This window comes from Mchenga conophoros, linkage group LG19, assembly GCF_057382185.1.
Source record: "Mchenga conophoros isolate Kocher_MC1m ecotype Shallow Benthic linkage group LG19, M_conophoros_male_GT1.1, whole genome shotgun sequence".
Taxonomy (NCBI): Eukaryota; Metazoa; Chordata; class Actinopteri; order Cichliformes; family Cichlidae; genus Mchenga; species Mchenga conophoros.
The window spans coordinates 9326449-9437385 of NC_140544.1; the positions used below are offsets into that span (position 1 = coordinate 9326449).

Sequence of the window (110937 nt, forward strand, 5' to 3'; positions counted from 1 at the left end):
CATATATTAGAATTAAGATGAATAAAAGAAAAAATAAACGGCGTGCTGATGTCACCACTCTGACCTCTGTGGTTTTACCTGCTGCGTCTCATCATCACTGTAAATTATTGATTGAATTCTTGGGGGGGGGCAGTGCTGATCACAGACTACACTTTAATTCTGAGGGATGAAACGACCAGACAGAGTTGAACTTTGACCTCTGAGCGGGACAGAAGGAGGGTCTTCATAAACGCTGAGCAGAGGTGCTGCTGTGTCAGTGTGGAGGAGGCCTGCAGCCCATCATGGGTCACAGGAAGCTGTGTCTGCTGCTGCTGCTCGGCTGCTGCGCGCGGGCTCGTAAGTACCGACCCGTCCTCGTGCACGCACACGAGGACGCTCTGTTAGTCTCACTCAAGCCGTTTTTCTACATGGATGAAAAAGTTGTTCTCTCACTGATCTCTGGGATCTTTCATTGTTTTCTTTCCTACTTTAAACTCGGTGCTTCCAGCGGTGTAGTCGTGCTCGCGTCCACCTGTCAGTTTGACTCCAGCCGGAGACACGGGTCCCCTTTGGGGCGCGTCAGCTTTTCATGCTGTTCATATTATAAAAGTGTGAATATGAGCCATCAGATCTGAGACAGGAAACACTTGTCTCTCTGATGTGTGCCAAACGCAACAAAATCACTTTTTACACAAACAAATCTAAATTTCAAATGTTTGTATTCGAGTGTATAATGTTTATTTCTAATGGAACGCTTCAGTCGTCGGTGTGATCTTGGCTCTTTTTTAAGGTTTTATTATAATTGCGTCCTTCTGGCCTCTAGAAGCCGCTCTCATTACTCCAATATTAAAATACTGTTAAGTATGTTGATCGTGTTTTCTTCCAGAGGACGGGCAGGAGGTGGACCAACAAACTGCAGCCTGTCAGTGTAAGTCATCCTCACTCTTAAACATGCAAACTCATTTTTATTCATTTTTATTAAGGTTGAGCTGAAAATATTACGTATTTAAAGAACTGTGGACTTTCTCCTCGCTGGAGAAGGTCGAGTGTGTGCAAACACACACATCGACCTGCTAACAGATCAATGGCGCACTGGCCTGTTTTCTGGAGATAGCGGCTCGTGGACTCCTGTCCTGTTTGTGAATGAGAGCTGCTGCTCACTCTCACCTGCGACGGGGTCAAAGGTCAGCTGCTGAGTCATGGTGTGGAAAGCCAATCCTGAGATGCAGCAAGAGGACAACCATCGAAGCCTTTTCACATAAAGGAGCAAAGCCCTGACCATGTGACCCTCTCCTCCCCCCACAGCAGCATCCAGATTCAAGGCCTTCAGGAAGTACGTGTATCGGTACAGCACAGAGAGCCGGAACAGCGTGACCGGCGCCGCCGACCTGAGAGACGGCCATGCGCTCACCTGTCAGGTAAACAGCTGTTTATGCGTCCCGTTTTTCACCTGATGACACGATGTTCCTCTCTGACCGTGGCTCTGCTATCGCCGCTCGTCAGGTGGAGGTCGAGGTCCCCCACCTGTGCAAGTTCATCATGCACACCAGGGGCTGCACCCTCAGGCCGGCCCCCAGCTCGGACGCCTTCCAGGCCGCCATGGAAAGGTGAGTGCAAAAACACAGACTGTATATTAAAATGGCATGCTGCTGCCATGTCGGTTTTTGGTGCAGCGAGCACATTTTCGAGTGAGGCTGGTTTATGACCCCGACAGGCTCTGACACTCTGCTCCCCTCAGAAAACATTCGATGTGTTACGTTTTAAAGATCGAGCCTTTGTGTCCACAGCAGCGGCGTGTTCAGGAGCAGCACCTTCACCGGCTGAACACGCCCCCCTCTGATCAGGTTTCACTGTCTTTGTTCATCCAGGAACCCTCTGAAGTTCACCCTGCAGGGTGTCTCCAACATTCAGCTTTACCCCGACGCCGACGAGGCGATCGGCATCCTCAACATCAAGAGAGGGATCGTTTCTGCTCTCATGGTGCCAGACACGGAGGACCAGCAGGGCGGCCGCACGGTGAGCGTCCTCTGAAACACTCCAAACCATAATCAGTGTTGTCACAGGAAATAGTTTATTTCAGGAAAAACAAAAAGATTTCTTTTATCAGGATTTTTTTTCTGTCAGTAAAGAAATTCAAACTTACCAAGAGTGGAAAACATGAAGGTTTTGAGTTTTAAGCCCACTTCCTGCTTCAACTATGTGTTCGTATCCACAAGATTAGCAAAGGTCACAGCAGGGTAACGCCTCTTCACTGCATTCAGACGTGACGAAGACGACCTGCTGATGTTCGGCCTGAGCTTCAGCATCGGGAAGAAAAGTGATTTCACTGACTGTGGCGAGGTTGTTGGTCTGAGTGTTGCTGCGGTTTTCCCACCAACCATCTCTGAGCTTACAGAGGAAATATCAGTGAGCAGCAGGGAGGAAGTCCTTGTTGATGTCACAGGAGAACGAGCAGGAAGCTGACGGGAAGGAAACAGGAACTCAAATAAGCTCGTGAGAAGACCATCTCTGTGCCTTGAAGCAGATGGACTCCAGCAGCAGAAGACCACACTAGGAAACAAAGGCAACAACTGACACAGACTCATGAAACAGGACAACAGCAGATGGGAAACGGTTTCCTGATTTCTGCTGCAAATGCATGAAAGCCTGTATCGGTGCTCAGGCTGTGGTGTGATGGTGTGATGGTGTTGGCTGTTGGGCCCCTGACCACGCTCACTGTGCCCATCCCTGTTGTAATGTTTGCATGCCTCAAACATTAATGATGACACCTTCAGTATTTCTCAGTTCCATTCTTTAATTCTCAGGCTTGCAGCGGCAACACAGTCTGCAGCGCTAACTTGTTCATCTCCCGTTTTCTGTTGTCTCCTTTTTTTTATCTCCTCCTTCGGCCTTACATTCGACCTTTCAAAATAAAAGTTCTGTAAACATCACACCTGTGTGACCTCAGGACCTGTCTACTATCCTTTTTTCTGCTGTTTTCTCCTTTTTCAGAGCACCGTGCACGGTCAGTGCGTCACTCTGGTGAACTCGAGCAGTGATGTTGCCACAGGTGTGACGCTGGTCAGAGATTTGTCCCAGTGTGACCAGTTCTACAGCAGAGAGCTGACCAACAGCCCGCTGGCCCTGCTGCAGAGACTGGTGGGAACTCAGAAGCAGTTTGTTCTTTTCTTTACCCTCAGTTTGATTTCCTGATTACTGCAGAAACAAATGCACGAAGCACTCAGACAGCTCCACACACCTTAACGATGTAACATCACCTGTAATTATTCTACTTAATGTTGTCCTGTCTGTGAGCTCGCTGAGGCTGACCGCAGACCTCGTGACAGTAATGTCACAGTAATACAGCCTCCGTGTCACAATAGTCACGAAAAAGGAGTTTAAATGGTGCAAACATGTTTTCTGAAGTCAGGTTTGTGTTTCCAGCACAGCCCGATATCCAAGCTGATCACAAGCACTCAAAGCTGCAGCTACCAGTTTGATCGGAGGGAAAGGCACATCACCACAGCCTCGTGCACAGAAAACCACAGCTACCTGCCGCTCTCCCACACGTGAGTCACCGCCTGACTGCATGTTTGTGTGCGTGCACAGGGCGCCGTTACGCCTCAGCTTTAATCTGCTCTGCAGGGACAGCATGGTGTCGTCAGAGCTGACGCAGGAGCTGCGCTTCCAGAGCAACAGGAGGACCAGCAACAGAGACTTCAGTGAGTGAGCTTTCCAGTCAGCTGTGGAGTTTCACACCTGGGGATTATTGTGTCCCCAGGTGATTCGTGTCACCTGTTTAAATTGACTTAAGGCTTAAAGTTTGCATTACTGGGGCGTGGCCTCTTTGACTGACAGGTGGATGGTGACACAGGTGGCTATAGCTGTCTGCTAGCTTCACCTGAACTGGACCTCTGGACCGTGTTTGTGCTGTTGGATCCTTTTTTGAGGACTTTTAATGACATTATGTGACCAATAATAAGGCTGCTCGGAGGTCACTGACTAACAGATCATCCAAGAAGTCTGACATTGAGTTTTAGTGAAGTTTGAGGATTTAATTTGGACAACAAAATATTGTCAGTTCTGAATTCTGAAGATTTGAAATGTGGGTGAGGTCATGTGACCACATCCATCCGTACACGTCGGTGCAACAGGCAGCTGCACCCCTACATGGCCAGCAGGAAAATAATTTAAGTCTCTTCATTAAAGTTTTATAAACCACTGCTGACGTCCATTTTTAAATGAGACTCACCTCTTACTGGGAAATGAATAAGTGACATCACATGTGTCTGTGTGCAGGTGTGGAGCGCGACCAGGTGAGGCCCCTTCACTTTGAAGATCCTGAAGATAAATCTCCAGTGCAGACAGGAGACGATGTTCTGACCACCTTACGGGAGCTGGTGACGTTAGCGGGCTCAGACCAGGGTCAAAAAAGGGCGGGCCTTTTCCATAAGCTGGTGTCCGGCCTGCGCGCCCTGAGGAACGAGACCCTGAGCCGGGCGGTCCCTGAGATGCGAGCGGCATCAGGCTGGCTCACCTGGCAGGCCCTGTTCCAGTGCGGGACCTCAGAGTGCACCAGCGCCATCCTGCAGATTATCCGGACCATCGATGGCGTTTCCCTGGAGACAGACGCTCTGGTCTACGCCTTGAGTCTGCGGGCTGACCCTGATGCTGCACGTGTGCGAGACATGCTCAGCATGGCTCAGTATAAACAGAGCAAGCCCATCATGTACGCTCTGGCCAACACAGTGAAGAAGTAAGTAAAGCTATGATGCAGTGCTTCAGGTGACCACTAGAGGGAGACCCATGGTCCCCATGTCTCAGTGTCACACGTGAGGAAGTATCAGTCATGGAGGTGGAACCGTCGTCAGCCATAAACGGCCGACAGGGCGTGCTCGTCACCATACTGGGCAGACAGCGTGGTGTTGCTTAGCACACCCGTGATCATAACAGTTTCCATCTCAGTCATGCCTGCAGCATCACGCATCATCTGACCTGAGCAGCTGACCACACTCTTTTTCATCCACAGGATCCATAAAAACGCGGTAACGCCGGAGGTCACGGATGTGCTCACAGACGTGTCAAAGTTCATGGAGGTGCTCTTAAACGACTGCTCAGTCCCACACTATGACTCTGACCTTCCTCTTGACCCCGCAGAGATGTCCTTCCTTGTCCTGAGGGTACGTGAAGCGTGTCATGTAGTTTTAGATCCATGGACGTATTCTTCTGCTGAAAGCTGTCTCGGGGCTTCAGTCCTCCGCATAAATGTTGATTTCTAATCTGCAGGTCGTTGGGGTCATGGGTCAGGCCATGCAAGCCGTCAGCCCCAGCCTGATCTCGTCCATTTTACGATGTGCAAAGAAAGCAGAAGTCCCACTATCATATCAAAAGGCAGCCATACAGGCCTTTAGACGGATGGACGTCAGTGATGAGGTAAAGTCTCTCTCTTACATGGACACATCTCTCACACAGACTGATCTGGGAATGATTGAAACAGTCCAAAAATGACATGTCAGACTCATCTGCTCATTTTGAATCTGAGAATGTCTGAGAACCATCATCATGAACGTAGCTCATCACTGCATCCACACAGGAAGCTCAGACTGAACCAGAAGCACCTCCACCTCCTCTGAGCTTATTTAAGGTGGACTGGCGCCGAGTAGAAGCTGTGGTAATTCCTCTGGGTTGAGGAGGAGAGGAATCACCACAGCTTCTCAGCTTACAGGTTAAAGCAGCATCTCTGCTAGTATGGCAGGGGGCACATGAGTACAGTCATGACCGCTGAAACATCTGGAGCCACAAACACAAGAACACACCAGTCCAGCTCCTCAGTTCAAACACCTGGACAGCAGGTACCCACAGACATACTCCTGAACATTTCAAACGTGAGGCTGGCATCAAATTCAAAATGAACAGATACTGACTCTGAAAATGTTCAGTATACACGTGATTGTATTCATGTGTCACTCCCCGTGTGGTTGGTTACAGGTCAGAGATGTGTTCGTGGAGGTGTACCGGGACGATCACAGCCCCGTAGAAAAGCGTGTAGCAGCTTTCCTGATTCTGATGAAGAGCCCGGACCGAGCGACCATCAGAGACATCGTCAGCAGTTTGGAGAACACGAGGGACGAGCAGCTCAGGAGCTTCGTGGTGTCTTACCTGAACAACATCAGAAACTCAGACGAACCACAAATACAGCAGTGAGTGAACGACCAGGGATGTCCTGCAGGGGGCGACTCCTCTGAAATCTGATTGTATAGAGGTCTGTGAGAAAATGAGGCGGATGGTCATCTCTGAACTCAGTGAACTCTTTCAGTGGGCTCGGCCTCTAGTTTCAGGTCTGACTCAAGAAAACATGAAGTTCATTTTGGAAACGATTTAGGGCGGGGCTACTTTGTTACTAGCACCTGAGCGTCTGCTGTCTGGGTTTTATGTCAGGTTGGTTCGATTGAAACATCCAGAATGTTCACTCGAGGTTTTTAAACATCAAGACTTCAAAGTGTGTTTGACTCTGAGGGCAAAGACGTGACGTGGATGATGATGGTTACAGGGCAATGACAGAAACCCTGCGGCCTGTTCGACACTGCGGTGGTTACATCCTCCTGTTATAAACAATCTCAGATTGGAAGAGTATTACCTGCACGTTGAACGCATCCTCCTATGTTATTCGTGTTTCCAGCACATTCACACATTTATGTTATTATGTGATGACATTAAATGGACTAAGTACCAACACTACAGACAGAGAAAGTCAGAAACTCGCTGAGCAGCCACATCTTTAGCTGGTTGAAATCAAAGTAAAGTAAAAAATAAACTGAAGTTTTCTGAATAACAGTACTGCAGCAGACTTTAAAAATAAGAAATAAACAGAAGCTGAGGCTGACATGTGTAATGAGCAAAGATGGTATCGGTCCAAATATCAGAGTGCAAAGTGGAGAAAGGACAGGAACCATCCATCCAGGCTTCCCTGCTCTGTACCTCGTTAAAGCCCTCGTTAGGCTTTCACAGCTGAGGGACTTAAGTTAAAGCAGAGAAAGAAGCTTTGTTTGAAAATACAATCATATTGATTGTACATGCACTTCTTCACCTCACCACTAGATGTCTCATGTACAGTCTGTATCTGTGATTACTCTGGGCTGATAGATGCCACCGTAGCAAGAGGAGGGCACCGGCCGGGGATCTGTACACGACTGATCATGACTGAAAAAACAAAAGTGCTGCTGATTCTGCATTATATTAATAAACACTATTAAATATCATTTATTGTCCTTTCCAAAGACTCAGGGAGTACACTGAGTCGGCCCTGAATGGCCAGCCGTCACCCACAGGCGCCATCTTTGATGGCATGTCCCGCAACTACAAGCTGGACTCCTCCTTGGGATCAATCCAGAGCAACATCATCTTTGATGGAAGCGACACCTTACCCAAGGAGATGATGCTGGAGACCACGCTGAAGGTGTTTGACTACAGCTACGACATCTTCGAGGTATTGAATGACATGAATCTGCAGTACAAAAATCAGTTTTCTGTCGAGGTCCAAACATTTAAAATCTCCTTTTTAAGGTCGGCGTTGAAGGAACGGGATTCGAACCAACGATCGATGCTCTTTTTGGGGAGAGAGGTTTGCTCCCTGAATCCATTTCCAGACTGATGTACTTGGCGCAGGACAAAGCCCCAATGCTCAAAGCCATTTTGGACAGAATAGCACCCCAACGAGACAGAAGGAAGAGACAGGTGAGAGGTTCTCCACGTACACGGAGCTACCACATGAGCAAATGCTATGTCACATGCTGAAACACAGACTGTCCTGTGCTCTCAGATCCCAGAAGACTTTCTGAAAGACATGGCGGACAGAATCCAGAAACTTGTGAATGATGTGAGCTCCTCTCCAGCGCCTGAAGCCGCCGCCTACCTCCGACTTTTGGGGAATGAGATTGGATATCTGAAGACCGGCGAGATGAGGAAAATGTTTGAGACTCTGTTCATGTACTACCACGTCTTCATCAGGGTACTACCTGCCCAGGTGGGATATTCTGTCTCCTGACCGTTTGGTGTGTTGATCGTGGCAGGAAGTGGCACACAGCTCCAGTGTGCATCGGTGCCTCGATGCAGCCAGCATGGCGACATTAGAACAAAACAGTTCATAACATCAGGAGAGGATCACAGATGATTTAGTTCATTAGTTTTGTTTCACTTTTTAATTTTATTTGCTGCTTAGGTTTAGGATCTAAAAACTACTCTGGAGCAACTTTTGTGGTGCTTTTAGAGGATCCAGATGTGATAGTGGACTCTCCCATCATGTTTGTTTTCTCCTGTTTTCTTTCCAAAAGGTGTTCTCTGAGCTCATATCCAGGACTGACAATGAAGTCTTTGCCCACTACATCTTCATGGAGAATGCCTTTGCTCTACCCACCGCATCTGGCTTCCCTCTCAAGTTCTCACTAGCTGGTGTGTTTGCACCAGGTGTCAGAGGAGGCCTGACGCCCTCGGCAGCGGTATGTTGCTGCTCTTCATCACATTACAAGTCATGAATCCCAGACAGGCCAAAAAACAAAAAACAAATACAACTTGCAACCTGTAGGATATAGAGCTGCTGCATCGGATGGCTCGCTGCTTGGGTTTTAACTCTCCATGTTATTCCCATGCATGAAGGAAGCTCCGGAGTTAAGGTTGTGAAAAAGCTGGAAGAGAAATTACATTTTTCTTCAGGGTCCCCAGGCTTGGTTCCTTTTATGAAGTATAAAGTTAAAACAGTACTATTACAGAAGATGGGGCCCAAAATAATACCAGAAAATAACTTTCTCATAAAAATATGGTTATTTTCAGTAATGACACTACAGTTTGTTGCCCTAATTTTACATGGGATTTTGCCTTTAGTGCTTTTAAACATTAAATTAGGAACATTTTAATGTGATTAAACAATTACCTATAAACAAGGTCAATGAATGTGGCAATAGGAATAATAATACTTAAATATACAGTTAGTTTAGATAATAATGGATTGCGTGCCCTGGGACAGAGGCGAGGCTGCCATATTGCACCATCGGCCCCTCTGACCATCACCAGTAGGCAACGGGTGAAGTGTCTTGCCCAAGGACACAACAACCGAGAGTGTCCGAGCCGGGGCTCGAACCGGCAACCTTCCGATTACAAGGCGAACTGCCAACTCTTGAGCCACGATCGCTCTAAATAGCAATAATAATAATAATTATTTGATGTAAAAAAAGTTTATAAGAATCATTTTATATATTTTTCCACAGCATTAAATTTGAATTTAACAGTTCAATCAGGTGAAAAAATTGTAATATAAAAGTATTTTACAGTTTTGTACTGTTCTTCTAGAATATCATTACATTTACATAAATAGACTGATTTCACATTTCAAATGTAGATTAACGTAAAATCACTGTAAATGTAATAAAACACAATTTTCTTGTTTTTTTTTAAATGTATTTGTCTGTTTAGATTGTTAAAATTCATTCACAAATGCATCATAATTTCACAAATATTTGTCCGTTATTTGAAAGATTGAACTGTTAAATTCAAATGTAATGCTATGGAAAAATAAATAAATAAATATATAAAATTATTCTTATAAACTAAAAAGGAAAAAAGAAAGAAAGCAGAAACAAGTCATGAATCCCTGTGTTACAGCTGCTCTGTGTCTCTGCAGACTGAGCTGTCCTTCATGCCTTCGGTTGGACTGGAGTTCATCACCCAGATGGGCGTGCACATTCCAGACTACGTGGACGCCGGGATTCAGACGCACACCAACATGTACCATGAAAGTTCCCTTAATGCTAAAGCTACAGTTAACCGAAGGCAGGTCAAGCTGTCCATCCCTGCTCCTCAGTCGAACACTCAGCTTTTCAGCGTGAGGTCAGTGACCCACAGTCTTTCTCTGTTTGAGTTGTGTTGTTATCACTCACCTCACTCCACGTTCTTTCTGAAATGCAGCACCAAGGTGCTGTCTCTGTCATCTGGTCAAACAACGATGGGGCCATGCAAGGTGGGAGACCGGGCCGACTCAGTCGATTGCCAGCCTCTGCTCAGTGGTCTGAAGCTCTGCACAGCAGTGCGTTACTCCAATCCTACCTCTGTGGATCAGGCACCATGTTCCCCTCTAACCGGAGAAACCAGGTAAGAAGGTTGATCAGCTCATCTGAGTTAATCCTTTGTGATTTGACTTTGACATCTATTGCTGCTTTTTACCACACAGCTAACAAATCCTGGATTAATGACAGTTTGTTCTTTCAGGTTTGCAGTTGAAATCCAGCCAACAGGAACAGTTTCAGAGTACACCGCCACCATCGCAGATGAAACGGTCAGAGAGGGCAAACGAGGGCGCCATAAGGTGGAAACGCTGAAATTAATCCTGAAGGCAGAAGGTAACGCTATTAAATATGATGTCTGGACGTGTTTGTGTGCAAGCTCAGTTCATAAGACTGAGAAGGTTAAACCATCATGCTCTCCCAGCTCTCCCAGCATCATGAACAAATATGAGTCGTTCTCACAAAACAGAGGGTGCTGTGTTTACTTTGGCTCATATCTGTCTTCATCATATTTTATATCTGGGCAGGGACAGCTCAGTAGGAGTGGTCGCCCATGATCGGAAGGTCAGGGGTTCAAATCCACTGAACGGCTACCGTGAGGTACCCTTCTCCCTGTACGCTGCTCGCCGGGCGCTGCATTGGTGGCTGCCCACTGCTTCACACAGTGAATGGGTTAAATGCAGAGAGGATTTCCCTACGGGGATCAATAAAGTACACATTATATAAATCCTTGTTTTCTTTAAACTGTTGTCAGGGATTTTGGAGTGTCTTTGAGGTGTAATGGTCCCTTCAGTGAAAGAATTCATAAAAATGAAGCACATTTTTGCTGACGCGTGTATTCTTTTCCTGTGCGTACTGTATAAAAGTCCACCTGTTGCTCCCTGCAGCTAACAGCCGGCTAATTGCTTTAATTCTTATCTTAACAGGCGACGATTCATCGGAGGCCTCGGCAGCTCTGAAATACAATCGCTTAAAAAACACCGTCTCTGCTGAGGTCGTCATTCCTGACTATGACGTGGAAGCAGGAGTCAAACTGGTTTTCACTGAGAGCGGTGCTGAGAGGAAGATGAGGGGCATCACCATCGATATCACCAACAAGAACATCCCACAGCTGACGCTTGTTGGACGTGCCAGGTACAGAGTTCATTAAACAAGTCTTGGGTCCTTTATGAGGTTTCGGTTGTGCTGAGTGGATGGGAAGCCGACAGTACACGTCTTTGTTTTAAATGCAGGCTTAGCATGATGAATGATGGCATGCTGCAACTCCAGATGGTCGTTCCTTCTCTGAAAGCCGATGCATCTCTCACTGCAAACCTAAAGAAGGATGAAGATGTGGTCATGGACCTGGAGACCATCATGCACCTCTCTGAGATATCATACCAGCAAAAAGCTTCCCTAAAATACGGTAACTGTGCCTCCTCTCATCAATACAGGGGACAGCTGCATGGATTCAGTCATTTGAGGGTTTTCTGGATTTTCTCTGCAGATAATGACAAGTTTGAGGTGGAACTGAAATCTGACCTGAATTCAGAGACGCAGAAAATGATCCCTAATGTGGAGGCTCATCGCAGGCAGCTTCAACAGCTCGTGGATGAGATCCTGGACCAGAGGGTGGCGAAGACAGACATGAAACTGCGTCACATCATCACAAAAGGAATCGAGGTGTCATAAAACATCGTGTTCAGAGTGTTACGCAGCTTTTACAGGCAGTTTTACAGCTTTACAGTGAGATCTAACAGGTCTTTGTTTCACTTTGAAGGCGGGTAACATATGGCTGGACAAACTGACGGCGCACATCCCCACTCTGGCAAAACTGCGAAGTAAGAGAAGCCTCTCTGATCTCGCTCTGCCAGAAAAACTGTTCCTGCAGTCGTAAGTGTTTAAAAAATCAGCCTCCAGATATGAATAGGCTCCACCTGTTCTGCAGCGCTTCAGTGTTCACCTTTCATTTTACCTCAACAGCGACACTTTGTTCCGGTACCAGTTCAACAAGGACAAGATGGCCATCTCACTTCCTCTTCCACTTGGAGGCAAAAAGTCCGAAGAGCTGAACGTACCAAACTCCCTGTCAGTGCCCCTCATAGATTTACCACAGATAGGTCTGTACATCCCACCCAGGGCCTATCAGCTCCCACGGTTCACCATACCACCGTCTCTGGATTTGTCTCTCCCCCTTCTCGGTCTGGCTGCAGCATCCACAAAGATCAGCAGCAACTTCTACAGCTGGGAAGGCTCGATCTCTGGGGGCAACAACACCGCCGATGTCCCCAGCTACACTGCACAGTTCAGGGCCACGGCCCAGTCACCTTTCAGCCTGTTGTCATACAAGCTTGAAGGTAAAAAGTTATTCTTCTGTCAAGTCACTTAAGACTCTATGAAATCTGACAGGATAAGATTGAGGCTGGCTAACAATGAGCTCTGCGCTCATGAAGTATTTAAATCAGCACGTGTGGTAGGCTCATGCACCTGTCAGCCGGCGCGTCATATTACTGTTAAGTTGGTCTTTGTTAAGATCAATTTGAGTCAGACTCTATGTTGGTTTTACGGCAAAGAGAGATCGGACCAGTGGGGTCCTCTGAAAACTTCCATGTACTGTGATATTTCTGCAGATTCATTTCCTGTTACTGGTTCAGCCATGGTCAGGAACAGTACTGATTAGAGATGGCACGATACCACTTTTTTATGTCCGATACCGATATCATAAATTTGGATATCTGCCGATACCGATATGAATCCGATATAGTGTGTTTTAATCAACAAAACTGTTTTTTTAAATATCTTGCTGCATTTTGTATAAGTTCATACTCAAGTTTAAAACAACAACTACACTAAAGCTATTCTGTTATACCTGTATACAAAAAAAATATTTCATAGTTCAGCAATACTGATCAATCTAATAAACTTAAACCTACACCATCCTCCCTATTCTGGTATTTTAAAGAGTACTTAGCGTAAATATTAAGCAACCTAACTAATAGGGTTCCAACTCCCAGCAACAACAAAAATAAATAAATAAAAAATAGGGAACCACCCCTCACGCTCCACCTCATGATGCTTAATCGACGTAATCAACCTTAATTTGATGCAGTGTGAAAAAAAAAATGCACAGAAATCAATTATTTTTCAAGAAATATTAAATAGATTCAACATCTTTCTTCAACAAAATTGCAGACTGCACAGATGGTACCTTCCCAAAGGAAAAAGTACTATAGCTTACTAGGGTATATATATTAGACTTAATAGTCACTATATACAGTAATTGACTTCTATTCATTTTACATCAAATTAAAACTTTGGGTGTCAGATAATTATTTATTAAAAGCTAGACATTTTAAATGAGAATAAGAAAGAAAAGTATGTCTTTGTGCCCCCTTTTCCCTGTTCATGCCCTATCGGCCCCCCCTGGCTAAACTTTGCTAGATCCGCCCCTGCACAGTTACAGCCGTCAGCTACGTAGAAAAAGATCCTCGAGTAGAAAGTAATATTAAATAAATTCTAACAACAGCTTATCAAGCTTAAACGTGCTGCTGTTGTTCAGCCGCTGGTTTCCTCTTTCTGGTGCAAAGTGGGCCAAAAACAAACAAGACAGACGGACTCGCGACAGAAAAGCCGATCAGCTGATCATTTAAGCAGTTTCATGATTGAAGTAGCAGCAAGAAGAGGCAGTCGCTCCATATATCGTTTGTTAAGCTTAACGCAGGAATGCTTTACATTCAGAGATGGACTTACACACTTGCTTTACTTCTCTCGGGGATAACTTTGTCGGAGATGAAATGCCGGGTTGCTAGCGAAGCTCCAAATGCTATCCAGACCACCGACAGGTCCCGCATGCCACAGCCGCTCTATCACGTGATGCATACTGCTCCGACGTGCTAACGTTCTGAGGTGAGTTACGGCGTGTTGCAAGTTTTGTGAGGTGCTTTCGTGATATTTAATGGATCGGATTACATTTTTTATTTTTCTCCGATATCCGATCCAGTAATTTAGGTCAGTATCGGACCGATACCGATACGTAATATCGGATCGGTCCATCTCTAGTACTGATTAGTGCACATTTGGGTTGTGGTCCAAAACAAACTGCAAGTGCAGCAACAGTAAGATCAACACCTCTCAATCAGTGCCTGGAAAGCCCTGATGGTGCAGTGAGAAGAGTCTTCACTTACCAACATTTTGTCTTACAGCAGGTAAAACGTCATGCTTCCATGTTTGCATACTAATATAGTATCATTTGTGTCTGTTTTAAGGCACCGGGATGATGTCGGGAAGAGGCGATGATAATCTCAAGTATCTTCTGAATAGCTCCTTCAGCCATAGCCTCATCGACACAAGCGTCAGCGTCTTAGAAACATTAAGGGTGACGGACAAACTCAAGGCAAGAGCCAATTACAAGATGGAAGCTTCTAGTGCTTTAGGCTTGCAAGCCACCCTCTACTACTCTGCTCATGCGACTTCCTCCCTAAATTCAGACGAAGTCTCAGGAGATGGCACCGTCAACGGACTCCTCAAAATTGGCTCATTCCACACCAACGCTTCCTACCTTCACAGCTACAACCTACGCCCACTAGATCGAGAAGGACGAGGAGAATCCACTCTGAAGTTTGACTCACCAGTCCTACAAGTTCACAACACAGTCCGTGGAGTCTGCAAAAACTCAGAGTTATACATCATGTCCCAAACGAGCGCTCAGAGGGACATGCTCCAGCATGTGGCAGAACTCAGATATAAGGATACGCAGCTGACCCTGAAGTGCAGCGTCTTGGCCAAAGCCATGGGGGAATCACTAAGTAACCAAGTTGAGTTTGGAGTGTCCAACCAAATGGCCCTTCTCACAATTGAATCCCAGGCATATGACGACAAAAACAGGGTATACTCCCTGATATCAGGATCTCTGGATTCAAATGGGCTTCAGGTAAACTCTGAGGGTTCCCTCACCTTAGAAACAGGGCGTGTCTGGCATAAGGCTTCTGTAACAGCTGGAAAAAATGGTCTGACAGCAAGTGGCACAAACAGCATACAGTGCAGTCCTGTGACAGTGGAGAACATTTTCAACTGTGCGATAGACAACAGTGGAGCATCCCTGTCCTCCTCTACCAAAGCGATGGGTGACGAGAGCAGAGGGGAGCTGAAAATTGAGGGTGAAGTCACAGCTGCTAAAGCCTCTCTTTACGGTGACCTGAAGGGATATGCGTACGACGCAACGACATTAAGCAGCGTGAAAATGATGCTGGACAGAAGAGCTCTGAGTTTTACCGGAAACACAAAGGGAACACTCAGACAGATGAAAACAGAAAACAGCCACAAACTCACCCTCACCCTGTGGACCCTCAGCCTCCGCTCCGAGTCAAACAACTTCATCTGTGACGATATTTACTACAAGCAAGACACCAAGCTCGATGTGAAGCCATTTTTTACGCGATTCAATATGAGAAATGACCTCCGGTTTTATGACGTCGCTTTGAGCCACGAGGGTCACGTAAGGCTCGAGCCTGTTAAGGTGGATCTCCGTGGAAGCATGACTGCAGCTCACAGAGAGCAACACAGCGTCAAACATACCTATGAACTCACCTATGACTCACCTGTGGCTGGCACCATGAAATACAGCACATCTGGAAACGTGATGGACGCCCAGCTCACTCACAGCTGTGAACTGGAATTTGCTGGACTGTCTTTAACATCAGACTGTGAGGCGCAGGTAGACTCTGCACCTGTGCGGTTTAACAGCAGCGTTCGCACCATGGCGCTGCCTTTTCGCCTCACTGTGGATGCTGGTTTCAACGCGGCGGGAGAAATTAATCTACATGGGCAGCACACCGGAGACACGTACAGCCAGCTGCTGCTGAAAGCTGAGCCCCTAGCTCTTTCATTTGCACATAAAAGCGGCATATCAACAGCTCATAAGCTTCCAAGTGGGGAATCCTCTGCTGGTGTAAAGAACATATTTGAAGGTTTCCTGACTCCAAGCGATCAATTATTATCTTGGGAAGTAAAGTCTAAACTGAACGACCGTGCTTACAACCAGGCGACCAGTATTTCCAACAATCCAGAGAAAGCTGAATTGGAGTTTTCAGCAATAATGTTAGAAGATTTACAAGAAAATGCAAAATTCAACATGTCTGGTTTCCTGCAGTATGATAAGAACAGTGACTGTCATATCATCGAGATTCCACTCATCGAGAGCTTTCCTGCAGCTTTTCAGCAGCTCAAAAACACACTGGTTCAAACCTTAGAGTCACTGCAGCAGGTCATCCGTGATGTAGATATCGACGGGCTCATCAGCAACTTTAGAGAAAAGCTAGAACGCCTGCCGACACAAGTGAGTAACTTCATGCAAGAGCTAGAGTTGGAGAAAAAAGTAAATCAAGTGAAAGTGAAACTTGATGATTGGATCGGTGCCTCCGCTGTCACGATGAATGACTTGGAGCTTGCTGTGAAGAATCTGAGGAAGAATTTAGAAACCACAGTAACGGACATCATCACCAAAATTCAAAAGCTCGTTTTTTCCGTTGAAGAGTACATCAAGGGTGGACGTCTTGAAGCCCAGATAACAAATGTTCTTTCTGATGTCGGAAATCACACGTGGGCCTTCGATGACCAATATAAAATTAAGCGGTCATTTCTCAGAGTTCTTGATATCATCGAAGACATTATGAAACAGATCGATTTCCAGAAACTCCGGATAACCGGTGCTGTGTTTCTCCAGGAGCTAGACTCCAAATATGAAATCTTGGAGACGATTAAAACCAAACTATCAGAACTGAAACGAGTCATTGAGGATTTTAACATCAAGTCGATTTTTGAGGATCTGAAGGAGTATCTCCTTTCAGTTGACTGGGCTGCGCATGTTGAGCAGTTATCTTATAATATCCCCCCTTCAGAGATAGCAAAAGTCATGGAGTCGGTCCATGATGTTATCGTCAACTGGATTGATGAATATGAAATCCCCAACAAAATCAATGAAGTGTATTTCTACATCAGGGATCTTGTTTTAAAATACGACCTCGATGATATATTCAAACAGCTGATGGATCAGGTGGTGATTCTGGTCGAGCAGTTTAAAATTGAAAAGACTGTGCAGTCACTGGTAGAAGCTTTGAAGTCTATCAATATTGAATATTTTTATGATAAAATAATGCAATTTCTGTCCAGTGTGACAAATCAGCTCAGAGCGATCGACTTTAAGAAGAGCATCGATGACCTTAATGAATATATTTCTTCGACTCTTAAATCAATGAGGACATTTCGGTACGGTGCCTTCGTTGATGACGCTAATAAGAAGATTGCTGAACTAACAAACTACATCAACGAGCAGATTAAAATATATGAGCTGGTGAAAAAAATTGAGGCTGTTAGGGACTTTTTCAGAGAGATCCAAACTTCCATTTTTACGTATTTGGATGAACTAAAAAACACAAAAGTGGCTGATGCTCTAAAAAGACTGAAAAATGTGATCGATACTACATTTTACAACGACATCAAACTGAAGGTGCAGGATATCCTTGAGGATGCAAGGGAGAGAATTGTTGACATGGACATCAGAGGCGAACTGTATTTATTCCTCAAAAGAGTGAGCGATTCCTACAGAAATATTGTTGAATTAATGTCTGCAAACTTTAACCAAGTGATGGATCAGATTGTAAAAACAGCAAAGGACAATGAGTTCATTGACCAGACGAAGCAGGCTGTAGATGAATTTCTGAGCTTACTGAAAAGAGGTAAGATTGAAGTTCCTACTTTTACAGTACCTCTCACTGATCTTGTTATTCGAGGATTTACAGTTGACATGAAGAATCTGCAGGACATTAGCATCCCAGCTCAAATTTCACTCCCTCCGTTCACCATCCTCAACTTGTACACCATCCCTGGCTTCACGATAGATGTCGATGAGATCAAAGCTAGGATCATTGCTCTGATAGATGAAATCAGAGACTTTGAGATCCAAACACCTGACCCAGAGGAAATCTTTGGTGATCTGAAAGTTCTCTACCTGTCTGAACTACCCGATCTCACCTTCACAGGAATAACTCTATCGGAAATAACATTTCCAGCAATCAACATTCCCAAGTTGCAGTGGAGAGGCTTTGATGTCTTACCACTCCCAGTTCCAGAGATAACTTATCCCAGGATTCCCAGTGACATTTGTGTCCCACGTTTTGGAAAACTCCATGGAGAATTTAGGGTGTACTCGGAAGACCTGACTCTCATTACAACAGGAAAAATTGAAAACTCAACATCCACACCAAAAAACCCACAGTTTACAGCCATCGTTGCGTCTCATGCCAAGTCGCGCTTCAAGGCGCTGGAGTACACGTTTGAAGTCACGGCTCAGCTGGAGGCTCCCAGAATGAAGAAGCTGCAGTTCACAGAAACACTGAAGGCTGCACACATGGCCTTTGCCATTGACCACGAAGGATCCCTGATACTCACCGGCACCGCTGCTGAGGCTTCTGCCAAGACTGTCGCCAGAGCTGCAACCCAAATGTACACAGCAGAGTTGGTCAGTAAAATGGACCTTACTTTAAAGAGTGGAGTCCATGCAGCCGTAGCCACAGCCTATAACCACAGCTTGAATATCCCGTCACATGAAATTTCAAGTCAGGCATCAGTGAGACAGAATATAGCAGCCTCTGCAGAATCTGGCAGAGTCACTGTGACTGGAGAGACTACAGGAAATGGAAAGTGGTCGGTTTATGACTACGCTGATGAAGGTACTCACAAAAGCAACATGGAGTTTGATGTAAATTTCAGCACTGCAAAGTTAACATTTGTTGGAGAAACTGACTGTGAGGCCTTAAAAGCCAAGCACACGCTAAGAGCTGAATCAGTGCTCTTAAATCGGATTAGTATTGATGCAAAATGTGAAACTGAAACTCCATCTGTGAAGAAGAGTGTTTTGGTTTTGGATGGAGTGGCTGATATCGGGGACCTGAAGGTTGCGCTCGCAGCCTATCACGATGTTGAATTCAATGGAAAACTGACTGGATCCATGTCCAACTCGCTGGAGTTCACAATCCATCCATTTGAGGTGGCCTTCGATGTTAAGAATAAAGTAAACTCGAAGGTTTTCTTTCCCCTGAGACTGACTGGAAAGGTAGCTCTGCAGCATGACTGTGGTGTTGCATTAAACTCTGTGAAACAGCACGCGTCCTGCTTTGCTTTGGCAAGGTTCAATCAGTACAAGTACAGTCACAACATCACCGCAGAAAACAATGATATGGACATCTTCTTCCACTCTTCCGCAAACGGAGAGGCTAACCTGGAATTTTTGACGATTCCGCTCTCTATCCCAGAGATGAGCATACCTTATTTCCATATTAAAACCCCTGAAGTCAGAGAATTTCCGCTGTGGGAAAATGCTGGATTCCAAACTTTGCTCACCACACCTCAGCAATCATTTGACATGAACTTGAAGCTTCACTATTACAAGAACCCTGACACCCACAGCTTTGAACTGTACCTTAAACCGATCTACGGTGCAATCAGCGACAAAGCCACCGTCCTCCAGGCTCAGTTTGAAGAGTTTTGGGACAAAGTGGTTGCATTTTTAAAAGATTCATACAACCAAGCAAGGCCACAGTACATCAAACACAGAACTGACACATCTAGCCTGCCACCTAGCATCTTCAGAGTCCCCGGATATAAAATACCAATCCTGGATATACAGGTTTCACCTTTCAGTGCCGAGATGCCGGCCTTTAGCTATTTCATTCCCAAAGAGGTCAGGACCCCAAGCTTTAAAGTCCCAGCTCTGGGGTTCTCTGTGCCGTCCTATACTCTTGTGCTGCCATTATTAACGTTTGCTGTCATTCATGTTCCAGAAACGTTAAGTGAAGTAACCTTGCCCACTTTTAGACTGCCACCCATGCAGAACAACATAGCGATCCCAGCTATGGGTAACATGACATTTGATTTCTCCTTCAAATCCGCTGTGATTTCGTTCATTGCCAGCGCAGGCCTTTACAATCAGTCTGACATTGTTGCTCGTTTTGGCACCTCTTCAACGTCAGCGTTTGACATTTTGAACATAAAAATCGACGGCACCGCCAGCTTGACGAGGACGAGAGGAATAAAAGTGGCCTCAGCTGTTTCCCTGGAGCACGACAACATCAATGCAAACCACGAATGTGCTGTCAACCTCAACAAAAGGGGCATGGAAGCTTCTTTAACCAACACTGCAAAGGTCAAGCTACCCTTCCTCAACCTGGAGCTGAATCAAGAGCTCATCGGAAACACCAAAACAAAGCCAAATCTCACATCCAAGAAAAAGTTAAAGTACATTTTTAGCATTCCTCTGATTGAGGCTGCAGGAAACTGTGACATGAACTGGGAACTGGAAGCGCTTCCTTCTTATGTGTCTCTGGAGACCTGCACCCAGGGGAAGACAGACATTATGATGGTGAACGGCTGTATCTTTTCTGGAGATCTGGAGAATAAAGCCAGTTTCTACTTCACTGCCAACAGCCTGCGTTCAACTGTCAAGACTGTCTTAAACTCAAACCTCGACAAACAGGAGAAACAAAAACGAAACTCCAACAACATCTTCCTGTTTGACTTGAATAAGGAGTTAGCTCTGGCAGTTTCCTTGCAGCGAATTTTTGCAACGGCTGAATGCACGAGCACCAACAATGTCGATTTGGCCTTTTTCACAACAAATGGAAAACATGTCACTAAAGGAGAACTGGACTTTATTCCTTTAACGACCTTCAAGACCAAACTGAATATCGAAGCGAGCCAGCCGAGCAGTTTGGGTGATGCTCGACTCATTCAGAGCATTAACCTGGCCGTCAGCTCAGAGAAGCAGTCTCTCACCTGGAGAGTTAAGGAACAGCTTGCGTCTTTCGTCCATGCTCATCTTTTACTGCTGTCCAATGATGAATCAGCAGTGCACTTGAATTTGGCTGGATCAGTAGAAGGTCCCCTCGCTTTTTTGAAGACAGTTAAGATTCCTATTTATCAGAATACCCTCTGGGATGTGCTCAGGTTTGATCAGGTCACCAGTATGAATAAATTACAATTCCTCAATGTCTCCACTAGTATTGTGTACACAAAGAGCATGGATGGCCATGAATATGCAATACCGTTTACCCTTTTGGAAAATGGTGTCAGTTTTAGCGTCCCTCAGATCAGCATTGCAGTGCCTTCATGGCTCAAAGGAATTCCAAGCTCCATAAGGAACATAGACGAGTGTCTGGAAAACCCAGACGTCCCGGATCATCTCACACTTCCCCCTGTGATCTCACTTCCTGCCTTTAATGTACCATTCACGACACTGCATGTGGAGCCCTTCACACTCGATCCTAAGAACCTCAGCGTCCCGAGGGTGATCAGCACCGAGGCCTTTGAAATCATGCTGCCTGGCCTGCCAGTACTGTCAGTGCCTGGTTATGACATTAACACAGAGTACCTGCAGGGAAAAACATCATTCCTTTCATTTAAGATACCACAATATGAAATCACAGTCTTACCTTTTACTCTACCAAAATCAGTGACCATCGGGGGGCAAACCATCAGCCTAAATTACATCACACGCCAGATTTCCAACTTTGACCTTCCAGCCATCACCATTCCAGAGCGAAGAATCGAAATCCCTGCAACGACCCTCCATCTGCCTTCAAGTGTGTTTATCCCATCTTTTGGTGCTCTCAGCGTCTCTGTGAAGGTTTCATCTCCCATTTATAGTGTGTCGACAACTGCCAGTGTCGAGAAAAAGGACTCTGACCTATTAACTTCACTGAAATCCAGATGTGTTTCTACCATGAACTTCTTGGAATACGACCTCTCTGGTAAGACTAAAACATACGCCACTTTACCTGATACCACACATTTGTAAGCATTGCTGCATGTAAGGCAATATAAAACCTAATCTTGCCCATGTTTCCCCAGCTGATGCAACCATCGTATATGATAATGGGGCAATGAGTCTAACTGGGAAGGGAAAATTGATTCACACTGATGGAAATGTCAACTGGCAACATGTTTTGGCACAAAATGTCCGGTAAGTTAAACAAACGCTGCATTCTAGAGTCGACTGGAAACACTGGTTTAACTTTAAATAAGTTTCCCCATTTCTGTACACTGGTAAACATTTCATGCACACCACTAAAGTGCATCAGAAGCTGTGATGAACTGTCTCAGATCCCATCCGATAAACATTCAAAGTCTGGAATTAAACCCTCAATCGCTCGTTTTCTTTCAGAATGAAGCGCCGAGTCTCAGCAGCTGAGTCACTGTGAGTTTATTTCATGCAGATGCTGATGTTTCACATCTCTCCATAGTTCTCTGTCAGGTGTTTATCACATATGATCTGGAGCATATCTGTACTAACGGTGTGTCTGTTTTAAAGGGAGCCTCGTCACACACTTAGCGTTGACATCAGCAGTCGAACGTTCACAGATGTGAGCTTCCGCTTTGCTTCCCGCAAAGATGGCATCACTGCATCCGTGTCTTCGCCATCATCTGGTTTCCTTGGAGTGCATTTACAGAGGAGGTCTCCATCACAGTTGTATGGGAAGCTGTTCAGTCGATACCTGGTATTACATCTTAGACTCTTTTATTTCATATTATTGTTACTGTGAGTGCAGCTTTCCAGACTGTTTGATGCTCTGTTTAAAGTCATACTCTTCTCAACGTCTTCCCTCACTCTCAGTCGTCTCCAGAGAGGGATACCGATGTCTTCGCTGCAAAAGTCTCACTGAGAAACTCGCAAAAATTCTTTGTGCAGACTTCGTGGAATCGGGACTTCCTTTGGGATGTGATGGAAGGCACCAAGCACAGAGTTCCTGCAATGACAGACGCTGTGTTCAAGTGCATTAACAAGTATCACACCTCCCACTTTGGCTTTGACATCAACCGTGGCAGCAAGAAGCTGAAAAACACACTTTCTTATGCCATAGAGCGAGCCTACGATCAGGTTCCTGTGTCTTGTACCACACCGCAGGATTGGATCCAAAACTTTGCTGATGGAGCGCGAGATAACTACCGGAAGGCCTCTGACGTCTTGATGTCCATGACTGTGCAGGATGCTATAGACAGGCTGTTTGAGACGGTGAAGCGTGTCATGAAACAGTGTGAAAACAACATGAATGTGCTGCTAGATGCAGCCTTGCAGTTTTTGAATGACACACGGTTCATGGTGCCGGGATCGGAGAGGAAGCTCTCTCTTATGGAAGCGGTCCAGGAAGCCCGTAGTGCCATTCAAAGAATCAACGGCCTCGTGGAGAACATCTCTACAGACATCAGGAAAATCAGGTTCACCGTACCTGGAAGTGATGCTTTTGTTAGCGGAGATGAGATCATGGATAAGGTGGGGAATATTCTGGACCAGCTGAGAGAGGGTGTGATCAGCGTGATCAACGTGCTCCACCTGACAGCTGCTGGATGTTTACGCGTCGTTGCTGCAAAAGCTGAGAGTTTCCTCGCCTACCTGCAAGATCAAAACTCTGAAATTTCCTCTAAAGTTAATGCCATTTATGCAGATGTTCTGCAGTTTTCAGAACAGCACGGCGAGGAGGCGCAGAGGTGCACGACTGAGTACAGAGACCTCATCAAACTCAAGACCCAGAAAGCCTTAAATGCTCTGAGCATGGAGCGAGTAAATGATGGGACCAGCAGGATCATCAGTATTTTGCAGGTGCGCTTCTATGAGGGACTTGAAGCCAGTGTGGCTCTAATGACCAGGGTCTCCCAGAGCACAGCACCCTACGTTAGAGTCAGCGATGAGAAGATGGACATTGAGATACCTTTACCCTTCCTCTGGAGGTCTTTCAGCGAATGGCCGACGCCGCTTAGGCAGTGAATCACAACTTTGAAGATAAAGTGGTTTCATAATGGATGAAAAAATTGAAAAACCCCTTTTTTGACAATAAAAACTGTTTTAAAGTGATATTCATGAATGATAAAAATAAATTACGTTTCTTCTGTGAGATTCACTGAATGTGGTTCAGCCTGCACGTTGCTGTTTGTTGGTGTTCAGCTAAACAGATGCTGAACTCCAGTTTGTGTTTGTCTCATTGTGTCCTCCTGAAGCTCCTGGACTCATTTACACAAATAACATCAGAAATCTATAAGAATAAGAAGCATCAAAGCTTTCTGTGGTTCTTAGTCGTTTCCTCCTTTGTTGTTTGGCTTCTTCCTGTTAAACTTTGAAGATCAGTTTTCTCATGTTGGTTTACTTCCTGTTCTTAGGTTGTCTGCTCTGGCCTCCTTTGTTCCATCTGTGTCTCATCCCCAGTCAGCCTCCGAGTCCAAAAAGCTGTAAAATGTAAACAAACAGAAGGAAATGCAAATCTAATAAACTTCTATTTTACCTGCAGAAGAACAGAGAAAACATAAACTGAGAAAACGTACCATTTTAGGTACAATAAGAAAATTCTGCAACATCCGGTCTTCTTTTAACAACAGTCTGTAATGTCTGTGATCGGCACACTGGGGTGGTGGTCCCTCTTTTCAGGAAGGGGGGACCAGAGGGTGTGGTGCAACATCCTCAGCCTCCACGGGGAAGCTCTACACCAGGGAGCTAGACAGGAGAATCTGCCAAACATGTGCTTCCTGGACTTGAAGAAGGTATTCAACCACGTCTGACCTGGCATCCTTTAGGGGTGCTTTGGCAGTACGGGCTGGACGATATAGCCTCAAAATGATATCACCATATTTCTGACCTGAGCAGCAGATGTTTCTGTAACCATTAAAGCTGCTGGTCTGAGTGACATCAGCAGCGCTCCCGTTATTTTCCTCCAGTCTGGATGTTTGAAGTCTGGAAGTTTGTGAAGAGAAACTCTTTAGGTCCAGTGTGGAGTGAGGAGCAGGGAAAGAGATGCTGCTGGCTTTAAAACTATTCTATTCTATTCTATTCTATTCTATTCTATTCTATTCTATTCTATTCTATCCTATTCTATTCTATTCTATTCAGCATAAGCATTTTTCCATGCATGACAAAAAGCTCAAAGCGAAGCACCACATTTATGATCTTTTATGTCTTTCTTTTGTTTAGTTGAGTTTGAGGTTTTCAGTCCAGATAAAGAAAAAAATATGAACACACAATAACACAGGTTCAGATTTGTATTATTAGTTTTTATGAAATAAGGAGAATAGTTTGTGTCCGTCCTGTTTTGTGCTTTGGCTGCTGTGACAGAGGAACTGTTCAGTCTTATTTTAAAAGGTCTGCTCCAAAACACCGACCTCTCCATGACCTCCTGTGGTGATGATGGTGACGATGATGATGGTGCACTGTTATTGTAGATGATAATAACTCCTCTCAGAGGAGAGGAGTTATTATCTTTCTTTATTAATGTGTCGTGAGTCGGTGTAAAAGGATCCAGATGTGTAATTTTCTTCACACAGGAGGTCCATACCTAAGTCACCATGTTTGAGCCTCACGGCGTCGTTAGCATAAAAACAATGTGAAAGTTTTAGGAGGAAATGACAAGTTTTACCACATCATCATCATCATGAGTCACTGCGAGGGGAAACCACACATCTGCATGAAGTAAAACACGGGGAGATGCTCTTATACAATATCAGATGTCTGTGTGTCCGTGTGTGTGCATGCGTGTGTGAGTGTGTGTGCATGCGTGTGTGCGCGCTGCCATGACTGAGCTCAGACAAAACAAAGACACCTGATACGATGTGAATCTTTGTCAGTTCATCTGCTCCTCACGTTAGAACAATGGACCTCACGCTGCTGCCTTCATTACTTTATCTTCTCTGTTCTTCATCACTCGTCCTCCTCAGGGTCGCACACAGAGGGACACACAACCAGTCTCACTCACATCTTTGTGTGTGGAGTGTGGGAGGAAGCCAGGCAGCCACAGAGAGAACGTGTCATTTTTAACAACACACAGATACAGGGGGAGGCCACCTGTGACACACCTGTACCAGACCTGTGATTGATTATTGGGATATTATGTGTGTAACCAGTGACCGGCCGTGCAGCAAGCAGACCGTGGACTCAGGAAGCAAACATTTAATGCTGAGCCCTCGCAGGAAATCCAAACACCGGGAATTTTAGGAAGACAACGAGACACACAGCCATGACATTATGTATGAGGGATAACGAGGGAGAGGCAGCAGGTTGGAGCACAGCTGAGGATAACTAATAATGACTCAGGAGAAAGTTAAACTGAAGACAGACACAGAACAGCAACCACCAAAATACAACGGGGAGACAGAAGCAACTGAACGAGGAGAATCCAAAATCAAACAATGCAAAAGGTTAAAGTAACTTGAAGATATAAAAATGAAAAACAAGACCCTTAAACCCAAAAACTCAAACCTGGGCCCAGACCAGCAGACCAAAGCAAAGAACAAACCCTTCACATCTGTCTGGGCCGTGCTGGGCTCTGAGGGTGTAAGAATGAGCTCAGGATGAAACTAAAATAACCGGGATAAAACTGAAAGCACTTCGTGTGTGACGACAGCCACACGAGCTCAGTGTGTGGATCACTATTATTATCACATTCACACCAACGTGTTGCCAACACAGATGTCTGCTGAGGGCCTCTGTGAAAGTGACTGGCTTTAATATTAAACACTTCACACAAATGAATGTACATCATTTTGTGATGTTAAATCAGCTGATAAAAACTAAGGACTGATTATTTTTTTGTTTATTTCGTTTTTGCTGACAACATGTTTAATAAAAAGAGGGCGCAGGTTAAATAAGTTAGAGTTTCAGTCTGGATGCAACTGAAACAATCCCCCCAAATTTGTGTAATTTTATTTACAATCATTCACAAAGTTTTTCTTTATATTAAAATGTGCAAAAATGAGATAAATTGCAAAAATGAATGGCAGAGAGGAAAATTGCAAAGTTGCATTTTTCTTATTATTATCATAAAAAAAGGACGAATTCACTTCAGCACATGCATGTTGTATTTATTTGAAATTAATGCCAGTCATTTCTATCATTTATGCAATTTAATGTGAATTTAAAGATGAGATATTTATCTTCATGTTCATCTGAAAGTCTGGGATGAATATAAATATGTTACAGAAGCCAAGACGATAAATATGACTTATAAAAACTGAAATACACAGTATGACAAACAAAAAGGTAAATCTCGTTACATAATAAACTGAGGAAAATAAAAATAACGGATAAAATCTTTTTTAAAGACTAACAATGAACAAAATAAAATAATAATTCTATTTTGGCGATTGTGGCTCAAGAGTTGGGAGTTCGCCTTGTAATCGGAAGGTTGCTGGTTCGAGCCCCGGCTTAGACAGTCTCGGTCGTTGTGTCCTTGGGCAAGACACTTCACCCGTTGCCTACTGGTGGTGGTCAGAGGGCCCGGTGGTGCCAGTGTCCGGCAGCCTCGCCTCTGTCAGTGCGCCCCAGGGTGGCTGTGGCAACAATGTAGCTTGCCATCACCAGTGTGTGAATGTGTGTGTGAATGGGTGGATGACTGGATAAGTAAAGCGCTATATAAATACAGGCCATTTACCATTTTAATTGTCATTTGGTACGTTCAAGTTAACAGCGGGTGTAGTTACACTCCGGGCCCGTGGGGGCGGTAATGAGCTGGAAACTGAACCGGCCAATAAAAAGAAGAAGCTGCGTTGCAACTGGCCAATCAGCGTGCAGCAGTGCGAAGCAGGAAGCGGTTGAAAGCGAGCAGCACCTGCATGGAGAGGATATCGTAGTACTTATTCGTAATTGTTCTGACAGGTAAACAGTTTTATTTACAGCGTGTCATAGTATCAGCTTCCGGTGTGACGTCAGCCTGTGAACGGTTTAGTTTGCAGTCTGTTAGCGGTTAACGGTGGTTGGTTAGTTAGATAGATAGTTAGTTAGTTAGTGGTTAGTTAGTTATTGGGTTTTCAGGTCAGTTAAAGCTTATTTTCAGATCTCAGATCAGCTGTTAGTGAGACACGTGACCAGCTGAAACCTGCAGCGTGAACACCTGCAGCTGTGAATGTGAAGCTCAGTCTGAACCTTTGATCAGACTGGAACCTTTGGACCTGCTGATACACCTGTGATACACCTGCGTGTCTCTCCTCGGGGCTGATGATGGACCCACCACACACAGACTTCTTCTACTGCTGCGGAGCCGCCACGGAGCTGCTCAGGTTTGGATCCTGCCCCCTAACCTCTGCACACAAGGTGCTCTTCCTCATCATCCCAGGTGAGCCCCGCCCACATCCACAGCTCAGTAGCACCTGTTGTGTTTCATACTTCCGGAGGAAGCTGTGCTCAGGAGTTCAAACATCAGGACATACCCTGTACTGAAGGAATACTGCAGTACAGCACAGTAATACTGTCGTACAGCTGCAGTATTGCTGTAGTACAGCTGCAGTATTGCTGTAGTACAGCTGCAGTATTACTGTAGTACAGATGCAGTATTACTGTAGTACAGCTGCAGTATTGCTGTAGTACAGCTGCAGTATTACTGTAGTACAAATGCAGTATTACTGTAGTACAGCTGCAGTATTACTGTAGTACAGGGCAGTCCTCTGATTTGGACTGTGACGTGCTCTGGATCAGGTTTGCGGTTACCATGGTTACCACAGGCCTCGCTGACCTCGTGCTGTCTGTCACAGGTAACCCAGGTGTGGTGGGCTTCTACAGGACCTTCATGCAGACGCTCCACAGCAGGTGTGGCTACCAGCACCCGGTGTGGGCCGTAAGCCACGCCGGCCACTGCGCTCCTCCGGCCTCCATGGACATGATCGAAGGTACGCACGGCTCTGCTCACAGGAGAGAGGAGCAGCTTGTTCGGGTGTTCTGACATTTCTATTCCGATTGCAGACGGCGCCTCAGCGGCGGAGGACGACGTGTTTGGTCTGGACGGGCAGGTCGAACATAAGCTGGCTTTCCTCAGGAATCACGTTCCCAGAGAAACCAGCCTGGTCCTGATTGGTCACTCCATCGGCTGCTACATCATTCTGGAGATGATGAAGAGAAATCCTGAGAGGAAGGTGAGTCATCGCAGTTCTCCGGTCTGAGGAGAAACCACAAATCGGCCTCGATCCACAAAAACACACAGCCTACAGCACGCACCAACACGCCTCCACCCAAACAGTGAAGCATGCAGGGACAGTGGACGGTGGACGTAGGGAAGGCTCCGGAGCTCAGACATGACCGTGCGCAGCGTGGTCGTCTCAGCCTGATCACATGATCAGCAGGACGGAGGCTCTGTGTGAGAACGAAACTAAAAACAAGCCAAATGAGTTTTTACTTATTGGGATCGTTTAATCCCGGAATACGACGGCCGCTCTGAGGTTTCTGTCGTTCAGAAACGGAGACTCTTTATGTTTTTATTGTCGCTTATTTCATCCTTAGCCTGCTGCTGTTGTTCACAGCGGGAGTGCCACATGTTTGATTTGGCACGCCCTTCTTTTCTCTCCTCCTAGGATCAAACGGTTTGTTAGCCTTTGTTAGGTGAATGCGTACCAGCTACACCGCGGAGCGCTCTGTGGGGGTTTGTTGGAATCACAAACTCTGTCTTTGGAGCACATGACCAGCTCGGATGGCGCCCGGCGAGATCCTGGCTGAGGGCACTGAGCCCTCCCTTCACTTCCCTCCCATCACTTTTTCAGGAAACGGATTAAATGACATGAAAATCCCCCTGCCTCTAATCCGGGAGTTTCCGCAGTTTGCAGCTTCCTGTCTCGGAGCTTTCTGTTGTCTGTCTGAAACCTTCTGTCTCCTCTCTGTTTTTAATGCAGGTCCTGAAGGCGCTGCTGCTGTTTCCCACTATCGAGCGCATGGCTCAGAGCCCTCAGGGGAAGGTCATGACCCCCGTGCTGTGTCACATGCGTTACGTGGTCTACCTGCCCCTCTTCCTGCTCTCGCTGCTGCCCGACAGGCTCAAAGTCGGCCTCATCAGACTGATGCTGGGGGGAATCCGCTCTCTGGACCTCACTGTGGTGCAGCCCACCCTGGGTCTGCTCAGTGGAGACTCTGCAGGTCAGCCATGCTTCGTTCTTCTGTGAGATATGCAGCGAGGGCAGATGCTTTTCAGACTGCAGACATTTGTCTTTGATAAGAAGCTTTTGTGTGATAACACAGAGACAGAATTATGGAGAGAAACCCTGTCAGCACCAGAGGTGCCTGCAGAAAGGTGGAGGGGGGGGGTTACATTTACAACATGCAGTGGCTGTATATTAATATACTGGGAGTGAAAGAGCTCAGTGCATGATGGGAATTCCCCCAGCAGGCTGGCAGCGGTTCAGATTTAACAGCCGAGGTTTGAAATGTTGAGTTTGCAGCGAGAGCCGGACCAGCTTTAACCTCTGTGGTTTGTTTCCACGTGCAGCCAATGCCATGTACCTGGGCGGGCAGGAAATGAGGAAAGTTCTAAAAAGAGATGACACGACTATCGGGAAACATCTCGACAAGGTAAGAAAAGCCCCGCCTACAAGAGGAGCGAATGAAAATGTAAGCCAGATACCCGTGCAGGTGATGTCGCCTTTTTATTAAAGACAGCACTTCTGATTGCTCACGCTTCACTTACTGCTCTGTTCTGTACACTTTGGACACTTTACCGACCTCATGACCTGACGCCGCTCCCAGCGCTCCTGTCAGATGTTATGGCAGAGCTCGGCGTCGGCAGTCTGACTCTGAGGGTCAAAGGTCAAACCTGTTGTTCCCCTGGTTGCGCTGAGCCGATCGGCCCTCTGCTGGCTGCAGGCTGGCGATCAGCTCATGGAGCGCTGCTTTGATCACACCCTCTAAAACCACGTTTCCCCTTTTCTCTCTGTCTGTCTGTCTATCTGTGCTTTCAGCTGATATTTTATTACGGAGCGACCGACCACTGGTGCCCGGTGCACTATTATCACGACATCAAGCGGGACTTTCCGCTCGGCGACTTCAAGCTGTGTGAAAACGGCTTCCGTCACGCCTTCGTGCTGGACGCCGGACGAGAAGTCGCCGAAATGGTGTTTGAATGGATCCGTGAAGATTTACGGAGCCGAGTTCCCGGTGACCAAAACACTTCATTCGGTGCCTCAGCTGGACGTTTGTAACGAGACCACAGAGCCGAACCAGAGGTTCACGTTGTCTTTGTGTAATAAGATGTGCAGGCGTGGAAGCTGTACAAGTTTGTGCTCAGTGAAAACACTAAACACAGCATCAGCCTTCAGGGGCCACATGCTTCCAACTCTTATATCCTGGCTAATCACATAAAAATGTACAACGATGGCATGAGGGCGCTCATCATAGAGACCAAACATTTATTAAAGTTTAGAAAATTTACAGTGAAATTTCAAAGAAGTCCAGATGAAGCCGCAGATGTGAGGAACAGTATTTTTAATGCATGTGAAATAACTGCTGTAATATTAACTGTTGTTTATAATTGTGGGAATAAATGAAAACTTAATTTATTAAACACACAGATTACAACAGGCCGTGTTACTGCTTCAGGTTAGGTCTGAAGATAAAGTTAATCCCACTTCAGGCTCCTGTAAGTGTGTCGCAGCATGAAGCAGTGAAAGCCTCGCTCTGTGTTCTCGGAGCAGATTTTATTTCTCTTTTCAATCTTTCCGATTTCCTCGCTGGTCGACCTCGACGGGTCCTCGATACCTCCCAGCTTAAAAATCTTGGAAAAGTTCCCGAGCACCAGTATCTACCGGGCCACTTTACAGGTGAGCACATGAAGGCGTGCGCTCATCACCGTGCAGATAGCTGTGGCTGCACGTCCTTCACGGTGAAGATCACGTGATGTTAATGCAGCTGGAACTGAACACCGGTCGGTATGAATAAAAACACAAACTGAAGCAGTTGCATCAAAACCATTTATTAATTTCTCAGTCAGTAAAAAGTGGCTGTGTGAGGGCAGGTTCATGGTTATAGACTGAATGGCTGGTGCTGAGTTCAGTAAACTAACAATAAACACAAACTAATATTCCAGATGTGGTGTCAGATGTAATGAGGTGACGGGCATCTGTGAGACTAAAGCTTTGCTTCTTGGTTCATGGTGAGAAAAATCTGAATGCAGGAAGTGAGAGTTACAAATATGCAAATGGAGCAGAAATAACTTGATAACACGACTTCAGATGGCGAAGCATCGTCATCTATCAGAGGCGTATTTTCAGCTTGTTCTGCCGTGATTGGCCACAAAGACCAGAGCAAAAACACAAACATTGCAGGTGTTGCTCTAATCTTAGACCAGTACACGAGGTGAGCCCTGTGTTTGTGCATGTGCTACCGGCACCCACAGCTCTCCACCACCATGTTCTCGTACTGCTTGTAGACCACACTGCCGGCTGAGTCTATGTAGAGGATGCTGATGGGGCTGAGACTGGAGGGGACGCAGCAGCTGGGTGGGCTGAGATCAGGGTCCATGGAGTTCATCAGGGTCTGGATCACAGCGTGGTTGGTGGGCTCCAGGTGGGCACGCAGCGGGAAGTCGCACACGCCGTCGCAGCGGCGCGCCTCATAGTCCAAAGGGGCGATGATCCAGTCGTCCCAGCCCAGGTCTCTGAAGTTCACGTGCAGCGGTTTCCGGCTGCAGCGGCTCCTCCTGCCTCCTCTCGCTGCCCCACCGAAGGATCGTTTGGACAGAGCTCTCTGTCGATGCCGGCGGTTCTTCTTTACGTGTTTTGGAATAAGTTTCGGAGGCTTCGGGAGGCTAAATCCTCCGCCCTCGCTCTTCATCCTGTGCGTCACCTCTCCGAAAAGACTGTCGGCAGTGTTGGTATGCCAGAAAGCCACCAGCAAAGCTTTCTCCTGGGTTGGGCAAGGGGTGCGACCCAGCCCCAGGACCAGCGGGTCAGCCACCTTGTTGGTCAGTTCAGAGAAGGCCAGGAGATGGAAGCAGGCCTGCTGTGGCTCCAAAGGATTCCTCAGATGGGCCTTCATGCCAGACCACACGTCAAACACCTCCCACCTGGGAAGACCACCACCCAAAACCTCGACAGTTCTGGAATCCAGCAACTGTCTCTCCGAAGAGCAGGAGTACAGGCGGATGTCGTAAAGGTTTCCTCCGCTTGTTAGGGTGGGTCGAAGGTCTGCCGGAGGCTTCCTGAGGATTCTCAGCTCGGCCTCCACCAGCTCTTCCATCCTGGCCAGGCTGGATAAGTCGAAGACGTAACGCTGGCCGCTCTCCCATGATGGAGGATCTGTGGATAGGAGGAAAGTAAAGGTAGAGCACGCAGCATGTAACTTTATGTGCAGGTCTGAAACCTGACCCAACACTGGTCTTTGGTCACATGTGGGACTCAAGCCTCAGTCTTCAATACAGCTCTTTGGCTCTTCATAGGATGTCACCTCTAAGTCTTTATGGCATTCATCAAAGTCAGTGATAAACATCATAAAGGGAACTGGGTGATGTTAAACAGGAATGATATTTACAAATGTCATTCCTGTTGTTAAACCCGTTTAACAAAAACAGGAAGTTGAGAAAGAAATGCACTAAAATGCTGCTGAAATGATAAAGCTGATGTGTTGGTGTAGGTGGATTCATTCATGGATTTCAAATCTATTAAAAGTTTTTCAGGCTGACTTAGGGGAGGATTTAGATAATTTGAGATAAATTATCAAATTTTCAGGAGCGGAACCACGCCTCCAAACACGCCCCTTCTGGCCCTTATCTATATGTGACCGACACCCCCACCCCCCGTTCTACAAGCTGTTCGTTCTTGCTTTTGTGTAGAATCAGAAAGCAAAGCAGAGCTTTCCCCAAACCACAGCTCAGTTCATGTCTAAGCCGTTCACCTTTGTCTACTGAAACGCTGTCAAACCGAAAATGAGGACGAGAGCCCAGCGAGTGAATGGCAATGAAAACTGTAAACTTGGAGATGAGACCTTCTGATGGTCACAACATAGCAAAAACCCGCATAAATAATCACTTCTACTAACTTTAAATTCTTTACTAACTTTAAAAATCAGTGATACATTTAGTAATCTGTGTCAACAATGGAAATATGGTTGTTTAAAACAGAATAACACCAAATATAGATGTAATAAAACTAGAACATTCAGTTTTTTAGGCAGGATTTTGAGGGAAAGTGAATTAAATTGGTGTCAAACCTTGTCCTTGGTCCACAAAACTTGTAACTGTGTTAGCAGCTCCTGCTCCGTCTGAAACATCAAAGTCTCTGCTTTGAGGTTTGGACAATGTTTGGTATAAAAACACCATGTAGTCGTGGAGGACCACCGAGCCGTTAACTGACCGATCTCTCCTCATCATGCTCGTGTTCGCGCCCCACTGCGAACTGGACTGCAACGCTCCGGTCCACTCTATCCCGACCCAGAAAGCAAAGCAGAGCTGAAACAACACGGGTCGGTCCATCTGAGGTGCTGTCCTCAAGTTAAATGAAGAGCTTCAGGTGGGGGTGAGACTGAGAAAAATCCCCTCTGACTTTCATTCAGAGGATCATCTTCATGTAGATCGTCTGTGTACCTGCATGCAGGTGTACAGGTAGACAGTGCCCCCTGCCAGCTTTGTAGATTAATAGACATGTGTCACATTAAAGGAAAAATGACTACAAGGTGTTTTCAAAAGAAGTTCCATTTTATGCCTCAAAACCAGCTTCAGTGCTCCCGGCATTGATTGTCTAACACTCAGCTGGATCTAAGCATTTCAGAAGAAAACCCCTCCTTTGGTTTAACATGTAACTCGAACCTACAGCCATGCAGAGCCACCAACGCCTTCACTGTGAGCATCAGACTTTTTCCTAATTTATAAAGAATGCATTCTGAATGTTTGAATCCTAGGTTTTGTTGATCAACACAGACTCACTTTGGAATGTAGTTTTATACATTGTATCTTATTAACCCTTCCTTTTCAATACACTGCACTCGTCATATGTACAGTAATTACAAATATTTCACAATTTAAAATTATTTTAAATCGTTATTATTTTATTATTATTATTTCTAACTTTCATGATACAACACAAAACATGAATACATTACAAAATATATCTTTACATGAATGTACTGCTCAAAAAAAAATAAAATAAATAAAAACGTTGTATCAAGTCAGTAAAGCTCCTGGATCAAAATCAGAATACTTTATTAATCCCTGAAAAAATGATGTGGTTACAATTGCTCCAGGATGATAAGGACAATAACAGACAGAACTAAATTAAATGTCTTGATGCATTCTCAGTCATCCAGGTAACTAAATCCCCAAAAGTTGATTCTGTTCATCTGGACGTAGCGTTTTCAGTGGGAGAAACGTTTCGTCACTTATCCAGGTGACTTCTTCAGTCTCAGCTGACTGCAGGTTTCCCCAATCTTATAAACAGTATATTTGCATAATGACTGAGGGCTGGTTTCAGTCACCATCAGTGATGTGAGTGTTGGGAGTGGCGCATGGGAAGTTGTCAGGTATTATGATTTCTTTGCAAAATTAACACAAGATGCGACTCAAATCCTGCGTTGAGTAAAGATTTTTTTTCTTTTGTAATTCCAGATTTGGTTAGTTCAAAGATAAGAATTTGTATAATTTTTGTGATGAACAATAATAATTTTGAAAATTGAATTGATTGCAATAAGCACTGTTTTCATAAAACAGCTGCAGCTTTCATTGCAGCACATGTGGTACGTTAACCTTTGTACGGTTTTCATCAGTTCATTTTGCAGTTAACATGTGAACATGTTGGATGATCTGTCTGCTGTCACTCGAGGGGGCTGAGGTCTGAATCTGAGGGCAGCTCCTGTAATCACAAAGAGAACAGAACCATCAAACTCAGATATAAATTTTATCCCTCAAAATTGAAATAAAGCTGATTCTTCTGTCCTCACACACTCAGGATCTGAAGTTGTTCTCTTACATTTTTTTCAGTATCACAGTACACTACAGTACTTTAATCCGTACTTCCTGATTAATGAGTTACTGAAGTACAAGCTTTTAAATAAATGTTACTGTCTTTACAGATGTGGCAAGAGACTGAAAACATACTGTTGTTTGCACATCTTTAATATTCAGCTCTGCACAGGAGCTGCAGCAGGATGCGGCCTGTTGTTTTTACAGTATAATACTTGTAATAAAAGTACAGTAACAGTAATTAGTGACTGAGCAGCCCGGCGCGTTTCTCTTGATTTATTTAGTAAATTCATTCACCTGCACAGATTAGCTAAACGAACCCTGACAGCCGAGTTCTCATCTTAGCTAGCTAGGTCTCAGGACCGAGCTAAGGACGGTAGTTACTAGAGATGGCACGATACCACTTTTTTATGTCCGATACCGATTCCGATATCATAAATTTGGATATCTGCCGATACCGATATGAATCCGATATAGTGTGTTTTAATCAACAAAACTGTTTTTTTAAATATCTTGCTGCATTTTGTATAAGTTCATACTCAAGTTTAAAACAACAACTACACTAAAGCTATTCTGTTATACCTGTATGCAAAAAAAATATTTCATAGTTCAGCAATACTGATCAATCTAATAAACTTAAACCTACACCATCCTCCCTATTCTGGTATTTTAAAGAGTACTTAGCATAAATATTAAGCAACCTAACTAATAGGGTTCCAACTCCCAGCAACAACAAAAATAAATAAATAAAAAATAGGGAACCACCCCTCACGCTCCACCTCATGATGCTTAATCGACGTAATCAACCTTAATTTGATGCAGTGTGAAAAAAAATGCACAGAAATCAATTATTTTTCAAGAAATATTAAATAGATTCAACATCTTTCTTCAACAAAATTGCAGACTGCACAGATGGTACCTTCCCAAAGGAAAAAGTACTATAGCTTACTAGGGTATATATATTAGACTTAATAGTTACTATATACAGTAATGGACTTCTATTCATTTTACATCAAATTAAAACTTTGGGTGTCAGATAATTATTTATTAAAAGCTAGACATTTTAAATGAGAATAAGAAAGAAAAGTATGTCTTTGTGCCCCCTTTTCCCTGTTCATGCCCTATCGGCCCCCCTGGCTAAACTTTGCTAGATCCACCCCTGCACAGTTACCAGCCGTCAGCTACGTAGAAAAAGATCCTCGAGTAGAAAGTAATATTAAATAAATTCTAACAACAGCTGATCAAGCTTAAACGTGGTTTCCTCTTTCTGGTGCAAAGTGGGCCAAAAGCAAACCAGAGAGATGGACTCGCTACAGAAAAGCCGATCAGCTGATCATTAAGCAGTTTCATGATTGAAGTAGCAGCAAGAAGAGGCAGTCGCTCCATATATCGTTTGTTAAGCTTAATGCAGGAATGCTTTACAAACATTCAGAGATGGACTTACACACTTGCTTTACTTCTCTCGGGAATAACTTTGTCGGAGATGAAATGCCGGGTTGCTAGCGAAGCTCCAAATGCTATCCAGACCACCGACAGGTCCCGCATGCCACAGCTGCTCTATCACGTGATGCATACTGCTCCGACATGCTAACGTTCTGAGGTGAGTTACAAGTTTTGTGAGGTGCTTTCGTGATATTTAATGGATCGGATTACATTTTTTATTTTTCTCCGATATCCGATCCAGTAATTTAGGTCAGTATCGGACCGATACCGATACGTAATATCGGATCGGTCCATCTCTAGTAGTTACTAGTGATGTGACGTTCTTCTGTATCGAGGCTTCGAAGCTTGTGTCGAGTAATGGAGGGGGCGTTTCCGCGATGCGCGTATCGAGACTTGCTTCATTTATGGGAGGAGCTGAAAATGATGACGTCCGAAGCCTCGCTGCCCGGCTGGTTCACGAAGTGGTTCGAACTTTGCCGCGAGCTATGACAGCGATACAAACCCCTCAGACTTCAGTCAAAATGTGGGTGTTTGATGGAGAGTTGCGGTTAGTGAGAGTTTGGAGACAGTTTGGAGGTTTATGAGAGTGAGGAGAGAAAGTTAGGAGAGAATGGAGCCAGCTAAGAAGAGGAGGATGTCCTCCCCTGTGTGGGAACATTTTGATTTTATTCCTCCCAACAAGCTATGTAAATTTCTACAGAAGATGTATTTTCATAATACTGATGGTGCAATACAATTTATGTTAAGCGGCTTTACTTTTGTACAAGGTGAAGTGTTTGCTATGTGCCAGGGAGCTGGGATATAACAGCAACACCTCATCCATGCTTAGGTGAGCCATCAAATGCCATGATAATATAGCATGCAGTAATGTTACTAAATGATATAACAATATTATACAGCTGTAATAAGTTACGTATGTGATATTTATATTTGTGCTTTGTCTTTATTGTCTTTCCTCAGGAGAACAATCTCAAATAGATTAAGACCTGGTTAGCATGGTGATTGAGGACTCCCAGCCATTTAGCATTGTGGAGGACAAAGGATGTAAAAGATTTGTTAAATTATTAAATCCTAGCTATGTTCTCCCCACTAAAAAGGTCATAAAATTTTTTAGTTTTTACAGAATAAAATGTGAACAGGCAGGACTGAGGCCTCAGTGTGTAGCTGTCCATACCTCAACGTTACAAAAGCACAACCACTGTCCACACCCCAACCACACCTCACCTCACAGTAAATGATCATTTCCATTTTAAGCATTTCCAAATAATCATTTTCCATACTGCCAGTATAAATATACACAGTATACTGCATCATTACAATATAAATGTTTTACACACTCCTTTTGTTGTTGACATTTACAGGCTGTGTGCAAAAGGCCACACTTCAAATTCTTGCCAACTAATATTTTTACGTCCAGTAGGTGTCCTACTAGAGCAAATGAAGCTTCAAGACGCTTTGTGCTGGGGTGAACCAATTGGATGAAAAGCTTCAGTGCTTCATCTGCCCATCACTAGTAGTTACGAATTAGCTTACAAACACGTTTAACTTACCGAAAAAGTGCAGCAGGGCCTCGGGTCCTTCAGTCGGGTAGTCCAGTTTACTGAAGAACACCTCAGGCTGTCAGGTTAAAACACTCTGTCGTGTTTTCGTAGCGTAAACGCTGGCCCTCCTCTCAGAGCCTACGCTCCATCTGCTATTCCCGAACAGAGATACGCAAGTTTCTCCGTGACTGCAGCTGCCGGTTAAAGGTCTTATGATGACGTTTCACCCCAATTTAACATCACCGCGGTAGGAGTTAGAATCAAACTTATGGAAGAGGAGACCCCTTGAACATAAATCAGCGTAATGAGAACTATTGAAAACAAAAGAAAGAATCTTTGGAAAAAAATTATCTAAGGAGAATAAATTTTACTTTTTTTTTTTTTTAGTTTAGTCTGACCCCGGTCCCATCCGCTACCATGGAGGAGGCGGGGTTTATGACCTATACTGCAGCCAGACACCAGGGGGCGATAGAGACGTTTTGGCTTCATTTTTGGGGAGCTGTCATGTCGTCATATGAGTGAAGTTGGCCCCCCCACCTTCTTCAAATCCAACAAAAGTGGTATCAAACGTTTGTGCTACGTTTGTGCTGGTTTGTGCTGCAAAAATTTTCGTTTGTGCTACTATCATTTTAAAGATATTAATAAAAATTTCTAGAGGTCATCAGAGGTCAACCAGCCCCCCCACATTAATTAAATCAAACAAAAGGGGTGTCAATCAACTGTGCTACGTTCAGTGTTGGCAAGGCTGGACTGGGACAAAAAATCGGCCCGGGCATTTTGACTAGAGACCGGCCCACCAGGATAAAGATTGAAAATGTGACGTCATTCAGGGGTAAAACCGCAAAGGATTCTGGGAACTTGTGGTAAGAGGTACTAGCGCATGCAGGCTTTCAATTGAACTCAGTTACACAGCGATAAAAAGAAACCCAAAAAATGTCAAGAAGCTGTTGTATTATTAACTGCAATAGCCGGTTGCATGACAGCCACGGGAAGCCGACGGGTAAAGAGATCGTTTTTTTTTTATCGGATTACGTCGTTGAAGAGAAATTTTTTAAGCCATGTTTCCGAAGTAAGACCAGTGACCTGAAGTTTCTAAAAACTTCATGAGTGTATGCACTCACTCCAAGAACCGTATAATTATAAATCTGAGCGTGGTGAAAGTTGGGCAGCACGCTAACGTCTTTTGTCCACTCTGTGTGCTCGTAAGGGTCTGACCCTTTCACTCCTTTGATTTTTTCCTCGTATCTTTTCTTTGTCTTTTCATCGAGTCTGTCTTTGTACGGACCGGCATTGTTCTCCTTCGTTTTGTACATACCTTTTTGGGGGGCAAAGAAAAAACAAGAAGGTATTGGAACCGGAGAATGAACGTTTTGCGGTGCTGCAAATGCTTGCATTTGATGCGGTACTTTGATTGTTTTGCCACGAGTTCCCGGCATGCAATGCGCGAAAATCACGTGATTGCTAAACAAGGGGGCGGGTGCATCCGGCCTCCTCGGCTGTAATTGGTCCAGCCCAGAGTCGATCATGACCAACTGGCCAATCCAACACCTTTCATTATATATACCCTTCCTAAAAAAAAAAAAAATCCATCGGCCCATAAAAACAAAAAATCACCAACGGCCCACCGGGCAAATGCCCGGTATGCCCGATGGCCAGTCCAGCTATGAGTGTTGGGGAGTAACGGAATACATGTACCGCCGTTACGTATTTAAAATACAAAATATGAGTAACTGTATTCCGTTACAGTTACCGTTTAAAAAGGTGGTATTCAGAGTACAGTTGCTTTGTTGAAATAAATGGATTACACTGCGGTACTTTCCTGTTTCATTTTGTCGCAGGTCAGGACTGTTTGGGTTTTGTTTGACAGCTACGTGCTGTTGTTCCAGGCGGCAGCGTTACGGTTGCCATGGTTACAGGGCGACGCTCTCTCTCTCTCTGCGACTGTGTGTTTCCTAGGTGAGAGAGCGCCTTTTCGTTGTTGTTGTTGTGCTAAGCTAACAGGCAGAATGCTACAAGCATAGCGGTTCGAATCCACTTAACGGCTACCCTGAGGTACCCCTGAGCAAGGTACCGTCCCTACACACTGCTCCCCGGGCGCCTGCTTAGTGGGCTACCCACTGCTTCACTGAGTGAATGGGTCAAATGCAGAGAAAAAACAAGTAATTTCCCCATGGGGATCAATAAAGTATCCATTATTATTATTATTATTATTAAAGAATGTAGCATCATGGGCAGTGTAGTCCGTGTTGCAGGGAGAATGGACTGCCATACACGTTATGGGTCTGTGAGCGCGAGGAGGGAGAAAAAGGGGAGTGGAAAGGTACGAGTTGTCATCGAGGAAAAACGGGAGCTGGAAGCATGTAAATATAATAATAACCACTTCAGCCAAGAAGAGTGCCTGATGAGCCCAGTTGTAAGTAAGCTATTAAGACTCGACTGTACACCGTGTTCGTGTTTTCCTCCGAAAACAATAAGTTCCGTTGGAGCAGTCTTTCAACGCCTCTCTCTGTCTCTCGCAAGAAAAGTTGACCCACACAACAAAGTAAAGCTAGTTTTCGGCTACAAGCCGACAGGGACCCCGCCGTATTAGTCAGAGGTCCCTTTACTACAGTTCGGAGTCGCGGACCTTCAGTAATAGTAATAAATCACACAGCAATAGTACATTCACGTTGTTGTAAAAAGCATGATAATATATTAAGTAATCCAAAGTATTCAGAATACGTTACTGTCATTGAGTAACGTAACGGAATACGTTACAGAATACATTTTGGGGCATGTATTCTGTATTCTGTAATGGAATACATTTTAAAAGTAACCTTCCCAACACTGGCTACGTTTGTGCTGGTTTGTGCTGCTAAAATTTTTGCTTGTGCTGCTTCTGTTTTAAAGATATTAATGAAAATGTAAAGGTCAAAAGAAGTCACTTGGATGAGTGACGAAACGTTTCTCCAACTGAAAATGTCCAGATGAACAGAATCAACCTTTTGGGATTTACTTACCTGGATGATTAAGCACGCATCAAGACGTTATTTTATTAAAATTTTTCAAATGTTAGCAGCGCAAACAAAAACGTTTGCAGCACAAACCAGCACAAACGCTTGACATCAATTTTGTTTGATTCCATTAATATGGGGTGGCTGGTTGACCTCTGTTGACCTCTAGAAATCTTTGTTAATATCTTTAAAATGATAGCGGCACAAACAAAAATTTTTGCAGCACAAACCAGCACAAACGTAGCACAAACGTAGCACAAACGTTTGACATCAATTTTGTTTGATTTGGGTAATGTGAGGGGGCTGGTTGACCTTTTGACCTTTACCTTTTCATTAATATCTTTAAAACAGAGGCAGCATAAAGGAAAATTTTAACACTGAACGTAGCACAGTTGATTGACACCCATTTTGTTTGATTTAATTAATGTGGGGGGGCTGGTTGACCTCTGATGACCTCTAGAAATTTTTATTAATATCTTTAAAATGATAGTAGCACAAACGAAAATTTTTGCAGCACAAACCAGCACAAACGTAGCACAAACGTTTGATACTACTTTTGTTGGATTTGAAGACAGTCAGCTGTGATATATGGGGCGCCGTTTGTAAAGTGAAACATGCTTTTTCGAGTAATTCTTTACAACATTTAGTAAAATATTTGTAACTTTTCATCAAATGTTAAATATTAAATCTAAATGTTAAATATTATATTTAAATCTAAATGTTAAATGTTAAATCTAAATGTTAAATGTTAAATCTAAATGTTTAGGCTAATATGCAAATTTATTGTACGGATCAACGGAAATTCCAAAATAAAAGCTTCCCGAAAACCTCTGGTGCAAAATTGTGTCTGTTCTCCTCCTCACTTCTCCCCGCCATGTGCTGCTTCACTTCTTGCCTACGAGCATGTCCAGCGATTTTGCTGGACATGTGCTGCAGCGATTGTAAAGTGGAGACTGCAGCTGCTAAGAGTGCAGTACTGCTGAACCTTTGGAGGGCCGACAAAACGGATCTTCCGATGTTTTCAGCTAAATCGCCGGACGTGCTTTCTCATGGTCGGGTTATGGCTGAATTCCAGTGGAATGACGGTCCCGTCATAATAGACGTTCCAGCCATGTGTTCCAGCCCTAAACCTAACCTTAGCCCTTACTATAACCTTATTCCCAACCTTTACTAGCAGTTAAATGACGTAAAATAGTGTTTTCCAAAGCAATTTTTAGAAAATGAAAGAACATCTGTAGATTGAATCCAAACGGTTCTCATGTGCTCTCCTTTTTCCGATGCCGTCATTTAGGAACGTGTTGGGTACCCGAAAGCATAAAATGTTGACAATTTGTCACCTAGCGAAAATTATTACGCTTTGGGAGTGAGAACGTGTCTGACCACTACCGGCACACTTTTGCACCGGAGGTTTTCGGAAAGCTTTTATTTTGGTATTTCCGCTGATCCGTGCAATAAATTTGCATGTTAGCCTAAACATTTAGATTTAAAATTTAGCATTTAGATTTAACATTTAGATTTAACATTTAACATTTGGATTTAACGTTTAGATTTAGATTTAAATATAATATTTAGATTTAACATTTAACAAAAAACAAGAATCAAAAACCTGCCATTATTATAAGATTTTTTAATAAGAAGCAGAAGAAAGAGCTTCTGAAGCAAGGAAGAAAGTTGAAAGGAACGAATGTGTACGTTAATGAATACCTAATCAAGAAAAACGCAGATATTGCAAGACAAGCAAGATTATTAAGAAAACAGAAGAAAATACAGTCAACCTGGACATCAGATTGTAAGGTGTTCATTAAGTTAAATGGAACACCGGAGCAGGCAAAGGTCTTAGTCATTAAAGAGCTGACAGAATTAGAAAAATACGGCTGATAAAATGTAAGGCAAAGCATTGGGATGGTCGATGGTACTTTCAATGAATTGTCAAATTGGTTGGTACTTGGCTTAGACAAAGTATTGTTAAAGGTGATGGTATGTGGATAAGATATATAATAAAGTCAGATGTCTGACAGATTTCAAGTAACAAATCAAATGGATGTTGAAAGTGGGACACTGGGGTATGATAGCAATATAGATCCTGACTGTAATTTTTTTTACCAAAATGTTAAAGGACTGTAATTATTATACAATGGAACTATTTAATAGGAACCTAGAGTGGGGTAAGAATATAACCATGGTTCATTTCAATAGTAGAAGTCTATATGCAAACTTTCAATTTATTAAAGAATATATAGCACAGTTTAATCAACCATTTGGTGTAATAGCAATATCAGAGACTTGGATAAACACTGGAAAAGAAGAGGATTTTGAGATAGAGGGATATGAATTCCTCCACTTAGATAGGACTAATAAAAAAGGAGGTGGGGTGGCACTCTATGTTGATAAAAATTTAAGGTTTGAAAAAATGAGAAGAATGACGAGGGTGGTAGATGGAGTGATGGAATGTATAACAGTGGAAATAAATATGAAAAAACAGAAAAATATGATTGTCAGTTGCATATATAGAGCACCAGGGTCAAAGATTGAGACTTTTAAGGACATTATGGAGGACTTGTATACAAATCTGAATCAGAAAAGAATGTTTATCTGTGGAGACTTTAATATTGATTTATTGAACCCAAATCATAATAAGAGAATTGAAGAATTTATTGATTCAATGTATTGTATGGGATTATTTCCCCTGATAACAAGACCGACGAGAATAACCACTCATGGTGCAACTCTATTAGATAATATTTTTACAAATGTAATGGAAGAAAATATAAAAGGGGGGATATTGATAAATGATATAAGTGACTTGCCAGTTTTTGTAACTTATGACTGTTGCTATGAAGTTCATAGAAATGAATGTAAGACAATATCTAAAACAATTAGAACAGAAAAGACAATGCAGTGTCTCAAAAATGAGTTAATAAAACAAGATTGGACTATTGTATGTCAATAAAGCCTATGAGGCAGGGACGTGCAGAGGGGGGGCTAGAGGGGCTTGAGCACCCGCCCCTTTCCTGATGAGTGCCCAAAGTGCCCTTTTGTTGAGGCAACTTTTAAATTTTTTTTATTTATTTATTTATTTATTTTATGTGTGTGTGCGTGCGGAGTCCTGTCTGTGCCCCTCAACAATAATATTTAACTATTAATCATAGTTTTGCTAAATAAAAGGATCTGGCTTGCATCAGTCACATGATCACATTTAACCAATGATCGCCCTCGACGGCAGAACGCGCTGGTTACGAGCCGGGAACGAGCTCACAAAGAGCACGCGCATTTGTTGCGGTCCGGAGCTGTAAGAGAAACACAAGTTAACTCAGAGACACAGACTGATGCGACAAACCCAGTAAGTAGGTGTACAGCGCACACTGTAGTGTGTAGCACACAGGAGTATTAGCTTATTACATACACGTTGGTAAGCTGTCTTGTTGCAACTGACGAACTGAAACAAACGAGCGTGCTGTGTGTGCAACAGCGCGACAAACATTACCTGTCCTTTTATTAACTGCACAAGTAGTGCTGGTCATAGCTGCTGGCTACCTGTGTAAGGCTGTCATGGGTCTGTAGCTCTGTCACCGTTTTAGGGAACATATTTAGTTTTAAAGTAAGTTTCTGGGCATTTCCTGCCTTTCTGGAGGGATTATATTTCACTAAAAAACGATCTAATATGCATGTCCACATAATAATTATTATAATTATAATATATTAAAAAACACACGCTGTATTTTAAAGAACATACATTAAGAAGCAGATTATATTAGATTTATATTTTAAATAAGACAAAAGTTGGATTTTACAGCAGTAAAATTATTGTATCTCTACAGTTTAAAAATGTAATAAGCTTTGCCCTGCACAGAGTGGATAGTGAAACAAATGGAATCATCATAAATACATTATTTCATATTTATTACTTCCCCCTCCTCATTGCTTTATTATTGTAGCTCTAGTAATAAATAATAATGTAAGGATGCCCATAGTATATACAGTATTCTGAAGAAGGTCTAAAATGTCACTGTGTGTGCATGTGTGTGTTTTATTTAGCTGGATTTAAAAAAATATTACTCATGATATAACATTGTGCAGACATGGCTGGTAAGGACATGAGGAGGAAACAGTAGGAGCTGTATGAGGCTACTAAAGGCAGGGCTATAACATTTTGCTGTCATCATTTTATTATAGATTAAGTGCAAGAGTTGTTAGGTGTGGATAATTAGATTATAGTTTATTGCAATAGCAAGTTGTGCCTTGTTCTCAGATAGACAGCAAGTGGAGAGTGATATATGAAATGATGGGAAGGAAGGAAGAAGAGAAGCAAAGAGTGATTCACAGGCAGAGCCGAGTTTATGTCACAGTTTTTCGTTGCCTTATGGTTCCAAGCGCTGTCACCAATCTTTGCATTTTGTTATTATCTCATGAAACTTGTTTAATCAGCTACCATCTCTCCTGTGGACTTTTTAATGTCTACAGTCTCAGATCAACACAGCCCTGCCCTTCCCATATTAGATTCTTGATGAATGTGTGTTGTTGTTATTCAGCATGGTTCAATGTGCCCCTTTTTAACTTTGAGCACCCGCCCCTTTAAACCTCTCTGCACGTCCCTGATAGAGACAGGTTTTAAAGACTAGAAATGAAAACATGTGAGTCCTGTCTTTAAATAAAAATATATAATTCCCTATATTCCTATCTATTCTTGACATTGAAGCTTTACTCTTCTTGATATTGTGACAAAATACTCTTGGGTTAACCACGAGCTTTCTAAAAACTTGCATATAACAATTGTGCACCATTCATTCCTCATCTTTGCTGCCCATCATTACAACTTTGCTAATGATGGGCAGCAGGTTAGTGTCATGATGTCACCTCAGACATAGTTAAAAGCCCTGTTAACGTAGCTGCTTCTCGCCGGGTGCGGTGGCGCGTGCCTGTAATCCAAGCTACCGGGAGGCTGAGGTTGGAGGATCGTTTGAGCTCATGAGCTCTGAGCTGCAGCAGGCTATGTCGATTAACACAAAATAATTATCCTCATTCAAAAGTCATGTAAGAACCTCATTGGCTTACGGAATGTTGATGTTATTTAAAAAATTCATACAAAAACATGACCTCATTCTAGAATGTCATGTGACAACCTCATTGGCTTATGGAATTGTGATGTCACAGGCTTCTGAATCCATAAATAGGGGTGAGGAGGTACAACTTTCAGTCCGTTATTTGCAGCACTTATGTTAGCAGCATTCAAACGTTCACCAGTAAAGCATTTTCAAACATCTGGATACTTTTCGTACTCACGGTATACAGACTCCAACATGTCTCAGAAAGAGCAAGAAAGACAAGAAGCTGACCCCAGCTCTATTCCATGGTATGAGTCCCTAGACCCTTACATCAGCTCTCTTCCTTGGGATGAACAGGTGGAATTAGAGGAAAAGCGATTGGAAGAAATGGAGAAGGAAAATCTCATGAACAGAGAAAAGATTAAGATCCTGACAGAAGAAAATGAGAGAAAGAGCGCTGAATTAGAAAAATTATCCTACCAGCTTCAGGAAAGGGAAGGTATTATTGAGGAGAAACAATGGGCTCTCCAAGATAAGAAGAATCACGAGCTCCAAGAAAAGCTTGATGAAGCTCTAGAAAAAATTAAAGATCTGCTCCAAAATGAGAAAAAAGAGAGCATTAAAGGGGATAAAATGCTCAAGAAGAATCAGGAGCTCCAAGAAAAGCTTGATGGAGCTCTGGAAAAAAATAAAGATCTGCTCCAAAAGGAGAAAAAAGAGAGCATAAAACAGGAAAACATGGTCAAGAAGAATCAGGAGCTCCAAGAGAAGCTTGACGAAGCTCTGGAAAAACTGAAGGAAATCCACCAAGAAGAGAAGCAACAGTCCACACAGCAGAGAGACATGCAGAGCAAACTCCAAGCCATGGAGGAAAAATACAAAGCGCTGCAGGTGAAACATGACAAAACTCTGCACAAAAGTCAACAGTTGCTTCAAGACAAGAAGCAAATGGAAATGAAACAGAAGGAAATTGACTCCAAGCTTGACGAGATGGAGGAAAAACACAGATCGCTCCAAATCAAGCTTGAGAAAACAGTGCACAGAAATAAAGAGTTCATTCAAGAGAGAGAGCAACAAGAAATGCTGGAGAAAGAAACAGACTCCCAGCTTGAAGTCTTGGAGGAAAAACTGAAAATGCTGCAACTAACTCTTGAGGAAACACTGCTCAAAAATAAAGAGCTGCTTCAAGAAAAAGACCAACAGAAAATACATCAGGAAGAAATGGATTGCAAGCTGAGGAACATCGAGAAACAAAATGAAGGCTTGCAAGTGATGCTTGATGAAGCTCTGGAGAGAAATAAAGAGTTTCTGCACGAGAAAGACCAACAGAAAATAAAAAAGGAAGAAATGGATTGCAAGCTGAGGCACATCAAGAAACAGAATGAAGGCTTGCAAGTGATGCTTGATGAAGCTCTGGAGAGAAATAAAGAGTTTCTTCACAAGATAGACCAACAGAAAATAAAAAAGGAAGAAATGGATTGCAAGCTGAGGAACATTGAGAAACAAAATGAAGGCTTGCGAGTAATGCTTGATGAAGCTCTGGAGAGAAATAAGGAGAACCTCCAAGAAAAGAAACAAGAGCCCGTAGAGCAGAGAGACCTGCAGAGCAAACTCCAAGCCATGGAGGAAAAATACAAAGCGCTGCAGGTGAAACATGACAAAACTCTGCACAAAAGTCAACAGTTGCTTCAAGACAAGAAGAAACTGGAAATGAAACAGAAAGAAATGGACTCCAAGCTTGACGAGATGGAGGAAAAACACAGATCGCTCCAAATCAGGCTTGATAAAAAAGTGCACGGAAATAAAGAGCTTCTTCAAGAAAAAGACCAACAGAAAATACAACAGGAAGAAGAAAAACTTCATCTCCAGAGGAAAAATCAAGCACTCCAAGAATTGTATAACGAAACAAAGTACAAATCAACTGTACTGGAAGAAGAAAAGAAAAAGCTGGAAAAACAATGCTCAGCGATGCAGAGTAGCATCAATGAGATGCTGAGAAAAAATACCGAACTTGAGGAACTTTCTAAGACCTTGAAGTACAAAAACACTGAAATCCAGGCGCAAAAGCAAGAACAACAGAAAACACATAAAGACCTGCAGTGTAGACTTCAAGAAATCCAGAAGAGAAACCAGCAGCTGGAAGACATGCACACAGATGTGCACAAGGCAAAGCGAATAGAGGAGGCAACAGTTAAAGAACTGAAAGACAAGCTTAAAGAAAAACAAGAACAATTAGAAGACATGGTGAAAAGATGCAACAAACTTGAGAAAGAAAACGCAGAAACAATCGATGAGCTGAAAACCCTCATCATTGAGAAAAAAGTGCTGGTGGAAGAGTATCTGAAAAAGAAGAAAAAACGCTTCCACTGGTTCTGGAGGAGGGGCACTGCTGCTTCTCACCTGATGTAACCTCGTCTTCCTCCACCTCTATTCCATCTTCATTTCCCCCCTTCCCCTCCCTCCTTTTTCTTTTTTCACCCTCACCCCCCGACCAGTCCCGGCAGTTGACTGCCCCCTCCTGAGCCTGGTTCTGCCATAGGTTTCTCCTTTAGGTGTCTTTCACTTTAAAAGGAGTTTTTCCTATCCACTGTCGCCTGCTGCTTGCTCAGAGGGGATTGTTGGGGTTTTCTCTCATCTCTCTCTTTCATTCTTTCTATCCTTTCCCCCCCTTCTGCCTTTTCCTTTACCCAATAAACACAATTGCCCACATTTTACATTTGTTTGAAAAATGTCTTCATTCAACAATAATTCATCTTAGGTATAAAAACAAGAAATAGGTAATAGCTGCATGTGTGTTTGTGTGTGTGCATAATATACATACTTGTTTCCCAGAAAGATTTAATACTAGATGGATAGAGACCAGGGACGTGCAGAGGGGGGGCTAGAGGGGCTTGAGCACCCGCCCCTTTCCTGATGAGTGCCCAAAGTGCCCTTTTGTTGAGGCAACTTTTAAATTTTATTTATTTATTTATTTATTTATTTATTTTATGTGTGTGTGCGTGCGGAGTCCTGTCTGTGCCCCTCAACAATAATATTTAACTATTAATCACAGTTTTGCTAAATAAAAGGATCTGGCTTGCATCAGTCACATGATCACATTTAACCAATGATCGCCCTCGACGGCAGAACGCGCTGGTTACGAGCCGGGAACGAGCTCACAAAGAGCACGCGCATTTGTTGCGGTCCGGAGCTGTAGGAGAAACACAAGTTAACTCAGAGACACAGACTGATGCGACAAACCCAGTAAGTAGGTGTACAGCGCACACTGTAGTGTGTAGCACACAGGAGTATTAGCTTATTACGTACACGTTGGTAAGCTGTCTTGTTGCAACTGACGAACTGAAACAAACGAGCGTGCTGTGTGTGCAACAGCGCGACAAACATTACCTGTCCTTTTATTAACTGCACAAGTAGTGCTGGTCATAGCTGCTGGCTACCTGTGTAAGGCTGTCATGGGTCTGTAGCTCTGTCACCGTTTTAGGGAACATATTTAGTTTTAAAGTAAGTTTCTGGGCATTTCCTGCCTTTCTGGAGGGATTATATTTCACTAAAAAACGATCTAATATGCATGTCCACATAATAATTATTATAATTATAATATATTAAAAAACACACGCTGTATTTTAAAGAACATACATTAAGAAGCAGATTATATTAGATTTATATTTTAAATAAGACAAAAGTTGGATTTTACAGCAGTAAAATGATTGTATCTCTACAGTTTAAACATGTAATAAGCTTTGCCCTGCACAGAGTGGATAGTGAAACAAATGGAATCATCATAAATACATTATTTCATATTTATTACTTCCCCCTCCTCATTGCTTTATTATTGTAGCTCTAGTAATAAATAATAATGTAAGGATGCCCATAGTATATACAGTATTCTGAAGAAGGTCTAAAATGTCACTGTGTGTGCATGTGTGTGTTTTATTTAGCTGAATTTAAAAAAATATTACTCATGATATAACATTGTGCAGACATGGCTGGTAAGGACATGAGGAGGAAACAGTAGGAGCTGTATGAGGCTACTAAAGGCAGGGCTATAACATTTTGCTGTCATCATTTTATTATAGATTAAGTGCAAGAGTTGTTAGGTGTGGATAATTAGATTATAGTTTATTGCAATAGCAAGTTGTGCCTTGTTCTCAGATAGACAGCAAGTGGAGAGTGATATATGAAATGATGGGAAGGAAGGAAGAAGAGAAGCAAAGAGTGATTCACAGGCAGAGCCGAGTTTATGTCACAGTTTTTCGTTGCCTTATGGTTCCAAGCGCTGTCACCAATCTTTGCATTTTGTTATTATCTCATGAAACTTGTTTAATCAGCTACCATCTCTCCTGTGGACTTTTTAATGTCTACAGTCTCAGATCAACACAGCCCTGCCCTTCCCATATTAGATTCTTGATGAATGTGTGTTGTTGTTATTCAGCATGGTTCAATGTGCCCCTTTTTAACTTTGAGCACCCGCCCCTTTAAACCTCTCTGCACGTCCCTGATAGAGACAGGTTTTAAAGACTAGAAATGAAAACATGTGAGTCCTGTCTTTAAATAAAAATATATAATTCCCTATATTCCTATCTATTCTTGACATTGAAGCTTTACTCTTCTTGATATTGTGACAAAATACTCTTGGGTTAACCACGAGCTTTCTAAAAACTTGCATATAACAATTGTGCACCATTCATTCCTCATCTTTGCTGCCCATCATTACAACTTTGCTAATGATGGGCAGCAGGTTAGTGTCATGATGTCACCTCAGACATAGTTAAAAGCCCTGTTAACGTAGCTGCTTCTCGCCGGGTGCGGTGGCGCGTGCCTGTAATCCAAGCTACCGGGAGGCTGAGGTTGGAGGATCGTTTGAGCTCATGAGCTCTGAGCTGCAGCAGGCTATGTCGATTAACACAAAATAATTATCCTCATTCAAAAGTCATGTAAGAACCTCATTGGCTTACGGAATGTTGATGTTATTTAAAAAATTCATACAAAAACATGACCTCATTCTAGAATGTCATGTGACAACCTCATTGGCTTATGGAATTGTGATGTCACAGGCTTCTGAATCCATAAATAGGGGTGAGGAGGTACAACTTTCAGTCCGTTATTTGCAGCACTTATGTTAGCAGCATTCAAACGTTCACCAGTAAAGCATTTTCAAACATCTGGATACTTTTCGTACTCACGGTATACAGACTCCAACATGTCTCAGAAAGAGCAAGAAAGACAAGAAGCTGACCCCAGCTCTATTCCATGGTATGAGTCCCTAGACCCTTACATCAGCTCTCTTCCTTGGGATGAACAGGTGGAATTAGAGGAAAAGCGATTGGAAGAAATGGAGAAGGAAAATCTCATGAACAGAGAAAAGATTAAGATCCTGACAGAAGAAAATGAGAGAAAGAGCGCTGAATTAGAAAAATTATCCTACCAGCTTCAGGAAAGGGAAGGTATTATTGAGGAGAAACAATGGGCTCTCCAAGATAAGAAGAATCACGAGCTCCAAGAAAAGCTTGATGAAGCTCTAGAAAAAATTAAAGATCTGCTCCAAAATGAGAAAAAAGAGAGCATTAAAGGGGATAAAATGCTCAAGAAGAATCAGGAGCTCCAAGAAAAGCTTGATGGAGCTCTGGAAAAAAATAAAGATCTGCTCCAAAAGGAGAAAAAAGAGAGCATAAAACAGGAAAACATGGTCAAGAAGAATCAGGAGCTCCAAGAGAAGCTTGACGAAGCTCTGGAAAAACTGAAGGAAATCCACCAAGAAGAGAAGCAACAGTCCACACAGCAGAGAGACATGCAGAGCAAACTCCAAGCCATGGAGGAAAAATACAAAGCGCTGCAGGTGAAACATGACAAAACTCTGCACAAAAGTCAACAGTTGCTTCAAGACAAGAAGCAAATGGAAATGAAACAGAAGGAAATTGACTCCAAGCTTGACGAGATGGAGGAAAAACACAGATCGCTCCAAATCAAGCTTGAGAAAACAGTGCACAGAAATAAAGAGTTCATTCAAGAGAGAGAGCAACAAGAAATGCTGGAGAAAGAAACAGACTCCCAGCTTGAAGTCTTGGAGGAAAAACTGAAAATGCTGCAACTAACTCTTGAGGAAACACTGCTCAAAAATAAAGAGCTGCTTCAAGAAAAAGACCAACAGAAAATACATCAGGAAGAAATGGATTGCAAGCTGAGGAACATCGAGAAACAAAATGAAGGCTTGCGAGTAATGCTTGATGAAGCTCTGGAGAGAAATAAAGAATTTCTGCACGAGAAAGACCAACAGAAAATAAAAAAGGAAGAAATGGATTGCAAGCTGAGGCACATCAAGAAACAGAATGAAGGCTTGCAAGTGATGCTTGATGAAGCTCTGGAGAGAAATAAAGAGTTTCTTCACAAGATAGACCAACAGAAAATAAAAAAGGAAGAAATGGATTGCAAGCTGAGGAACATTGAGAAACAAAATGAAGGCTTGCGAGTAATGCTTGATGAAGCTCTGGAGAGAAATAAGGAGAACCTCCAAGAAAAGAAACAAGAGCCCGTAGAGCAGAGAGACCTGCAGAGCAAACTCCAAGCCATGGAGGAAAAATACAAAGCGCTGCAGGTGAAACATGACAAAACTCTGCACAAAAGTCAACAGTTGCTTCAAGACAAGAAGAAACTGGAAATGAAACAGAAAGAAATGGACTCCAAGCTTGACGAGATGGAGGAAAAACACAGATCGCTCCAAATCAGGCTTGATAAAAAAGTGCACGGAAATAAAGAGCTTCTTCAAGAAAAAGACCAACAGAAAATACAACAGGAAGAAGAAAAACTTCATCTCCAGAGGAAAAATCAAGCACTCCAAGAATTGTATAACGAAACAAAGTACAAATCAACTGTACTGGAAGAAGAAAAGAAAAAGCTGGAAAAACAATGCTCAGCGATGCAGAGTAGCATCAATGAGATGCTGAGAAAAAATACCGAACTTGAGGAACTTTCTAAGACCTTGAAGTACAAAAACACTGAAATCCAGGCGCAAAAGCAAGAACAACAGAAAACACATAAAGACCTGCAGTGTAGACTTCAAGAAATCCAGAAGAGAAACCAGCAGCTGGAAGACATGCACACAGATGTGCACAAGGCAAAGCGAATAGAGGAGGCAATAGTTAAAGAACTGAAAGACAAGCTTAAAGAAAAACAAGAACAATTAGAAGACATGGTGAAAAGATGCAACAAACTTGAGAAAGAAAACGCAGAAACAATCGATGAGCTGAAAACCCTCATCATTGAGAAAAAAGTGCTGGTGGAAGAGTATCTGAAAAAGAAGAAAAAACGCTTCCACTGGTTCTGGAGGAGGGGCACTGCTGCTTCTCACCTGATGTAAGCTCGTCTTCCTCCACCTCTATTCCATCTTCATTTCCCCCCTTCCCCTCCCTCCTTTTTCTTTTTTCACCCTCACCCCCCGACCAGTCCCGGCAGTTGACTGCCCCCTCCTGAGCCTGGTTCTGCCATAGGTTTCTCCTTTAGGTGTCTTTCACTTTAAAAGGAGTTTTTCCTATCCACTGTCGCCTGCTGCTTGCTCAGAGGGGATTGTTGGGGTTTTCTCTCATCTCTCTCTTTCATTCTTTCTATCCTTTCCCCCCCTTCTGCCTTTTCCTTTACCCAATAAACACAATTGCCCACATTTTACATTTGTTTGAAAAATGTCTTCATTCAACAATAATTCATCTTAGGTATAAAAACAAGAAATAGGTAATAGCTGCATGTGTGTTTGTGTGTGTGCATAATATACATACTTGTTTCCCAGAAAGATTTAATACTAGATGGATAGAGACCAGGGACGTGCAGAGGGGGGGCTAGAGGGGCTTGAGCACCCGCCCCTTTCCTGATGAGTGCCCAAAGTGCCCTTTTGTTGAGGCAACTTTTAAATTTTATTTATTTATTTATTTATTTATTTTATGTGTGTGTGCGTGCGGAGTCCTGTCTGTGCCCCTCAACAATAATATTTAACTATTAATCATAGTTTTGCTAAATAAAAGGATCTGGCTTGCATCAGTCACATGATCACATTTAACCAATGATCGCCCTCGACGGCAGAACGCGCTGGTTACGAGCCGGGAACGAGCTCACAAAGAGCACGCGCATTTGTTGCGGTCCGGAGCTGTAGGAGAAACACAAGTTAACTCAGAGACACAGACTGATGCGACAAACCCAGTAAGTAGGTGTACAGCGCACACTGTAGTGTGTAGCACACAGGAGTATTAGCTTATTACGTACACGTTGGTAAGCTGTCTTGTTGCAACTGACGAACTGAAACAAACGAGCGTGCTGTGTGTGCAACAGCGCGACAAACATTACCTGTCCTTTTATTAACTGCACAAGTAGTGCTGGTCATAGCTGCTGGCTACCTGTGTAAGGCTGTCATGGGTCTGTAGCTCTGTCACCGTTTTAGGGAACATATTTAGTTTTAAAGTAAGTTTCTGGGCATTTCCTGCCTTTCTGGAGGGATTATATTTCACTAAAAAACGATCTAATATGCATGTCCACATAATAATTATTATAATTATAATATATTAAAAAACACACGCTGTATTTTAAAGAACATACATTAAGAAGCAGATTATATTAGATTTATATTTTAAATAAGACAAAAGTTGGATTTTACAGCAGTAAAATTATTGTATCTCTACAGTTTAAAAATGTAATAAGCTTTGCCCTGCACAGAGTGGATAGTGAAACAAATGGAATCATCATAAATACATTATTTCATATTTATTACTTCCCCCTCCTCATTGCTTTATTATTGTAGCTCTAGTAATAAATAATAATGTAAGGATGCCCATAGTATATACAGTATTCTGAAGAAGGTCTAAAATGTCACTGTGTGTGCATGTGTGTGTTTTATTTAGCTGGATTTAAAAAAATATTACTCATGATATAACATTGTGCAGACATGGCTGGTAAGGACATGAGGAGGAAACAGTAGGAGCTGTATGAGGCTACTAAAGGCAGGGCTATAACATTTTGCTGTCATCATTTTATTATAGATTAAGTGCAAGAGTTGTTAGGTGTGGATAATTAGATTATAGTTTATTGCAATAGCAAGTTGTGCCTTGTTCTCAGATAGACAGCAAGTGGAGAGTGATATATGAAATGATGGGAAGGAAGGAAGAAGAGAAGCAAAGAGTGATTCACAGGCAGAGCCGAGTTTATGTCACAGTTTTTCGTTGCCTTATGGTTCCAAGCGCTGTCACCAATCTTTGCATTTTGTTATTATCTCATGAAACTTGTTTAATCAGCTACCATCTCTCCTGTGGACTTTTTAATGTCTACAGTCTCAGATCAACACAGCCCTGCCCTTCCCATATTAGATTCTTGATGAATGTGTGTTGTTGTTATTCAGCATGGTTCAATGTGCCCCTTTTTAACTTTGAGCACCCGCCCCTTTAAACCTCTCTGCACGTCCCTGCTATGAGGCATTCTTAAGCATATTCGTGGCCTTATTAGAGGAAAACAGCCTACTCATTGAAGTCAACAGGAAAGACAAGTATGCAGGAAGACCATGGATGACAAAGGGACTGCAAAATGCCTGTAAAAAAAACCCCATCTTATATAGATAATTCATTAAAAAGAGAACTACAGAATCTGAAAATAAATATAAAAAGTATAAAAATAAATTAACTAACATAATGAGAACTTGTAAAAAAGAATACTTCATCAAAAAGTTAGAAGATAATAAAGATAGCATGAAAGGGATATGGAAGGTATTAAATAGTATAATAAAAAATGGACCAAGGACTACTGACTACCCTGGGTATTTTACGGAAGGGACAAATACTATTAGTAAAATGAACGAAGTAGTAAATGGATTCAATGAATTTTTTGTAAATATAGGGCCAAAACTGGCTGCGGAAATAAAGGTTGATATGATAGAAAGGGAGACTGGAGGAAACATTGAAAGGAATGCAAGTTCAATGTTTTTAAGAGCAGTGGAAGAGAAGGAGAAATATGATATTGTCAGTGGACTTAAGAACAAAACAAGTACTGACTGTCATGATATTGATATGTTAACGGTAAAGAGAGTAATTGATGGTATTGTAAAACCACTACAATATATTTTTAATTTGTCTTTCCAGGAAGGGGTTTTTCCACAAAAAATGAAAGTTGCAAAAATTATTCCCATTTATAAATCAGGTGAAAAGCATTGTTTTACAAATTATAGACCAGTGTCGGTACTCTCCCAGTTTTCTAAGATACTGGAAAAACTATTTCTAAAAAGATTTGATAGCTTTGTGGATAAACATGATTTGTTGGCAAATTGCCAGTATGGGTTTAGAAATAATAGATCAACAGTTTTGGCATTGATGGATTTAATGGAAGAAATAACAGAATGTATGGATAACAAGAAGTATGCACTTGGAGTCTTTCTAGATCTAAAAAAAAGCATTGATACTGTTGACCACGAAATTCTAAAAATCAAACTGGAAAAATATGGGTTCAGGGGTGTGGTACTCGATTGGATACACAGCTATGTGATGAATCGACAGCAATATGTACAAATAAATGAGTTTAAATCTAAATTGATGGATATTGAATGTGGAGTACCTCAAGGATCAGTATTAGGTCCGAAAATGTTTATTATGTATATAAATGATATTTGTAAAGTATCGAAGATACTGAAGTTTGTAATTTTTGCAGATGATACCAATATACTTTGTTCAGGTGCGGAATTTCAACAGGTTTTGGAGGTGATCACACAGGAGTTAAATATATTAAAGAAGTGGTTTGATAGAAACAAATTGTCCTTAAATTTAAATAAAGCAAAATTTATGTTATTCGGAAACTATAAGAAAAACATTAACATTGAAATTTGTGTCGATAATATATATCTAGAAAGGGTTAATGCCATAAAATTTCTTGGTGTGATCATTGATCAAAAGGCCTGTTGGAAATCACACATCACTTATGTGAGGGGAAAGTTAGCACGGGGCATTGCTGTCTTGGGGAAAGTAAAACAATTTCTGGATAGGAAAACATTGTATATGTTATATTGTGCTTTGCTATTACCATACATGAGTTATTGTGTAGAGGTTTGGGGAAATACATATAAAAGTAATATTCAGACTATAATCATAATGCAGAATGGGGCCATTAGACTAATAAATCAGGAGGGGTATAGGGGTCACACAAATGCACTCTTTATTAGGACGCAAGCTATAAAATTCCAGGATCTGGTGAAGTTTAAAACAGTGCAAATAATATATAAGGTAAGGAAAGGAATGCTCCCAATCGAAATAAGTAAATGGTTCTTAGAAAGAGAAGGGAGGTATAATTTTAGAGGGAAGTGGAATTTAAAATTACAAAGAGTAAGAACAACATTGAAAAGGATGTCTATTTCAATAGCGGGAGTTAAATTCTGGAATGAGTTAAAAGAAGAAATAAAAGTCAGTAGTGATATAAAACAGTTTAAAATAAAACTCAAAAAAGAAATATTTAATAAGTATAAGAATGAAGAAAATGCAATTAACCCAAGACAGCAGTCAAACTCATGTTTATTTTCTTCTGCAAATTAGCAAATCTAAATATAGTTTTAGTTGAACATGTGAAAATATTTTTTTGAGATGTTATGTTCTAAGTTGAAGACATTGTATACGTTTTTGTTGTTCAAATTTAGATGATGAGGATGTAAACCTGAGGGGGTAGGGCTAAATAAGTATATACTTCTGCCTACTCCTTTTCAAACAACTGTATGGAATGATTTTATGAAATGTTGGTGAATGTATATGTTTAAAATAAAAAAGAACTGAACTGAACATTTAGATTTAAATATAATATTTAGATTTAACATTTAGATTGAATATTTGACATTTAGATTTAGCATTTAAAATTCTGTTTTAAATATGAAAAGTTACAAATATTTTACTAAATGTTGTAAAAAATGACTTGTGTTGAGCTAAATGTGGAAAAATGTTGCCGTTAATTTCAGCATGTTTCACTTTACAAACGGCGCCCCATAGTGATACGAGTTTTGATTCATACCCAGCTGAAAAGTTGAAACTCATGGGTCATTCTTGTGCAGAGGCAATTTCATAGTCTATGAAGTTCTACTGAGACGTGATTATTGCTGGTTGAAAACTTTAACCAATTCCCGCCTTGATGACTTGAAACACAGTCAGCTATGGCAATTTTTGCTGGTCTCTCAGGAGACTTTGTAATTTGTTTCAATGTTAATTTCTGGCGTTTTCAATTTCCTATTTCTATCCGTTGCTTTTGTTGAGGGGAAGGTGTCTGGTATTATCAAACCCAATCAGTTCTTGCATCATTTAACATTTGACAGTGCTGTGATGCGCCTTGATGACTCGCCTTGATGACTTGAAACAGTCAGCTCTTCCTCTACACCCTCCCACAATTTTTGCACATGTTGAGGAGCGTGTCAGGCTACATTTCACTGTGTGTTATACTTGTATGACTATGCATGTGACAAATAAAGAACCTTGAACCTTGAGTGAAGCAAAGTATTGACCCTTTGCTCTTGGTCAATGCATACAATTAACTGAACCAATAAATGGGCGGGATTTCCAAATGATCAACCAATCACGTGAGTAATCCCCCAATTCAAACCCAGTTAGTTCCTGCATCACCCAACATTTCAAAGTGCACCATCAGTGATGTGAGTGTTGATTCATACCCAGCTGAAAAGCTGAAACTCACTGGTTATTCTTGTGCAGAGGCAATTTCATAGTCTATGAAGTTCTACTGAGACGTGATTATTGCTGGTTGAAAACTTTAACCAATTCCCGCCTTGATGACTTGAAACACAGTCAGCTATGGCAATTTTTGCTGGTCTCTCAGGAGACTTTGTAATTTGTTTCAATGTTAATTTCTGGCGTTTTCAATTTCCTATTTCTATCCGTTGCTTTTGTTGAGGGGAAGGTGTCTGGTATTATCAAACCCAATCAGTTCTTGCATCACCCAACATTTGACAGTGCTGTGATGCGAGTGTTGATTCATACCCACCTGAAAAGCTGAAACTCAATGGTCATTCTTTTGCAGAGGCAATTTCATAGTCTATGAAGTTCTACTGAGACGTGATTATTGCTGGTTGAAAACTTTAACCAATTCCCGCCTTGATGACTTGAAACACAGTCAGCTATGGCAATTTTTGCTGGTCTCTCAGGAGACTTTGTCATTTGTTTCAATGTTAAATTCTGGTGTTTTCAATTTACCATGTCTATCCGTCATACTTATTGAGGGAAGTTGTCAGGTATTAGGAGATCTTGACAAATTTAACACAAGATGGGATTGAAGTCTTTCTTCGAGTGAAGCAAAGTTGTAGGAGCCATGTGAGTTATTTCCGTCTGACTAAGTGGGTTGGTTTAAATGGACTCACTGTATTGGTGCATGGGTGTGGGGCGTGTCTCATGGGTGTGGTATAAGGTAAATGTGGTTGCACTCACTTGTGCACAGCACCTGATGTGATGAGCAGAAGGTAGGGTGAGCACGAGGCAAAACTTTCTGTTGACCGCAACATAGCGCAACATACCGCAATTTGAATGATTTGATATTCTGTGCGTTTGTTTGACAGTTGATCCCATGTGCTGATTTGTAGTTTGGACAGTGGCATGTGTAAATAAAGAAGCAAATGATACAGAAGTGTTTTGTGCGTTAATTGTTGCGCGTCATCGGTGTCCTCATGTTTAGCCTGCCGCGGCCACTGGTTGGAAGAGCCGCAACAAAAGTATTGACCCTTTGCTCCTGGTCAATGCATACAATTAACTGAGCCAATAAATGGGCGGGATTTCCAAATGATCAACCAATCACGTGAGTAATCCCCCAATTCAAACCCAGTTAGTTCCTGCATCACCCAACATTTGAAAGTGCACCATCAGTGATGCGAGTGTTGATTCATACCCACCTGAAAAGCTGAAACTCACTGGTCATTCTTGTGCAGAGGCAATTTCATAGTCTATGAAGTTCTACTGAGACGTGATTATTGCTGGTTGAAAACTTTAACCAATTCCCGCCTTGATGACTTGAAACACAGTCAGCTATGGCAATTTTTGCTGGTCTCTCAGGAGACTTTGTAATTTGTTTCAATGTTAATTTCTGGCGTTTTCAATTTCCTATTTCTATCCGTTGCTTTTGTTGAGGGAAGGTGTCTGGTATTATCAAACCCAATCAGTTCTTGCATCATTTAACATTTGACAGCACTGTGATTTGCCTTGTTGACTCGCCTTGATGACTTGAAACAGTCAGCTATGGCAATTTTTGCTGGTCTCTCAGGAGACTTTGTAATTTGTTTCAATGTTAATTTCTGGCGTTTTCAATTTCCTATTTCTATCCGTTGCTTTTTTTGAGGGGAAGGTGTCTGGTATTATCAAACCCAATCAGTTCTTGCATCACCCAACATTTGACAGCACTGTGATGCGAGTGTTGATTCATACCCACCTGAAAAGCTGAAACTCAATGGTCATTCTTGTGCAGAGGCAATTTCATAGTCTATGAAGTTCTACTGAGACGTGATTATTGCTGGTTGAAAACTTTAACCAATTCCCGCCTTGATGACTTGAAACACAGTCAGCTATGGCAATTTTTGCTGGTCTCTCAGGAGACTTTGTCATTTGTTTCAATGTTAATTTCTGGCGTTTTCAATTTACGATGTCTATCCGTCATACTTATTGAGGGAAGTTGTCAGGTATTAGGAGATCTTGACAAAATTAACACAAGATGGGATTAAAGTCCTTCTTCGAGTGAAGCAAAGTATTGACCCTTTGCTCTTGGTCAATGCATACAATTAACTGAACCAATAAATGGGCGGGATTTCCAAATGATCAACCAATCACGTGAGTAATCCCCCAATTCAAACCCAGTTAGTTCCTGCATCACCCAACATTTGAAAGTGCACCATCAGTGATGCGAGTGTTGATTCATACCCACCTGAAAAGCTGAAACTCACTGGTTATTCTTGTGCAGAGGCAATTTCATAGTCTATGAAGTTCTACTGAGACGTGATTATTGCTGGTTGAAAACTTTAACCAATTCCCGCCTTGATGACTTGAAACAGTCAGCTATGGCAATTTTTGCTGGTCTCTCAGGAGACTTTGTCATTTGTTTCAATGTTAATTTCTGGCGTTTTCAATTTCCTATTTCTATCCGTTGCTTTTTTTGAGGGGAAGGTGTCTGGTATTATCAAACCCAATCAGTTCTTGCATCACCCAACATTTGACAGCACTGTGATGCGAGTGTTGATTCATACCCACCTGAAAAGCTGAAACTCAATGGTCATTCTTGTGCAGAGGCAATTTCATAGTCTATGAAGTTCTACTGAGACGTGATTATTGCTGGTTGAAAACTTTAACCAATTCCCGCCTTGATGACTTGAAACACAGTCAGCTATGGCAATTTTTGCTGGTCTCTCAGGAGACTTTGTCATTTGTTTCAATGTTAATTTCTGGCGTTTTCAATTTACGATGTCTATCTGTCATACTTATTGAGGGAAGTTGTCAGGTATTAGGAGATCTTGACAAAATTAACACAAGATGGGATTAAAGTCCTTCTTCGAGTGAAGCAAAGTATTGACCCTTTGCTCTTGGTCAATGCATACAATTAACTGAACCAATAAATGGGCGGGATTTCCAAATGATCAACCAATCACGTGAGTAATACCCCAATTCAAACCCAGTTAGTTCCTGCATCACCCAACATTTGAAAGTGCACCATCAGTGATGTGAGTGTTGATTCATACCCATCTGAAAAGCTGAAACTCACTGGTTATTCTTGTGCGGAGGCAATTTCATAGTCTATGAAGTTCTACTGAGACGTGATTATTGCTGGTTGAAAACTTTAACCAATTCCCGCCTTGATGACTTGAAACACAGTCAGCTATGGCAATTTTTGCTGGTCTCTCAGGAGACTTTGTAATTTGTTTCAATGTTAATTTCTGGCGTTTTCAATTTCCTATTTCTATCCGTTGCTTTTGTTGAGGGAAGGTGTCTGGTATTATCAAACCCAATCAGTTCTTGCATCATTTAACATTTGACAGCACTGTGATTTGCCTTGTTGACTCCCCTTGATGACTTGAAACAGTCAGCTATGGCAATTTTTGCTGGTCTCTCAGGAGACTTTGTAATTTGTTTCAATGTTAATTTCTGGCGTTTTCAATTTCCTATTTCTATCCGTTGCTTTTTTTGAGGGGAAGGTGTCTGGTATTATCAAACCCAATCAGTTCTTGCATCACCCAACATTTGACAGCACTGTGATGCGAGTGTTGATTCATACCCACCTGAAAAGCTGAAACTCAATGGTCATTCTTGTGCAGAGGCAATTTCATAGTCTATGAAGTTCAACTGAGACGTGATTATTGCTGGTTGAAAACTTTAACCAATTCCCGCCTTGATGACTTGAAACACAGTCAGCTATGGCAATTTTTGCTGGTCTCTCAGGAGACTTTGTCATTTGTTTCAATGTTAATTTCTGGCGTTTTCAATTTACGATGTCTATCCGTCATCCTTATTGAGGGAAGTTGTCAGGTATTAGGAGATCTTGACAAAATTAACACAAGATGGGATTAAAGTCCTTCTTCGAGTGAAGCAAAGTATTGACCCTTTGCTCTTGGTCAATGCATACAATTAACTGAACCAATAAATGGGCGGGATTTCCAAATGATCAACCAATCACGTGAGCAATCCCCCAATTCAAACCCAGTTAGTTCCTGCATCACCCAACATTTCAAAGTGCACCATCAGTGATGTGAGTGTTGATTCATACCCACCTGAAACTCACTGGTTATTCTTGTGCAGAGGCAATTTCATAGTCTATGAATTTCTACTGAGACGTGATTATTGCTGGTTGAAAACTTTAACCAATTCCTTCCTTGATGACTTGAAACAGTCAATTATGGCAATTTTTGCTGGTCTCTCAAGGGACTTTGTAATTTGTTTCAATGTTAATTTCTGGCGTTTTCAATTTCCTATTTCTATCCGTTGCTTTTTTTGAGGGGAAGGTGTCTGGTATTATCAAACCCAATCAGTTCTTGCATCATTTAACATTTGACAGCACTGTGATGTGAGTGTTGATTCATACCCACCTGAAAAGCTGAAACTCAATGGTCATTCTTGTGCAGAGGCAATTTCATAGTTTATGAAGTTCTACTCAGACGTGATTATTGCTGGTTGAAAACTTTAACCAATTCCCGCCTTGATGACTTGAAACACAGTCAGCTATGGCAATTTTTGCTGGTCTCTCAGGAGACTTTGTCATTTGTTTCAATGTTAATTTCTGGCGTTTTCAATTTACGATGTCTATCCGTCATACTTATTGAGGGAAGTTGTCAGGTATTAGGAGATCTTGACAAAATTAACACAAGATGGGATTAAAGTCCTTCTTCGAGTGAAGCAAAGTATTGACCCTTTGCTCTTGGTCAACGTATACAATTAACTGAACCAATAAATGGGCGGGATTTCCAAATGATCAACCAATCACGTGAGTAATCCCCCAATTCAAACCCAGTTAGTTCCTGCATCACCCAACATTTCAAAGTGCACCATCAGTGATGTGAGTGTTGATTCATACCCAGCTGAAAAGCTGAAACGCACTGGTTATTCTTGTGCAGAGGCAATTTCATAGTCTATGAAGTTCTACTGAGACGTGATTATTGCTGGTTGAAAACTTTAACCAATTCCCGCCTTGATGACTTGAAACACAGTCAGCTATGGCAATTTTTGCTGGTCTCTCAGGAGACTTTGTAATTTGTTTCAATGTTAATTTCTGGCGTTTTCAATTTACGATGTCTATCCGTCATACTTATTGAGGGAAGTTGTCAGGTATTAGGAGTTCTTGGCAACATTAACCCAAGATGGGATTCAAATCCTGCATCGGCTAATGCTATCTACCACCTGACTACCGAGGACAGTGACGTCATCAGTGAGAGACCGGTGACCAGCATCGCGGAGCATGATGTCCGAGCGGCACTGAGGAGAGTGAACACAAGGAAAGCGGCGGGGCCAGACGGCATCACCGGCCGTCTGCTGCGCTGCTGTGCTGACCAGCTAGCAGGTGTGTTCACTTACATCTTCAACGAGTCCCTGGCGAAGTCTGTGGTCCCCATATGCTTCAAAAGATCCACCATCATCCCTGTGCCCATGAACAGCAAACCCTCATCCCTGAACGATTACCGGCCAGTTGCACTGACCTCGGTAGTAATGAAGGTGTTTGAGAGGCTGCTGAAGAACATCATCTCCTCCTCCATCCCAGACACCACAGATCCGCTGCAGTTTGCCTACAGATCCAACAGATCCACAGAGGATGCCATCGCCCACGTCCTACACACCACTCTCAGCCATGTGGACAAGAAACAGGGTAACTATGTGCGAATGCTGTTTGTTGATTACAGTTCAGCGTTTAACACAATAGTGCCCTGCAGACTGTTCACAAAGCTCAGGGATCTGGGACTTAACAGCCGTCTGTGTGCATGGGTGTTGGACTTCCTCACTGGCAGAACTCAGGTGGTGAGGGTGGGCAGGTGCTTCTCCAACAGCATCACCATCAACACAGGAGCACCTCAGGGATGTGTCCTCTCGCCACTGCTCTACTCCCACTACACTTCAGACTGTGTGGCCACCCATGGCGCCAACACCATTATGAAGTTTGCTGACGACACAGTGGTGTTGGGTGCCATCTCCAACAACGGTGGTGGACTTCAGAAGGGGTCAGCACAGAGACTACAAGCCCATTATCATCAATGGAGCTCCAGTGGAGAGTGTGCAGTCCTTCAAGTATCTTGGTGTTCACATCTCCTCAGACCTGACATGGGCTGCCCACATTCAGGTCCAGAGAGCATCCTCACACAGAACATCAAATCAAATCAAATCACTTTTATTGTCACATCACATGTGCAGGTACATTGGTACAGTACATGTGAGTGAAATTCTTGTGTGCGAGCTTCACAAGCAACAGAGTTGTGCAAAATACAATAATGTAAACAAGCAAAATACAAGAATGGCTACATCTGAAACTAATAAATATATGTACAATATATAATAGTATATGCATTTCTGGATGTGTATACTAAATATTTTTCTACGTGTGTGTGTGTGTGTGTGTGTATACACATATTTTACAAATTAAATAGAGTAAACAATAAATAAAATATATAAAAATATACAGAGTTGAGACATGTGCAAAACAGTGGCATTACTGTACAGTATGGAGTGCATAATGTTAAAGTTCCAGTAGTGAAGGTGAGGTGTCTATGACGTGTTCAGCAGTCTGATGGCCTGGTGGAAAAAGCTGTCTCTCAGTCTGCTGGTTCGGGACCGGATGCTGCAGAACCTCCTTCCTGATGGAAGTAGTCTGAACAGTTTATGGCTGGGGTGACTGGAGTCCTTGATGATGACATGACATCGTGGTTTGGGAACAGCTGTGTGAAGGACCAAAAAGCTCTCCAGAGAGTGATCCGTACAGCAGAACGCTGCTGCAGGATTGCTCTCCCCCCGCTTCAGGACACCTACACCAGGAGATGCCGGACTAGAGCAGCGCAGATACTGAAGGACCCGTCCCACAAACTGTTCCAACTTCTGCAATCTGGTAGAAGGTTCCGCATCTTCCGGGCAAGGACAGAGAGACTCAAGAGGAGCTTCTATCCCCAAGCCACCCGTGCCCTAAACACACACACCCGCCCTCTCACATCATCTATAATTGACTGAGACAGGACTCTCTTCCAGACACTAAATCAAGGCACAATGTACATTTCAATTCCTTTAATTTTAAATATGTTTATATTGTCTATCCTGTAAAATAGTCAGATGTCTATTCATATTAATGTACAGAATTCACCTGCTTGCTGCTATTACTGCACATTCACCCAATGTGTGTGTGTGTGTGTGTGTGTGTGTGTGTGTGTGTGTGTGTGTGTGTGTGTGTGTGTGTATATATATATATATATATATATATATATACACACACAGTGGGGCAAAAAAGTATTTAGTCAGCCACCGATTGTGCAAGTTCCCCCACCTAAAATGATGACAGAGGTCAGTAATTTGCACCAGAGGTACACTTCAACTGTGAGAGACAGAATGTGAAAAAAAAAATCCATGAATTCACATGGTAGGATTTGTAAAGAATTTATTCGTAAATCAGGGTGGAAAATAAGTATTTGGTCAATAACAAAACAACAACAACAACAACTCAATACTTTGTAACATAACCTTTGTTGGCAATAACAGAGGTCAAACGTTTACTATAGGTCTTTACCAGGTTTGCACACACAGTAGCTGGTATTTTGGCCCATTCCTCCATGCAGATCTTCTCGAGAGCAGTGATGTTTTGGGGCTGTCGCCGAGCAACACGGACTTTCAACTCCCGCCACAGATTTTCTATGGGGTTGAGGTCTGGAGACTGGCTAGGCCACTCCAGGACTTTCAAATGCTTCTTACGGAGCCACTCCTTTGTTGCCCGGGCGGTGTGTTTTGGATCATTGTCATGTTGGAAGACCCAGCTTCGTTTCATCTTCAAAGTTCTCACTGATGGAAGGAGGTTTTGGCTCAAAATCTCACGATACATAGCCCCATTCATTCTGTCCTTAACACGGATCAGTCGTCCTGTCCCCTTGGCAGAAAAACAGCCCCATAGCATGATGTTTCCACCCCCATGCTTCACAGTAGGTATGGTGTTCTTGGGATGCAACTCAGTATTCTTCTTCCTCCAAACATGACGAGTTGAGTTTATACCAAAAAGTTCTACTTTGGTTTCATCTGACCACATGACATTCTCCCAATCCTCTGCTGTATCATCCATGTGCTCTCTGGCAAACGTCAGACGGGCCTGGACATGCACTGGCTTCAGCAGCGGGACACGTCTGGCACTGCGGGATTTGATTCCCTGCCGTTGTAGTGTGTTACTGATGGTGACCTTTGTTACTTTGGTCCCAGCTCTCTGCAGGTCATTCACCAGGTCCCCCCGTGTGGTTCTGGGATCTTTGCTCACCATTCTCATGATCATTTTGACCCCACGGGATGAAATCTTGCGTGGAGCCCCAGATCGAGGGAGATTATCAGTGGTCTTGTATGTCTTCCATTTTCTGATGATTGCTCCCACAGTTGATTTTTTCACACCAAGCTGCTTGCCTATTGTAGATTCACTCTTCCCAGTCTGGTGCAGGTCTACAATACTTTTCCTGGTGTCCTTCAAAAGCTCTTTGGTCTTGGCCATGGCGGAGTTTGGAGTCTGACTGTTTGAGGCTGTGGACAGGTGTCTTTTATACAGATGATGAGTTCAAACAGGTGCCATTCATACAGGTAACGAGTGGGGGACAGAAAAGCTTCTTACAGAAGACGTTACAGGTCTGTGAGAGCCAGAGATTTTCCTTGTTTGAGGTGACCAAATACTTATTTTCCACCCTAATTTACGAATAAATTCTTTACAAATCCTACCATGTGGATTCATGGATTTTTTTTTCACATTCTGTCTCTCACAGTTGCAGTGTACCTCTGGTGCAAATTACTGACCTCTGTCATCATTTTAAGTGGGGGAACTTGCACAATCGGTGGCTGACTAAATACTTTTTTGCCCCACTGTATGTATGTATGTATGTATGTGTATGTGTATATATATATATATATATTTTTTTTTTTTTTTTAAATTTTTAATTTTTTTCTTTTTAAAGGTGTTTCCAACTATTTACAGCACAATCAGCTGTTCTGCATCATTGTTCTGACACACACAACAAAACTATTGACTACACTACACACTAACTATGGTGCAAATCTCTCACAGTGAGGGTGTTTTTGGTTTTGTTTTTGCTCACAGGCTTTCGAGCGTTTCCTTATAAAACAATGTTTTTACCGTTTCTTCCTGCAGTAAATATAAACAACGATCAACACAATTTAAAAACTGGTATAAAGTCCACACTTTTCCCGTCAGTTGTTCCGTCTGTCCTGCTCACGTCTCCAATGGTTGTACACGTTGTCATTAACGTGTCATAGCCTGTCAACCACATTGGTTAGCTGCGTATATACGAATGTGAATCGCATCATTGGCTGGACTATGGGATACGGTGGCATCGTTCTGATCCCATATGGGAGCAGCCAGTCACTGACTCACACTGCAAAACAGAATTGTTAAAGTTTTAATTTCAATTCAGGTTAGATTTTTTTGTGCGCAACGCAGATGTTCTGTGCGCAGAGACGTGCCAGCAGTGCGCATGTGCACAGCTTAGAGAGAACATTGCATACATACATAGACCTCGATCTGGGTACTGGATTATATCTTCTTTCTTCATGACTACTGCTCACTGAATCATGGACTGTATTCACACAATCGTTAAACAATCATTTTAACAGATTAACAGATCCAGATTAGCACCGACTCCTAAGAGTTCATCTTTAGATCGGGTCTCGTCCCGTCTCTGGCAGCATCTACACACTGACCCACATAAATCCTTTAACAAATAAACCCAGTAACCAAGCAGAAGCCGTCCTTCATGGAGGCCCGTGCTGTAAGTGCCCTCAGTGAGTCTCTGCAGCATAAGGAGAGTCACTGCTGCTCCTCTTCCTCTTTCCGTTCTCTCCATCATCGTATCCGTCCGTCTGTCCAGTGTCCGTGGTTTGGTGAGAACGGGGAGTTTCTGGAAATTTCTGTCCAGGTGCCAGCACCTGTCTGACAGTCACATTCACTCTGGAGCTCTGGATGTACCTGGAGCAGACAGCCCATTCCTCCTCGGACACCGGCTCCACCACGGAGCCTTCCTGTGGTGGGGGGGTCTGGATGCTTCCCCCCGTCTCTAATGCCAGACGCCCCGGAGGTGCGGGGAGGATTCGTGGGACTGCGTGGTACAGAAGGCGGCTGGGCCCTGACATCACCATCACGTCCCCACTGTGCATGAGCATGGCTCTGGGGGGGTCCTGTCTGTGGGGGCCGCCCAGGAGAAAGATGGCTGACTGACCAAAACTGTAAAGACAACACGGAAAAACAGGGAATTCAAACATGTCCTTCGCATAACGACGGTGAAAAAACAAGCGTCCCACCTAAACGACAGCAGCGGTCGAGTGTGGTCCAGCTCCGACTCGTCCACGTGGATTCCCAGAGAAGAGTCTGATCGGTAATAGTTGAGGATTCCCGCTTCTGAGATAAAGCCAGGGAAGCCGCAGGCAGCTGTCACGTGAGCGGAGAGGAGGTGGAGGTCACGTGGGAAAGGAGTGTGACTGCTGGGAGAGTACGTCTGCAAACAGGAGGGGAGGAGTGAGATGAAGAGAAAGGGCGCCACAACAGACCGTGGCAAACGTTTGCTCTGAAACCGTCCCCGCCCGTGCTGCTGGAGGAGCAGCAGTAAAGAGGTGAAGCAGATGCTCACCTTTGTGTCCCAGTTGTAATGATAGCCCAGCGTGACCCAGCGCAGCCGCTCCAGGAGAGTCCGCGCTTCTCGTTTTCCAGCCGGAGAAGATCTGCGGATCAAAGTTTTACATATTGTGTTATTTCTTAAATCTGTAGATCTGGAACACATTGCATTGTTAAATAGTCTGGTCTGTTACTGTACTGGAGCAACTGTAACCCACATAATTTCCTTAGGGATCAGTAAAGTATGCTGATGAAATAGGTTAAAGAGGAAGACGAGGGCACACAGTTTGTTCAAAGATCCGACAGCAGCTGAGCTCCCCAAACCTGCAAACAACAGCAGACTTTAAAACAGCGCCACCTGGTGGCACTGAATTCATTAGACACTGCAGCAGTCGAGCACCAAGGATTTTCAGTAATTAAACACTTGAGTTGCTTTTTCTTGCATAAAATAGGAAACAGAGGCTCCGAGGTTTTGTTTGCACTCATAAACACTAACCCTTCCTCACTTTTTCACTTCACTCTCAGCTTTCACAGCAGAAGGTCACAAAAAGCAGCTGCTTGACACCAACGATGGCAATACGAACATCAGGTTAAAGAAACAATCTGCGCTCCTGTCAACATCAGCGGAACATCAGGTGAATGTCAGAGGAACATTTGGGAAAAATCTGAGGAACATTGGAGAAATGTCTGAGGAACATTTAGGGAAGATCAGAGGAATGTTAGAGGAATGTTGGGGGAGAAAAAGCGGCATTTTAAACGGGGTCATTTGCATAATTTGAGGATTTGGAAGAAGCGAAACGGTTTGAAAATCAGCTGTAAACTCAGAGCTCTGATGGTCTTTAGCCATGCTCAGACCGCCACCTCCAAACACGCACACATGACCAGGCGCAGATACACCCGAGCAGCTGGTGGCTGTGGTGGTGTCGCAGTGACCCCTGCTGGTAGTAGACTGTTTACCTTCATCGGGAGGTCGAGCTCCTCCTGCTGTGACCTGTGCAGCACGTACCTGTACACACCTGTGAGTCTCACCTCAGGCTGTGCATACTCTGTCCCCAGATGTCCTGAGTCTCTAAGGGGGACATGTGCATGTCCAGGTTGCAGATGTTTGGTTTCTGAGGGTAAATCTTCAGACACTGTCGGAGCCAGAACGGCTGCGTGCCGCGCAGGAACGGATCGGAGATGAAGATGAACCCTGGACGAGGAAGAGTACAGAATCATCATCATCATCATCATCATCATCATCATCCTCGTGTACCCAGAGCACTAAACTCGGTCCAGTTCATGGGCCATCTTCAGATGAAGCAGGTAACAAAGACATAAAGCAGCTCGTGTGTTCAGCAGCAGGCCACAGCAGAGTGAGCTAGACTAAAAACACTTCAGTTCCTGAAACATGGAAAAATGAGACCAACTCTCAGTAACCTGCCTCAGAGCCGGCTTCTCCCTACGCTTTACCTCACAGTACGAGGCGCCGCGAGGCAACTGTCGCTGTTATTTGGTTCTTTACAGCCGGACTGAATTGAACCAGACCGCACGCATCCAAACTTTATTTAAACTCTGACGTGAGCGTGTACCTGGGTGTCCTCGCAGGCCGAAGGCTCGCCACTCTCTGACGGGCTGTAATCCGACTCTAGTGGCTTCCACATCGCTCACCGCGGCGGTGTCGAGGTTAACTGGAACAATCTACACACACACACACACACAGTGTTGGGGAGTAACGGAATACATGTTACGTATTTAAAATACAAAATATGAGTAACTGTATTCCGTTACAGTTACCGTTTAAAAAGGTGGTATTCAGAGTACAGTTACTTTGTTGAAATAAATGGATTACACTGCGGTACTTTCCTGTTTCATTTTGTCGCGGGTCAGGACTGTTTGGGTTTTGTTTGACAGCTACGTTCTGTTGTTCCAGGCGGCAGCGTTACGGTTGCCATGGTTACAGGGCGACGCTCTCTCTCTCTCTGCGACTGTGTGTTTCCTGGGTGAGAGAGCGCCTTTTCGTTGTTGTTGTTGTTGTTGTGCTAAGCTAACAGGCAGAATGCTACAAGCATAGCTCTAAAGAATGTAGCATCATGGGCAGTGTAGTCCGTGCTGCAGGGAGAATGGACTGCCATACACGTTATGGGTCTGTGAGCGCGAGGAGGGAGAAAAAGGGGAGTGGAAAGGTACGAGTTGTCATCGAGGAAAAACAGGAGCTGGAAGCATGTAAATATAATAATAATCACTTCAGCCAAGAAGAGTGCCTGACGAGCCCAGTTGTAAGTAAGCTATTAAGACTCGACTGTACACCGTGTTCGTGTTTTCCTCCGAAAACAATAAGTTCCGTTGGAGCAGTCTTTCAACGCCTCTCTCTGTCTCTCGCAAGAAAAGTTGACCCACACAACAAAGTAGAGCTAGTTTTCGGCTACGAGCCGACAGGGACCCCGCCGTATTAGTCAGAGGTCCCTTTACTACAGTTCGGAGTCGCGGACCTTCAGTAATAGTAATAAATCACACAGCAATAGTACATTCACGTTGTTGTAAAAAGCATGATAATATATTAAGTAATCCAAAGTATTCAGAATACGTTACTGTCATTGAGTAACGTAACGGAATACGTTACAGAATACATTTTGGGGCATGTATTCTGTATTCTGTAATGGAATACATTTTAAAAGTAACCTTCCCAACACTGCACACACATCATTAGCAGACGTCAGGGTTGTAAAATCATTTTCGCTCAGGTGCTGTCTGCACCTGTTCTTCAGCAGACCTGAACCAGTCCACCTTCAAACTTCCCTCTGTGACACACAGTCATCGGTATGATCGATGAAATAATCGATCCAGGTGAGTTTGATCAGAAATGAAAGTGGACAGATGAGGGCAGGTGGAGGTAACCTGTGGAACTGTTCACTTTGTTGGTCAGAGAAGTCAAACTTCAAACTGACCCATGAAGAAGAACAAGGAGAAAGATGGCTGCTAGACGCCGGGAGCGCGCTTTGCTCTCACCTGTTCACCGGGCGCACACCTGGAAAAGTCGATGACGTCGCTAAGGTCCGGCGGGGGGTTCCTTCTCCTGTAAAACTTGAATATCTTCCGAAACGAATCCTCTCCACCCTCCACCATGGAGGCTGCCATCTTAGCCATGACGTCACTGTCTTGCACGCCCTGCTCCGGAAGTAAAAACTAACAAAAATGAAAGAACAAAACAAACAGATATTTAAACAGTTAACAGCGCGAGCGGGGAGAGACAAACTGTAACATGTTTCAATGTCACTGTGCACGCGGGTCACGGTGCTCAATCACGTGATCGAAGCTGCATTTACTGAACCTCGGAAATCATTTTTTCTTAAAAATGATTTTATTCAGAGCCTTGATCAGGAATAAGAAATAGATTACAAATAAAATGCAGACACGTCGAAATATTGGTTAAAAGGATTTGAGAGAAAAACGGAAGAACAACCAACTCTGAAAAATAAATTTGTTCAAAGTTAGGCTTGAAAGAATTCACATATTTAAACTCCTGCACCCACCAATCAGACGCTACCCAGGGCCCTGAACGCACAATTACGTCACAGGTCAGAGGGAGCAACATGGCGGCGTCCAAGAAAGTGTTCGAGGTGTTCGTGTCCAAAGTGCCGTGGACTGTGGCCACCAGTAAGTCTGCTCATTATCAATCAGTCAGGTTTGATTTTAGTGACGACATGTGACGTGTGCAGCCGATCACGCGTGTCGATTATCGTCAGGTAGATTAGCACGCGAAGAAGGGAAGAATTTAACGTGCACTAAGGTGTCCGGTAGGTCAGTCACGTGTCTGCAGCTTACCGGTGTTTTACCTGAGGCAGTTCACGTTAAAAGACTGCCCTTAATACAGGCCACGCTGATGACGTCAGAGCAGTTTTGCTTGAGTCACAGTTGAGTGATCCTCTGACTGATCCTGAGCTTCCGTCCACACTCTGAAGCACGAATAGAATAGAATATGCGTTTATTGTAACTGTGGGTGCTCCACCGCTGTGCAGGAATAAAATATAAAAAGTAGACAACAGGAATAAATAAGAAACAACAGGAAGGCCCACAGTGGAGAGCAAAGTGCTCCGAGGTAGAAAAGACTTGGTGTGAACAGTTTGTGTGTGAGTGACCTGAATGAGGAGAGCACGCTCTCAACTGAGGAGCAGTAGAAGGCCAGCAGCAGGTCCAGGTTCTTCTTCCTCAGGACACCAAGGACGTGCTGCCACTGCTGGGCCTCCTTTACCACGGCGATGGTGTTGTAGGTCGGAGGTGAGATCAGGTGTCCAGAAACCTGAAGGTGGAAACAGATTCTACCCGTCCTCCGTTTATAATGAGGGGGGAAGTGGACCTGTCTGTGCCTCCTGAGGTCCATTATAAGTTCTTTGGTTTTAAGGATGTTCAGCTTCAGGTTATTCTCTGGATCCCAGGATCAGGGAATCTGAAGGTGGTCCAGTTTGGTGTTGAGCATCCTCATGGAGCTCTTCCTGTTCTCCAGATAGCTCAGCGCTGTGTGAAGGGTGATGGCATCCTCCGTGGGGTCGAGGGAGGGGCTGGACAGGCTGTGATGTGTGAGACACTACCCACTCGAAGCACTAGATGACGGCAGATGTGAGGGGATGTGAGAGGAAGCAGGACAGGTGAGGTGCAGACACTCAGGTGTTCGGACTGACGTGTTCCTGTGTGTGTTTCAGAGGAGATGAAGGAGTACTTCGGGCAGTTTGGAGCCGTGAAGAAGTGCCTGCTGCCGTTTGTAAGTAATCATCACTGACATCACTCAGTGTCACACAGTCACATGACCTGACAGGAAGTGATCACCTGTAGCCTCACAGCCACACACATGCCTCAATTCAGCTCTGCATGTTTTTAGTGTGTCAGCACTGCCTGAGATGACGATGTGAGCAGCAGGTGGTGGCAGTGAGTGTGTATGTGTCTGCGTCTGTGTGTGTGTGCGCGTCTGTGTGTGTGTGTGTGTGTGCGTGCGTGCGCCTGCACGTCAGTGACGTCTCTGTGTGTCCTCAGGATAAAGAAACGGGCTTCCACAGAGGCTTCTGCTGGATCGGCTTCTCCTCCGAGGAAGGACTCAACAACGCTCTGCAGAAGGACCCGCACGTGCTCGAGGGCGCCAAGGTAAGACCAATGTCACCAAAGCAAGGGCTTCTGGGTAATGGAGTCGCTGTGGTCTCTTTGAAGCAGCAGTGGTCAAGTCAGAAAACCTCTGTGCTCCTCCGATCATCTGGATTAAACCAGATCACTTTTATGATGTCATCTTCTGCACGTTTGCAGAAGTTTTGCCTCTGATCGCTCAGTGTCCCCGCCCTCACAGACGGTGGCTGTGGCGCTGAAGGTGTGAGATGTTCTGACTGTTTGGTGTGTTTCCAGCTGCAGGTTCAGAGGAACAGACGCCCGTTCGCAGGACAGAAGTCGGACAAAGACGCCGAGTACGACTGATGCTCCGAGGATGCGCTGCTCTTCTTCTCTCCGTGCTCCGGCTGCCTGCTCGGGCCGGCTTCACACTTCCCGTTTGATCGTCGTCACTGAATTGGTGACCGAGCCGTCAGTCATCTTGTTATTTATTGTCAGCCGCCGTGCTGGACTTCCTGTTGCAATGTGAAACCGTTCATGCCGAGCTGTACAGAAAAAAGCCAATAAAGACCAAACTAAACTCCATTTGCCTCATGGTTCTATTGTCAGGAAAGACTTCCTCCTTCACTTTAGGAACAAAATGAAGGAAAAACTTTGAACAGACTTCTTTTAAAATAACAAAGCAGAGGAAGTCCACACAAAAATGTAAAACGACAAAGATTTTAGTTTTTACTTTTCAATAAAAACCAAACTGAATAGAAACACGTCCATCCTGATGAAACCGCACTTGTCTTTAAAGCAGTTTGCTCCACACTGAGCGAACATCACAATCCAAACACTCAAAATAAAAGACCTGGGCCCTGTGCTTCGTACATCGCTTACTACATCCAAGATCAAATGAAACATCCAAGATCAAATCATCGCGCTAACCGTGAGCTCGCTAATCCGGTTCCCCGAACACACCTGCTGTTGACGATTAGTACAGCTGGATGAAGTAATGTGCGATCACTGGGTGCCGTAAAAGGGGCTACGCATCGATAGCAGAAACAGTGATCGGCAACCCGCTGATTGGTCGGCGAAAATGGCGAAGGAGCGCGCTCGGTATTTTTCGGCAGCAGAGCAAGAACCCTTGATTGAGGGATTTCAGGAGTTTCAGAGTTTAATTAAAACGCAAGGGAACACTGCAAAGGCTGCAAAAGCAAGGAGAGAGGGCTGGCAGAAAGTTGCTGACAAATCAAACTCGTAAGTAATTTAATAATAATAATAATAATGGAGTGGATTGATATAGCGCTTTTCAAGGCACCCAAAGCGCTTTACAATGCCACTATTCATTCACTCTCACATTCACACACTGGGGGAGGCAGCTACAGTTGTAGCCACAGCTGCCCTGGGGCAGACTGACAGAAGCCAGGCTGCCATATTGCGCCATCGGCCCCTCTGGCCAACACCAGTAGGCGGTAGGGTAGATTTATCATATCACACCATATTATCCAATATTATATTACATTATATTATATTATAATATGTTATATTATATCCCCTTTCACATTAGAGCCACAACAGGACCCACTAGAACATGGGAACAAGTAAAAGTGAAATATAAGAATATTCTACAGAATGGTAATATTTATCACTTATATTGCTTTTCGTCTCTTGGAAAGAGACCCTGAAATAATCTGTTTGTTTGTTTATAACAGCAACCAAGAAAAGGGCAGAGCAAAAAAAAAGACAGGTGGTGGTCCTGCACCCCCTCGTCAACAAGTTGGTTAAGTGAATAATACCCTCACGGGAAAATCGATATCTCTCTATGAGCACACTGTCGCGCTGAGCTAAAGGATCCTGTCTGTCCCGCAATATACGCTGAATTCTGAGGACTCTCCTTATCAATCTTGCACCTTCCGCAATGGGTTGCTCGCGTAAACGGACAGGACATGACTGCGACAGACTTCCCAAATCCACCTTCGCTTTTATAGCCGTGGTCTCTCATCTTGATTACACGAAGTAATTTACAATTACTACTCTAAAATATGAATTACATCTGTAATAATCACATACATGTAATAGAATGTTAATAGTACATTTCCCTTTTTTAGGGAATGACCTGTATGTATCTGTGTGACATCAATAAAAGGATCAAGTGCTGCATTATCTTTAGTTACATTGATGTTATTTATTTATGGTGAAACAGTGGTGGAATATCGCTGTTGCTTTCGTATGAATGACGCGGACATACCTGCGTGGCCACGATCTAATCCTGTTTACATAAAGTAAACCTGCTCCCCAGCAGGTTTACGCTTACGGCTCTGTTGCTATGACAGCAAGTCCCGGATGGGCTTCGGGGAACCGAACGATCCAGGATCACGCGAAATCGTCAACAATCTAATCCAGCTAACTCACTTAGCGCGGTACGAAGCACAGGCCCCTGCATTCAGAATCTGACCTCATCATTCTGAGTTTGATTGTATTTGGTAATGATCTGAATCATGATGCAAGACACAGTACATTTCATGTTAAATGCAGGCAAAACACTTTAAAAGTAACTGAGTAACTTTGTTACTTTTTGCATGTTGTTAAAAATACAGTAAACAAAAAGAAAATGAACGTTTCTCAGGACTGTGTGATCTGCAGCAGAGCCAGAGTGAGGCCGGATGCAGTAAAGCACTTCCTAACGCTGTGTCACTGCATCATTTCATGTCTGGCACTGATCACCACCTGCACTCATGTATATATCTTTCTACGTAGCACTCTTAATTCTTATTCTCATGTATATATCTCATGTATATCTCATGCACATATCTTTCTTTCTACATAGCACTTTAATTCTTATTGTTTGCACTGAAGCACCGCAGCAAATTCCTAATGTTGCAAACCTCAACATCTGGCAATAAACCCATTCTGATTCTGATTCTGATTCTGATGAAAACATCCACACATTCCTGATGTCGGATTATTTTTATTTCCACACATGAAAAATGAGGTCAGCTCATCATCATCATCATCATCATCACCACATCGGTCGGTCGTTGTGTTCAATAAAAAGACAAATGTGCACATTAAATGAATATTCTGCATGTTAATAAAGAATCTGAAACTACATTTCCCATGATGCACAGAACAGCCGACTAACCCTGCAGATAGAATCTGAAGGGGTGGAGCTTCAGGTCAGAAACTACAACAAAACGTCCTCACGCGCAGCTTCAGAGTCTGTTTTTACAGCGCCGGAGGATCTGCTGGACCAGCACGGCCCGGCCTGGCCCAGGTTCAGGGTCAGCGCGGCTGTCCCAGCAGGCCAGCTTTAGCCGCCAGAGCCTCGTTCTGCTGGATGTGATACTCCTGGAAACGCATGGAGATCCTCTGAGTCATCTTCAGGTACTTCTGCAGGCACGACTCGGAGCAGCTCGACTGAAACACAAACGGCTGTGAGGATTTTATCCAGATGTTCCTTCACTCACATGTTTCTGTCATCCAATCATCTTTTTTTTTTACCTCCTCGGGCTTCACGTCTCTTGTGGTGAAGTCTCGGACGCAGTCCATGAAGCAGTTCTCCGTCACCTTGTTGTACGTCCCCAGAAACTCCTTAAACTGAACACAGGAAACAGACACAGCTCAGAAAACTGCTGCAGAGCAGCAACTCAGCAAAACAATCTGAGAGACGACCGAGAAGGATCCGAGGTTCAGGTCTGGGAAGAAATTTCCTCAAACAGGTTTTAACCTCCATCCTCTCGCTGCTTCAGGCACGCTCAGTTTTACTGATGCAGTCAACAGTTTTGGTTTTCTTCAAAGTGCTCCAAGACTGTGAAGCTGCTCTAAAGAGCCAAGGTGGGAGCTCAAATGTATTAACTCAGACCTGCGTGTGCGACAGAGGCTTCCTGCTGCAGGTTAAAACGATCAGAGCGATGCCACTGGATCAAAGCTGTGACTTTTAGTTTAAAGAACTTTTCTCATTAATGTATGAATTCAAATGTTTCTTCCGCTGAAAACGTCCAGGTCAACCGACGGGGCGACTTTTGGGATTATGATGTCATAATAAAAAAACTTTCAGATAAATTCCTTTTGTTTTTTTCAGTCTTTTTTAATTGTTTAAATACTCAAATGTTTGTCATGCTTTCCTCAGACTCTGCTGTTTTTACGTTTATTTACTTTTTAAACCATTTCCTGTATCACTTGATTTTGTACGAAGTTAACTTCTTAAACTTTATCTTTTGACCTAAAATGTTTTTCTTACTTTTTCCATATCTAAATTGTGATTCGGTTGTATTTTCTTGCTTTATACTAATCTTATTATTTCAAATTAAAATATATAATATGCAGAGCTCTAGACTAACTTTTTAAAGGCGCACCCAAATTTTTCAACCGCATCGCTTAACACTGCAGTTTTACATGTGCACTTTCTGTTGCACATAGATATACATCTATATCTATATCTCCACACATTCTCACTCCAGTATTGGTCCCAATAAGCTGCCACAGTGTTCTGGCATTGACGGTATTTGAGTTTGTTTTGATTGATTCTATTTTTATCTATTTATTTTTACCTACGGTTCTGTCGCTCTCTCCTGTTTTGTCCCTCACAGGCCTCCTTGCTGTATAGTTCAGTGCGGGCTTTCTATGGACCCTGGAGGCCACAGTAACCGGACTTTGTGCCTCTGAATTCTGAGCCTCTTTTCTCAGAGTCGACATGAAAACTCTTGGGGTCACTTACCTGTTTGATCTGGTCGGACTCGGACACCTGGACCGCCATGATTCGGACTCTGTGGGAGGGGAAACAGGGCGACAATTAGCAGTAATGCTAACATACCAGACTCCATTCATAAATCCTCCATTTTAGCGCACTTCGTGGTCCGCCTCTTTTAAAGCTCCTCCGGCGCTCACGTGTTATTCTTTCAATGTGACCTTACAGGTGTACCGTTCAGCTTAGGTTGGCTGGTTTAGTAACGCTTCAGATAGCAGAGGTTACCCGGGCTTTAGTGACATGATGAACAAACCTACCTGATAAAACAGCACTTTAAACGGACTGCTGCTGCTAACGGCTAGCCCGGTTAGCGCCTTGTTCCCGCCCTCTGATGAGGGTCCCTCTGTTCTCCTGGAGATGTTCTTCTTCAGCCTCCCGAGCAGCAGCGCTCAGTTTCCCTTTACAGCAGCAGGAGGACAGTTTTTCACCAGAGCTCCGAGCTGCCTGAGGGGAACCTCCGAGTGACGGACTGAAGGACGCATGCGCACAGAGCAGCAGATTCTCTCCGATATTTTTGCGATTTTTCATGTAAATTAAAAAAATAAACACGTTCAACATGAGGCTAAAACTAAGCTTAATATTCAGTTATTAAAATCAATAATTTTATTAAACTCAAAACACGAATAAAAATTTATATTTGAGAGAAAAATGTGACGAATGTTCAGGTGAGGAGAACGAGCGCAGCAACAAAAGGTTCCTGCTGGATGGTTCCTACCTGCCTTTAAACATGCAGTATGGAAGCCTGAAGTACTCATTATTTATAAAAAGGTAATATTATAGGAAAAGAATCTAAGAAAAATTCTTATTTTTAAATATTTCATCATAATAACATTTTTAATGTTCTGAAAAAAACAAATTTCATACATGTGGGACTAATAATGGTTTATCTGAAAAGTTCACATTTCTTCATAATTTATTGCAAAACTTTATTTATAATTACTGCGAATCTGGGAAATAAGCGACCAGAGCTGTTTCTTTAAGTCTACACCTGACAGAGGTCTTTCATTTCCTACATCAGCATTGTGTTATCATATAGAAAAACAGCGCTTTTCTCTCAGATTAAATTATTTGAGGGATTAAATGTGCAGTTAAAGCTCTTCACACTGACAAGATGTGACGTTTACCGTCCCTGACAGCGTGAAGCGCTCTCAGACGAGTGCTGTTATGAATGAAGCGAGCGAGCCAAACAGCAGTTACAGAATAATCAGGATTATTTTTATTAATTCATCTTCAGGTTCAATAATATTACAGAAAAACATCCTCTTCATCATATTTATACAGTAGTAGTAGAATGCTGTGTCATTGCTTCATTACAAGTGCTGGTCATAGTTTATAGTGTGTGCAGTGTGACACTGAGTTCAGCCCAGTGTTACGAATCACTCGGTACAAAGGCAGTTTCTCAACAACCTGCTTCTGCTCGCTCTGATGGATCTATCTGGGTTTGATTGGTCCTCCTTGGGCAGGCGGCAGGACGCGCGCTGATGCTGCGTTTGTGTCGTAAGTGAGCTGCCGTAAACGCGAGCTGCCGAACGGCAAGCATTATTTACTATTTTAGGAATTTCTTTGAACGAACAGCCAAACATCATCACACCATTCCCATGTGACACGGACGCAGCACGAGCCACTCATATATGCTGTATATATACGGTGCATTTGAGGTAACTGGGAAGTTTCTGGAAACCAAGCCAGAGGACTTAAAGATAGTGTTGGCACCAGAGCATCAGCGTCACGTTTAGTCAGATCAGAAGCCCCGCCCAGGTGCTGCACCACACTCTAACGCCTGGAATCACACCTGCCCAAAGAGGAAAGACACGCCCCCTTTTTTATGGGCATGCAGGTGTGACAAGAAGGGGGGGGAATTCAGGACAACGAGCCACGCTGCATTCAGGACGCCGTGTCGGTACTGTTAAAATCAGACAGAGCAGTTACTCCAGTATGACCTGAATGCAGCGCCTGACCTTTGACCTGTGGGTTTGGTTGATCATATTTAACTCAGGTTTTTCACTGACGTGGTGCCGGCTCTTGGTTGGTTTTGAGAGTGGAGGTGAAGAGCCTCACAGGAAGAAGTTACAGAGCTGGTTCTGCCTGGGTTCTCTCCCAGAACAGGCTGAGAACCAAGCACCGCTGTGAGCTGCCTCGGCCAATCAGTGGTAACCTCTCTGAGTCCAACTGTGGGCTACAATGTTTGGGAAACCGTCATTTCAGTGCAAAGTCAATAACCTGCTTCTAGATTTAGCAGCAGTACCACACCAGTGGAAAAGAAGTCCCAACAGGAAGAATCGGATCCTTTTTCCCCACAAACGCAGTGCCAGAACATTAGGTAGCACGAGCCGGGGTAACGTCTGTAGTAAGAAGAGAAATTTCGTGCAGTTCCCACTCCCACCATTGATCCACGAATCCAACCACGGGACAACCCAGAAAGGACCGGGGTCTGGGTGAGGCAGCGGCACTGAGTTGTTGGAAAAAGGTCGTAACAGGATGAGTTGTCCACCTGATTTCCAAAGCAGAGCTGTTGGTGTGGATGCAGCAAACCAGACTCTGTCTCACAGGCCGGAATGCCAAGCATCAGAAACGGGCGCTTTGGGACCGCTGATTTTGAGGTGCCAGTGGTTTTGTGGCACTTTTTATTGGTTAAGATCTGATGAAGTAGCACCCCGGTACCACATCGGTGGAAAACGGGTCAAAGCAGGAAGAACCGTATTCCCATTTTACCACCAACATGGACTTTGGGAAACTTGGGTAAATATGAGCTGGCTCTAGATTACACATCACACACCGCGCTGCAGGAAAACCGGTTCAACGGGAAGGATGAGAGGAAGTGGGCGGTTTGCGTTGGGGCTCTCAGATCTCACAGGACGCTTCTGGTTGTTGGTAACCGGTAAACATTTATCAGCAGGATCTACGGCGAGCAGCTCGGATGCTTCTGCGTTTGTAGTGGGCGAACTGTCAAAGGAGGGTTTCTGCACGCTCATACAGTACGCGGAGAGAACGGCGGTCAGATGACGTTTTGATTTACAGCCTCGAACCGACCATAACGAGCACCTTAACACCGTCATGGCAAAAATACACGTGGTGTAGTTACAAGCACCTGAATGTGACACCCTGCCTTCAAGTGATGCAAGCAGATGGAAAAACCGGGAATCGCATCTGTTCTCCGAACTTGCCAAATCGGTCAGTTCCTGCACGTGCGGTCGTGGGTAAAAATCTGAATAAAGACTCCCGATTGGACAGCCTGATCAGAGCGAGTGAAAGGACAAATCCCACACCCAGAGCTCCAGACGCAAATGTGGAGTAATCATGTAATCGCGCCCGACACTCCAGGTGAGCCCAGAGGTTCTGGAGCTACCTTAACATAAACGTCACACTCTGGTCGAACACCACTTGAACGCAGGGTTGGACTGAACCGCCAGTGTGGCGCAGCCTTGATACGGCCGCGATCAGAGACGTCTTTATCGCATTTATATCGGAGCGGAGAAATCGCTCGGCGCCCCAAAGACGAGCCGCTGACCCACCGAGGACGATTTCATGGCTTCGCTGAGATGTCTCCAGATGTTTGAGAGGGTTGAATCTGCAGAAAGGTAAAAAAGGAACACCAGAGGACACCTGCAGCTTGTTCTCTTTTCTTTTTTGTTGTTTGGCAGAAAATATTCAGAGGCACAAACAACGTAAGCAGGTTCACTCGGAGGACGTCTTCATCAGCCGTGTTTTGCTGATGTTGGAGTCTGTGTGATCCAGGAGGAGACGTAGTGAAACGGCAGGTTTCTATAGCAGGAGAGAGGACGCCAGAGCAGAGCAAGGGTAGAAAAAGGAGGAGGAGGGTCTCTATGTCTCTAATCTACCCGGGAAAAACGCACAAAGCAAATGAAGAGGAGAGAAGAGGGCATGAATACTACTAAGATGATGATATTCAGTCAGAACCATGATAATAATAATAAATAGAATATTAATTAAGAATATTAATAATCATTATCATCAGGATAATAATAATATTACAGAATAAATCTCATATTTCGTATATTTTTTCACATTTTTTTTCTCCTTTGAAATACAGTGATCTCCTCAGAGCAGACCAATGAGGACTCAGCCTGTGCTGGCTCCGATTGGCTGTTGCATATGACATCACAGCTAATGGCGACCAGGTAGACATGCACCACTTCCCGCCCCCCACCCCGGCTGTTTCCTGTGCAGACAAGAAGTCCTGGCGTTGCCATGGTAATCGGTAGCGAGTGACGTTTCAGTCTGGAGAGAAAAAGAAGTGTTAACAGAAAGCACACGCTTCGCACGTGCTCAGTGCGTCCGTGGAGCCGCCGTACCTGCATCATAGCCGTCCGATGACCATGACGTCTACGACCTCTCCCTTGTGCAGCTCCACGTACTGCTCTGTTTTAGGGGGCAGCATCAGCAGGCCGTTGGCGCTGCGCATGGACATCAGCCTGCTGGACACCTGGTTACCTGCAGGGAGAAGGGGTGTGGTCAGTCGCATTACCCAAGTGAGATGACTGACAGGACGCTGACCGAGGCAGCGGTTAGAACAACATTTAAGAGGCTCGTTTACGACGCCTCTGACATAAATCAGCTGACTGATGTCGACCACAGAGCCAGCGTGATGGATGGGCCTGCGACGGCGCGTCACTGGACGCCCTGCGGAAGCCTCGGGTATCTGGGAACACGCACGATGAATTTAGGAGAAAACGTCGATTCCGTCTCCAAGAAAGCCGGTTGGAGATGAGTCCTCGTTGGCAGGTTCAGAGACTTTGGAGCGAGTATCCGTGAGCTGGACTCAGAGCAGACAAACCGCTCAGCACCGTCGACAAACCTGATTGGACGAGCTGATGTAAAGCTCTGAGGGCGGCGCTACAGGACACAAGCGTAACGGCTCATTTGGGCCAAGTGCAGTGAGGAAGCTGAACAGCGCGATGCTGTATGAACGTGTGGAACATCTTTATGACGGTTCCATGATGTGATCAATAAAGTTAATCGTGTGGACGAGAAGAGGCCAGAGTTTACCGCGGCGAGGAGGAAACAGGAAGCAACGCTTAGACACCAATGACTGACGGTACACACCATCACCGTGTGTGTGCGCACTCACCTGTGCTCTGAGCCCAGGGCAGCGGCTCCTGGTGATGCCAGGTGAGAATGCAGCGGTGGTACTCAGGCCGGGGGTCCAGCTTAACGTCACAGGAGAGCTGAAGAGAAGAACAGTGGCATCAGCAGACTTTCATCAACAATAACTGTGTTATGTAACCCGAGCGATGCATCAAACACTCGGTTCACCTTGACCTGCAGGCAGGGTTACAGCATGACCTCAGAGAGTGTGTGTGTGTGTTACCCTCGCTTTGATGATTGTAGGTCGAGGATCCAGAATGCCTTGCATCTTCCTCAGAGCAGGAATCACAAACAGGTTACACGTCACCACAGCGGACACTGGGTTACCTTGGAAACAATAAACAGACCACGTGTGATGATGGTGCAGAAGCTCGATAACATGATGTGGCGCATTTACGAGCGGCCTCTGAATGATGTCATAAACGTGGTCGGTTGGAGTTACTCGTGTCGACGAGGCGCTGCTGGAACATTTATGGAGCTTACTGTGAGGAGTTATTTTAAGATGCACGTATCTGCCTGCAACGAATACGAAACATTGAAAGAGTGTCTGTGTCATCTGTTGATTTGTATTCATTTTTTTCCCTTCCTTACTTCATGTACTTCACAGTACAATCATGTACTGTGAAGTACATGTAGTAACTGCTAATTCTCAGCCCATCTCTGTGGAGGCTGCTGACGTTCAGCCTGCACTGAAGCTTTCTGGTCTCCAGGAGGTTAAAGTCTGGGCTCAGGACGCTCTCAAGCTTCCTGCTTCGCTTTGGGATCCACAATCAGGAATCGTGACTCTGATCACAGGCGTTTGTGGGGACGACCCGAGGACGCTTCAAAGGCAGGTGAATTACACAGCAGGGTTAATATGTTACCTGGCAGGGCGAAGATGAGTTTTCGTGTCCCGTCGATGTCGACTGTGGCAAAGGTAGTGGGAAGACTGAGGGACAGAAACACAGAGCAGCGTGAGCAGAGGCAGAGACTGAGGTATCAGCCGTCAGGTGTACCTGCAGTACTGCGAGTACCTGCAGTGAGGAACTCCTTCAGCTATCAGAAGAAACATTTGTGACTTCAGTGAACAGACTAACATTGCAGCCACAGGTGAGGCTCATTAACAGCCGCCTGAAGCTTTAAGCTCTCGGGTATTTCACACAGGTGTGACTGTGGTGCTTAAGTTCTGGGACTAAAGCAGGAAGTCTCGGCTCCGTCTTACCCTGGCTTCATGAAGACTCGGCCAAAGTGAATCTGTGCGTGCAGGTCGATATCCAGCACCTGTTTCAGGTAGTCCTGATCACAGACACACACACAGTCAGGTTTCCTGCACACTGACGATCAGAACATCTGCTCAGTGCGTCACTCAATCAGTGAGCTTTACACTGAGATACTTTAGGCCACGCCCACCTGCTGCCTCACCTGGCCCTCAGCTCGATTAGGAGTGACGGCTCGCGGTCAGAGCTGATGAAAGACGGTAAATCGTCAGCTCCGCCTTCACGTTCGGCTCTCTCTGCGGTCTCACTCCACAGAGAGACACACCTCCTGTAGCAGCGGCGAAGAAGTCCGCCCAGTCCTGCTTCACTTCCTGAGCGAACGTGCAGTTGGTACTGCAGCTGAGACTCTCAGCAGGTGGGCGTGGCCTGAAGTTAGTTAAGTTACTGAAGTTACTGTACCTTCTCTCCCATGGACACACCCCCTGAAGTGATGATGACATCAGCACGGCTGATTCCCTCGTGCAGAGCTGACAGCAGGTCGTCAGGGCTGCAGAGAGAGGACACACGGGTGTCACAGGAAGTTCAGGATACAGACTGAGGTCGGACTCGAGTGGAAGATTTCAGATTTCCCACTGAGGGACCTGTGGACCTCAGAGGGTGGATGAAAGATTAAACCCTGACTGCACCGTGCTGGGGGGTGGGGGCTGGAGCTTTTTTAAGATGTCAGAACAGGAAATGATCAGACTGGAGCGACAGGCGGGGAAACGCGCTCACTTGTCTCCGACGATGCCGAGGTTGATGGTCGGGTATCCGTGCTCCTGGATGGTGGCGAGGAGAGTGGAGCGGTTGGAGTCTCTGATCTTCCCCGGGTGGAGGTCATCCTCCGGGTTCAGCAGCTCGTTCCCGGTGGACATGACGGCCACCACGGGGAACTTGTGCACGCTGACCTCGGTCACTCCCACTGTGGCGAGCAGGCCGATCTCAGACGGGCCCATGTGCGTGCCTTTAGCCAGAACGCACTCCCCTCGCCTGATGTCGTGACCGATCGGCCTGCGTGGACACAAAAGCACCAAATTGTCTACGCTGCTCCTTCACCCGTTTGACATCCACGACCTGAGAAGCGTTCCTCTCTCACCTGATGTCCTGCCCGGGCCGGGCTTGGACCATGATCCTCACCTCCAGCTCCTCGGTGCCCTGTAACAGACGAACAGGAAGTAAAGCCAGCAGGCACACGCACAGCGCCATCGACCTTCATCCTGGTGTTCTTACATCCTCAGACTCCCTCAGCAGCTCCGTGTCTTCTACTTGGACCACGGCGTCAGCTCCGCAGGGAATCGGCGCGCCGGTCGTCACCCTCATCACCTGACCTGGCATGACTGTGTGGGTGGGCTGAAAACACAAGAAGCACAGTTTACAGAGCGATGACATCATCTGGTAATAAGGCTTTTAGTCAAGGTTGAAATTCACAGTAATCAGGAGGAGATGAGAAGTTTTCTAAATTCTGGAGCCTCAAGTGGACGTTAGAGGAACTGCAGCTGTTATGCCGCCAGCGTTTGGCTGCAGAGGTCGACTCCCAGGACTTCCTGCTCTGTGACACGTGTGGCTCTAAAGACCCTTGTCTGCCTTCACTGCTGATATGAACTCGGTGATGTGCATCAATCTGATCCTGATCTACATTCTGCACATACGTGAACTTAAACGGTCTGAGCATGGCTCGCGCTGTGCCGATCATGGTGTGTGTACCATGAGCCCGCTCATAGATAACGCTGAGGTTAGCAGCGTCTCCCACAGAATCTGGTTGACAGATGATGGTTATGCACAACGCTGCTGTGTGAGAGCCGACCTGCTGTCCAGCCTGCGATTCCCCCATGATGAAGCGATCTCCCGGGCCATCGGCAGCTACGAGTCAAACATGAGTCGGTTAGAGCTTTCAGTTCAACAGATAAAAGGTAAAAAAAACGCAGATGTTTGAGGCGGTGCCCACAGTCTCACCTCGCACAGCGTAGCCATCTTTAACAGAGGCGGGGAACGGAGGAAGGTTGTCTTTGGCATAGATGTCCTGAGCGAGAACTCGACCCAAACCATCTGCAGAGAGAGAAGACTTTCTCAGAGGCTTATCCAGGACAAATTCATTGTTTCACTACAATCTGAACTCTGTGGGAGGAGCGATTCTCGCAGCTTGTGGAGGAACGACGGAGGAGGGCGGCTACGGTCCTGACCGGACGAGCTGACCGACAGCGGGGAAAAGCCGATCAGACTGACGTCAACCTGGATTGACTTTCAGGTCCAAAACCTCCGTAAGTCAAACAGGTGGAGCAACCTTTTACACATTCATGGTTCAAACAGAGTGTGCAGGTGCTGAAATGCTTCTCCCATCAGATGCCATCACCACAGCAGCATCTAACTGCTCTGTGGTGGAGCAGTTAGTGGACACGTGGGCGTGCAGGGCTCGATACTCCTGTGTTAGAGCAGCGCACACACACACACACACACACACACACACACACACACACACACACACACACACACACACTCACCTCTGTAGTTAATGACTTCAATTCCCAGAATAGGCGTCATCTCGAGAACAGTGATGAAGGCTTTGTCCATGGATGTCAGCGGGAACGGCGACATGCGATGACGACGCGCCACTTTACTGATGTCAACTGCGCTGTGGCCTATGAGTGCGTACACACACACACACACACACACACACACACACACACACACACACACACACACACACACACACACACACACACACCTGTAAACACCTGAAAACTATTTTTTCGAGCTTTAAAGGTAAACGAAACACATACTGAACTCACTGGCTCTCAGTATGTTCTCATTGCTGCCACATCGTGACTGAACCTGCAGAAAAACAGATTATTTTGATTGAAATCATCTTAAAGAATAATTTTCTTTTCATGCGTCTCATTCACAGGATGTGGAAACATAAACAATGACTCTGGATGCAACATTCAAGCATTTCAGGAGCACCGAGAGAGCGAGTCGGGTTAATCTTACTCATCAGATCAGTCTGAGCGCTGAATAAACAGCAGATATAAGCCAGAGCTTTAATTCTGCTCTCCTAGCTGATGTTAACAGCAAATTAAAACCAGAGGTCAGAAAGCCGGCGTCTTCTTACTAAAAGCAAAGGTACATAAGGTTGATGATTGGCTGCTTTGCAGAGATGATTTAAGCATAATTTGATGCTACATTTTAGGTCATTTATTTTTAAATGTACCACAACTGAAGACATTTCAATAGATCTGAGTGTTTCCAACCATCACAGTCCCATTCACTCCCATTCAACAGACAGCACACGTCCCGAGACTTCCTGAATAAAGTTCATGCACATAACGAGAGCTTCAATCAGGACGATCACTGCTTACACCTGGAATGACACTGATATTCAAATCTGACCTAAAGATACTCATCTGTAACAGTCTAATGATGCTGTGATGATGGTTACCGATAGTTACCGGGGGGGGGGGGGGGGGGGGGAGTTTGTTTCACAAGTCAAAATTAGAAGGTGAGGCATAAAACCTCAGAAACCCATCTGTTGCTCAGAACACGTTAGCATCTAAAATATGCCGAGTTGTGCACAGACTGTCCAACTTTGTCATGTTTCTCTGTTGTATGGTCTGTACGTCATGTATGTTTGTCCAACAGCTGACTGAGCAGCATACACACACTACACCTGACCTGGATGTTATAAATGTCTGCTACAAGCTGTAAAGCTAAGTTACAGCCAGCTAGCTAACCAAGCTCGCTCTAAGCTAGTTTGCTATCTATTTAAACGGTTACATCATTTAATTTTTGACAAAAATCATATTTTTATATAAAATGTAAATTATAACAATGGTTCACTTAACAGGTAAATGATTTTGGGAAGCTAGCCACCTAGCATTTAATTCATTTCAAGCATAGTTCAGACAAAGTTAGCCAACAAGCCATGACTTAGCTACAGTGCATGAATCTAGTAAGGATTAGCTAATATTCACCGACAAAGAAACATGAAAATAACCAATATAGCTTCCAGATCAGTTTGTATTTAGGGTTTCATTTTAGACAGCTTTTTATTCATTACATTGGCAGGTTTTTGGCTAATGGTAGCTAATATAAACTTAGCTGCTAACACACACAAACTACTTCATAGTCAACTTAGCATATAGCTGGCTAACCTTAACTCGCTGTCTAGAGTCTTTATCTAAACCCTGTGTGAACAGTTTATATTTGAGAGATGTTCATTTGGTAATTATTTCTAAGCTAACATTAGTTAGTGGCGCTCATTTAAATAACATGTGACCAAAAAGCTGGGGAATCCATCCATCCATCCATCTTCATCCGCTTTGTCCGGGGCCGGGTCGCGGGGGCAGCAGCCTAAGCAAAGAGGCCCAGACCTCCCTCTCCCCAGCCACCTCCTCCAGCTTATCCGGGGGAATACCAAGGCGTTCCCAGGCCAGCCGAGAGATATAATCTCTCCAGCGTGTCCTGGGTCTGCCCCGGGGCCTCCTCCCGGTGGGACATGCCTGGAACACCTCACCCAGGAGGCGCCCAGGGGGCATCCTTGTCAGATGCCCGAACCACCTCAGCTGGCTCCTTTCGATGTGGAGCAGCAGCTGCTCTACTCTGAGCCCCTCCCGGATGGCCGAACTTCTCACCCTATCTCTAAGGGAGAGGCCAGCCACCCTTTGGAGGAAGCTCATTTCTGCCGCTTGTATCCGCGATCTCGTTCTTTCGGTCACTACCCACAGCTCGTGGCCATAGGTGAGGGTAGGGACGTAGATCGACCGGTAAATTGAGAGCTTCGCTTTTACACTCAGCTCCCTCTTCACCACGACGGACCGGTGCAGCGTCCGCATTACTGCAGCTGCAGCCCCAATCCGTCTGTTGATCTCCGGCTCCCTTCTCCCATCACTCGCGAACAAGACCCCGAGATACTTGAACTCCTCCACTTGTGGCAGGAACTCATCCCCGACCCGGAGTGGGCACTCCACCCTTTCCCGGCTGAGAACCATGGCCTCAGATTTGGAGGTGCTGATCCTCATTCCCGCTGCTTCACACTCGGCTGTGAACCGTTCCAGTGCGAGCTGGAGGCCCTCACCCAATGAAGCCAACAGAACCACATCATCTGCAAAAATCAGAGATGAGATTCTGAGGCCACCAAAGCGAAAGCCCTCCGCCACTTGGCTGCGCCTAGAAATCCTGTCCATAAAAATTATGAACAGAACCGGAGACAAAGGGCAGCCCTGGCGAAGCCCATCACCCACCGGGAACGAGTCCGACTTATTGCCGGCAATGCGAACCAAGCTCTTGCAACGGTTGTATAGGGATCGAATGGCCCGTAGCAATGGGCCAGACACCCCATATTCCCGCAACACCTCCCACAGGACACCCCGAGGGACACGGTCGAATGCCTTCTCCAAGTCCACAAAACACATGTAGACTGGTTGGGCAAACTCCCATGCACCCTCAAGTATCCTGGAGAGGATAAAGAGCTGGTCCAGTGTTCTGCGACCAGGACGAAAACCGCATTGTTCCTCCTGTATCCGAGGTTCGACTAACGGACGAACTCTCCTTTCCAGCACCCTGGCATAGACTTTCCCAGGGAGGCTGAGGAGTGTGATCCCCCTGTAGTTGGAACACACCCTCCGGTCCCCTTTCTTAAAGATGGGGACCACCACCCCGGTCTGCCAGTCCACAGGTACTGCCCCTGATCTCCACGCAACATTGCAGAGGCGTGTCAACCAGGACAGCCCTACAACGTCCAGAGCCTTCAGGAACTCGGGGCGGACCTCATCAACACCAGGGGCTCTGCCACCAAGGAGTTGTTTAACTGCCTCAGTGACCTCGCCCTCGGAAATTGGCGGGTCATTCCCCTCATCCCCAGACTCTGCTTCCTCCTCGGAAGACGTGTCAGTGGGATTAAGGAGGTCCTCGAAGTATTCCTTCTTAACAGGCAGCTCATGTCGGGTGGTGTCAACAGCTGTAGCAAAAGACTTGTATTCCTTCCACCGCCTGACAAGCTGGGGAATATGTAATTGATTTAATAATTTTACAATCAGTTCAAATACTAGTGATTTAAAAAAACAACAACAACAACAACAACAACAAAAAAAATGGAAACATATACAAGAGAACAAGTATATAAGGAATAATGGAGGACCCAGGATAGCACCTTAGGGAACGCCACGGGACAAACAGGAAGAAACTTTTCTTAGCGTGTTTTTAAATTACATGGTAATCTGTTCAGATACTGGCAATAAGAAAGTATTTGATATTTGAAAAAATGGCACGTGAACCAAGTCTAACTGTGAATACTCGTTTTTCTGCTCCAATGAAATCGAACACACCGAGTTTGTTATTCACCATAAATTGGCTCGGTCCTGAAGCTGGAGCTTTTTATGCCAGGAAATCAAATGTGATTTTTCTGGTTCTATGAAGTGAACGGAGGAGGTTAGGAAATAAAGAAAGTAATTAAAAGCTCTCATCATGCAGGAAGTGCTTGTCATTGTTTGATAAAGGGCTTCGATCAGCAATCAGCGTACATCTACTGGGCATGCTCTATGACCGTTACACAGCACAAACAGGAAAGCTGGTGTTTCATGCAGAATGGCGTTTTTTGTTGCCGAGCTCTTAGCGGTGCTGTCTGTGTGCATGTGTGAAGGTTTGTTTGTACCTTGGGTGTCGGGCACGAAGCGGTGGAAAGGCGGGAAGTTGCCTGTGTCGCCCGGGGTGACTCGGAGGGGGTGGAGCTTAAAGAGGCCGAATCTCGTGGAAGCACCTGAACACCTCGAGAAATGATCGAGTCCGGGATCTACACACACACACACACACACACACGCACACACACACACGCGCACACACACACACACACACACACACAATGCTAGTCCAATGATTTCCTTCAGTTGTTTTATTAGAACCTAAAGCTGCAAAGCTGAACACGCTCCATAACCCCTGACCCCCTCACAATCAGCTGTTCTTTTTATAACTTTACTATATTTAATGAAGTCATGCAAAGTTTTACTTTCATACTCTGAATACTTTCTGATTTGTTTTTACTACCAGCATTATTATCATAGGTTGAACTGAAAAGGGAACTCATAGTAGGTCCACCTTAAAAAAAAGGCGGCATCAGATAATCTTCAAGCTAGTTCAGGCAGGAGCTGATGAAGAATGGTGACTGACACAATGAACTGACCAATGAGAGGAGAAGACAGGTGCATGTGTGAAGTCTCACCTGATGGTCATGGGCAGAGGAGCAGGTGAAATGAGTGGGAGGGACAGGGGTGTGGCCAGGCAGGTAGGGACTCCCTTTAGCCATGAGCACAGCATGGCTCATCTGATGGACACACACACACACACACACACACACACACACACACACAGGTGAAGGACATGATGGGATGAAGTGAAACATTCCACACGTCACAGCTCAAACCTGGGCTCACACACATGGATTCGTTCTGTAAATTAACTGATACGACAGGAGCTGTTCGCGGTCATTGTGGGGGTGTGGCTTTAAGAGGAACGCTACAAACTAACAATACTAAAGCCAACAGTTAGTCCACACCGGACATCCCTGCATCGGGTAAACCCTAACACGATGGAGGTCATGCTCGTGTTAAAATGTTTACACACGTATCGATGAACCAAAACTGTCCTCAAGTCATCACTTCCTGTCGTCTCCTCTCTAAAAAACCATAACAAGGCAAATGGCCTGGTAAATGGCCTGCATTTGTATAGCGCTTTTCTAGTCCCTAAGGACCCCAAAGCGCTTCACACTACATTCAGTCATTCACCCATTCACACACACATTCACACACTGGCGATGGCAAGCTACATTGTAGCCACAGCTGCCCTGGGGCGCACTGACAGAGGCGAGGCTGCCGGACACTGGCGCCACCGGGCCCTCTGACCACCACCAGTAGGCAAACATGGGGTTAGTATCTTGCCCAAGGATATTTGGCATCCAGGAGGCAGCCTGGGATCGAACCACCGACCTTCTGATTAGTGGCTGACCTGCTCTGCCACCTGAGCTACAGCCACCCCTTCAGTGTTAAAACCTGACAAGTTGTTCCTTTTATAAAGGAGCCATAATGACCAGTTTGATCGAAACTTCTTGACAGCGTCCGACACAGGTCACGTGATGCTCTGTCACGTGACCTGTGGATCTAAACGTGACGACGGATTGAAAAACGAGTTTCCTTGGTGCTCATTTCTTCTACAGTTATAAGAACCTGCAATGCCCCGTGGGCAGAGCCTGTAATGACCCGCCTGACCCTGAGGAGGAAGTGTTTTCTAAATGTCATTCCGCTACTGGGAGGCGGGCCTCCTGTCTTCCGTCCTGCCCGCGGAGCGCTCGCTTCCCGGTAATTTCTGTGCGTCCTGCAGCAGCCGCTGCATGCGTCTGTAGTACAGTAGCTGCTGCAGTGACCCACTTTCCCCACACTGATCATTAAACTTTCATCTGGCAGCTTCCAGCACCGCCGCTGCTCTACGTGCGGCCTGCGCACCGCTTACCTTGGCAGCGATGGCAGCTGCGGTGATGTGGGAGGAGCCGTGCTGGTGGTGGTGGTGATGATGGTGGTGGTTGTGCGCGTGCCGACCTCTCCTCCGGTCCTCCTCTTCGTCATCCTCCTCCTCACACTGGGTCCCGCGCTCCATGGTGTGTGTGTTGGTGTGTGTGTTGGCGTACGTGTTGGCCTGCAGAGGGGAGGGGGAGGGCAGCTGCTCCAGGGCGGCGTGCGTGGATTTCACCCGGACCATGGCCTCGCGCAGCAGGTCAATGGCGTGAGGCAGAGCGGGCAGAATGAACTGAAAACACTCCTGAAAAATCAAAGTTTCATCATCATCGTCGTCATGGCGTCAAACTCTCACAGCAGACGCTGCATGCACAGTGGATCGTTTACACGAACAGTAGTCGCGCCGAGTAGTCCAAGCACAGACTCCCCCATCCCAAACCCAGCCACCTCCTCCAGCTCATCCAAGTCATTCCCAAGCCTGTCCTGGGTCTGTCCCACGCCTCCTCAGCCAGAGGCCGTCCAGGAGGCGTCCTGGTCAGATATCCAACCATCTGAACTTCGATGTGGAGGAGCAGCAGCTCTACTCTGAGCGCATATCAAAAGTCTGAACTCCTCCCTCCATCTGTAAGGGAGAGGCCAGCCACTGAAGGGCGAGCTGCTCCTTTCAACCATTCTGAGTTTTATAGACTCAGGGTGGCACCCCGCCATTTTTTGGCTTTCTCATCACCGCTGCAAACCGCTCCTGTGTGAGCTGGAGGCCACCTGAACAGAACCACCAGATCTCGAGAGCACAAAGGTAAGACACCTGGCTCCGCCTACAAATCCTGTCTGTAAACAGTCTGACTCACTGCTGGCAACACGGAGCGAGTGGGCATTAGGGACACAGAAGTCCATGAGCTCCCACACTTTACAGATGCATGTGAACAGGACTGCAGTGATGTGTGACAGGTGTACTGGTTTCACTGGTGCACACAGAGTCTGAGCTCAGACACGCCGTCCTCCTGACTCAGCCTGTGTTACTCTGAGCTGTAGATCACACACGTTTGGTGGCTTAGACACTCAAACTTTATATTTTCAGACTCTGTTATACTTTTAAAAGCTGCTCGACATTTCAGGACGTTGCTTGAACGCACTCAGACTGAGCTGGTCAGGGAGGAGGTTGGAGACACCCACAGAGGTCTGTAATCCAACATCTGTAGTTTTGTAACGACGCAGTTCAACTCTTCCTACTTTAACGGTAAATAACACAAACGCTGAGCTCCACCTGACTGGATCGCCACGTCTTACGACATACCCGGCGAGTTCAGTGCAAAGATCCACACGGTGCAGACTGAGCAGAGTAAAGTCAGACTCGTACCTGAGAGCCTTTCTTGCTTCCTGGAAGGTTGATGATCAGAGTTTTGCCACGAATACCACAAACAGGCCTGCAGAGGAGAGGACACGGCACACAGAGCAGGTTAGAAAACAAACGTTTCCACACTGTGTCAAACTTAAACTGCACCGTTCATCAGAATCCAGTGAGTAACAGAAGAAACAGGAAGTGACACGTTCAATGTGACTGACAGCACCTAACCAGGTGAATCAGAGACGTGATTGGCTGTAAGAAGATCCTCCCAGAGAGGCCGAGAGTTCAAGATGGTCACGTGACAGGACTAACTGTGAAGGCACCATTAATGCAGGAGCACATCTGGAGGTTCAGGAGGAACATCTGCCACAGTCTGCTTCTTATCGGAGCTCCATAACTGACCCGAGTACAGCTTTGACATCATCCTCTGACACACCTGCTGATCACCTCAGAGGGTTAAAGCTCGGTGGGCAGACGTGCTGCCGCATTAAATTCAGACAGTTTCCCAAAACATTCCAGATCCAGATGTGAATTTACAAAGATAAACGCACGCCACGTTACAGTGACTGGTCAATGAGCAGTGAGAGCGCTCACCTGGACAGCATGCCCAGTGGCGTGACGTTGAGAGATCCCATCAGCATGGCCAGAGCCATTCCCGGAGCCTCTCGCTCGATCACCTCCCTGGTGGCCTAGAAAACGACAAACCACAGCGAGTTAGAACACGGCGGTCTGCCGTCGAGCCGCGCCTCTGAACCTCCTGTACCTCAGGAGTAACATCTCTCGGAGCAAAGCCAGTCCCTCCGGTCGTGAGGATGAGGTTCAGCTCCTGTTCGTCGCACCACTCCAGCAGAGTTTCCTGCAAACACACATAGCTCGTCACCGCCAAAATAAAAGCACCAACGCTGAGCAGCCGCAATCACAGCCACAGAATCAGAGAAACAGAAACGTGTCAGTCTGAAATGCCGGCGGTGGCGATCACGTGGACACAGTGATGCATAAAGACAGAGGCCACGTTGCTCGTGCATGTGGAGCAGACGTCAGTACGCGATTAGAAATCATCACAACTCAGAATTTTTACTGATTTCTAATTTGTTTCAATCCAAATCCTTAACGTGTATTTATGATGCTCAGTGGGTTTAAACCAGTTTACCGCCGTCTGACTGGACGAGAGCTGCGGACGACCTCACTTACACGTAGACCCCGCCCACTGACAGACAAACGTCTGTGAAAAAGCGTTAAATCGTTTCCCTTTATTGGCACAAACAGAGATATTAAAAAAGGACTCCTGTTTTTGGGATTACCTTGATCTCGTCGATCTCATCTGGAACGATCTTGTAGGCCGCGATGACTCCTCCTAGTCTGCAGGAAGTGACACAATGACAGTTACTGTCATGCTGCTCACGTGTGTACGTGCATGCTGCAGATCTGCTGATGAGGACTCACAGCGAGGGGTCGTGGACCAGGTCCTTCAGGTTCACGCCGCTGCGGTCCTCAGCCAGGTTCTTGAAGCAGCTGTCGCTCACTGCAGAGGAAGAATAGCTCAGCACGGTTTCTCTCACACACACACACACACACACACACACACACACACACACACACACAACAACACCACCTCCTCCTCCTCCTCCTCCTCCTCACTTCCTGTCACATGTCTCGTGTTCCAGTGCTGCAGGTTTCTAACACTAAGCTCAGAGTGTGAGCCCAAAGCTAAGGCTGCTCTGAACTCTCAGGCTGGACCTGCATGATGTCACAAATAGGGGACACCCTTGTATGCTCATCTCAGCTGCGGAAGCCCCGTCTACCTGTTGTTTGAACCCTCTGTTTGTGAGAGGCAGCCAATCAGAACAAAGGTCCAAGGATATTGTAAAGAAAAGCGTCTGTACTTCTTTAAGTTGTTTCTTCAGTTCTGAAGAACTGAAGAAGCTTCAAGGATGAGAGGTGAAATGTCTTCAAGCTACTTAAAGAAGTCCAGACGCTTTTTTTTTTCCAAGCTCCTTAGACTACGATCATCTGGATGACTGAGAACTAGGGCTGCCACAAACAATTATTTTGATAGTCAACTAGTCATCGATTATTTTTGCGATTAGTCGACTAATCAGATCATCATCCATTAGACGTAAAACGTACAACTTATTGCACCAGCAGCTAGAGCAGGGCGATATGACCAAAACTATTTATCACGATATACATTTGAAAATTTGCGCTAACGACATAACTGACGATGTAATTGACACTAGACAAAATACTTCACAACTTTATTAGTGCAAAAACCCCATCAGTGTATTTTCACTTAAACAAGCAGCTGTTTTTTATGTGCATTAAAGTAATATACAAATGTAACAGTGCAAATGCAAATTCCTTGCTGACAGTTTAACCAAAAGGCATTTCCAGTGGAGACTGGCCGACATATCCTCAGCATAACCATGTATAATATCCACTAAACTTAAAAACAGGTTATACACACACAATACGGTAATATTATGTTGAAGCACAGTACGTATCACTCCGCGAGGCTCCTGTCTACGATAGCTGTAATGCTCTGACAATCCATCAAGCGGTGGCGGCTTCGTAGCTTAGCAAAGTCGTACTAAAGCATTTGACAGATTTTCGAGCCCCGTGTACATAAAATCGTTTCGAGGTCAGTAAACACAACCAGAGTTCATACATAAGGCTCACGGGATTATAAGGGGCACTGTCGACTTTACAGAAAATCAAAGGATTGATTTTAAGTGTGCCATATTTTCCAAACAACATGGTAATAACAACGGCCCGCTAGCATCTACCAAAAATAGTGCTTTGTTGTGTATCTGACGGACGAAAGCTAAACCAGTTCCACCACTGAAGCTGCAGCATTTTTACAAACCAGTTCTGGTTCATCGTTTCATTCAATGATCCGCTTTCGCGCTTCTCATTCTGCATCACCGCCATGTGCGTATGTAAACAAAGGCACTGCGCATGCGCGTTTTACCCATATTCTATTGCGATATTTCATTTTCCTATCGTTGCCCAAAATTACACCATATTACCGTGAACGGTATGAGATAGCCCAGCCCTACCAGCAGCATCTGCTCTTATATAACTATCATTAGCTTACAGCTTTAAGTGTTTAAGGTATGTGCTAACTAAAAATAAAGACAAGATGACAGTTTATTAAACTTTAATGAAATTTGCAGATTGTTTCTGTGATGTTTAATAAACTCCTTGCTATCTAAAATATAACGGGACACCGGAGTATATTCTCCAGCATCTCACACTTCTGATAATCAGCTGTTTGTCTGACGTTTTTCAGCTGTGTGAAAACCACCCAGGGAATTAAGAAAGTTTTACTTAATCTAATCTCAGCCAAACAGATTTACTCACGAACAAATAAAACACTGAAAAAAAGCCAAACAATAACATTTTCAGGTTATCTAAGTGACTTATATATATCACGTTTAACCTGAGTAGCGAAAGACAGCGGTGGTTCTGAAAACAATTTCCCGGGAGTGTGCCGTTCTCGCCAGCTCTAGTGAGCCTTGAACCCCGGCTCGCTATCGAGTTAACAGACGTCTCCGAAAACGTCGGAGCACTTTTGAAAATATGTGGTTTCTTGATAAACTGCGCAGATATTTGAGGTTTACACAACTACATTCTCGCCTGAAAATATCTTAAACGTTTATTTTGTGACCCAGAAAGAAAAATAAGAGTAATATTAAAACTAACTAGCTGCCGCTATTGTTGGAAACTGGAATTGGCTGAGCTGCGCTATGAATTCTGGGATAGGTTGTGCCACAAAAGATACGTCGACCCATCCTTCAAATCTGGGGAAATGAAGGTCACATTTGGAGGAATCTTTGAATTTGGACAGTCTTCGCCGCGTTGCTGTAACATAATCGGCCTACAAATGCGGCCTCCGAAGGATGCGGCCTGAATTTGGTCACAGCTACGATACCGGACACAGCTTCTTCTTCGGGGTTTAACGGCAGCTGGCATCCTTGTACATGCAGTGCTGCCATCTTCTGTTTCAGTCCGTTATTACACTCTTAAATCCTACTACTTATTCCTGCGTCTTTCAGGATCTTACAAAGCTTCAAACGATGCGTCGACTATTAAATTAGTCGTCGACGATTTTGATAGTCGACGTAATCGTGGCAGCCCTACTGAGAACCTTCACAGACAATCAGAACAAAGCTGTCTTAAAGGTGGAGTAGCTAAATCGGCTCAATTCAGACATGGATGAACCGAGGAGCTGCACAAGGCTCAGTGTGAGATAAAGAAGGATTATTATCAACTGTAAATCATGCAAAGCTGCTGTAGCAGAGTCCAAAGATAAAAACAGGGAGCTGGAAACCAACAGGATGAGTTTTTTTGGAGGATCGAAGATTCTCCACAAGTTACAAGAACACAGACGCCAAAATATCATCGTCCAGTCTTAAAATGAAAGAGCAGGAAGTGAGCAGAACAGGTCGTTGTTAGCGTCATCCGTGTGAACAAAATCTTTATTTTTATGGGGAAGTCAGAGAGTAATGATCACAAAGAATAAATGGCACTTACAAATGAGAGTGACAGAAACAACAAATTCAAAGGACGCCTGGTAACGCTGTGCCAACAAGACTGAACAACTGCAGAGTTTGAGAGCAGCAGGACAAAACAAGACCTGCAGGTCCTCGTCATCTCCAGCAGAGCGTCCAAACAAAACCACGGCCACAGGAAAGACCTCCTACACTGATCACATGACCAACAACAACCACAATGAAGTGTGAGGGACAGCTGAAGAGCTCCATGTGAAGATCTACTGACTGAAATGTTGCGGCCGTGTCGTCAGAGCTGAAGGACGGACCTTCAAGGACCCGCTCAGGGTGAAGTGCTGCAGAGGAAGATGGAGGAAACGGCGGTCCGATAACTCTGAGGAGCTGGCAGGGAAGACCTCGACAGATTCAAAAAAGCATCGCTCACGACCACGAAGCTTGTAGAAGAACGCCGTCCTGCAGGCGTGCTCAGTGCCACTGCAAGTCCAGAGTTAACGGATCAAGACAAACAATGAAATAGCAAAGAGCAGGGCATCTAAGGAAGCAGGAATAGACCGAGAATTCGCACGTCACATGACAGGAAGCCCTGATCTTCCTCATCCAGACTTTGGACTTCAAAGGGGGACAACGTCAGTCAACTTCAGCTGTTTGGTTAATTTCCTCCTGCTGTTTTCTGATTCCTGGACTCTACCCGAGTATCCTCACCTGATTCACAGCTCAGTCTGGCTTTCAATATGATTTCAGTGGTTTGCTTCGCAGGTTTTAAACCGTTTGTGCACATAACAGCAGGAAAGACTCTCACACTCAGCTCCAATCTGATGAGCGACAGTAAACGAGAAGAGTAACGCCAAAACATAGTTTTTTTTTTATTTTATTTATCATGCTCCTCTCGTCCTTTATTACTTTATTTTACGTCAGGAACTCAAATACAAGGAGTCAGCATCCGGACTGGGAAACATTTGATCAGTGCTCGCCTACGAATATTAGCAGAAACAGTCACAGTCAAAAGAAAGTAGGAAAGTAAGCTAGTTTAAAATCTGGTCCTTAGCTAGTTTAAAATGATTTAAATACAACCTTAAAAAAACAACAACAATCTGACATATTAAACTTAGTCAGAATTCATTTATGGGAAAATAGGTCAAAATACAGAAACTGTGTGAGACCTCGACCCTCGCTGCTTCTATAGGAGAGAACAGGGTGGATCCACATTCTCCCAGCAGTGGATGCAGCAAATTCACCAAAAGATCAGAGCGTGCAGTGCTCAAAGGAACTGAACAGGAACGATGTGCTCTGAGACGAGGCCAGAGTGCAGATGTCTCACAGATAAAGCTGGGACCAAACTGGGTCATCAGCAGGACAAAGATCCAACAGAACGGCTGAAAAAGGAAAGAACGGAGCTGCTGCAGAGCACAGAAAGCTGTGCATGAACGAATGCTGCAGACCTCAACGACCAAAGCTCATCCACAGTGATGGCGCAGACCGATCACTGCAGGTCACTGCTGCTGAAGGAGCTACACCACTTTTGGATTTGGTCTTTTTGTTAAATATTTACTGTGTAATGTACAACGCGTTGTTCATCTGAGGTTGTATTTTCTTATTTTTAACACCAAATTTTTTCTGATGTCCTGACACGTAAAACCTTACGACAGACAGATGGCGTACGATGCAGTATCGTGCTCTGGTTGTCTGTGTTATTTGGTGTGTTCAAACTTTGTTCTCTCTGCTCGTTAAAGTCACTAACGAGGAACTGCAAGCACGGTGGATGAAAGAGCAGCTGTTCTCTTCCTGCTCCATAGAGGGCACTCTCAAGCTCATCCTGGATGAATGGAGCTCAATGGAGCTGAAGAACAAAAATGTACATTTCGAGACATAAACATTTTTCTCATGGAAATCTTTAGCATGTTTTTACTAGAAAGGATTGAAACAATACATAAAGTTGTATTTTTAGACATTTTAATGGATTTTTAATGCAGTAAAGTACTTTTCTATGAGCACCACAAGCCACTTTAATACATCCTCCATTTTGATTTGGGGCATGAAGCCAGCAGCAGTTAGCATCACCTTCAAACACTTCAACCACATAACTACGACGCTAACACCTACAAGAGGTATCACCGGGAAAAGAACGCCATCAAGAGGACCTCCTATTCTAAAACTCACCAATCAGCACATGTTAGCCGAATGCTAGTGTTTTATGGGCAAGAATCAGCGTCACAGTGAATAAAATATTGATCATTACAATTGATTTGTTTCAGTTCACAGTACTGATTCTGGATTTGTGGGAACTAGCGTGTTTTTGTGTGGAAATCACTGCGGGCCCTCCCACAGCGCCCCCTGCTGGGCGCACAGTGGACTGCCCATGCTATCCTCAGTTAGCTAAGCATCCCTGTCCATGTCCAGTGTTACTGGGTTCACTGGTCCCAGTCCTCCCGCGGGCACGACTCCGGTGCGAACATCAGCTACAGCTTCGGTGCCGCGCTGCGCGTTCGTGTTTAATGTTGAACTAAATGGCGTGAGGAGGGAAAAAGCTCATTACTGCGTTAAACGGACACTAACGGGGTGAAACCCCGGCCGTTAAAAAGCCGCGAGGTCCCGTTATCTTAAAAAAGCCCACCGTGAGCCGAGGCCCTCGTCAGACCCGCAGAGGGACATGAATAATGCAGCTCATGTCGGCTCCGTAACGGCACACTGCTCAAAATACCACCTGCAAGCTAGCCACTAACACCGGAACACCGCGGGGTTACCTCCAAAATAAAAGCACGGCTTCTGGTAGACACTCACTGTAGCACGCACAGCTCGTCTCGCATTTTGAAAGAGCTCCCCGGCCCTTCTCCCGGCCGCTTCACGGCGAATAAAACACCTCTGAGCGCCGCAGTTTCGCTGACAGGTGCAGCCGGTGCTCACACGTTAATCCGCAGTCACACACAAACACGTTAATCCCGCTCTTTAGCGCAAAACGCGCACCTGTGCGCCAGCAGCCGCGCGGCTCGCGGGGAACCCGGTTAGCATGTGGCTAACGTTAGCCCGCTCTGCAGCGGAGACAGCCCGTATCGTGACACCGACTTGCGCAGGGAGCCGGGCACAAAACGGCGCACAGGTACGCTGCCCAGAGGCGTTTTAGCGCATGTGATGACACGGTGTCCTTACCTGTGAGGATCCCCACGCGGGTCTGATGGTCGTGGTTGGTGAGCACCATCCCGTCCGCCGCCATGTTTACAACCTCTGTCTGCACTGTGACGGCGCATACAGAGGCTGGGGGGTGGAGGGGGAGGGGGTGCTGCACCTCTGGAGGAGGACCAGTGTGTGCATGCGCGTGCATTCTGAATCCCCTCCAACTACCGATACGATCAGGTGACCCGGTACCGCCAGAGCTGCAGCTGGATGACCTCTGAGTGGAGCCGTGACATTGACCTCACCATGTCCTCCAATCACAGAGCAGCTTTAAACAAACTCAGGTGCCAAACTCAACCTGCGCTCTGTCTAACATCCAGCAGGGGGCGACCTCTTTGAGGCCTGATTGGATAGAAGTGTAACAGAATTGAGCGTCCAGCTCACCTGAGCTCAGTGAACACCTTCCTGATGAGTTTACGGTCTCAGTTGCTGCTCTCAGGTGTGACTGAAGTACAACGGAAGTTTATTCTGGAAACCTTGGTGGCGTTAGAGTCGGGACGGAGCAGGAAGCTGTCCTCTGAGTGTGCACCTTCAGACCCCCGGTTCTAAAAATAAGTTATGTGTTTCTGTTTTGTCCTCCTTTACAAACCCACAGCATCCACGTCAGGTCGGAGAGGCGGAGTCATAATGTCACCCTAAGGTCTGCACTATTAGGCAGGATTTCTCCTTTTCCAGGATTAGCTCTGGGTTTCCTGTACTGTGAAGGCGGATCCTTCTTATTAGGGTTTATCATCATGGCAACTGATGTTGCCCAGGAGTAGGGGAGTTTCTAGATTACAGATCAGCAGGTATGAAATAACTGACCAATCAGATCTCTGGAAATTAGCGTCACACTCCCTCTGAGCTGTTCAGCAGTTTTTGTTCTGTCAGCGTTTAAAGAGGTTTTATTCTTTCCTCTCAGTGTTAAACTCCACCGAGTCTGCAGCTCAGAGGATAAAAGCTAAGACCGTCCTTAACACATTAATGAAACACTCGATCCAGTGGCGTGTCTAGAAAATTTTTGTTGGGGGGGCCAGGTAGGGGCACAGATTTGGAGAAGGGTGGCAGATTTAATTGGCAGATAATGTTTAAAAAAAAAATTCTACCAACCCTTAACCATAATTCAATAATCCTATAAACCTAATAACCAAATGCACTTTTAACTCTTATTAGAATGAGATTTTAACCACTACGGTGCAAAGTTTTTAGATACTGCGTTGATAAAGTACAAGAGATACAATCAGTGCTTTGTCAGTGCTTACTCAGCATTCAAGGACAGCAATATTTGCATAGTATTTTTACTGACATATAGTGCACATATGTTTTGGGCAAAAACATTTTTGAAAATTAAAATACGAACATTTGTAACAAACAATTGACAAATTAGCCAATGCAAAACTTTATCTGCCTGTTAAAAAAAGAAGATAATCTTCTCACAAACTGGTGTTTGATTTTGAAACAGGAAAAAAGTGGGGAAACAAATGAAAAGACTAACATTTGAATAACACCTGAAAGCAAGTAAATACTTTCTATGCTGCCTTATCGTAAACTTTGGTAATATTGATAAAGAACAACACTGGCTGATGATAAAATACAGTCAGCTGGCATGGTGACACTGCCAGTATTAACCTGCAGGGCTGGACTGGGACAAAAAAATTGGGCATTTTTACTACAGACCGACCCACCAGGTAGTAAAGCCATAAAGCCTTTGAATGAAAACAAACCCTGTTGTGACAGTGATGTACAGTCTTGTTGGTATATGTATGATTTCTATACATTTTACGTCAGATAAAAACTTTGGTTGTAAGATTTAGATAATTATTTAATAAAAACTAGGTATTTTAAATGAGAATAAGAAAGAAAAGTATTTCTTTGTGCCCACCTTTCCCTGTTAATGCCCTACCTGGCCCCCTGGCAAAACTTTGCTAGACCCGCCTCTGCACAGTTACCAGCTGTCAGCTACATAAAAAAGGATCCTGGTGTTATTTGTCTCTCAGAAACAGTTCATAACTTCAACTCATTCATGTCACCTAAAAGGTAAACCTGTTTCTCCATCACCTGTTCAGCTCTGATGGTTCAGTAAGGACATCTCCTGGTTTCATCTTCATGTTTCCCTCTCACCACATATCTAAACAGACATCATGACCAGCAGCTTTACAGCTGTGGCTCCAGCAAACATCAGCTGATACTAGAAATTAATATTAAATACATTCTAACAACAGCTGATCAAGCTTAAACGTGCTGCTGTTGTTTAGCGCAATATCCGCTGGTTTCCTCTTTCTGGCGCAAAGTGGGCGATAAACAAACAAGAGAGAAAAGCCGATCAGCTGATCATTGATCAGTTTCATGATTGAAGTAGCAACAGGAGAGGGAGGGGAGAGAATGAGAGAAGAGGCAGCTGTGCAGCGTAAGGACAGAATAACTCCAGCTTTGTGTCTTTTTTCCATTCTAGCTAAAGTCCGGGACAAACTGCGTCTCTTCTCAGCTCAATATGAAACGCGTAATATTTTCTCTGAATGAGGGACCATTCCATTTTTTTAAGGAGCCGTTGGCAACTCTACTAACTAACTTCATGAATAAAATAAAGTTCACTATCAGTAACATCATAGCACCCACCCAGCTGTATAAAAACTCCGTCAAACTGGCTAGAACGCAGTATGAGTTATTGCAACTGACAGTAAAAAGTCAGCAACATGAAAATAAACTCCACCTAAACTTGGTTCATATCTGACCCAGATAGACTGCAGGTCATAACTTCTTACCTGAAGTTCAGTTCACCTGACACTCGGACTGGCGGCTGCTTCGGGTCTCTCCTCCTGCCTCCCCTCCCCTTCCCTCATCCACCTGTTGCCTCTGTGGAAGCCCCGTCATAGCCACCACCAAACAACGGAGTTATTTCTACACATCGACCTGCATCTGGCCAATCCACCACCTCTCATTGTTCATGCCATTACAAAAAAAATAAAAAATAAGTCACTGGGGATATGCCCGGTATGCCCGATGGCCAGTCCAGCTATGTTAACCTGCAACCAAATCTGCAGCTCCATACAGCAATGTTACGACTTAGATTATATCTTATAACTCATAACTCTTATGTTAGCTGCCCTCAGTAGCATACTGTTTGAAATATTCCACGGCTGCAATAATTCTTTAAGTGTTATTTTTTTCCTTGGTATTCTAATTTCACCGAAGTTTACTAAACTCAACAAACTTGATATTACTTACCGGGACATTTATTCTGTCCTCATTTTCTTTCACCGAAAAATTGTTTCCTGCAGTGCCATCTTTCGCGCTTGGCTCTCCTACCTTTGCTAACGTGATGCGCATAGCGCAGAAGCGATGCTGCATTCACCTACACTCGGATATCTGAGCGTCACCGTGAAAACATAATCGGACATTTGATATTTGATTGAATTTTATTGTTTTGCCTTTGGGGTGGCACCTGGGGTGGCCAGTCTGGTTTGGGGGGTGGCCTGTGCCCCCCCCAGGCCACCCCGCTGGACACGCCATTGACTCGATCGTCGAGACAGAGCTGTGATATGAATCAGTCTGTTCTGTCACACAGTCGGCTTCAAACAGGCTAAACTTTATTAATACAGCAGTGTTTACACACACACACCGGTCCTCCTTTGTGAAATCAGCTGCTCTGCTGTGAGCACATTTATCCATGTTTCTGATTGGTCAGATGCCGCTAGCCCCGCCCCTTGAACGTACAGGTTAGACCCTGGGTGAACTCAGCCATTTGAAACAGGCTGATGTTAGGATAAGTGAACGTAGATAACGGACAGTTATTTTTTATCTGCTACTTAACTTCGGTCTTTTTAACTTCGTATTGTTGGGATTAGGACAAGATCGCAGTTTGAGTCATCAGCACTAACCCCGCCCATCGAGACAATCTGGTGAGAATGACCGAGCCGGGTTAGTCTCTCGTTTGAGCCTCCGTGAATAAAAGCTGATGTTCATTTAACGCTATATAAATAATATTTAATAGAACTGATTTATGCCCCATGTATGCAGGATTTATGCTCCTGCTCTCTGGTTTCGCACAGAACAGGATTGTGGGAATTTAACCTGCGCAGAAGCTACAGAGAAACGTTCAGCCCAGGACGTCACTGACCAATCAAAAGCTCTGTTTCTGATGAAGAACATCGGTCGGAGCAAAGCCTCGGTGAGATCTGAAAGGATCTGCTGACACTCGTCCAGGTTGATTACATTTTATTTAAATTAATGCACTGTGCCCCCCCGGTGGGCTGCGATGGTACTGCAGGTGGGCCACAGTACCAAGTTTAAATTACTCATGTAATTACACAGTTATTTCTTTATATACATGAAATTATTTGAATTAAAGTGAATTGGAGCTGGTATCACCAGTGTCCCAGATTACAGCTGTTCTATTTGCTGAAACGTTTTCTGTTATTTTTGCCAGCGTTGCTCCTCGAGGACCTCGGGCTCCTCCCTGGTTGTGAGCGTCCTGTGAAAGGAGGAGGAGACTGAGCTGGGAGTTCAGTCCCCGCTGTAGATGATCTTTATGGTGGCCACGTCGCGCTCCTCTGCAGGCTCGGCGCCTCTCTGAGTGTTTCCTGTAGAGAAGAGGCTCGAGTTGACCTGGAGGATCCACTCTGTGATCCTCTGCTCGCTGTAGTACTCGTCATCACCGCCATCGTCCTCCTCCAGTGTCTCTGCGTGACCTCTGACCTCTGAGTCCTCAGATGATGTTTCAGCAGCTGAGTCATCGGAGCAGAACTCTCTCTGCCGTCGCCGCTCCTCACAGGCGCCGCCGTCATCTTTAACTATGACCGGCATCGTTGTCGTACGGCCACCGTCCACACCAGTGATGTCATCGCTCTTCTTCTGCTGTTCCAGCCGCTCAGCGAGTGCCGGTCTGCTGTGGATTTCGCTGAGTCTGTCTGACTGTTGGATTGGTTTCCCCCACTTTGCCACAAACACATGAAGGATCGTATTTCTGATGGCAGGCGGAGCTGCAGGGACTTCTCCTCTGCCGGGTCTGCAGCCCCTGATGGGCGGCAGAGGGATGTTAGCAGCTTGTTTCAGCTCAGACTGGCCCATCTGTGATGACCACTGACCCGTGTTTAACCTGCTCACGGTGTGAAGGTTAGAAGATGATCTGTTGATCCGCCGGACACTAATCTCCAGAGTCTGACTCGTCTCCTCGCTGATAGGCAGACCCTGGCGCCCGGACTTCCCGCTCCTCTTTAAATGAAACCGATCGTGTTGTCTGTGCACGGCTGCATCCGAACTTCTCATCGCTCCTGTTTGCTGTTGGCTCAGCAGATGGATCGGACGCGAGCCCTCCACCTTCTTTTAAACGCTCCGAGAGACGGGCGCCTCCTTCACCCACGTCCCAGCTCAGCCCCGAGGAGTCACCTGATCTGTAACAGTACTCCATGGCAGGCCGGCGAGGACTCAGACTCTTCATCAGCTCATTCACTGCAGACGAAGAGCCACCCATCACCAGTGCACAAACACAGAGCCTTTAAAGAAGCGCAGAAAGGAAACTGTGACGTTTGCACAGGGCTGGAGGCTTTTATAGCATCAGATTAACATAAATCAATAAACACATTAAAAACTGATTAAAACTGAAATCAGACGTCACAGTAAATATTTTAGGTGCAGGTTTAACCTCAGAAAAGAAACAAGCCAGAATGGATTCAGTCAATTTATAATTACAGTTGATTCTTGAATGATAATAACTGCAGTAAAGTTTTAACATGGGAGTCTATGAGACTGACTCGCTGCTGGAGCCCCTGCTGGACATCAGAGGAACTGCAAGTTTGGCACAGCCCCACAGGATGTCTTTAAAATGTCCCTAAAGCATTATTATTATTATTATTATTAGTTTTTTGCAGTTTTTTGCAGCTGTATGTGAGGCCTGATGTCGGAGTTTTCGGTTTATTGTCCCGTCTCTGATAAAATCTACTTGAATTTAAATAAATGCATTTCTCAGCTGCCTCTGTTGCCTGATGAATCCTCCTGTAAAATATTCACAGGTGAGATCTGATCTGCAGCCATGGACGTTGGACATGATCATCGGAGCAGGAAGTGATGGCGGGACCGCAAACCCTAAACCCGAGACTTCAGTTTCCAGTCACGTTCTCTTTTAAAAAGCTCCTTTATCCAGTCCCACTTCCTGCTCACCTAATGAAGTCTGTGCACATGGAGGAGGGGGAGGGGCAGTTATTGCAGTGTGCTGATTGGCTCACTGTCAAATGTCCAGACAGTGCAGCGCGTTCAGTCCACCGCCAATAGGGTTGCCAACCGTCCCTTAAAAAACGGAATCGTCCCGTATTTCGAAACAAAAGTACACGTCCCGTATTGAGCTAATAAGGGACGCACTTTGTCCCGTAATACAGTGAGAATCAAAAGTAGTCTATAACTTTTAATGGAATTAACGCTTTGTTTGAAAACATAATTCCCAGCCCCTCTCCTGCTTTGTGACCAATGAGCTGACAGCACACTTACGAGTATGACAATTCAGATTACCGCTCATCTCATTGGTCAAGGAAAGGTCGCTTACGGAGAAAATACCGGAAGACAACAGATGACCACAACAAGAAGCATGGCCAACAGGGAAACAAACGCCGACACTGCGGTGCAAGTCTCGGACGACAGTACACCTAAAGCTGGGCAGACACTGTGCGATTTTTTCAGTCACGTTATTCAGCTCCTGCTCAAACTGCACGATTGACTCGCAGGGGTTAGAAGTTGGTAGGTCACGATGCAGGTCTCACACTATACCGCCCGATGCTCTGATGCGACCTGAGTGCTCACACTGTGCCTCCATAACATGAAGGTTATAACAGAAAATCTGTCGCGCTCTCTCTCTCCGTCTTTCACTCACACAGACACACACACCACCACCATCAACTTTGCTAAATTGCTAATGAAAAACATTGATCGGGCAGCTGTGACTGAGCAGCAATGTAAATCCAACTATTTTCACGGTTGTGTGCCTCCATTGCTTGTGTCCAGATCACACGCTGCACAGCCGTGCTGCTCCATCTTTTACACCAACGTTTACGTGTTTGCGCGCGAGCAGTGTGAGCGGCTGTGGTGACACCCTCACGAGCGATTGATGATCGGGAGCTGGTCGTGAGGTGTTAATCACTTCTCGTTACCCCACGTATACTACACGACGCACGATGAAGGCCAAAATCGGTCCGATCACTCAAAAATCGGCTCAAAATGGGCCTAAAACCGCACAGTGTGAGCCCAGCATTAGAGCAGCAATGTTTGTTC

The 110937-nt window shown here is 44.6% G+C and overlaps 9 protein-coding genes and 12 non-coding genes across 25 annotated transcripts; 17 read left to right on the forward strand and 4 right to left on the reverse strand.

Annotated features, from left to right (window-relative positions):
* Positions 1-266: 266 nt before the first annotated feature.
* Positions 267-24858, forward strand: apoba (apolipoprotein Ba). 2 transcript variants are annotated; one of them, XM_085257869.1, is made up of 29 exons: positions 267-336; positions 866-907; positions 1285-1397; positions 1483-1586; positions 1848-1995; positions 2971-3117; positions 3403-3527; positions 3604-3680; positions 4258-4714; positions 4988-5138; positions 5245-5391; positions 5947-6158; positions 7237-7444; positions 7522-7692; positions 7778-7981; positions 8289-8453; positions 9632-9837; positions 9916-10098; positions 10216-10346; positions 10937-11144; positions 11243-11415; positions 11497-11672; positions 11770-11882; positions 11973-12346; positions 14255-21790; positions 21891-22002; positions 22204-22236; positions 22351-22537; positions 22654-24858. In XM_085257869.1, the coding sequence occupies exons 1-29, from the start codon at positions 282-284 to the stop codon at positions 23800-23802; spliced, it is 13107 nt and encodes a 4368-aa protein (XP_085113995.1). In that variant the 5' UTR covers positions 267-281; the 3' UTR covers positions 23803-24858. The 2 variants fall into 2 exon arrangements, with proteins under 2 accessions (XP_085113995.1, XP_085113996.1); XM_085257870.1 differs by having other exon boundaries at positions 268-336; positions 1288-1397.
* A 2607-nt stretch (positions 24859-27465) lies between these two features.
* On the forward strand, positions 27466-31331 carry ldah (lipid droplet associated hydrolase). The gene is made up of 7 exons (XM_085257670.1): positions 27466-27672; positions 27950-28129; positions 28545-28679; positions 28753-28922; positions 29673-29913; positions 30263-30345; positions 30732-31331. Exons 2-7 carry the CDS (start codon positions 28012-28014, stop codon positions 30969-30971), a joined length of 987 nt encoding a protein of 328 aa, XP_085113796.1. The 5' UTR covers positions 27466-27672; positions 27950-28011; the 3' UTR covers positions 30972-31331.
* Positions 31332-31953: 622 nt separating this feature from the next.
* Positions 31954-34135, reverse strand: gdf7 (growth differentiation factor 7). Its single transcript, XM_085258266.1, has 3 exons — positions 33976-34135; positions 33661-33753; positions 31954-33065 (listed from the first exon to the last, which is right to left on the reverse strand). The coding sequence occupies exons 1-3, from the start codon at positions 34133-34135 to the stop codon at positions 32149-32151; spliced, it is 1170 nt and encodes a 389-aa protein (XP_085114392.1). The 3' UTR covers positions 31954-32148.
* A 12730-nt stretch (positions 34136-46865) lies between these two features.
* On the forward strand, positions 46866-54392 carry LOC146551712 (uncharacterized). The gene is made up of 2 exons (XM_085258267.1): positions 46866-49143; positions 51836-54392. The coding sequence occupies exons 1-2, from the start codon at positions 46910-46912 to the stop codon at positions 54090-54092; spliced, it is 4491 nt and encodes a 1496-aa protein (XP_085114393.1). The 5' UTR covers positions 46866-46909; the 3' UTR covers positions 54093-54392.
* Positions 54393-58775: 4383 nt separating this feature from the next.
* LOC146551713 (U4 spliceosomal RNA) lies at positions 58776-58915 on the forward strand. Its single transcript, XR_014890082.1, has one exon. It is a non-coding gene; the product is annotated as a U4 spliceosomal RNA (small nuclear RNA).
* A 509-nt stretch (positions 58916-59424) lies between these two features.
* On the forward strand, positions 59425-59564 carry LOC146551714 (U4 spliceosomal RNA). The gene has a single exon (XR_014890083.1). It is a non-coding gene; the product is annotated as a U4 spliceosomal RNA (small nuclear RNA).
* A 185-nt stretch (positions 59565-59749) lies between these two features.
* On the forward strand, positions 59750-59889 carry LOC146551715 (U4 spliceosomal RNA). The gene has a single exon (XR_014890089.1). It is a non-coding gene; the product is annotated as a U4 spliceosomal RNA (small nuclear RNA).
* Positions 59890-60647: 758 nt separating this feature from the next.
* On the forward strand, positions 60648-60787 carry LOC146551716 (U4 spliceosomal RNA). Its single transcript, XR_014890084.1, has one exon. It is a non-coding gene; the product is annotated as a U4 spliceosomal RNA (small nuclear RNA).
* Positions 60788-61180: 393 nt separating this feature from the next.
* LOC146551717 (U4 spliceosomal RNA) lies at positions 61181-61320 on the forward strand. Its single transcript, XR_014890085.1, has one exon. It is a non-coding gene; the product is annotated as a U4 spliceosomal RNA (small nuclear RNA).
* A 349-nt stretch (positions 61321-61669) lies between these two features.
* Positions 61670-61807, forward strand: LOC146551718 (U4 spliceosomal RNA). The gene has a single exon (XR_014890097.1). It is a non-coding gene; the product is annotated as a U4 spliceosomal RNA (small nuclear RNA).
* Positions 61808-61992: 185 nt separating this feature from the next.
* LOC146551719 (U4 spliceosomal RNA) lies at positions 61993-62132 on the forward strand. The gene has a single exon (XR_014890086.1). It is a non-coding gene; the product is annotated as a U4 spliceosomal RNA (small nuclear RNA).
* A 349-nt stretch (positions 62133-62481) lies between these two features.
* On the forward strand, positions 62482-62621 carry LOC146551720 (U4 spliceosomal RNA). Its single transcript, XR_014890088.1, has one exon. It is a non-coding gene; the product is annotated as a U4 spliceosomal RNA (small nuclear RNA).
* Positions 62622-63014: 393 nt separating this feature from the next.
* On the forward strand, positions 63015-63154 carry LOC146551721 (U4 spliceosomal RNA). Its single transcript, XR_014890098.1, has one exon. It is a non-coding gene; the product is annotated as a U4 spliceosomal RNA (small nuclear RNA).
* Positions 63155-63495: 341 nt separating this feature from the next.
* Positions 63496-63633, forward strand: LOC146551722 (U4 spliceosomal RNA). Its single transcript, XR_014890091.1, has one exon. It is a non-coding gene; the product is annotated as a U4 spliceosomal RNA (small nuclear RNA).
* A 185-nt stretch (positions 63634-63818) lies between these two features.
* Positions 63819-63958, forward strand: LOC146551723 (U4 spliceosomal RNA). The gene has a single exon (XR_014890090.1). It is a non-coding gene; the product is annotated as a U4 spliceosomal RNA (small nuclear RNA).
* A 349-nt stretch (positions 63959-64307) lies between these two features.
* On the forward strand, positions 64308-64447 carry LOC146551724 (U4 spliceosomal RNA). The gene has a single exon (XR_014890087.1). It is a non-coding gene; the product is annotated as a U4 spliceosomal RNA (small nuclear RNA).
* A 3765-nt stretch (positions 64448-68212) lies between these two features.
* On the reverse strand, positions 68213-73305 carry LOC146551725 (nucleic acid dioxygenase ALKBH1-like). The gene is made up of 6 exons (XM_085257708.1): positions 73031-73305; positions 71614-71722; positions 71072-71234; positions 70059-70149; positions 69733-69926; positions 68213-69655 (listed from the first exon to the last, which is right to left on the reverse strand). The coding sequence occupies exons 1-6, from the start codon at positions 73166-73168 to the stop codon at positions 69214-69216; spliced, it is 1137 nt and encodes a 378-aa protein (XP_085113834.1). The 5' UTR covers positions 73169-73305; the 3' UTR covers positions 68213-69213.
* A 270-nt stretch (positions 73306-73575) lies between these two features.
* On the forward strand, positions 73576-75697 carry slirp (SRA stem-loop interacting RNA binding protein). Its single transcript, XM_085256914.1, has 4 exons — positions 73576-73678; positions 74722-74780; positions 75050-75157; positions 75410-75697. The coding sequence occupies exons 1-4, from the start codon at positions 73615-73617 to the stop codon at positions 75476-75478; spliced, it is 300 nt and encodes a 99-aa protein (XP_085113040.1). The 5' UTR covers positions 73576-73614; the 3' UTR covers positions 75479-75697.
* Positions 75698-78049: 2352 nt separating this feature from the next.
* On the reverse strand, positions 78050-80328 carry LOC146551727 (mitochondrial import inner membrane translocase subunit Tim9). Its single transcript, XM_085257951.1, has 4 exons — positions 80102-80328; positions 79815-79863; positions 78599-78694; positions 78050-78514 (listed from the first exon to the last, which is right to left on the reverse strand). Exons 2-4 carry the CDS (start codon positions 79851-79853, stop codon positions 78380-78382), a joined length of 270 nt encoding a protein of 89 aa, XP_085114077.1. The 5' UTR covers positions 79854-79863; positions 80102-80328; the 3' UTR covers positions 78050-78379.
* A 709-nt stretch (positions 80329-81037) lies between these two features.
* On the reverse strand, positions 81038-103950 carry gphna (gephyrin a). Of its 3 annotated transcripts, XM_085256206.1 has the most exons (23): positions 103678-103756; positions 97466-97544; positions 97324-97381; positions 96786-96878; positions 96617-96711; positions 96035-96101; positions 94676-94981; positions 93393-93494; positions 92829-92966; positions 88972-89014; positions 88684-88821; positions 88139-88231; positions 87990-88045; positions 87416-87535; positions 87282-87340; positions 86921-87196; positions 86606-86693; positions 86152-86225; positions 85814-85878; positions 85174-85277; positions 84934-85030; positions 84158-84296; positions 81038-84083 (listed from the first exon to the last, which is right to left on the reverse strand). In XM_085256206.1, the coding sequence occupies exons 1-22, from the start codon at positions 103739-103741 to the stop codon at positions 84163-84165; spliced, it is 2349 nt and encodes a 782-aa protein (XP_085112332.1). In that variant the 5' UTR covers positions 103742-103756; the 3' UTR covers positions 81038-84083; positions 84158-84162. The 3 variants fall into 3 exon arrangements, with proteins under 3 accessions (XP_085112332.1, XP_085112329.1, XP_085112330.1); XM_085256203.1 differs by lacking the exon at positions 93393-93494 and having other exon boundaries at positions 103678-103950; XM_085256204.1 differs by lacking the exons at positions 92829-92966; positions 93393-93494 and having other exon boundaries at positions 103678-103950.
* On the forward strand, positions 103819-108226 carry LOC146551729 (uncharacterized). 2 transcript variants are annotated; one of them, XM_085256207.1, is made up of 4 exons: positions 103819-104243; positions 107526-107579; positions 107698-107848; positions 108107-108226. In XM_085256207.1, exons 1-4 carry the CDS (start codon positions 104110-104112, stop codon positions 108155-108157), a joined length of 390 nt encoding a protein of 129 aa, XP_085112333.1. In that variant the 5' UTR covers positions 103819-104109; the 3' UTR covers positions 108158-108226. The 2 variants fall into 2 exon arrangements, 1 of the variants encoding a protein (XP_085112333.1); XR_014889869.1 differs by lacking the exons at positions 103819-104243; positions 108107-108226 and having other exon boundaries at positions 104258-107598; positions 107698-107810.
* The last annotated feature ends 2711 nt before the right edge of the window (positions 108227-110937 follow it).

Bases quoted from the DNA above. Each gene is read 5' to 3' on its own strand.
- LOC146551729 (XM_085256207.1), top strand. From the start codon at position 104,110: ATGAGTTTACGGTCTCAGTTGCTGCTCTCAGGTGTGACTGAAGTACAA. The intron at 104,244-107,525 runs GTTCTAAAAATA...TGTTGGGATTAG, and splicing joins TGTGCACCTTCAGACCCCCG to GACAAGATCGCAGTTTGAGT. The intron at 107,849-108,106 runs GTGAGATCTGAA...TATTTTTGCCAG, and splicing joins TCGGTCGGAGCAAAGCCTCG to CGTTGCTCCTCGAGGACCTC.
- slirp (XM_085256914.1), top strand. From the start codon at position 73,615: ATGGCGGCGTCCAAGAAAGTGTTCGAGGTGTTCGTGTCCAAAGTGCCG. The intron at 73,679-74,721 runs GTAAGTCTGCTC...TGTGTGTTTCAG, and splicing joins GCCGTGGACTGTGGCCACCA to AGGAGATGAAGGAGTACTTC. The intron at 75,158-75,409 runs GTAAGACCAATG...GTGTGTTTCCAG, and splicing joins ACGTGCTCGAGGGCGCCAAG to CTGCAGGTTCAGAGGAACAG.
- LOC146551725 (XM_085257708.1), bottom strand. From the start codon at position 73,168: ATGGCTAAGATGGCAGCCTCCATGGTGGAGGGTGGAGAGGATTCGTTT. The intron at 71,723-73,030 runs GTGAGAGCAAAG...GTGTGTGTGTAG, and splicing joins GGTGTGCGCCCGGTGAACAG to ATTGTTCCAGTTAACCTCGA. The intron at 69,656-69,732 runs GTGGGACGCTTG...TTGTCTTTACAG, and splicing joins CGACCGCTGCTGTCGTTTAG to TTTTGGTCAGTCAGCCATCT.
- LOC146551727 (XM_085257951.1), bottom strand. From the start codon at position 79,853: ATGGCGGTCCAGGTGTCCGAGTCCGACCAGATCAAACAG. The intron at 78,695-79,814 runs GTAAGTGACCCC...TCCTGTGTTCAG, and splicing joins AGTCCGACCAGATCAAACAG to TTTAAGGAGTTTCTGGGGAC. The intron at 78,515-78,598 runs GTAAAAAAAAAA...TTTGTGTTTCAG, and splicing joins GAGACGTGAAGCCCGAGGAG to TCGAGCTGCTCCGAGTCGTG.
- LOC146551712 (XM_085258267.1), top strand. From the start codon at position 46,910: ATGTTAGCAGCATTCAAACGTTCACCAGTAAAGCATTTTCAAACATCT. The intron at 49,144-51,835 runs GTAACCTCGTCT...TACAACTTTCAG, and splicing joins ACTGCTGCTTCTCACCTGAT to TCCGTTATTTGCAGCACTTA.
- gphna (XM_085256203.1), bottom strand. From the start codon at position 103,849: ATGCACGCGCATGCACACACTGGTCCTCCTCCAGAGGTGCAGCACCCC. The intron at 96,879-97,323 runs GTAATCCCAAAA...GTGTGTTTGCAG, and splicing joins ATGAGATCGACGAGATCAAG to GAAACTCTGCTGGAGTGGTG. The intron at 85,879-86,151 runs GTAAGACGGAGC...TCTGTCCCTCAG, and splicing joins CGAGTCTTCATGAAGCCAGG to TCTTCCCACTACCTTTGCCA.
- gdf7 (XM_085258266.1), bottom strand. From the start codon at position 34,135: ATGATGAGGAGAGATCGGTCAGTTAACGGCTCGGTGGTCCTCCACGAC. The intron at 33,754-33,975 runs GTTTGACACCAA...TGTGACCATCAG, and splicing joins TTTTGTGGACCAAGGACAAG to AAGGTCTCATCTCCAAGTTT. The intron at 33,066-33,660 runs GTGAACGGCTTA...TCCTATCCACAG, and splicing joins CAGCGTTTCAGTAGACAAAG to ATCCTCCATCATGGGAGAGC.
- ldah (XM_085257670.1), top strand. From the start codon at position 28,012: ATGATGGACCCACCACACACAGACTTCTTCTACTGCTGCGGAGCCGCC. The intron at 29,914-30,262 runs GTCAGCCATGCT...TTCCACGTGCAG, and splicing joins GCTCAGTGGAGACTCTGCAG to CCAATGCCATGTACCTGGGC. The intron at 30,346-30,731 runs GTAAGAAAAGCC...CTGTGCTTTCAG, and splicing joins TCGGGAAACATCTCGACAAG to CTGATATTTTATTACGGAGC.
- apoba (XM_085257869.1), top strand. From the start codon at position 282: ATGGGTCACAGGAAGCTGTGTCTGCTGCTGCTGCTCGGCTGCTGCGCG. The intron at 11,145-11,242 runs GTACAGAGTTCA...TTTTAAATGCAG, and splicing joins ACGCTTGTTGGACGTGCCAG to GCTTAGCATGATGAATGATG. The intron at 22,538-22,653 runs GTATTACATCTT...CCTCACTCTCAG, and splicing joins AGCTGTTCAGTCGATACCTG to TCGTCTCCAGAGAGGGATAC.